The sequence below is a fragment of the Myotis daubentonii genome, chromosome 16, assembly GCF_963259705.1.
Source record: "Myotis daubentonii chromosome 16, mMyoDau2.1, whole genome shotgun sequence".
Lineage (NCBI taxonomy): Eukaryota > Metazoa > Chordata > Mammalia > Chiroptera > Vespertilionidae > Myotis > Myotis daubentonii.
The window spans coordinates 12189983-12334161 of NC_081855.1; the positions used below are offsets into that span (position 1 = coordinate 12189983).

Here is a 144179-nt window from a genome sequence, read left to right on the forward strand (position 1 = left end):
TCGCCCATAATGGCCTCTGCCTTGGCCCCCACCACCGTGGCTTTGTCCAGAATGACATCCAGATGGATGTCCAAAAGATGTCCGGTCTAAGGTGTAATTAGCATATTACCCTTTTATTAGTATAGATAACATATATGCCCCTAAAAAGTTATATTATTTTACATGCTTTAAATTATACAGTACATATCCAACCTCTTTTACCCTTTTTTGTTTGTTTGTTTTGTTTTCTAAATATATCTTACTGATTTTTTTAACGGAGAGGAAGGGAGAGGGATAGAGAATTAGGAACATCAATGAGAGAGAAACATCGATCAGCTGCCTTCTGCACACCCCCAACTGGGGATGTGCCCACAACCAATGTGCATACCCTTGACCAGAATCGAACCTGGGACCCTTCAGTCTGCAGGCTGATGCTCTATCCACTGATGCTCTAGCCAAACCGGTTAGGGCCCCCCAACTTTTTCTTTTTTTCTTTAGATTATTCACGTTTGTAGATATGGCATTAGTTCATTTTTCCATTGATTTTTAGAGAGAGTGGAAAGGAGAGGGGTAGAGAGAGAGAAACATCAATGTAAGAAACATCCCTTCAGTTGCCTTCCTTAGGAGCCCCAACCAGGGATCCAACTTGAAACCCAGGTATGTGCCAGGTATGTGCCCTGACCTAGAATTGAACCTGCAACCTTTCCATGCACAGGACCACACCCACACTCAACCAAACTATCCACTTCAGCCCGGCCATTATACAATTTCTGGAATTTTATTTCAATCAATTCTTGCAAAGTCTGTAGGTTAGGTAATATTCACATTTTGCTGATGAGAAAAAAACAAAAACAAAAAAACAACCTCTTCATTTTGAGACATTATTCTTCACTCATTGCCACGTTTTCCTGCCTGCCCTAGAAAGGCTCTTGACAGCAGTTTCACTGGGTATCGAGAGTCGGAAGCAGTCTCCTCACCACCACCCTTTCCAAAGCCTCCCCTGCACTGGCACTGAGGCTGCCCTGGAGGGCGCTGAGGCTAGGTAACACAAAACGACGAGAGGATTTGGACCACTGGAGCCACTGTACCCACCTCTCCTCTCTCGGCCTTTCACTGCCGCACTGGAGATAGGCCAAGGTTTGCGGCGCTAGCACTTCGGACACAGGAAGTGCTGCAGTTTTTCCCTCTCCAGAGCTGTTGTCACTGCCTGGAGGTTATAGGGCTGCCCAGGAAGTCCTCCACATGCCTCCCGTTGGGGCAAACATGGTGGTGGACTCGGCAATGGAACTGCTATTTTTAGATACTTTTAAACACCTCAGCGCTGAGGTAAGACTTCGCTTCTTGATTCTGTCTCTGCTTCTCGACTGTGGGACATGTACAAAAAATCCTTAGGCATGCCTTGACTTTCCCTCCTGCCGGTGGCCTTAAATTCCGCACGTACACACCCCATCCTCCAGCTGGGTCTGGGCACCACGTCTGCAGGAGGGCATCGCTGGCCAGGACATTCCTCTGCGTTATCTTAGGCTCCTGCGTCTTTGGTTGTGTTGGCTGTTCTGCTTGCTTTGCTCCCTTGCACCCCCGTCAACTTTGGGCCTGGAAAATACCTTGGTTTTCAGGTTTAGCTCAGGTGGTGTTTGGGAGGGTCGCAGACTGCCTGTGTTTGACAGCAGTTCCGGAGACCGAGCAGGTCACGATGGCTTCGTGACTCCTCAATCCCTCCTCCCAGGTCCTTTTTCTAACGGGAGTTAGGTTGCCCAGGTGTGACACTCATTCGGTTTAGGATTCAGCCATTAGGACATGACATATATGCACAGAATGGCTTTTGCATGGAGGATACCTGTGAGGAGGGAAATCAGCAGTGAAAGGAACCAACAGCAGATTTGGAACCCCCAGACCAGGAACCTCGCTCACTCCCTGCATGTCTCCCCACTGCACTCCCCGAAGGTCTCCCTTGGTGGCCAGCCTGGGAATACAGGAGGCTTGGAAGGCAAGCCTCCCTCCCGCTCCACCATTCCATGGCTCCAGCAGGCACCGCCATCTTTGTGGCTATGGGTGCCACCATCTTTGTAGCAGAGTGATGGTTAATTTGCATATTACCCTTTTATTAGATAGGATTCTCATTTTTTATTTATTTATTTATTCTTTTAACAAATCACTTTCCTAGTTTCTTTTAGTCCTTTGTCCATGGATTCCTTTAGCTCCTTAAGATGGTTGATTTGAAGTCTGGGCTTTAATTGTCTGGGCTTCATCAGGAATGGTTTGCTTATATTTTCCCTCTCTATGAACCATACTTTATTTCTTGGCATGCCTCATTTTTCTGTTGTTGAAAACTGGACAATTTAAAAATATAAGATAGCAACTTTGGAAATGAGATTTATTGTCCCTTCCTTTTAAGGTTTGTTATTACTGGTTTTTTTTGTGTGGGGTTTTTTTTTAGTGACTTTCTAAACTAATTGTGTAAAAGCTATCCTTTGTCATGTGTAGTCACTAAAATTTCTAAAGTTAGTTTAGTCTTCAGTTAATAATTAGATAGGGATTTCCTTAAGTACCCAAGACAGTAAGTCTCCCTTACTGAAGGGCTCCAGCACAGTGGGGCACATATTCAAGACTCCAGCATTTACAACTCTGCCTAAGCATTTATTCCTGTTTATGCAGAGCCTCAAGACCATCCAGAGCTGAGACAGGGCCTGTTCAGGTCTTTTACTGGGCGTGCAAACCCGCACATGCATGTGGCTGTCTGACCCCCGCCCCATTCCCCTCTCCCCCCCCCCCCCCCAACCCCAGCCCAGGAGTATGTCAGGGCTTTTTATTTCATTTATCTATTTATCTATTTATTTATTTTTCTAGTAGTTTTTTTTGTTGTTTTTTTAATCCTTAACTGAGGATATTTTTCCATTGATTTTTAGAGAGTGGAAGAGAGAGGGAAAGACAGAAAGAAATATCGATGTGAGAGAAACACATCAATTGGTTGCCTCCTGCACGAGGCCTAACCAGGGCCCAGGCTGGGGAGGAGCCTGCAACCAAGGTATGTTCCCTTGACCTGAATCAAACCCAGGACCCTTTGGTCCACCGGCCAACACTCTATACACAGAGCCAAATCGGCTAGGGCTGTCAGGACTTGTTAAAGCCTCCTATGAACATCTCACTCCCCATATTGCCCTTTAATTTTTAATTTTTTTTTTACCAGTCTGTTTGTCTCAACAGGTATTAGCAACTCAGGCAGTTGTGCTATTTAAACAATTGCTACTTTTTTTTTTTTTTTTCCCCAACAAACCACCTGGAGTCTGTTAAATAAAGATAAGCCCTACAACTGGAACTTCCTAGGGAGCTGCCAAACAAATCCAACAGTGACAGTTCTCTGAGGATGGGACTCCAACACCAAACCTATTTGGGGAACTTCTAAACTATTTCAGTGGTTGGTTTTCTCCACTGTGGTGGTTCAAGGTTGCTGGTTTTCAAGGCTACCACAGAGCTGAGGAGAGGTAGGATGAGGACAAGTTAAAACACCACAAAGCTTATTATTTTTACAGAGACTCAACCATTTTTATTTAATACATGTTTGTCATGTATCCTAATTAATCCTTCGGTTAATTTCTGGAGCTTGAAAAAGTTGATTTGGACAAATTCTGCCAGTGTTCTCCTTGCTTCCATGGAGGATCAGATCTTTGGAGATCTTTACTCCACCATTCTTGAAATGTTTCTCCAGAATTTCTCTTAGTAGAAAGTGGGATACAATGGACTTCTCTTAAATTAATGCAAGCAGCATATACTGAATTCACTTAGAACACCAGACATTCCACCTATGATATATACCGCCCAAACAAAAATTGTCTGACTTCTCAAATTTCATAGAATGTCAGCACTAGTTTCCAAAGTCTATGGCACCCACCCTGAGTAAGAACTCAGAATATTGGAACACCTGAGTACAAGCTCAAATTTGCTTTTCAGCTCCATCTGAGCAAGGAAGTCTAAGGGACAGACTGTCCAGCTGTAACTGAAGACCAGTGTTTTTCACACCTTCAGACCCACAGCAAATTTTTAAAAAATATATTTTATTGATTTTTTTTTTACAGAGAGGAAGGGAGAAGGATAGAAACATCGATGAGAGAGAAACATCAATCAGCTGCCTCCTGCATACCCCCTACTGAGGACTGAGCCCGCAACCAAGGTACATGTCCTTGACTGGAATTAAACCTGGGACCCTTCAGTCCACAGGCCGATGCTCTATCCACTGAGCCATACCAGTTAGGGCTCACAGCAAATTTTTATTACAAATATTTTTAAATACCCTTTCTATTATTCTAAAAAACATATAGATGGATAGACAATATAACTTACCTCAGGCATTTTTAAAGTCAATGTCTAATATAAAGGAGAAATAAAAGGAAGCAACTTATGGAAATATGTAGTTCAATATGAAAGGAAATGGCCACAACTACTGAAGACACAATAAGGTAGTCAGGTGCCTAATTTATGAGCACGTCATTAGCAGGAGTGTGGCCCTACAAATCGGACAAGGAAGCTGCAGCAGGTCTGACTTGCAATACAAAAGCCATGAGCAATGTTGCCACTGGTGAGTTTTAAAAATGAGGTAAAACTCTTGGTAAAGTGCTGAACAGGGTATAACCTCTTCCACTTGATAGTTGCTTTTGATGTCAAATATTGTGAATCTGCAACTAAAAATGTAAAATGGAGTTTTTATACGTACAATGGGACAGAGAGTCTAGGCTCAGATAATTGTCAATGCTCACCAGCTAGAGACCATGGGGAACAGACCTGTGGTTGAGCAGTTGGGCTTATTAGGACCTTTTGCACAAGAGAGACCACATCAAGGGTGTCTCATTGAGGGTGCTAAGAAGGGCTTATTATAGGATGTGGGCCTATAGGTGGGCCTCTGTGACTTCATGAAGGGCTGGCTCCGTGGATCATAGTTGGATTGGGTGCTTTCAGAAAGTAAAGCAAGCCTGAGTGATATCCTAATAATTTTCATCTAGAAAGTAGGAAGAACAGTGGTCTGAAGTTGTCTTTAGTAGAGCAGCAGGCACTCATGTAAGCCAGGGGAGAGGGTGTTAGGTCTTTTTTGAGGTCTGCACAGCACTTCTATGCTCCCTCATGATCAGAGTCCTTATTTTTTCTTGCACCCTCATGGTCAGAATGGCTCTGTCAGATGTTGATGGTGTATACAATTATGTTCAACAGACCACCACAGCCTGGCTGTCAGAACGGGTCAGCTTCCAGGGGTTGCTTTTTCTTTCCCTTTATAAGCAGGTTTTTATGGACATAACTATTCATGAGATATGGAATTTATTATATGGAATTGACATACATGACAATTTTTGGTCCTGTCCTCCTCTTGGCCTGGCATCTGAGGCTCTATCCACGAAAATAACCAATCATCGTGTTAATCAACCCTTCTCTCTCCATACTACAAAACACTCTCCCTTGTGGGTGGCACCATCTCCATGAGAACCACTGCTCTGAATATTCTAAATCCAATCCCCTAATCATATTAGAGTAAGGATACATACTTAAGAGTACACCAGCCTACACCCTCACTGAACTATCTTGATTTAATGGCTTTGCATAAAAAGTTGCCTTTAAAAGGCCATCTAGACCAAAGGCTATAAATCTACTGTAGAAAGGATGCCAAGAGCGTTGGCCACCACAGGGGCTGGTGTCTCCTACAGAAAGCCCCACATGAGAAGTATGTGAAAGGCACTGCTAGATGCCTATCCAATGTCCCTTTTCCCTACTAACAAAATCTCTTTTATTCAAGGCAGCAATGTGCCTTCCTTAATAACCTGTTTTCCCAGACTTTCTTACTGGGTGACATCATTCTGGCCAATGAGATGTAAGTAGAAGCAAAAGTCTCCTGTGATTTCTTCAGCTGTGACAGTCATGACCCTGAGGCAGTGCGCATAGGGACAAAACCCAGCTTTCTAAGGAACTGTTTAGTGACTACATCAACACCAGCAATCACCTACTTTCAGACTTCCTTTGTTGAAATCCATTATTTGTAGGATTTTCTGTTACTTGGAGTTGAACTAATTACTAACAGAGGAAATTAATAGTTATAACAGGTCATTGAGGAAATTAAAAAATGGAGGTTTATGCTAAGCCTATAATATTACAATCAATTGGACACAGAACAGTGCTCAAATTATATATGGGGAGGGGAGGTTGAGTTAAATCTTCATTTTTCACAGAAGGAAGTCAACAGCTAATTATAAAGTCACTAAGTCAAGAAACAATATAAGCACTAAGCATATTATTTAGAGGTACAGAGGTAAATATCCCAAAACATAAAACCAAGCAGTTGAAAATGTTTGCTCCTGGGGAACAAAATTGAGAATGGGATAAGACTTGCATTTATCTGTTGTCCTTCTGTACGACTTCATTTTCTGACCATGGGTGCTTTCTTTAATTAGTTGTAGTGGGAAAAAGTTACATGTGAGATTACATTTTCCTTGCCACTAAATTATAACTTCTTCAGGAAATCATAGGCTTTTTCCTCTCTTATTTAGAACAACATAAAGGTTTGAAGGAGTGTTTTCTGATTTTCATAAGAATTTAGTATTCTTCTGATTTTATTTGTAATTAAAAAGTATATTTAACATATGATTTGAGACTATATTCTTCAAAACCAGGGATGGACTGGTTTCACTTTTCCTAGTAGTGGTTTGCAAACAGCGGCTCAGGAGGCTCCTTGGAAATTGGTAGGTAGGGCTGAGAGGGTGACTCCAGAGCCTCCAATTCTGTTTCCACTAGAGCAGCTCTGCTTTATTTATTATAAATATTAAGCTTTGCAACAAGATTTGGAAGAAAGAATTGTACTAGTATGAAAAATCACTGCACTATGGGCAAAAGTTAGCACAACTGAACAGGTACCTACTGAATTATTCTATCCCAAATACTACACTAATGCAAACAATTAGGGGGGATGCTGAAACTACAGTTTATTGAAGAATTCAGTTAGACTCTAGCAATAGAAAAGCCAAAACAATAACACTCAAACAAGATAGAAGTTTGTTTCTTTTTTTTCTTTTAGAAGTTTGTTTCTTATTTAAAAACTAGAGGCCTGATGCACAATATTCGTGCAAGAGTAGGCCTTCCTTCCCCTGGCTGCCGGCACCAGCTTCCCTCTGGCACCCAGGACCCAGGCTTCCCTCGCAGCCCCATCTTCATTCGGAAGGACTTCTGGTCTAATTAGCATATTACGCTTTTATTATTATAGAAGATTCAATAGGCAGTTCAGGGTTGCCATTCCCATTAGAGGGAGCTCAATACCCGCCTTCTTTATCTGCTATTCACAAGCTCCACCTATGTGGTCCACATTTCAGCTAGCAGGAAAGAGAAAAGGGGAGGGGACAGGCATGCCCCTCTTTTAGGAATACTTCCTGGAAATGTGCATGTGGCCAGAACTCAGTCACATGGCCACATAAGATGCAGCAAGCAAATCTGGAACAAGCTGTCCTTGTTGCCATGTTCCAGCTAATAAGTAAGAAACATGTAGAAGGGAAAATGGATATCAGGAATAAGTGGTAAACTCTGCCACATGCATATCCCAAAAATCAATTCATATTTGGTTTGAGGGACTGCAGGGTCAAGTAACAACATAGTTATATCAAAACCTGTATCCATGTGTCCCCTCTCAGACTCTCTACTTTAAAGATTTAGATCTTTCAAATTAAATAATAACATGTCTGTATGCAGCGCTGACTTTCCTCACCAGATAAGCACAAGTAAAATGGCAAACAGGCATTTAATAAATGAATGGCTTAATAACTTAATGTTTCTTAAGAAAGGAAAAGACACTAGAGACAGATATTTCCTCTAAACACAGTAGTGTATCCTGAAGAGACTTCCTGTAACCTGTTTCCTTGGACAAGTCACTCGGTAACCTGACGTTCCAGGCATCACATGAAACGGGTATGTCATGAGGATCAAATGAGATTACACATGTCAAGGGCTTTGTAAACATTAGAGTTTTATACAAATATAAAGTTATGCGCTTTCAAAGCTATCACTCCAATAGACACATATTCAATTAAACAAAACATCTTTAAAAAATTTTAACAATGTATAAATACATTGACAAAATAGTCTGTTGATTAAGACTCCAACAAAGGTTACCTACAGTATACCTATAAGAGAATTTACATGTGTCCGTAACAGTTCCTAGACTGTGACACATACTGCTTTTTATGAAATACCATTAACACAAATGCATGATTTATAATATCCCCACTAAAGCAAAAAAAAAAAAAAAAAAAAGATTCAAGATTCATCAAATAAAATGTCTTTTAGGCATTTACTATGCCAAGTACTTAAATAATTATTCTTATTATGACGTAAGAATAATGCTCTCTTCATGGTAAAAGGTTTCGTCAGGCCAAGGACCACTGACGCTCTTCGGGAGGTCCCAAAGCAAAAGCTGGTTGTCCTCTCCAAAAATAAATAGAACACAGCAATCTCTAAGTATCCCTTACACAGACACCATGAAAACTCATTTATATTAACGGACCGAAAATACATGACTTGTTACAATAAAAATAAACAAAATTTTAGAAACTAGCTCATGCCACTGATCCAAATTTGGTTTTTATCTGCCTGTGAATGCCTAAGATAAGAGTTTCATTATGAAGTACATAGTAAACCATAAAATTAACAATTATTTCTAACTTATACATAGCCAAAGTGCTCACTCTTCCCATGGAAGCAAAACTTTCTTCTGAAAATAATCTACAGAAATATTTAAATACACATAATTTTGAAATGAGATTAAGAACAACCTTCTACATTCTATGAATCAAAATGCAAAAGTCTTCATTACATATATACATGAACATAAACACTTTTGTCAAACTGCAGTACATGGATATTACATGACTGTGCACACACATATGTATACCATGATCCAAATTTTGACAATGTTTCTAGCAACACCATATTTTTAGCCCCAAATGCTAGCTAGCAAGAAAATGAAAACTACTTTTCCTTTTTTCTTAAAGTAAATTTTCAAATGGAAAAACAAACCCAACACTCCGCTCTGCTACATGTACTGAGTTCTAAAAGGCTCAGAGTGAAGAATCTCTTCAGTTGTTCCCAATATAACAGAACACACGGGACTCCTCTCCCTCTTCAGGAAGTCTGATCATCTCCGGTGTTCTGCAAAAGAGTAAGAACTCCTGAATAAAACAAGCTATTTTACTTAATACAGACTTCAAAGAACTAGAGAAATACTCCGTATTTGTAAGCAGAGCTAGCTACATTAACTTACATTCAATGGCCCCAATCATGTTAAAAATTACAAACATGCTGGAGAAGCAAATCAATGGATCCACCCCAACGTCCAGCAGGTCAGTGTCATTTTAGCAGAGTATCGCCAGGTGCCAGGTAAGTCCACTAATCAACCCAACATTCACTTTCACTGTATTCAACATCCACCTCCATTTCAGAAACACCGAAAATCCTAAGGAAAAACACCTCCTAAGCACACACCTGACAATTACCATAGGTGGACCACAGCAAAGATGTTTTGGCACCCTGCAAAAACCCTCAGGAGGAGAATCATGTCTCTCCAAAAATATTAGTTTTCTCTACTTCTCATCCTTTACATAAGAGAAACCACAGCAGAATGAAAAGAACAATGAATTTCAGAGAGGAGAGCTTAATAAATCCTAGTTTTGTACCTTTTGTACCATTTATAAGCTGTATAATCTTGAGTAGGGCTTCAGTTATCTAAATACAATCATCATTGGACCCACTGGGAACTTGTTAGACATGCAAATTGAGACCCCACCCAGATCAAATGAATAAGGAACTCTGGAGGTGGGACGCCCACCCATGTTTCAGCCCTCTAGGTGATCATCATACCTGTTCAAGTTTGAGAATCACTGTCTAATACAATACTACTTGACAACCTACTGCCTGGAAACAAAAACCTAATCATTTTTCCCAAGAAATTTAACAATCTACAATTACTACTTATCCCATTGAAAACCCTGATTTAAATATTCATATTGGGGAATTCTAGTAAAACCATTATGTTCTAAAAAAAAAAAATCTCGGTACTTTAAAACAATCTTTAAATATACAGTCTTATTTTGTTTCTAATCGTTCTTTCTACATAAAACCTAAAACCTTACAATATCATTCTTCAAAACTGTTAGAGCCCCCAATATTAATGAAAAGTAACTGATTTTTTTTTTTTTAGTAAGCTATTATCAATGACAGTTTCTCTCTCTGGTTTTAAAATAATTTTAGGACACTGATAATACTCTGGGATGTCTTAAAAGCCTCCAAAAATTAATTAAAATAACTATCATCAACTCATACCTAAATAAATATGTACCTTAAAAAACTTTAAGTATTTCATAAAAATTAAACTCTACAAGAGTTAGAAATTACTGCATTAGTCACTTGACACATCAAATTTAGCCTCACAGCCAGAAAAACTTACTTGTCTTAAAAACTGCTTTCCAAGGTAAGATGTAGCCATGCTGGTTAAATTCTTTCTGCTGCCCACTTTGCACCTGATGTAGCCATATAGGTTGGCACCTTGCAGCACCACACCCATGGTAACCACAGCCTAGGAGAGAAAAATAAGCAATGATTACTGACCAACACCATGAATGAGACCCAACAGTGTCCTGGGGAGAAGGAAAAGGAAGGGGAGCTGTGCCAATAAGACTCCTTCACCTTCCAGAATAGATCTATAAAACATGTACTCTGCAAAAGGCGCCCCATCACCTGCCTAACAATCATTTATTAACACGTTAAGCGCCCAGCCTGTTTTGTCTTCTGGATGGAAAGTATAGTGTCAGTCACCGGTGAATAACATGGGCTTAACGTGTTAAATACACATGCTACAGTGGGCACCATGTCACCCCTGGGAATGAATCCAGTGGGGAACTGTGGTAGGCAGTTAGACAGACATGAGCAGGGCGAGGATGAGGGGCCAGGTCATCAGGGTATGCTTCACCCAACAGAAGAACCTAAATATACAAATTCAAAGTGAATGAAGGCAAGACAACACAATAGAAGGAGGTGAAAATGAAGCTGGCAGAGCTAAGGAATACAGAGAGAAGCCTCTGCTGACGCTCAATCCGAAGTAACCCACTTCTTTCTCTTGTACTCTCCACTCTCACTGGTGTCACTGCCTTTCTAATACCGCCTGCTCTCTGACTCTCTGACGCGCTGCCGGTCCACAGGTCCACAGCACACTCCACCAGAACATAAGCTCTATCAGAGTGATACCTTGTTTATCTGGCCCTAACAATACCTGCAGTGCCCGGAACAGGTCTGGCATACAGCAGGCTCTTAAAATATTTGCTACATGAATAAACAGAAGAGAACTGAGAGATCAAAGCAATTAAAGATGCTAGATGAGAACAGATAAAAACAATACAACAGAGATAACAAATACCTCAGAGTCAGAGAAATCAAAAAATAGAACATAAATTTAAAGATTTAACATAAATTTAAAGACTTAACAGAAGACAATTTTCCTGATTCGAAGGAAAACCTACGACTACATATACGAGGGGTACAGTTTCCAGAAAAATCAATACAAAAAGATAAACACAAAGACATTCCAGTTATAATATTTTAAAACTTCAAAAATAATTTAATTTTGTCCAGGGAGAAAAATGATTCACTCACTTCCATGGAGATTATGTAAGCCTCAGAGTCCTCTGCAAAATTCAATATAAGTAAGAAATGTCTTCTAAATGGTGCAAGAAATTGTGACCTGAGGTCATTATCCTAGCCAAATAGGCATCCTCCTATCTAATAATAGACAAACATGGTAATTAACCATACCTCTGCTATGCTTCCCATTAGCTAATCAGCAGGATATGCAAATTAACTGCCAACCAAGATGGCGGCCGACAGCCACACAGCTGAAGTGAACAGGAGGCTTGCTTGCTCCAGTGATGGAGGAAGCCAAGGTTCCCCGCCTGCCCCGGCCCAGCTCTGAGCTCCAGATGCAACAATGTTGCAATCATAGAAGCTAAACAAACCCCAGGTACCTGCTTTCAGCCAGCTGGGCCCTCAGAGCTTAGAGCGCCAGTGATGACAACAGAGTTTCAATTATAGAAGCGAAACAAACCCAGATACCTGCTTTCAGCCAGCCATGGCCTCAGAGCTGGAGCCGGCTCTCAGCTCCAGAGACTGCTATAGAAGGTAAATACATCCCAGAATAAAAAAAAAAAAAGAGGCTGGGAGCTTCAGTCGCCCGCCAGCCTGAAAACAGACCTCAGCCCCTCACCCAGGCTGGCCAGGAACCCCAGTGGGGACCCCTACCCTGAAGGGGGTGTGACCAGCTGCAAACATCCATCAGCCTGTCATCCAGGCTGGACAGGCACCCAAGCGGGACCCCCACCCTGATCCGGGACACCCTTCAGGGCAAACCAGCCAGCCCCCACCCGTGCACCAGGCCTCTATCCTATATAATAAAAGGGTAATATGCAAACTGACCCTAACAGCAGAAAGGCTGGGAATGACTGGTCACTATGACACACACTGACCACCAGGGGGCAGACGCTCAATGCAGGAGCTGCCCTCTGGTGGTCAGTGCGCTCTCACAGGGGGGAGCTCTGCTCAGCCACAAGCCAGGCTGATGGCTACCAGTACAGCGATGGTGGTGGGAGCCTCTCCCGCCTCCTCAGCAGCGCTAAGGATGTCTGACTGCAGCTTAGGTCTGCTCCCCACTGGCAAGTGGACATCCCCCGAGGGCTGCTGGGCTGCCAGAGGGATGTCTGATTGCCAGCTTAGGCCCAATCCCCTGGGGAGCAGGCCTCAGCCAGCAGATGGTCATCCCCTGAGGGGTCCCAGACTGTGAGAGGGCACAGGCCAGGCTGAGGGACCACCCTCCTCCAAGTGCACAAATTTTTGTGCACCAGGCCTCTAGTCCTATATAATAAAGCAGTAATATGCAAATTGACCATCACAACCTTGCACAAGATGGCCACCCCATGAGGCCAAAAGATGGGGGGCAGAGGAGGGCAGTTGTGGGTGACCAGGACAGCAGGGGAGGGCAGTTGGGGGGACCAGGCCCGCAGGAGAGGGCAGTTGTGGGCAACCAGGCCTGCAGGGAAGGGCAGTTGGGGGTGATTGGGCTGGCAGAGGAGGGCAGTTGGGGGCAATTGGGCTGGCAGGGGAGCAGTTAGGCATTGATCAGGCTGGCAGGGGAGCTGTTAGGGGATGATTAGGCAGGCATGCGAGCTGCTGGGAGTCAGCAGTCCCAGATTGTGAGAGGGATGTCCGACTGCCAGTTTAGGCCCGATCCGGCAGTCAGACATCCCCAGAGGGGTCCTAGATTGGAGAGGGTGCAGGCCGGACTGAGGGACACCTGCCACTGCAGTGCACGGATTTTATGTACCGGACCTCTAGTTCAAGAATAAAGTCAGTAGGCTCATATCCTTAAACATGACAGAGCCAAAGGAAAACAACACCTACAACTTGCTTTTTAAATCACCCAACAATGAAATTCAGCCAACCATCCAGGACGTCAGAGGAAAAACTGCAATAAAAAGACTGAATCAATGTATTTTAAAATACTGTAGATCAAAGACAGAACAACTAGTCAGAAATGTCATTCAAAAGGTAATTATTATGAACCTTGACAATAAAAATAATAGTGGAACAAACAAAACAGGTGATAGAAAAGGGAACTAACAAAGGGGGAACTTTAGGAGTATTCCATTTCTTATGTAAACAAAGTCAATAAATAGGTTTAAGTGTATTACTTAAAATAAAGATTGTGTAGTAAAGTTTTTGGGAAGACCAACATTACACACATTTTCTACTGCATTCATGGGTCAACTGTATATTCAACAAAAATTCAGAGGTGGAAGCAGGGAGGAAAGGTAGGAGAAACCATGAGTGTTAACTCTTCCATCTCCATAGCAGGAAATCAGATATTAAATGCATTTCCTAATTAATAAAAGAAGGTATGATACAAACATGTAATAAAGATAAGTACTAGAAAAACTGAAAGTAGACAATAAATCTTCCAACTTGAAAAAGGGAAAGCATTTATGTATACATGCAAAGAAAACGAGAACCTACATAGCAAAACAAAGACAAGAAAATATAAAAAAATAGGGAAAAACAATTAAAAAGCAAATATATCTGATACCAATAGTCAAGTGAGACAAACTTAACCATTAAAAGAACAAGACTCGTAGTTTGGTTCAAGCAACAGATTACATTTTCCAAAGATAGCAGCAACAGTATATCCTGTTCCACATGCTCTTCTAGAACCTCCTTTAACATGAGTCCTCCCCTCCAGCAAGGTGTGAAGCCTAATTCCCACTCCCTTGAACAGGGATAGGTAGCAAAGTGATGCTGTGACTTCTGAGGGTAGGTTGTTATTACGGGCTGAATCATGTCCCCCAAAAGTTCATATGCTGAAGTCCTAATCCCAGTATTCCTGAATCTATCTATATTAATAGAAGGGTAATATGCTAATTAGACCGGACGTCTTCCGGACATCCTTCCGGACGTCCTTCCAGACAAAGGCATGGTGGCGGGGGCCAAGGCAAAGGCGGTTAGGGGCGATCAGACGGGCAGGGGAGAGAAGTTAGGGGCAATCAGGTTGTCAGGGAGAGCAGTTAGGGGCAATCAGGCTAGCAGGGGAGAGTGGTTACACGAAATCAGGGAGGCAGGCAGGTGAGCAGTTAGGAGCCAGTGGTCCCAGATTGTAAGAGGGATGTCTGACTGCCGGTTTAGGGTCGATCCCGCAGGTATCAGGCCTAAACAGCTGTCGGACAACCCCCAAGGGGTATGGGATTAAAAGGGGTGTGGGCTGGGCTGAGGGACATGCTCTCCGTGCACAAATTTCGTACAACAGGCCTCTAGTCCTATATAATAAAAGCCCAATCATCCCGCAGGTTGCTCTGCAGAGGGAGGCGACCAGCGGCTGCGGTGGGGGATGGGGTTGGCTGGCTGGAAAGTGGGTGGAGCCAGGCCAGCAAAGGTGGGTGCTAGGAGGGACTCCCAATCGCCCTGCCGGTCACCCCACAGATCGGCCCTGATTGCCACCTAGGCCTAGGGACCCTACCCATGCACGAATTTCATGCATCAGGCCTCTAGTCCTATATAATCTATACTAATAAAAGAGAAACATGGTAATTGGCGTACGACAGCTACCCTTCCCATTGGCTAATCCCCCTGTCACTCACAAAGTAGGGCCGAGATATGCAAATTAACTGGCAGCCAAGATGGCGGCCGGCAGCCAGGCAGCTGATGCGAACAGGGAGGCTTGCTTGCTTCAGTGACAGAGAACTCCAACGTTCCCCGCCTGACTTGCCGGCCTCTCAGCTGCAACTCTAGGCAACTATGTTGTGAATATGGAAGCTAAAAAACCCCCAGAAACCTGCTTTACTCAGCAGGGCTTCATCCAGCTGGACTGCAACATTGTATCAAATACAGACGGTAAACAAAGGCCAGAAACCTATTTTCAGCAGCCGAGGCCTCAGAGCTAAAACTGGCCCAGAATAAAAAAAAAAAGAAAAGAAAAAAAGGAGCGGTTGGGAGCTTCAGTCCCAGCCTGAAAACAGCTCTCAGCCTCGCAGCCAGACTGGCCAGGCACCCCAGTGGGGACCCCCACCCTGAAGGGTGTGTGACCAGCTGCAAACAGCCATCATCCCCTCAGCCAGGCTGGCCAGGCATCCCAGTGGGGACCCCCAGCCTGATCCAGGACACCCTTCAGGGCAAACCAGCCAGCCCCCACCCGTGCACCAGGCCTCTATTCTATATAGTAAAAGAGTAATATGCCTCCCAGCACCAGGATCAGCAGAGCCACGAGGCCTCCCAGCACCGGGATCAGCGTGACGGGGGCAGCGCCCAAACCCCCGGATCGCCCTGCAGCTCTGTGTGTGAAAGGGGGCGGGGCCCCAACCCCCCCCCCCGCCCCCCACGGGTCCTGCTCTGTGTGTGACGGGGTAGAGCCATAACCTCCCCATTGGCCCTGCCCTGAGTGTGACAGTGGCGGCGCCCCAACCCCCTGATCGGCCCTGCTCTGTGGGTGATAGAGGGCAGCGCCCCAACCCCTGATCCGCCCTGCCCTGAGTGTGACGGGGGCGGTGCCCCAACTCCCCTATCAGCCCTACTCTGTGAGTGACAGGGGGGAGCTCCTTAACCCCCTGATCGGCCCTGCTCTGTGCATGACAGTGGGGAGCTCCCCAACCCTCTGATCGACCCTGTTCTGTGCATGACAGGAGGTGGCGCTGCAACCTCCCCATCGACCCTGCCTTGAGTGTGACAGGGGGCGGTGCCCCAACCCCCCAATCGGCCCTACCCTGAGCGTGACTGAGGGTGGCATCGCAACCTCCCAATCTGCCCTGCTCTGAGCCCGACCAGGGGCTGCACCTAGGGATTGGGCCTGCCCTCTGCCACCCGGGAGCAGGCCTAAGCCAGCAGGTCGTTATCTCCCGAGGGGTCCCAGACTGCGAGAGGGCACAGGTCGGTCTGAGGGACCCCCTCTTCCCCTGAGTGCACAAATTTTTGTGCACCGGGCCTCTAGTCTATACTAACAAAAGCCTAGGTGGTCCTCATGCCCTCATGTCGTCACAAGATGGCCACCGCCATGTAGTCACAAGATGGCTGCCCCACACGTTGTCACAGGATGGTCATCCCATATATCATCACAAGATGGCCACCACAAGATGGCTGGCAGGGGAAGGCAGTTGTGGGCAATCAGGCCGCCGGGGTTTGGGGGGACAGTTGGGGGCGAATAGGCCAGCAGGGGAAGGCAGTTGGGGGGGACCAGGCCTGCAGGGGAGGGCAGTTGGGGCGATTGGGCCGGCAGGGGAGTAGTTAGGCATCAATCAGGCTGGCAGGGGAGCTGTTAGGGGGTGATAAGGCTGGCCTAAACTGGCAGTTGGACATCCCCTGAGGGTCCCAGATTGGCGAGGGTACAGGCTGGGCTGAGGGACAACCCCCAGTGCACGAATTTTGTGCACCTGGCCTCTAGTAAAGAGCTAATATACAAATGGTTGTCACGCCCTCATGCTGTCACACCATAACGGATCAGACACTCAACACTGGGGAGAGAGGAATGGGGACCAGCTAGGCACAAATGAGCTCACGAGAGAGGAATGGGGACCAGCCAGGCTGCGGCTGGGAGAGGGACAAGCTGCCTGCTCGATGGTCCCGGGCACCAGCAGCTTTGCCTGCGCCGGCTTATGGCCCAGGAGAGGGACAAGCTGCACATCCCATGGTCCCGGGCACCAGCGGCTATGCCTTAGCCTGCGGCCCGGGAGAGGGAGAAATCGCAGGCTCTGCGGTCCCGGGAACCAGTGGCTGGGTCTGTGGCCCAGGAGAGGGACAAGATGCCCGCCCCGCGTCCCGGATGTCAGTGGCTGCGTCTGCGGCCCAGTCCAGGAGAGGGACAAGCCACATACCCTGAGATCCCGGGCACCAGCATCTACAACTGCAGCCCAGGAGAGGGACAAGCTGTCCACCCCACAGTCTGAGGCGCCAGCAGCTGCTCCTGTGCCTGTGGCCCAGGAGAGGGAAAATACACACGCCCCATGGTCCCTGCAGTCCCAGGCGCCAGTAGCTGTGTCTGCACCTGCAGCCCAGGAGAGGGACAAGCCACCTGCCCCGCAGTCCTGGGCGCCTGTGACCCGGGCGAAGCTGCCCACCCACTGTCCTCTTTTGCTGCGGCCAGTGCAGGCGAAGACAGCCAGGTCCTGTGTGCCTGCAGCTGGCCAGAGGAGGAGAAGCCCAGGTCCCGGGTGCCTGTGACCGATCAGAAGAGGGAATCCAGGTTCCCAGGTGTGGGGTGAGGGTGAGGCAGAGGCGGTTCGGGGTGATCAGGCCAGCAGCGGAGCAGTTAGGGGCAATCAAGGAGGCAGGCAGGCAGAAATGGTTAGAGGCGATCAGGCAGGCAGGCAGAGGGGTTAGGAGCAATCAGGCAGGCAGGCGAGCGGTTAGAAGCCGGCGGTCCCGGATTTCGAGAGGCAGTTGGACATCCCCCGAGGGGTGCCGGATTGAAGAGGGTGCAGGCTGGGCTGAGGGAACCCCCTCCCCGTGCACAAATTTCATGCACTGGGCTTCTAGTTCTATCTAATAAAGAGGGAATATGCTAATTGACTGCTCTGCCCTCAAAAGTGGCAACACCCACAGACAATAAGGAGGGAATGTGCTAATTGACTGTCCTGATCTCAAAGATGGTGGCACACACAGCCAATGAGGGAATGTGCTAATTGACGGCCACGCTCCCAAAGATAGTGGCACCCAATCACCTCAGCCCCGCCAGGGTGGCAGGCGCACGGCAAAGCCAGGCCTGCCCCCAGTTGGGCCTGGCTGCTACATGTGCCTACCTCCAGAGACACCTAGTCCCCTCAGGCCCTCAGCCCCCTAGGGCCAGCCGGAGGCACAGGCAAGCCTTGGATGGCAGCTGTCCAGCCGCCGAGGGCTGCCCGAGGCTCAGGAAACCAGGGCCGGCCGAGGCTTGTGCTGCTGGCAGTAGTAGCAGCAGAGGTGTGATGGGGCATGGCCTTTCCCTGATTGCCGGGTCGCCTCTTGCCCCGAGGGGGCAGGCTGGGCTGAGGGAATCCCCCCATCCAGTGCATGAATTTTCATGCACCAGGCCTCTGGTCTAATCTAATAAAAGACAAACATGCAATTGACAGTACCTTTGATATGCCTTACGCTATGCCCACCAGCCAATCAGAGAGACTATATGCAAATTAACCCAACCAAGATGGCGGCCGGCAGCCACGAAGCTGAAGCGAGCAGGAGGCTTGGTTACTCCAGTGATGGAGGAAGCCAAGCTTCCCAGCCAGCTCTGAGCTCCACTGAAGGCAACAAAGTTTCAATTATAGAAGGTAAATAAATCCCAGAATTTAAACAAAAGAAAAAAAGGAGAGGCTTGGAGCTTCCATCGCCGGGGGGCTTGGCCAGCCTGAAAATGGCCCTCAGCTCCTCACCCAGACTGGCCAGGCACCCCAGTGGAAACCCCCCACCCTGAAGGGGGTGTGGCCAGCTGCAAACACCCACCAGCCCCTCACCCAGGCTGGCCAGGTCCAGAACACCCTTCAGGGCAAACCAGCTGGCCCACACCCGTGCACCAGGCCTCTATCCTATATAATAAAAGGGTAATATGCAAACTGACCCTAACAGCAGAACGACTGGGAATGACTGGTCACTATGACACACACTGACCACCAGGGGGCAGACGTTCAATGCAGGAGCTGCCCTCTGGTGGACAGTGCGCTCTCACAGGGGGGAGCTCTGCTCAGCCACAAGCCAGTCTGATGGCTGCCAGTACAGCGGTGGTTGTAGGAGCCTCTCCTGCCTCCTCAGCAGTGCTAAGGATGTCCGACTGCAGCTTAGGCCTGCTCCTCGCTGTCAAGTGGACATCCCCCGAGGGCTGCTGGGCTGCCAGAGGGATGTCTGACTGCCAGCTTAGGCCCAATTCCCCAGGGAGCGGGCCTAAACCAGCAGGTGGTCATCCCCCAAGGGGTCCCAGACTGCAAGAGGGCACAGGCCAGTCTGAGGGACCCCCCCCCCAGTGCACAAATTTTTGTGCACCAGGCCTCTAGTATATATAGAAAAGCCTAAGCAACTGAATGGCCGAATGATCGGTTGACTGGTGGCTATGACATACACTGACCACCAGGGGGCAGACACTCAATGCAGGAGCTGCCCCTTAGTGGTCAGTGCACTCCTACAGCCAACCTCCTGCGGCAGGCCAACCTCCCATGGTTCCTCCCCCAGGAGGGATTGCCAGCCAAGCCAAGGGACCCCACCCATGCACAAATTTGTGCACCGGGCCTCTAGTGTGATTATATTTAGAGACAGGGTTTTTAAAGAGGTAATTAAAATAAAATGAGGTCACTAGGTGGGCCCTAATCCAAAATGACTGATGTATTTATAAGTAGAAGAAAACAGGACACAGGCATGTACAGAGAAGTCCATATGAAGACATAGGGAGAAGGTGAACATCTACAAGCCAAGGAATGAGGTCTCAAAAGAAACCAACCCAACCAACACACTGACCTGAGGCTTCCAGGCTTCAGAGTTGTAAGGAAATAAATGTTTGTCCTTTAAGCCACCCAGTCTGTGGTCTTTTGTTACAGTAGCCTGAGCAAACTCATACAGTTGTAAAAGGGAATTCAGATTGTGAGCTCAAACACTCTTAATTGGAGCTTGACCCTCCAAGTGAGCAATCTAACTGCCATGGGGACACCAGGCTATGAGGAAGCCCAAGCCACTTGTTCAGACCATGTGGGAGGCTGTGGGCCTCATGAAGAGGAGATGCCACTCCAGCTCCCAGCCACTCCAGCAACTGACTGACTGCAGCTACAGAAGCCAGAACTTCCAGACAAGCCCTTCCCAAGCTCATAAACCAGAGAAACAGAGGGATCATGAAATGTCTGTTGATGTTTTAAGCCACTAAATTTTGGGAAGATTTACTGTATAAGCAATAGCCAGAACAGTTTAGCAACCAATATTTTAAAAAAGACTACTGTTAGTTCCAAACTAAGATAAACATGTTTGTCTGGAGTTTACTGACTATCCTCATCCCACAAGTTAACAATGTGATAAATACAGCAATCTCTGTACCAGGTGGGTTAAATTAAAATTCTGCCAGACATCCGGAGAACTGGTGAAATTGGGTCTTTACTATGACTCTGCTCATCAATGCTTAAAAAGGAGAGTTGGGAAACCAAATGGGAAATTTAGGATCAAGCTGCCCACTCAAGATGGGACCCTAATGTTAACGTAGATGGATGCTTACTATGATTATCCATCAGACATTTTAATGGGTTATTCAATAGCTATACACTGATACTCACCAACCACTTCAGTCTGAAGGAGAAGAGAGCGCTGAAGGCAAATATCACCCAAAGCACTGGACAGGCAATAAGTCCTAACCAAAAGATTCTTGATTCAGCCTCGGAAACAGTTTTATTCTCTTGAGGAGATGCCTACACAAGAACATGAATTTAATAACCATCAGTAAGACTGTTTAACATTTTTTATGAAAAACACCTTATCCTCAAATTCAAATAAATACAGAAAACCAAAGTCCTAAGTTAGAACCATCACCCTCCTCCCCCGACCAAAAAAAAACAAAAAAAACCCCAAACAAACAAACAAAAAAACCAGCTACTAGGTCTACCATTATTGTAACTTTAGGAACTGGTTTAAATATACTTGTTTTAAATCAAGAATTTCAGGACAGAGTAGAGAGTTTAAGCATGATCTCTGATAGACTTCAATTCTTCTTACATTTATGTTTATGCATATAAGGAAGCTTTAAATGATACCTTCTTAGGTGAGGATCAAAGATATCAAGATAATAGTCATCCTAAAAAGTCGAGTCAGGGTCCAGAGGAAAAAAATGGAATTGAGGGGTTCTGGATAATGACCCCAATATCTCAGCAGAACCCAGGAATTGATCAGAGTGGCGAGTTGTTTATAAGGTAGATTTTATAATGTAAAGAAATATGGGCTCACTGAGCATATGCTACTTTCTGAGAAACACTTGTGAAGGCCCTTCCAAGCAGAAGGCAAGAAATTTCATTGGTACTGTCTCCAAAAGTGTTGTCCTCTGCCTCCCAAACAACATTCATTATAGAGAAGCAGGCCAACCCAAAACAGACCAGGGTCCCCTAGGGCTCCGGAAGGTACAACTTAAAGATAGCACTGCGCTGATCAATTCAGATTTTCTATCCAGTTGCAATCCTTCTTTCTCAGGGCCCACAAATGGGAAAGAACCATTGGAGCAAGGACAGAACAAGCTACTAGAAGCAGTAATTCCAGGCCAGGCAACTTAAGGAGAGACCCTTTGTCATCAGCTCCCAACAGGCAGCTTAGCACACTATATAAACTCTAACCCAAAGTCCACCCCCTGAGGATTCCTTCCTGTACAGTTGCTGGTCTGAACTAGTAAGAAAAATACAATTAGTTTTAGAAGGCCATCTGGTTTAGCATTGACATGACAAATGATTTGGATAGTACTTTTAATCCTGAACACTTCATCCATAGACACTAAATGTAAACTACACATAATTCATTGAATGATACTAAAAACTGGGGGAGGGAAGAGTTTACCTTCCTGGACTCAAACACCCAATGGCTTTTTCCATCTTCATCAATATGATTCCACCAACGCAGGCCAACCATTAGTCTACCTGTGACATTCTGGTAAAGATTAATATATGCAACATGTTTTAAAAGCATTATTTAAAGATCTACCATATTATTTCACAAACAAAATAGCATCAACTTTACCTCCATAATATTCAGTTAAAGACCATTACATACCAGGCCTGGATGAAAGATTAAACAAAATGGCAATGGCAGGACCAGCAAGGGTGGAGATGACAGGGTAAGCATACATAAACACCTCCTTTTCCCTCATGAATTCTTGTCCTTTCTCCGGTTCAGTAATTTGTTCCAAAACGCCTTGCTCTTTAACTGCTGTGACTTATTTTTCCTATATATTCTGACTGCAGCTACATATATTTTATATTTTATAACTACATATCTCTTAAATTGGTTATTATGGACTGAATGTTTATGTCCCCCCAAAATTTATATGCTGACACTCTACCCACACCATGGATTTTAGAAGGTGATTAGGATTAGATTAGGTCATTAGGGTACAGCCCTCATAGATGGGATTAGTGCTCTTACAAGAATCAAAAGAGATCTTCTGACCTCTTCTCTGCCCTCTACCATGTGAGGTTAGAAGGAGAGGTCAGCAGTCTGGAACCCCAAAGAGGGTCCTCAGCCGAAGTCAATGATACTGGCACCCTGATTTTAGATTTCCAGCCTCCAGACCTTGGGAAATAAATCCCTATAGTTTATATGGCATTCTTTTATATCTGCTCAAACTAAGACAATGCTTGCAAGTACTGGACTTCTCTCAGTACATCAAATATACCAAGTTCTTTTCCTCTTACGAACATAACTAATTATTTTGATAGCTTTCCTAATTCTTATTATTCAACAAATATTTATTAAGCATGTCATGAAAATTTCAAGCACACGAAAGAGTAGTTTTACAGTTAACACCTATATACCTACCACCTAGAGTCTACAGTTTATACTTTAAAAGTTACTTTATCACATGTGTACCTATGTTATCTATCCATCCATCTCTCTACTCATCACTGCCTTTGAGTTTGAAACCATTTCTTACATTCCTTTCTATCCCCTACAACTTCAGCATTATTGACAATTTGGGCTAGATAATGCTTTGTTTTGGGGAACTATCCAATCTGTGCATTTAAAATGTTTAGCAGCGCCGAAACTGGTTTGGCTCAGTGGCTAGAGCGTCGGCCTGCGGACTGAAGGGTCCCAGGTTCGATTCCGGTCAAGGGCATGTACCTGGGTTGCGGGCACATCCCCAGTGGGAGATGTGCAGGAGGCGGCTGATCGATGTTTCTCTCTCATCGATGTTTCTGACTCTCTATCTCTCTCCCTTCCTCTCTGTAAAAAATCAATAAAATATATTTAAAAAAATAAAATAAAATGTTTAGCAGCATCGCTGGCCCCTACCCACTAGATGCAAAGAGCACTCTTCCCCCACCTGCTGTGATAACCAAAAATGTCATCAGACATTGAGACATATGTGCCCTGGGGGGCAAAACAGGTCCTGGTTGAGAACTACTGCGCTAGAGCCTTCACAGATGGTGGGTACTCCTTAAGTATTTGTGAACAAACTATCCTGAGGTCTTATCTAGACAGCCAGAAGTGACCCCAAGCAAAACAGGTGAAATGGATTAGAAGCAGTATGTAGTCACATTAGATTTTAAAGCTGATGTAGGCTGACAAATAGTGTAATAATCTACACATGATTTGATACACCTGGCACTTTAACACAGATGAGGCCAAAGGTAACAAAAAGATAAATTAATAAAAATGCTATGTTTCATTTTTTGTACTGTTTATACACCATTCAATCTCATCGTATTAAATGGTTTCAAAATAAAAACAATCAAACCTACCTTGACTGCCCAAAAGTCACATGACAATAACAAGATAATTGTCACCATACAGGCAATAAAGCTGCTGCTGAACAATTCACAGAGAAGATAGACTACAATTGCACTGACTCGAAAGAATAAATGGAAAAATGATGCCACTGGATGTCTGAAAACCAAAACATAACAAAAGAAATGTGATTACATTTTAGACAGTTACTGCAGATGTAGATGAAAAATGCTTCAGCCATAGCATAACCATGCAGTTTGGTCAAAATAAAAGATGATTTGAGGAAGAAGCAAATCACCAACCTCTCTTTTTCCTTAAGTCCCATTATTTGACTAAGCCCTGTTGTAAAACAGCAAATACATTATGTAAACAGGACTTTAACAGCTCATTGAATACTTCAGGCATTTAGACAAAGTAACCATCAGGAAGAGTTTAACAGCTTTATTGAGATATAGTACATATACCTTACAATTCACCTATTGAAAGTACATAATTTTTTTTAAATATATTCATAGATTGTACAACCACCACCATAATTACCCCAAAGGAAACCTTTACCCATGGGCACTCACCCCCATTTATACCAACCCCATCCCTTCTCCAGCCCTAGGCAACCATTAATGTAACTTTGTATAGATTTGCCTATTCTGGACATTTCATATAAATGAAATTGTGGTCTTTTGTGACTGGTATCTCTCACTTTGTTTTCAAAGTTCAGGTAGAATCTGATTCCATTAAGTGAATTTCTTTAGAGAGAACTAAATTCGGAATAGAAATGTTTGGCATAATATTTTCATGTTAGTTTATATAAAAGATGCAATTCTGAAATTTGCACAATAAATCAAAATGTCATAATGCATCTACAAAAACTACTAGTATTTAAAGGAAAACATAATAGTGTTCATGTAATTGGATTTGCAGATCTGAAAACAGTGTTGAGTAAAATTCCATGTCAGTTATGCACAATGAGAATCTGAAATGTCCCCATTTTTGTCTAAGACTAAAGATCACACTGGTGAGATACAATATTCACAAGGACATCACAACCACTCTGCTTGAATCCCATCAGCTGTCACAGGCAGAAAGTACTGGACACTAACACAACTCGTAAAAGTTATCCTCATACCTGATTTTGGATTTTGGGGGTCGATTAGTTGTTTCCTCTTCTGCATCAAATAGTGCAACATCTTCACTGTCATCATTACTGTCCTAATAAGAAAATTAAAATACCTATGAAGCAAAACGAATTCAGTATGTACATGCTGACTACATACAAGGCAAGCATGCTAGTCAAAATGGAAAACAAGGTTAAGGCATAGTCAAAGCCATCTGGAGTCAGAACTTAGGAAAAGGGCATGTGCAGCCCCTTCACCCCCGTCCAACCAACTGGCAAAACCCCACATGGTAATCCAAGTATGTGCTGTCTCCATATGTACCCAAGCTGATAAGCCTGTGAAAACCACCAGGGTGCAGCCGATGGCCCTGCATTGGGAGAAACTCAATATTTCTGGCTCCTTCACAGAACCATCTGACTTGCATTATTTCCCTGACCCCTTCTCATAACTCTCTTTTTACCCAAAGCAAAACCATTTGTGCTCTGAATCGCTTCTCTTCCTGCCTCCTCGGGGGCTTGTTCCATTAATTTTCCCTTTATTTACTTTCTTGTATCTTCAAAGCTTTCTATTAGCTCTTTCCAATCAGCATAGAAACTTCTACAGGTGTCCTTTATAGAGTGAAAATATTATTTAAAAGCCCTGACCTGAATCTCTCCTTCTATCTCCCACTTTCCAAAGGGTTCCTTCCTTTCACAACTTTAGACTTCTAAGAGTGGTTCACATTTCAACTCACTGCAGTTCACCTTCAGCCTCAACCACAATAAATCTGCTCTTTATACCTTTCCTAGTGCCAGCCACTCATCGGCCTCCCTGCTTCTAGTTCTAGTGGCAGGCTCAGCTCCACTCCAGCCTCTCATTTATCTACTGCGTAATCCTCCCAACATGAAAATCATACCGTCACTCCCGGCCCAAATTGTTTACGGTGCCCCTACACGTAAGGAATAAAACTTAACTCCCTCCCACGCAGCTTAGATCTCATGATCTGATCCCCTCCTTACCTTCTGACACTCCCTCCCACTGGACACGACAGCAACAGTTACTACATGTTCTGAAAACACCAGGGTCTCTCCCCTCCTTCTGCCTTTCACGTTTACCCAGAAAGCTCTTCCCTTTCCCATCTCCTACGTAGCTCACCATTAGGCAAAACCAAATCATCTTTCAAATTTCAGCTCAAATACTGATTTAACAGAGGAACTCTCCCTGGAATCCGCAGACATACCATTTCCCCTGTCCCCACAGCACTTGAACAAATCTCCATTTGAACAATTATCTCGAGATAGTCTTAAGCAAGAATAAGAATTATTCTTATGTACTCCTCCTTCCCTCCAAGCGGTAAGCTACTGGAGGGCAAGGTCTGACCCTACGCTGTACGTCCTAGTGTCTAGGAGAGCAGGAGGCCAGGCAATACAACCGACCACAGAGGAGGCGATCACCCATAAAGTGTGGCGGACTGATCAGTGCCAGGAAAAAGACAAGGGCAAGGGGGAGCACAGGGCAGAGGATCAGAAGCTTCCGGGAGGAGAGTTTACCAGCGGGGCCGCGACAGAACAAGTAGGCTCCTGCTCATTCCAGTCCCTTACGTAGGAATATGTTCAAAGGTACAGAGTGAGAATACACAATGTACAGGGAACGGCCAGAGCCCACAGAGTAAGAGAAAGGGGAAGACGTGGAGGGGGAACTAAGGCTAGAAAGGTAAAACGGACTCAGGTCAGAGACCAGTTGGTCCTTGGTTATAGGCTGGAATCACTTGGGTCCACCCTGAGGTTCAGGGATCAGGGGCCGGGGGTGTGGTTTGGGCACCTGGATTTTTGAAAGCGCTCTAGAGCAGCGGTTCTCAACCTTCCTAATGCCGCGACCCTTTAATACAGTTCCTCATGTTGTGGTGACCCCCAATTTCATTGTTACAAATTGAACATAATGAAAGCATAGTGATTAATCACAAAAACAATATGTAATTATATATGTGTTTTCCGATGGTCTTAGGGGTCGCGGTCGAGAACCGCTGCTCTAGATGGTAACATTGTGCAGCCAAGAGTATGATGCTATGGAATTACCGTCCTAATAAGAAAATCAAATACCCCTGACGCCTTCAGCTCTTGATCCAAACAGTCCAGTCTCCATCCAGCAGCCAGGGTGACCTTTTCACATTAGGTCATATCCTTCCCCTACTGACAACGCACAGCACGTGGCTGAAAAACAGGCTCCTCCTGACACAGCACAACCTGGCCCCGCTCCCCTCCAAGCCATCCCCTCCATTAACCGTGGAGAGACAACAATGCCTCCTCTGACTCCGCCAGGGAAGTCCAGGTTCTGATCCCCGCACAGGGTGAATCTGTACGTTTACTTGGGAAGAATATTTGGCAGAAGGGATTGAATGAATGGTCCTGAGATGGGAGATCACCCAGGTGGCCCCAGTGATGCCATCACAATGGTCCCTGTAGGGGGAACCCAGGAGGGTCCGAGCCAGGGAAGGTGATGCGACCATGAAAGGAGAGATCGGAGGGAAAGCGGCCACTGCGTTACCCGCGGATCCTCAGTGACTCCCCGCCAGCCTTTCCGGAGGGCAGGGCCTGGACGGCGCTGGGCCGCAGTGACCCCTCCAACAACGGAAAACACACCTAGGAGCGAAGTGAAAGCGCACTTCGCAGAACTCTTCTTTAAAGAAAGGAGTCTGAGTTATCCAGACTCATCTGACCGGAAACGTGTGGGCTGTGAGTAAATCCTCCAGCCACCACCGATGCAGGGAAAGTGGGCAGCGCGCCCCTCGCGGTCAGGCTACGCCTCCCCCGCTCCGCCCCGTTCCTGCAGCCGCCCCGGCACGCAGCACCCGCGCCCGTCCAGTGCGCGCGTCCACATCAGCGGCGCCCCCGAACCGCCGCGGCCCGCGCCCGCTCCCGCCGCTCCTCCTCGGGCTCGGGCAGCCACCGGGGCGCGGACGCCAAAGCCCGGGACGTTCCGCTGGCGCCCCATCGTCTCCGGGCCCAGGCTGGGCACAGCCGCCCACACCGCCGCCGCAGCCCCTCACCTGCTGCAACATGGCGGTCCAGGTTAGCCTCACTTCCGGGAGCCACGTCAGCACCGACCGCCGGGCGGGGGCTGGAACTGACGCGACTGGGTCACCAAAGGCCTAGAGGAGCCGAAGTGCAGGCCCCAGCCCGTCCCCACTTCCGCTTCTCAGCGCCTCGCGGGAGGAGCAAGTACGGGAGCCCGGGCGAGCGTGGGGGCGGGGCGAGCGTGGGGGGCGGGGCGATCCCGGGGCGGGGCGAGTGGGGGCGGGGCGATCCCGGGGCGGGGCGATCCCGGGGCGGGCGATCCCGGGGCGGGGCAAGCTGGAGGCCCGAGAGTGCGTGGCGAAGGGTCGCGAGAAGCGGGCTGGGGCGGGGCGACCAGGGATGGGGCGGGCTGGGGCGACTCGGGGGCGGAGCGACCAGGGACGGGGCGGCTCGGGGGCGGGGCGACCAGGGACGCGGCAAGCTGTGCGGGGCGGATCGGGGGCGGGGCGAGTGGGGGGTGGCTAGCGGTGTTGGTGCCACCTGAGAGCTATTACTAGTATTCCTACCAGCATCAATGTCCAAAGGCGAGGGTATCATATTTCTACCTTAAATTTTAGAAGCAATGGAAAAAAATTGATGTGCTCCTGCGAAGGGGTAAAAAGTTAGTAAGAAGAACAAAGCAGGACTCCGGTAAGTAGTGGAGGGTTTAATTATGAGAGGAAAACACACCCGGAAAGAGTAAGGAATAGAGAGGCTGAGAGCTGGTCCCCGGAGTGTGAGCTTCGGGGTTTGAGCTGCCCCAAAGCCCCCCACCTCCGCTCCTTTTCTTATTGATTAGCTAACCTCTGTACATCTTTCTTTGTAAAGTGGGCATGATAATGGTAACGTACGGGGTAAGCACCTCGTAAATAGAAGATGGCATTCGCATTACTGTTTTAAGTTCAGCTGCTAATGGTGTGATCTTGCCCATATGAAGGATGTGAAACTCAGCGGTCATAAATCATCTTTGACATTAATCATAACAGCATCCTACCGGGTGGCCTACAGGTCCAGCTGCTGTTGAAGGCTCGTGGAATAATGTGTATTAGCACATTTCCTTAATTGAGAGAATTCTATTAAAATATTGTTACATGGCTATTTGACAGTGCTACTTTAAACCTAATCATAAAAGAAATTGTTTTCAATTTGGCAAACAATAGTATTCCTGTGCTTGCAAGTGAAAAGTGGAGGCAGTGAACAGGTTACCTGTGCATCTAGACAGCCCATGCCATGTAGGTTGTGAGGAGTTGTGGGGTTGGGGTTTTTGTGGTTTTTGTTGTGTTGTTTTTTTTTTTTTGCATACTATTTGAACTCATTACCATCTGTATAGGAAAATCTCAATTCACATTATATCCTGTGTAGGAAAAAAACTAGTTCTTCCCTACTGTGTTTCTCTCCTGTGTGTCTTCTTTACTACTCATATAAAACACTTAATTTCTTGTCACCAAATATCTTGAGGTTTTTCTCCACATCAAGCAATTCTCTGCAGCACCAGCTGGGTGTCCTACAATTAGTTAAATGTTGACACTATCTACTTGGAGACATCATCAGATCACACAGGTTAATTGCTCAGTCCTACAAGTCTCTCTCTCTCTCTCTCTCTCTCTCTCTCTCTCTCTCTCTCTCTCTCACACACACACACACACACACACACGCGCGCGCGCGCACACGCACACACGTATTCAGATGCCAGTCACAAGCCCAGGTTATCACCTGTGCTTCTGACCAACCAGCTATAGATCAGAGGTTGCAAGGACCTCTCTCCTCAGATTCAATTAACTTGCAAGAGCAGCTAACAGAACTCAGGGAAACACATTTACCAGTTTATAAAAGGATACAAAAACAAAAAACAAACAAACGCAGAGCCAGATGGAGATACATAGGGCAAGGTCTGCAAGGGTCCAGAGCTCAGGAGCTTCTGTGGAGCTGGGGTGTGTCACCTCCCAGGATGTGGATGTGTTCACCAGCCTGGAAGCTCTCCAAACCCCCTGCTGTTGGGGTTTTTATGGAGCTTCCTCATGCAGACATGTCTAATCGTTAACTCCATTTCCAGCCTCTCTTTCCAAACCTCAGGGCTTGTTTTTTCTGGTGATAAGAGCCCATCCAGGAGCCCACCCAGTCCTATCATTAGAACACTAAGTGTTGTTATCACTTAGGAATTAAAAGGTTTTCAAGATGTCTGTGCCAGGGAGGGGGTCAAAGACAAATATTAGAACAAAAGATATTCCTAGTATTCTTATTGCTTGGGAAATTACAGGGCTTTCGGGACCTGTGCCAGGAACGCGGGGCAGAGGCCAATAGATTTTTTTTATTATCTCACAGCATGCTATGGCCATGCTGGCCACGGAGTAGGAGCAGTCCCCTTTGGATGGGGCTTGAACTCTCTAGTGGTGGACTGCACTCTTCTAAATCACCTGCCTGGACCCTGATACTGTTAGCGGTAGGGAGATCTCCACATCTCCATCTGTTGCTGCTGGGAGTGCACTTCTTGTGATTTCCCGAGAAAAGGAATTTTCTGAGCCTCGCACGGGAGGATGAGCTGTTGTAGAAAGCTTTATTTCTGTGGAATTAAACCCCTGAGTTCCCAAGCTCCCATGTCCCCTTGTCCCGCCGAGGAAGCAGTGGCTTCAGCAGAGCTGGAATCAGAGCCAGTGTCCAGAGTTTTCGCTCCATGTGGGAGCAGTGTCCAGTCCAGCATCAGGCTAGCATAGCTTGTGTTCCCATCCGCATCTATCAGTCCACTGCGTGTGGACTCCGCAGGGCCACATGGCTATGGAGGAAACATGAAATGCAAGGAAGCAGGAACAAGAGAGCGAGTTCCTGGGGATTGTGTATTCCCAAATTTTCACAGACCCCACTTATTTCTGTTCCCAGGTTTGACTGACAGCAAGCACCCTCCCTATGTCATTCCAACTTCACTAAAATAAAATAAAATAAAATAAAATAAAATAAGCCAAACACCAATGTCTACTTGGTTTCCTTTTTATTGCAAGACATTGTAATTTCACAAGGCTGGTTCAGATAAAAACATTTGGACCCAGTTCAGGGGCTGCGGTTTTCCCTTGCTTCATGAAATTGTCTATGGGCAGGCCTTTGATCTTCCTGATCCATGCAGCTTTTCTGGCCCTTTCTGGGTTGACCACTTCAGTGGGCTTTGTGGCCTGATATTCTTTCAGCTTGGCTTCCTCGTACTCTTTCTCCTCCCTCACAGTCAACAGCATGAATTCGCTGTTCATTCTGAATGGATCCAGGGCCGGGCAGTAGCAAGGCCGTTCTTTCTTGACAGGCTGGGTTGTCATGTCTACTTGTGGAGCCACCATGCGGTTTGCCTTAATGACATGCAGGCTGGTTAAGGGTCTGAAGCTGCGTACTGCTCCGTCAATGGAACTGGTGACTTGATCTTCAACCTGTAAGCTGCCAGAGATCCTGGAGCGGATAATCATGGGCTGGGGTATGGAAGACTGGACTCGGGAATCGTGCAAAGAGTTCTTCAAGTTGGGCTGCAGTTTCTGGATTTCAAGGGAAATATTGGTTTGTTTCACATCTATGGGAGGGTGGCTGACTCTCAACGTGTCAACTGCATGTTGTAATGATTTTCCTTTGAAACTAAGGACCTTCCTTGGGTGTGAACTTGAAGGTTCCCAAACATCAATGACTTGGGACTTTGTCCTATGGGGATAGGCATACTTCCCTGAATGATGGGCTTGCTGCAGGGCATTAACTGTGAGTAGGAACCGGTCGGGCGACATAGAGATTTTCCAGGACTTCCTCCTTGAGTGTTTGGGCCTGTGTCCAAAAGTTTCCAGTTGTCCTTTTTTGGGTCCTTTCTCCATATCATCTAGTTTTTCCAAAAGAAAAGAAAAAAAAAATCAGTGTTCCATGAAAAGCATTAAGTACTTAAGCATGAAATTAAATCTGTCCTAATTGGGATGCAAACTGACATATCTGTTGCCCAATGGACATGACATCCATCATGTGGGCAAAAATCCTCCATGATTCCAGAAATTATCACATATTCAATGCAACAAGTCATTAACAAATATGCTGCTACTTGTGTGTAAGTGTGCATTAACCTCTAGATGCATATTATGGAGGGAACATATGTAGTCCCAATGCGCCACACATATTTTGAAATGTCATGCCTCATTTATAATTCACACAAAATAGGCCTTCGAAATTCATAGTAACATACCTGTTTTTAAAGAAAAATTGAATGACAAAATTGGATTCCCATCTTATTAATCAAATTTGACTCCAAATGATCTTTGGACATTTTCTAAAGTCAAAACTACCTTCAAAAGATATGTCACCCCTGTGAAATGCTAAATAACACAGCATGACCAAAAGGCAGCTTCTGAATAGGAGTTCCTAAAATGTTTTGCACAACAGCAGCAACACCAAAAGCTGCTGACAAGAACCAGAGATTCATCCTGTCACTCTATATCAGTGATGGCGAACCTTTTGAGCTCGGCGTGTCAGCATTTTGAAAAACCTTAACTTAACTCTGGTGCCATGTCACATATAGAAATTTTTTGGTATTTGCAACCATAGTAAAACAAAGACTTATATTTTTGATATTTATTTTATATATTTAAATGCCATTTAACAAAGAAAAATCAACCAAAAAAATGAGTTCGCGTGTCACCTCTGACACACGGGTCATAGGTTTGCCATCACTGCTCTATATCATGGTCAAGAACAAGATGCCTAAGATCTGAGTTAAGAATGTCTTCATAGGTGAGCAAATCTACTATGTTGGTGCTATTATATCTCAGTTGGGCCTTTTGACCCCTACAATACCTCACAGGTACACTGAAAGTAGCATTCCCATTTTATGAAAGGAATAACTGAGTCATGAAAAGTGGAAGTCATTTGTCTAGTCAGACCCAGCAAGTGAAAGTCTGTATCACTAACTATAGCCATCTATAACTAGTAAATAAAATGCGACCATGTGTTAAGCATATAATCTTCCTTATCCCAAGATGTTTGTGTATGGACATACTAGGATGGAATAAAACTTCATATTTCTCCCTTTCACTTTGTGAATTAAATAATATTTTATGAAAACGTATAAAACAAAATAAAATTAAGATGTCAAAATCTTCCCCACTCTCAATCCCAGAACAAACCATTCCACACCTATGTGTGTACATGTATAACAAACCACACAATTTTTTCTCTTTTTATAAAAATTATGACAACTCTTTGTTCATTGACTTGTCTTTTTTATATAATGATATATTGTGGATCTTTTTACAAGTCAATATATATATAGATCCTTGTGACATAATTGTATCTGTTGTGTAATACTGCAGAATATATATTTGTTATTATTAGTCATTGCCCACTGATGAACATTTAGTTTGTTAGTGATCATTCTTGAAGAAATGCAAAGACCATTTATTTGTATGATACAAGCAAGTGCAAAATGATAGATAGCCTTAGCTGGTTTGGCTCTGTGAGCAGAGGATAGGCCTGCAGATGAAAGGGTCCTGAGTTCTGTTCTGGTCAAGGGCACCTCAGTTACAGGCTCAATCCCTGGCCCCAGTCAAGGCATGTTTGGGTGGCAACCAATCTATGTGTCTTTCTCACATTGATGTTTCTCTCTCTGTCTCTCCCCCTCCCTTCTACTCTCTCTAATAATCAATAGAAAAATCTCCCCAGATGAGAATTAACAAACAAAAAAAGAGAGAGAAAATGCTAGATTGTTGGCATGGGTGCAGTGGGAGTCCTCATACATTCTTGCTGGGATGGTAAATTGATACACCATCTTTAAAGGACAACCATGACAATATCTTTCTAGTTTTTAAATGCAGCTATCCTTTGGCTCAGCAAAGCCTCTCCTAGCACTTTATACTATAGGTATATATCTACATAGGTACACAGACATAGGTACATACAAAGATACCCACTGTTAGTAGAGCCCTTCTAAAACTTAATTGTTTCCCCTCACCTTAAAACTAGTCTCTGCAGGTAGTTTGATTCAAAGAAGCACTGTTGTATTAACCAAACTATTTGAAAGGCATTGTAAATCTTTATCGAAGTTCTTAAAAAACAAAGGGACATACTATTTATGGATGTCCAGTAATTCTTCTTAAAAGCCCCTTCTCCATCTCTCTTATCTCCTTATCTCATATGTATAGCACCTGTCCCCAAATTTATCTTCTTCCTCATGAAATCCCCTAAACACCCTCTGAAATCAGACATAACTTGCTCTTCTTTCTTCTGTTCCCCATTACTCAGACTGATGACATAACTGTCCAGGAACTGAGGAGACTAAATGGTAGGGAAGGAAGTCAGGCTATGAGCCCAAAACTGGAAATTTAGCTCTTACAAAGTTTCTCGTTTTGTGGCCTCAAGCTCTTAAGAAAACAATTAAGTAAAACCAATCACTCTTAGGAAAAGCCAGGCATTTTATCCATTCTGAATTCTCAAAGATAAGCAACTTTAATGATCTGCTAAAAAACTAGACTGAACAAAGAGAGAGAGAGAGAGAGAGAGAGAGAGAGAGAGAGAGAGAGAGTTGGAGTAAGCCACTGAGACTAAAGTATTACTATCCATCTTACCTCCTGAAAGGGATTTTGCTTGCTGACTCTCCTGCTCACTATCTGAGCTAATGACTTCCTTAGAAACAGCACTCACTCTCATTTTGCTATCTCCATCTCTTCGGGGTGATTTTAGCTTTATTTGACTTTGAGGCACCTCTAATGACCCTGCTAAATTAAGATTGATGAAAAAACCATAGTAAGTACATAATTCAATTAAGCCTGAATAATGGGGGCATAGCTGATAATTTGATTGTTTTTCACCTAAACCATCATCTTATTGTCATATGAAACTAGGTAGTCACCTGGAGCCTAAGGATTGATCACCCCACCTACTGATTATTAAGCTCTAAGCATTATCTGAAACTCTCTGTCCTCTATATTCTGGGAGGTGATCTATTAATTTATGGGTCCAACTTCACACATCAAATATCCTATCTATTAAAGAGGGAATATGCTAATTGACCCTCATACCATCACAAAGATGGTGGCACCCACGGCCAATAAAGAATATGCTAATTGACTGTCCCACCCTCAAAAATGGCAGCACCCACAGCTAATAAGGAGGGAATACGCTAATTGACTGCCCCACCCTCAAAGATGGTGGTGTCCACAGCCAATAAGAAGGGAATATGCTAATTGACCATCATGCCCTCAAAGATGGCAGTGCCCACAGCCACAAGATGGTGGCACCCAGTCCCCTCAGCCCTGCTGAGGTGCCTGCCTCCTGAGTCCCCCAGTCCCCTCAGACCCCAGCCGCCCAAGACCAGCCCGAGGCACAGGCATGCCTCAGATGGTGGCTGCCCAGCCACCCAGGGCTGTCTGAGGCTCAGGTAAACAGGGCCAGCCAAGGCTTGTGCTGCCGGCAGTGGCAGCAGCAGAGGTGTGATGGGGGTGTCACCTTCCCCTGATCACCAGGTCACCTCCCGCCCCCGAGGGCTCCTGGGCTGTGAGAGGGGGCAAGCCGGACTGAGGGACCCCCCTCCAGTGCATGAATTTTCATGCACTGGGCCTCTAGTAGGTTAATAAAAGGAGTTTGCCTACTCTAGTCCCCACACAATTTATTCTTTGTATGTCTTATAAATGGCATGAGCCATGCCACTCCACTGCACACTTAAACACACACACACACAAACACACACATACAGTGGTATCTGCTTCATAACTAATATTTTCCAGGTATTGTGTTCTCAATCAGGGGTAGAGATAATACATTTGCATAGAACATTTTTCTTCTGCCTTATAACAATACTAGAGGCTCAGTGCACGAAATTCGTGCACTGGGGGGGAGTCCCCTCAGCCTGGCCTGTACCCTCTTGCAGTCCAGGAGCCCTCAGGGGATGTCCAACTAATGACTTAGGCAAGCTCCTGCCACCGCTGCTGTGCTTGCCAGCCGTGAGCCCGGCTTCTGGTGCACTGACCACCAGGGGGCAACTCCTGCATTGAGCGTCTACCTCCTGGTGGTCAGTGCATGTCATAGCAACCAATTGTTCTGCCATTCAGTCGATTTGAATATTAGCCTTTTACTATATAGGATTTTGTCCTAAGAAAATAATTACGTACCATATGTTTGGCTAGGGGGTGTGGAGGGAGGATGTTGGTTGCTTGCTTTTGTTTTAATGGCAAGTATTAAGGGCTAATGTTGTTAGCTATTGTACAAAGATTCTAATAATCTGAAAACTTAGGCCTTAAAAATTGGGAGATTCCCTTGAGCTGGCTAACAAATTGGTGAATCAAAGAAAATTGCTCCCACCTTCCTTTAAAGGTGGGATTTATATCATCAAGAAACCACTGGACAAAATATCCCATGAAGAAACTAGTCCTGGCAGCCTGAGACCTGCTCCATTGGGTACCACTCTGATGGCCTGGGAGTCAGTTCTCTTACCTGTCATTGTCCTGGATGGCAACAGGAGAACGCGGGACTTGTGAGATTTACTTAACAGGGACTCCTGGGCCACCAGGTATTTATTAGATATGGAGCTCCCCAGCTTGTGAATCGGAGTGCTAGCCTTAGACATGACTTCCAGGAGGTTTTCCTCCCTGTCCTCTTTATCCCTGATCTTTCTTTGTTTGGCCCGTTCCAGGAAGTACTGCCACTTGATATTCTCAAACTGGAATAGGAGGATATTGCTCTCTGTGTTGATCACCATCCTGGAACGAAAACAACAAGATTGCCCAGAAAAGGAGCATGAAGGCCATCATGCCCGGCCTCCAGATCTGCAGGCCAACTGCTGTCCTGTCCAATCCTCAGCCAAGGAAAATTCCCCAGGAGATTGCTGTGCCGGTAGGGGGTGTAGGTTGTTGAAGGGTCTAGGATAGCAGACCATGCAGCAGGGCTCATGGGCTCTGTAGCTATTTGTTGTTGTTAATGAAATGTGAGCAGGGCACATATGTTCTAATTACTTTGCTTTAGGAATTAAAATACTTTTAAAAGCATTTCCATTCTTGGAATGAGTGCCAAGCACCTCGGATGCTTGAGGCAGAAGACTTGGGTACTTTGCATGAATGTTAGGTCCTGAAATTCACCCTTGTTTTAAGCTCAGCATCCAAACGCCATGTTTCTATTGCTGTGATGTGGGTGTGGAAAACTCTTTAATGGGAGAGGTTCCCACCTCGATGATCCTCCAGTCCACTTCCCTTCACTCCATCACTCAAGGTCTCCGAGCATGCTCTGCTTTAGACTGAACATGTAGGATGTTTTAAAGCAGGATGGTTTCCATCTTCCCTAAGCCCCACTTTAATGACCTGGTGGGAAAGGAGTTCCAAATCTAGCCCCCCCGCCACCCCTCCACCCCGCAAGAACTGCCTCCCACCTGCCCATGGCTTCTGTCGTTCTCAGAGAAAGCCACTTTCTCTGCTCTACCTGGACCTCCTCTCACCATAAACAAGAAACAGAGACACTGTGTGTAGGTTCCTTTCTACTCCAAAGGCTGCAATTTTAAGATCGTAATGGTTAGTGTAAACTCTGTAAGAGAGTGACTTGTTTTGGTTGAAAACACTGGAATAAAATTTGGGGAATCATTCCAATTAAAAATCTCTTTCTGATTTATTTTTACTCAAGCCAAAAAGGAAATAGTCTCTCTTCAGATGTCAGGGGTGAGAAAAATTCAGGGGTGATTTAAAAAAAAATTATTACCGTGTGACTGAAAAGAGTTTATTTATTGAGACTTATTACCAGTACTCCCTCTTTAAGATGAGAAATAGTAAAGTTTCATTAAAGAGAAGGCATTATGATTCATGGAGATTAACTTGATGTCTAAAGTGAGCCTGTGGTAGAATTTTTAAAAAGTGAATTCTACTTGGGTATATTTCACATAGTAGCACCCTGAACATGGCATATAACAAGCACAGTATTATATACAATTAGTCTAGTCCCAGTTCTGGCTTCTGTAAATTCATTTGCTCAGCACTGTCCCAGGAGACACAGGACCCTTTGCCCCTGCCTTCCCCACCTCCTGCACTTTTGGGCATTTGAAGTGAGGCTGCAGAGACAGTGGGTGGAGCTCTGGGGCAGTGAGTGCGGGCTCAGGGAGCAAGCAGGGGCTGCCCATTTCAGAGCTGTGGTCCCTGCAGCTAAGCCATGCTGCACTCACTGCATGAGTAGCCCAGACGTCCAGGACAAATCAGGAGTGATGTGAACCCTGATTGCTAAGTTTGGTGCAAACTCCATTTAGTCTCCCATGAGACCATGACTCTCCTCCAGCCGAAGCCCAGCTTTACTGCCAGAAAGTCCAGGGCTGGTGGCCCAGAGGAGACAAAAATCATCCAAACAGAATTGTTCATAGCTCGGACCACCCACCTGTTGCCGCCAATGAAGAAAGACAACACGGGATCACCTCTGCCATTGGCTTTCATCACCTTCAGGCAGTTCCCATTGAGGAAGTTGTAAATGCGGATCTTGCCATCTGCACAGGCACTGATGACCCGGAGGAAGAGCAGGGCCACGTGGAGCACCTCCCTGGAAGGGGACAGAGCAATAGGCAGGGTGTGTCATTTGGTAAGCTGCTTGGGACTTCTGTAGTTCCGGGTATTTTGTGTATGGTCAGGAGTCAGTGGTTCTGACTATCCCTGAAGTGATGTTTGCCCTCATTTCATAATTCTGGATGTAACTCTCAAGACATGGCTCTAGTCATTCATCCCATTCTGCGAAGATTTTTCCTGCCATTTAGTCACAGTGCCACAAGATAGCAAAGTGCAAAGGCCTATGTCAAATTTTGTGTGTGGGGGGTCTGTTTTATAGATGATCATACTTTTATAATTGGATTCCTAGCTATTGACATCTACAAAAGTCCTGCCGAGAATTATTTATTTATTTTTTCTTTTAATCCCCATTGCAGGATATGTTTCAATTGATTTTGAGGTAGGGAGAGAGGAAACATGGATCACTGATTGGTTGCCTCCCATACAACCCTGGCCAGGGATCAAACCCACAATCTTTTGGTGCACTGGATGACATTCCAACCAACTGAGCCACCTGGCCAGACTGAATTATTTAATGTTTGATTCCTTTTCAAATAATATATATATAAATTATACACACACACACACATACATATAAATATATATATATTTATTTATCTACCTAATATGCTGTGTCCAACCATCTGACTGGTCGCTATGATGCGCACTGACCACCAGGGGGCAGACGCTCAACACAGGAGCTGCTGAGGCACTCACTGGCTGGCACCATGGACCTGGCGCCAACAAACCAACACTCAGCTTCCCTCAAGCGGGACACAGGTGCTGCCATTACCCCGGGGCGACACCCCAACAAATTGCAGCCAACGCTGCCAAGACCCCATGACACAAAATGCGGCCCACGGCCCAGCCCAGCCGGAAAACAGTGGGTGGCTGTGGGTGCTGAGTAATGACATTGCAACGTCACATAGCAATGTCTGTCTTCCTCTCCCTAGCGATTAGCCTCCTTGGAGTTTCTTCAGCCCAGAAACACAACTTGCTTTATAGCCAAGTGCAAACATTTCACACTTTAACCAAATGTCTGTGAAGCATTTTCCCATGCCTCATTTCATTTGATCCTCACAGAAGTCCTGAAGTAGGTAGATAGGAGACTCGGTAGAATCCTATTTTCTTTTCATTGGCCGGAAAATGAATATTTAGAGAGCTTAGAAACCTGACCCTTCTGAAAAGAAGTAAAAAATGGTGGTCCTTGAAAATGACTTCAGGTTTTCTCACTGCGCAGAATGTAGTCAAACACTGCTGCAGTGAAATATTTTATCCTTTGTTCTCCCTGCATGATCTACAATAATAATGTGCTTCGGGTTGATATTTACTGCTATGTTGCTGACAATGACCTGAAAGAGAAGTTGGGGTGATTCACTGGGCTGGAAAAAATTTAGCTAAATCATGCACCAGGCCACTAGTTATTAGATAAAGAAAGGGATAAAAGCAAGCAAAGATGCTCATCTTTATATGAAGCAAAAATATGGCATTTGAGCAGTTTCTTTTGGGTTTTAAATTGGTGGCTTTCATTCTTCCAGTTAAACATCCTGAAGGAAAACTGTACCCAGGTACGAGGTTTATCCGTTCCTTTTTGTGATGACTAGTAAGGAAAGAGAAAGGAATAGGAGATGACTTAGAATTCAGTGGTTCTCAACCTGTGGGTCGTCAACAATAAAAATACATCCTGCATATCAGATATTTACATTACGATTCATAACAGTAGCAAAATTACAGTTTTGAAGTAGCAATGAAAATAATTTTATGGTTGGGGGTCACCACAACATGAGGAACTGTATTAAGGGATCGCGGCATTAGGAAGGTTGAGAACCACTGACTTAGATAGATGCTTCCAACAAAATCCTCCCTACAATAGCTGGTCCAAGTGGGACTCCAGATATGTGTAGTATTCAGTTCTGAGAGGTGTAGCTAACACATTCCTGTTAATGATACTGAATAGTTGAATTTGATGCCTCCGATTTGATTTTATATGCAAAGCAAGTCCACCCATCCCTGCCATCTCTACCCATCTAAGTCCACTATCTCTTATTCTCACCCTCCACTCCCACGTGTGTGTACACACACACACACACACTTAGGTATATGATGGATTCTTTTGGATACAACCTATGTCTATTCATCTTTGCATGCCCTGCATAGGGCCTAGCCCATAGCAGGTCCTCAATAAATATTTGTTGAAAAAGTGGGTGTCAGCTTATGTTTGAGTATGATCGTTGCTACAGTGTGTTTAAAAAATGACATCAAACCATTTAACATGAGCCTTGACCAGGTCCAAGAGCCTGATTAAGACTTCAAAGCCCCAACCACTAGCAAAATAGAAATAACAAAGAACTTGGAAGGCAGGAGCATGTTAGCATCTTCAAAGAGCAGCAAAGAGGCCAATGTGGCTTGAATTCCACCTTATGTGATAGATGATAGATAGATGGATAGATGGATAGATGGATAGATGGATGGATAGATAGATAGATAGATAGATAGATAGATAGAATAAATTAAGTATACGAAAATCCAACAAAGTTCTAGGTTTTTTCAACATGGAAATATAGTGACTTTATTGGTGCGCTTAGTCCACCTGTCAGGGAGTCCAGCACTAAGAAAGATGCCTGGTGGTAGAAGTGTTTAGCTCTTTCTGTATCTCTTTTGATCTTGCTGAGCTGGGCCTGCACTTTACATAGGTTTCTGTGACATTTGGTAGTTCAATCTACACCAGTACAGCCTACTGATAAAAAGCACAGCTTTGGGATCAGAAAACCTGGGATCAAAACCTGATTCTACCCCTTACCGGCTGTGTAACCCTGAGAAAGTAACCATCTCTCAGTCTTCAGTTTACTTCTATGAAGAAGGGATAGTGATTCCTGCCTCAGAGAATTGCTATCCGGAATAAATTAATGAAAGTATTTATAAAACAGCTCAGTACCTGACATAATTATTTTTATGATCCTATCATAGATTAGACTCCTTTCAGGTTTTATCTCTGTCCTATAAATAAGTCATTTGTCTTCTTTGCTCCTTCTTTGTTAAAATACACTACTAAGAGTGATATCAATGAAAATGGAGAAGATAAGAACTCTAAAACTCTTGTTTTAGAGTTTTCATCACTGCTTCCCATGGGCAATACATGTCTGTCGGGGCAAACAATTGATTAACCAAAAAGCTTTGGAGAAAAATCTGGGGAATAAAATGTCCATGGGGACTTTAAAAAGTTCACACGTGTTCCTGGGGCTGTGCTCAGACTTGGGAAAGAACTAAAAAAGGCCCAGCTCTCACTCTTGGCTGACCATGATGTTCTATACAAATGGGAAGTAAGAGTAAAGGTAGGGTCTTAACCTGCCTGGCTGAGTGTTGAAGGCTTCCATCAGTAGGCACACAGGGTACCTTGGCAAAGAATTGGAGATATTTTCTTTTAAGGTGTTTAAGTAAATCTCTTTCCAGTCACTAGGATACCACCAAGACAGTAAAGCAGAGACTTCAGTGGCCAAACAAGACAAAGAATACAGATACACAAAACAAATAAGCAAAAATACAACGACCAACAATAAAAACAAACCCCAGAGATGGGAAAGATTTGACTTCCAGAGTTTTCATATTAATATATTCAAGTTGGAAAAAGAGGGAATACTTCCCAACTCATTTTACAAGGCCAACTTTACCCTAATACCAAAACCAGGAAGGACAACACAAAAAAGGAAATTACAGGCCAATATCTCTGATTTACACATTGCATACCACATAGAAATCTCTAAGACATACGCCAGGGACCGCACGTTTTTGGGCAAACTGCATGTTATTTAAATCATCATAATGCACTTTAGGTGTTGTTTTTCAATAATTATAACATTTTTATTTACAAAACAATTAAACAATTAAAGTTCCTAGTACTTTTTTAACGTATGGTACTGCTTAAAACGTTTTCCTCTATGAAGAGGGACCAAACAAAATTTACATAAGTATCTAGATTCCCTCCTTTTTCCATGGGCGTGAAAAACAAGAACACTCGTGAGCGGTCCTTAACAGGTGGTGCGCGAAACATGAGAAAACTCCTGAGCGGTACGAAATGTGTTAACATAGATGTAAAAATCCTAAACAAAATATTACCAAATTCTGTCTAATAAAGAGGGAATATGCTAATTGACCCTCACACTGTCGCAAAAGATGGTGGCACCCACAGCCAATAAGGAGGGTATATGCTAATTGGCTGTCCCACCTTCAAAGATGTCTGTGCCCACAGCCACAAGATGGCGGTGCCCAGTCCCCTTATCCCCACTGGAGTGGCAGGCCCTCAGCAAGGCTTTGCTGTGCACCTGTCTCTGGAGCCCCCCAGTCCTCTTATCCTCCCAGCTGCCCAGGGCCGGCCTGAGGTGCAGGTAACCAGGGCCAGCCGAGGTTTGTGTTGCCAGCAGTGGCAGTAGCAGAGGTGTGATGGGGCATCGCCTTCCCCTGATCACCGGGTCACCGCCTGCCCCTGAAGGCTCCCAGACTGTGAGAAGGTGCAGGCCAGTCTGAGGGACCCCCCTCCAGTGCATGAATTTTCAGTTGAATTTTCATGCACTGGGCCTCTAGTTGAATATAAAAATACATTAAAAGAATAATACATCATGATCAAATAGGAATACAGTGAAGGTTTATTAGCCACAAAACAATCAAGATGATACACCACTGTAGCAAAATAAAAGATAAAAATCATATGATCATAGCAATAGAAGCAAAGAGAGCATTTGACAAGATATGACATTCATTTATGGTTAAAACACTCAATAACATGGATATAGAAGGAAAGTACTTCAATAAAGGCCATATATGACAAACCCTCAGCTGATATACTTAATGGTGACAAACTGAAAACTTACTCTAAGGTTAAGAACAAGACAAGTATGTCCACTCTCACTGTTATTATTCAACATAGTTCTGGAAGTCCTAGCAATCAGGCAAGAAAAATAAATCAAAGGCATCCAAACTGGGAAAAAAGAAGTAAAACTGTCACTGTGTGCAGAAGACATTATTCTTTATATAGAAAACCCTAAAGAGGTCACAAATACAACTTTTCAAAACAATAAACAAATACAACAAATATAGTAAAGTTGCAGGGTACAAAATCGATCTACAAAAATCTGTTGCATTTTTATGTAAAAGCAATGAAATATGAGAAATGAAAAAAACAATCCCATTTACAGTCCCAATGAAAAGAATGCTACCTAGGAATAAACTTAAAAAAAAGAGGTGAAGGACTTGTACACTGAAAACTACAAAACACTGTTGAAAGAAACATAAGGAAATTGGAAAGATATTCCATGATCGTGGATTAGAAGAATTAGTATTGTTAAAACGGTCATATTATCTAAAGCAGTATATAGGTTGAATGCAAACCCTATCAAAATCCCAACAGTGCCCCAAGTGGTTTGGCTCAGTGGATAGAGCATTGGCTCTTGGACTGAAGGGTCCCAGGTTTAATTCTGGTCAAGGGCATGTACCTCAGTTGCAGGCTCTTCGTCCTGGTCGGGGGCATGTGGGAGGCAACCAGTCAATGTGTCTTTCTCACATCAGTGTTTCTGTCTCTCCCTCTCTCTTTGACTCTCTCTCTCTCTCTCTCTCTCTCTCTCTCTCTCTATATATATATATATATATATATATATATATATATATATATATATATATATATATATATATTCTCGAGGGAGAATTAAAAAGAAAAAAATCCCAACAGCATTTATCACAGAAATAGAACAAAAACAAAATCCTCACATTTGTTTGGAACCACAAAAGACCCAAAATAGCCAAAGTAATCCCAAAGGAGGGGTGGGGAGAGAACAATGCCAGCGGTATCACACTCCCTGACTTTAAACTATACTACAAACCTATAGAAATCAAAGCAGCATGGCATTGGCAGAAAAACAGACACATAGGCCAATAGAACAGAATTGAGAGCCCAGAAATAAACTCACACATATATGGGCAACTAATTTTCAACAAAAGAGTGAAAAACATACAATGAAGAAAGGGAAGTCTCTTCAATAAATGGTGTTGGGAAAACTGGAAAATCACATGCAAAGAAATGAAACTAGACTGCTATTTGACACCATACACAAAAATTAACTCAAAGTGGATTACAAACTTGAATATAACAACTGAAACAATAAGATAAATAGAGAAAAAACACATAGGCACTAAACTTATGAACCTTCGTCTCAGAAGGGTCTTTGTAAACTTCTCTCCAAAGGTAAGGAAAGTAAGAGCAAAAATAAATGAATGAAAGTACATCAAATAAAAAAGTTTCTTCAGAGCTGAAGAAATCATCAACAAAACAAAAGTGCAACCAACTGAATGGGAAAAGATATTTGCAAATGACACATCCAATAATGGGCTGATATCCAAAATGTATAAATAACTCATACAACTCAGTGAGAAAAACAAACAAACAATTCTATTTTTAAAAAATGGGGAGAGGACTGCAATAGATAGTTTTCCAAAAAAGATATACAAATGGCCAATGGATACATAGACAAATGCTCAATATCACTAGTTATAATGAAAATTCAAATTAATACCACAATGAGGTGTCACCTCACATCCATTAGAATGGCTATTATCAATAAGACAAGAAATTGCAAATATTAGAGAAGATATGGAGAAAAGGGAACCCTCATACACTGCTGGTGGGATGTACATTGATGCAGCCACTATGGAAAATAGTGTGGAGAATTCTCAAAAACTGAGAATAGAGCTACCATGTGACCCAGAAATGCCTCTTCTGCATATTGGAAACATTTATTCATAAAGATAGATGTACCTCTATTCTCATTGCAGCATTACTTACAATAGCCAAGACATTGAAACTACTGAATTTTTGTTTGATTGAATGAAGAAGACATGATACATATCCTATCTAATAAAAGAGAAACATGGTAATTAGCTGTACGTCTGCTACCCTTCCCATTGGCTAATCAGGGCAATATGCAAATTAACTGCCAGCCAAGGTGGTGGCCGGCAGCCAGGCAGCTTGAAACTAACATGAGGCTTGCTTGCTTCAGTGATGGAGGAAACCAACGTTCCTCGCCTGCCTTGCCGGCCTCTGAGCTTGCAGTTTGAAACATTGTTACAACTATAGAAGCTAAACAAAACCCCAGAAACCTGCTTTCAGCCAGCTGGGATCTTAGAGCTGGAGTTGATACAGTGTTTCGATTATAGAACCCAAACAAACAAGATACCTGCTTTCAGCAGCAGAGGCCTCAGAGCTGGAACCAGAGCTAAAGCTGGCCCAGAATAAAAAAAAAGAAAAAAAGGAGCAGTTGGGAGCTTCAGTCACCCGCCAGCCTGAAAACAGCCCTCAGCCCCTCACCCAGACTGGCCAGGCACCCCAGTGGGGACCCCCACCCTGAAGGGTGTGTGACCAGCTGCAAACAGCCATCATCCCCTCAGCCAGGCTGGCCAGGAACCCCAGTGGGGACCCCCACCCTGATCCAGGACAGCCTTCAGGGCAAACCAGCTGGCCCCCACCCATGCACCAGGCCTCTATCCTATATAGTAAAAGGGTAATATACCTCCCAGCACCGGGATCAGCGGAGCTGCAAGGCCTCCTGGCACCGGGATCAGCGTTACAGGGGCAGCGCCCAAACCCCCTGATCGCCCTGCGGCTCTGTGTGTGACAGGGGGTGGGGCCACCACCTCCCTATCCACCCTGCTCTGTTTCGTGACAGGGGAAGGCGCCCCAACCCCCTGATCAGCCCTGATCTGTGCCTGATGGGGGGAGCTCCCCACCCCCCCTGATCGCCCTGTGGCTCTGTGTGTGACAGGGTGCGGCGCCTCTACCCCCCCCCCCCCACAGGCTCTGCTCTGTGTGTGACAGGGTAGAGCCATAACCTCCCCATTGGCCCTGCCCTGAGTGTGACAGTGGCGGCGCCCCAACCCCCTGATTGGCTCTGCTCTGTGTGTGACAGGGAGTGGTGCTCCAACTCTCCTATGGGCCCTCCTCTGTGCATGACACGGGGGAGCTCCCCAACCCCCTGATGGGTCCTGCTCTGTGCATGACAGTGGGGAGCTCCCCAACCCCCTTATTGACCCTGCTCTGTGCGTGACAGGGTACGGAGCCCCAACCCCGCTGATGGGCCCTGCTCTTTGCATGACGGTGTGGCGCTGCAACCTCCCCATCGACCCTGCCTTGAGTGTGACAGGGGGCAGTGCCCCAACCTCCTGATTGGCCCTGCTCTGTGCATGACAGGGGGTGGCATCACAACCTCCCGATCTGCCCTGCTCTGTGCATGACAGGGGGCGGCGCCCCAACTCCCCAATCGGCCCTGCTCTGAGCCCAACCAGGGGCTGCACCTAGGGATTGGGCCTGCCCTCTGCCACCCGGGAGCAGGCCTAAGCCAGCAGGTCGTTATGTCCTGAGGGGTCTCAGACTGGGAGAGGGCACAGGCCAGGCTGAGGGACCTCCCCTCCCCCCCCCCCCCTCCGAGTGCACAAATTTTTGTGCACCAGGCCTCTAGTACTATATAATAAAATATTACTCAACCATAAAAAGATGAAATATTGTCATTTGCAACAGTATATATGAGTCTTGAGAGTATTATGCTAAATAAAGTATGTCAAACAGAAAAGGACAAAAACCATACGATTTCACTCATATGTAAGCTATAAAACAAAAAGCAACAGATGAACAAATAAAAAATATTATAGAGACGGACAAGAGAATGGTGGTTACCAGAAGAGAAAGAAGGTGGGGGGAGGACAAAGAGGATAAAAGGGGTCAAACACAAGATGATGGAAGGATACTAGACTTTGGGTGGTGAGCTCATAACTGAGTATACAGATGTTGTATTATAAATTTGTACACCTGATGTTTATACAATGTTATTAACCAATATTAGCCCTATAAATGTAATAATACAAAATAAAATATTCAAATTGTCTAGTTTTCAACAAAAATTATCTCCTATATAATAAAGAGGGAATATGCAAATTGACCATCACTCTGCCACAAAGATGGCAGCACCCACAGTGGGCAGGGGTGGGGGTGGGGGGGGGGCACGAGGTTTCTGTAACACAAGATGGCTGCACCCACAGCAGAGTTTGAATTCCCGTAATGAGCCTTAATGAGCAATCAGCAAGGATCTGAGGCTTTGCCCCACCCAACACCCCTCCCCCCCGTGAGGCTTGACAGGGGACCTCAGGCTGCGCCCACTGCCCCAGGCGCCAGGCCAGGGGACCTCAGGCCATGCCCCACCCAACCACCCCCATTGGGCTTGACAGGGGACCTTAGGCTGCTCCCCCACCCAGCAGGCCTTGATGAGGGACCTGAGGCCACACTCCCCCACTCGGCAGGGCTTGACAGGGGACTTGAGGCCACAACCCCCACCTGGTGGGGCTTGACAGGGTACCTCAGGCTGTGCCCTCTGCCCTGGTGCTGGGCCTGGGTACCTCATGCTGTGCCCGCTCCACCCAGCACCGGGCCAGGGGACCTCAGGTTGCGATCCCACCCGGCAGAGTTAGACAAGGGTGGGGCTGGCCGGGTCTGGATCTTGCCCCATGGGGGTGGGGCCGTCCAGGTCTGGGTCTTGCATGATTTTGAGGGACACATGGGTGGGTGGGGACTTGACTCTGAGTCCCATGGTGTGCCCCAGACTCTGACAGGAGGAAGATTTTCATATACATTTTACTAATTTTCTTTCATCTCTGAAACTTCTATTATAGAGATTGGGCAAATAGCAATATTAAAATATTTCCTCTAGCCGAAACCAGTTTGGCTCAGTGGATAGAGCGTCGGCCTGCGGACTGAGGGGTCCCAGGTTCGATTCCGGTCAAGGGCATGTACCTGGGTTGCGGGCACATCCCCAGTGGGAGATGTGCAGGAGGCGGCTAGTCGATGTTTCTCTCTCATTGATGTTTCTAACTCTCTCTATCTCTCTCCCTTCCTCTCTGTAAAAAATCAATAAAATATATTAAAAAAATATTTCCTCTAATGAATCCCCTTCTAATGTGCACAAATTTTGTGCACTGGGCCACTAGTCTATAATAATAAAAGCATAATATGCTAATTAGACTGGATGTCCTTCTGGACTACCTTCCAGACGAAGCTGGGGCTGTGAGGGAAGCCCGGGTCCCGGGTGCCTGCCGGCAGCTGGAGAGAAGCCTGGGTCCCAGGTGCCAGAGGGAAGCTGGCGCCAGCAGCTGGGGGACGGAAGGCCTACTGTTGCACAAATTTCATGCATCAGGCCTCTAGTATAAACATAAAAATACTAGAAAGTATAGTCCATATATAGCAAAAAAAGTAATCTATAGAAATCGTCCCCAGGAAACCCAATGGTTTGACTTATTAAACAAAGACTGTAAATCGTCTATTTTAAATGTGTTCAAATAGCTAATGAAAAACATGTACAAAACTAAAGAAAATTATTAGAATAGTGTCTCACTAAATAGAGAATATCAATAGTGTTAGAAATTATAAAAGGAGCCAAATTGAAATTTTGGAGTTGCAAATGACAACAACTGAAATGAAAATTCACTAGAGGGGTTCAACAGCAGACTACAGCAGGCAGAAGAAGCAAAGAACTTGAAGAGAGGTCAATTGAGATTATCCAGTCTGAAGAACAGAAAAAGAAAAAAAATGAACAGAGACTCAGAAGCCTTTGTGACATTATCAAACCTCAGCATTTGCAAAACAGGAGCCCTGGAAAGAGAGAAGGGGTAGAAAGGATATTTGAAGAAATAATGGCTCAAAACTTTACAAATAAGGTGAAAAAATAATCTGCACATCTAAGAAGCTCAGCAAGCTTTAATTAAAATAAACTCAAAGAGATCTAAATATATAATCAACTGTAAAAAGACAAAGAGAGCATGGGAAGCAGCAAGAGACAAGCAGCTCATCACATGAAAACGATCCTCAATTACATTGATTTATTTCTCATCAGAAACAATGGAGGCCAGAAGAATGAAGTAATATATTCAAAGTGCTGGAACAAAAATGAATAACTATAAACTAAGATTTACATATCCATCAAAACCATCCTAAAAAATCGATAAATTAAGACATTCCCAAATAAACAAAAACTGAGAGTTTGTCACTAGCAGTCGTACCTTATATAAAATGCTACAGAGAGTCCTTTGGGTTGAAATGAAAGGACACTAAGTAGCAATTTGAATCCACATGAAGAAATAAAGAGCATCAATAAAGGTAACTAGGTACCAGTAAATATAAGAAAACAATATAAATGTATCTTTTGTTTATAACTCTTTTTTCTATCTCATTTAAAGACAGCTGCTGATGGATACACAGGACATAAAGACAATTTCTGATAATAAGAGTATAAAGGAGAGGAGAGGAGCACAATTTTTGCATACTTATGAAATTAGGTTAATATTAATGTGAATTAGATTATTATAAAGTAAGATGTTAATTATAATCCCCAGGACGTATACTAAGAAAATAACTCAAAATAGATAGAAAGGAAAAAAAAAAAAAAGACAAGGGAATTAAAATAACATACTAGGAAATACCCTTTTAAGACCAAAGAAGACCATAAAAGAAAAACTGAGGAACAAAAAATACATAAGACTATAGAAAACAAATAGCAAAATGGTAAAATAAGTTATTTTTATATTAAATGTAAAGAGATAAAGCTCTTCAAGTAAAAAGCAGAGATTGGAAAAAAAGATTAAAAATAACATGATTCAACTGTATGCTGCCTACAAGAAACTCCCGTTAGAATAAAAATCACAGAGAGGTTAAATGGAAAAAGATAACCCATATGAAACAAGAGCTGGAGTGGCTACATTAATATCACGCAAAATAGACTTGCAAACAAAATTGTTACTAGAGATAAAAAAAGGACATTATATAATGACAAAAGGGTGAATTCATCAAGAAGATATGACAATTATAAGTGCATATTTACTCAACTACAGTATTCAAAAATGCATGAGGCAAAACTCATATAACTAAAGGGAGAAATAGGCAACTCAGCAATCATAGATGAAGACTTCAATACCACACTTTAAATAATGGCTAGATCAACTAGACAAAAGACCTGAAAAACATTAGGAACCAACTAGACCTAACAGACATATACAAAACATTTCAACAAATACCAGCAGAGTACACATTAACCTCAAGAGCACATGGAACTTTCTCTAGGATAAGCCTTAGGTTAGGTCAAGTAACACATCTCAATAGGTTTTGAAAGCTTAAATAATATTAAGTGCTTTGACTACAATAAATTAACTTACAAATGAATAACAGAAGGAAATATGGAAAATTTGTTCATAGGGAAATACATAGCAGTAGATGCCTACATTTCTCTAGTCAATAACCTAACTTTCACCTTAAAAAAAAGAAAAACAAACTAGAAAAAGAAGGTCAAACTAAACGTGGACCACGGAGAAGGAAGATAAAGCTTGAAGCAGAAATCAATGAATTAGAGAATTGAAAAACAATAGAGAAAAATCAGTGAAACCAAAAGTCGGTTCCTTGAAAAGATGAGCAAACCTTTGGCTAGACAACTGACAATTATTTACTTAGACTGACCAAGAAACTAAGAGGGAAAACTGAAATCATTAAAATCAGAAATGAAACAGAGGACATTCCCAATGACTGATGTAAATGTTCTCTAATTAGATAGTAGTGATGGTTTTACAACATTATGAATATACTAAAAATCACTGAATTGCACACTATGACATTAATATTATGCAAATTCTATCTTTATTTAAAAATTTAAAAAATGTATTATTATAAAACATTAAAGAATAAATACTACAGAGTACAAAACTTTTCTAGGAATCATCATTTCTATCTTTTCTACTTTGTATCCTCTAATTTTATTTCTCTTATCCATTGTCTCCCACACTATATGCATAATCTTAATTTTGGAGGAAAAAAGTGTTAGGTCAAGAAGACAGATAGCAACTATATCTGTCTTTACACCTCTATCATATTCAAAAGATGGGTATCAGTCCAATCATGACAACTCTCCAGAAAGGCAATCTATCAAATTAGTCCTTATTAAAAATCAATTGAAAATATTTATTGAGTACTTACCAGTATATGTACATAAGAGACGAGTAGGAGAAGGCACCCCATAAAGAAGGGCATTGACCATGTCCTCCAGCTGTCTATGGATTCACTGTAACTATGTAAGGTATCAAGAACCAATGTGAATGGAATGTTGGGGTCCCCATTCAATGGGAGTGACAATGGTTTAAGAATGTCTCATAGCTGAGGTGGAGTGGGAGACTCAGATTGGTGGAATGGTGACTAAACTGCTGGGTTTTCTGGGAACAAATTATTTTCCAATACTTAAACTAAATCCTACTGAATTGTGGTTGGGAGGTTTTAAAAACATATAGTTACAAATTTCAGATGACATAATCAGGTTTGACTCCTTCCTGGGGGTCCAGGTTTGACATGCTAAGAGAGTTGCTGATGGTCACCTAAGGGTTGGATAAATCACCGAACACAGGCCCTTCTCAGCACCTACTCATCAAGAATGCAGTCACGCATCACAGACAGAAGATACCTATCTATATAAAAGGCTAATATGCTAACTGTCCCTCCCTCCATCTGACCGGTCGCTATGACACACACTGACCACCAGGGGGCAGACACTCAATGCAGGAGCTGTCGAGCTGCAATGACTTGGCAGTGGTGGTTCTCGGGTGGAGTACCCTGAAGCAGAGAGGAGGGAGCATGAGTCCTCATGGGGTCGTGCGATTCCACCTTCGACTGTGGGTTATGTTGTTGCTGGCCACTGGCGGCCCCAAATCTGGTTTACTGCACACTTGCATTTGCGTTCCACACCCTGTACGACAGTAACTTTGCAGAGTGCCCTCTTGCAGTCCGGGACCTCTCGGGGGATGTTGGAGAGCCAGTTTCAGCCCGATCCCTGCAGGCCAGGCCGAGGGACCCCACCTGCCGGAGGGGACCCCCCAACACCCCGCTCACTCCGCAGATGCCTTTCGAGCTACAGTGCCACCCCAGGTGCGGCCAGCCAGGGAGGGATGGTGGGAAGTTGGCTCCACGAAGGGTCTGGCCCATCTCGCCCAGTCCCACCCCACCAGCCATCTTCTAATTAATTTCCTCTCAATGTGCACGAATCTATGCACCGAGTCACTAGTACACATATATACCCAAATCCCCTTCTACCTCCTATGAAGCCAGTGTGCCTGCCAAGAAGTTCTTTGGAGGGTATAAGGAAATTTAGGGACATGTTTTACTAAATAGCTATCCCCTGATAGATCCCCCTGGAAGATCCATTTACTCTTTTAATCAATTGGAATAGCATTTCAATCCCTGGGACTGTTTATATTGCACTCAGAGGAAAAAAAAATTATTCACATAGTACCGGAGTGGTACAGAATAGCCTGTCAAACCTTTGGCCATGGCAGACCCATTAACTGACCACAATACCCTTTCCAAATAAGCCCCAATGTGACCTCAGACTACTTCTCAAATGGCTCTAAGCAGCCACTACCACTACACTGGGATTGGAATTGTAAAATGAAATCCATGTCTATCCTGGAATAGAATTGTCCTGGAATAAGCTCCTTCTCTGAGCCCTCATTTAGTATTTTCAATAACAGTTGACATTCAATGTTATATTAGTTTTAGGTGCACAGCATAGTGATTAGGCATTTATATAATTTAAGAAGTGACCCCCCAATAAGTCTAGTGTCCACCTGGCATCATACATAGTCATTACAGTATTATTGACTCTATCCCCTATACTGTAACTTACATTCCCCCCCCCCCCATGACTATTTTGTAACTACCAATTGCAGTTATTATTCCCTTTACCTTTTTCACTCAGCTTGCTATCCCCACACATCTGGCAACCATTAGTTTCTATGAGTCGGTTTCTGTTTTGTTTGTTAATTTTGCTCTTTAGATTCCACATATAAGTTAAACATATCAAACAGAGAAAGCCCTCCATTATTTTTAAACCTTTTCACTTGGAACACTTCAAGCTTTTGTGAACACAAACTTCCTGGGGTAAACGCCAATTCCAAGCATATTAAGTTTACTAGAATTGGCATTACTTGGGACAGCTCTGCCAATACTCAGACATTTAGTAGGTAACGGATATCAGTCTATCACGTGTGTCATAAGTATAACATTTCAAACATTTCTCTAAATTCACATCTAGTATTGTTATTTCTTAAGAGAAATAAGTGAGGGTGGTAGAGGGACTGGCCAAATAGAGGGGGTGGTAGGTAATAGGTAAAGGAGGAAGAAAAGGAAATGGGGAGGATCAAAGGGGACAAAGGGTCAGTAGACAGAAGAAGCAACTGATCTACCAAAAATCAAGGTAGCAGCTATGACAGGAAAAGGAGGGAGCACTACATTCCTAAGACAGGGCTTTCCTGGCACATACTTGGGATGCTTGTAGGCCATGAGGCATCGCTCATACTTTCCCACCATGCTCCAGGCCATGACTAGGCCATCAACACTTCCAGAGAGGAGATGCCACTGGTCAAAGCACAGGCACTTCACAGCTCCCTCATGGCCGCTGAGAATCTGCAAGAAAAGTTGCCCCTGTGTTCAGCCAATCATCAACTCAAAGTGTGACTCCTCCAAGGGCCAAAGCTGGAAGCTTCTTTAGGTAAATTCCAAAGCCACTCTCCACCAATCCATGAGCACTACTCACTTGGTATTTAGCTAGCCAACTTTACTTTTGCTCTTATAAGGCTCCCTCTCTCCAGAGCTCCCTCCCCAGTGAAGGGTGAATGGATCAGGGAGAAGACTGTTGGTGGGTCTGTGGCTGAGGCAGGCCCATCTCTCTGGAGTACCAGCGAGGGCCTGGACCATCATCTTCTTCTGCCAGAAGGCGAAGGGCCAGATGTTCCATCCCCAGCTCCTCATCAGGACCCAGTGGGCACCTGGGGCATCCCTGTGCCTGCAAATGCTGGTCAGACCACAGTGACAGCAAGATTAGTGGTAAAAGCTGTGACCCTGTGCTCCTGGCATAAATGATATCTCACCACCACCCACTAGGGCTAGGGGGTTTCAAATCCAGCAAGAATATTTTATGTATTTGAACATTCAGTCACTTTCAATATAGCCAACATTCTCATCAGAGAGTAAGGGGAAAAACCACTGTGACTTTGTTCCTTCCCTTACCCATGCCAGAATCAGGGTAGAATATTCTCTATTGCTGTAAAAATATCCTGAGTCCATATATAATGTCTAATCAGAATGCAGCCTTCCGATACCAGCCCCATGACAGCATGGGTCACATGGGCCCTGACACTCCACCAACAGTCAATAGCCCATTTTTTTTTTTTTTGAAGGCTTCCCCTTCAGTTCTTTAGGACTGCCCTTCTGGTGACTGGAACTAAATTGCTCCAAAGTTGTCTAGGGAGCCACCATCAGTCTCCTCCAATTCATCACCGCCATTGCCCCATTCCCTCCACAGCCTACTGCCCCCACCTTTACCACCTGAGCCATGACAATGTGCCACACTTTCACTATTCCTCGCTCACAGCTGCTCACGATGTAGGTGTCGTTGATCTTGATGGCCAAGATGGGGTCTTTGTGTTTAAATGTCTTCAGACACTTCCCTGTGTTTACATCCCACTCTGAAAGGGAGGAGAGAGAAAGGTGAGGTCAGAGAGAGGGATGAAAGCAGGTTACAGGTTTGTTGCACACCCCATCACAGAAGCCAAGACTAGTGGAGCCCATCAAGTCAGATCCCAAAAGGCCTTAGTCGGGCCCAGCACCCCCACAGTTTCACCAACAGCTCCATGTGCCTGTAACACAGAGCTCCCTAATCATGGGCCTTGGGAGATCCAGCAATGCTTAGATGGTAGTTCTAACTGAGGAACTTAGCCTTGGGGTCGAAGTGTTGGACAGCTCATCTCCAATGATACTTCTCAAGCCTGAAAAATGCTTGCCATGGAAATGTTGGGAAAATCATGGCACGTGTTTCGTGGCATCCATCTTTCGAGATGCTATGCTCCTGACTGACACCTTCCATCCCCAAAAGAAAAGAAAGCTGTCCATTTCCATTTATATTTTTTAGTATTTCTGAGTCTGACTTGGATTGTACTAATTGAGAGGTTATTACAGCTGGGGTCAGGTTTAGTGCTCCTTCTACATAGATGGTGCTAGAGCAACAGCCCAGGGTACTGTAAGATGGGTGGATATGAAAATAAATGGGAGAACAGAGCTTAAGGGTAAAAATTGAAAGTGTGAACCATGAATTCAGGGATGAAAATGTTACAGTCAGCTTCATGTTACAGTGTACCTCCCCAGCAACAGAATGAATAACCTAAGACAAAATGACCACAGCTAATATTTATATAGCACCAACAATGAGCCAGGCATCATTCAAATAATGCTTGACATGTATTAACTTATCTTCACAAGACAAATACTATTATTATTTCCCACTATACAGATGGGAAAACTGAGGCACAGAGAGGTTCAGTAACCTGAATCACACAGGCGGTGAGCAGATTAAGCTGGGATTAGAACCCAGGGAGTCTGGATCCAGAGCCTATGCTCTTAACCGTGTATACCAGATCAACTTTAAGTATGTTTTTCTGATTTTACATACATACTGGCTCTTTCATTAAATTAGACTAGAGGCCAGGTGCACAAAATTTGTGCATGGGGGAGTCCCTCTTCCTGGCCTGCACTCTCTCCAATCCGTGACCCCTCGGGGAATGTCCGACTGCCTCTCGTAATCCTGGACAGCTGGCTCCTAACGGCTTGCCTGCCTGCCTGCCTGATCGCCCCTAACTGCCTCTGCCTCTCCCCGCACCTGGGACCCAGGATTCACTCCTCTGGCTGGCCACAGGCACCCAGGACTGGGCTGGCTTTGCTTGGGCCAGCTGCAGCTGCAGGGGACCGTGGGAGGGCAGCTTCACCCGGGCCACAGCCGCAGGCGCCCAGAACCATGGGGTGGGCGGCTTTTCCCTCTCCTGGGCCACAGCCTGGCTGGTACCCATTCTTCTCTCCCCAGTGTTGCATGTCTGAGCCATTAAGGTGTGACAGTGTGACAACAATTTGCATATTAGCTCTTTATTATATAGAATCTGTGAAACTTGAAATGTTAATTAAAATATTCTTGGGAAGGGGCTCTGATTTAAAGAATTTAAAACATGGGGGGTTACCATTCAGGTCTCCAATTGTCTCTTTCTCCTGGGTTTTGGTAACCCAGGCAGGTGGGAAGAGCCCAGGGGCTGCTGGCAGGGCCAGGGTTAGGATAAGAGAGATCTTTTGATAGTTTTTTCATCTTGTGTATTAATTCTGACTTTTACATACTGCATTAAAATGTGTAATTTGGTTATTGTGGTTTTATTGGTGCTCCCTCAAGTTTTATACCTGAGTTAAGGACCTAACTCCCCTTGCCCTAGTTATGGTCCTGCCTGTGGTCTCACAGGATTCTCTCAAGCTTGAGGCCTTGTCTGCCCTTGCATCTTCAGACCCTCACCCTTTCATCCTTTCTGCTCTACTCCTTAAAGCAATCATGGCAACAAGACACGTTCAGGTTGGGGAGGGCAAAAAGGTAGGGAGTATCTTAAGCAGGTCTGAGTCTTTGTGCATGTGTCACCACTCTTTCTCCCTTTTCCACATCTTTTTCCTCCACCTACCCCTAATATGATGTGGATTTTGGGTCCCTTGCTTTTCTTCTTGTCACTTTTTCCTCTGGATTTGCAAGGAACTTCTCATCCATACCTAAGGCTTCCATCTTTCATTATTATTGATAACCACCAAATCAACATACCTGGAATTCCAGACTGGTGTATTCACACATGCATCTTCCTACTGCAATTCTCACCTGGGTAACTTTGGGAATCCCATACTCAATTTATTAGCTTTCTATTGCTGCTGTAACAAATTCCCACAAGCTTAGACGCTAAAAGCAACACATACTTATTATTTTACAGAAATCTGACATGACCTCAAAAGGCTAAGATCAAGGTGTCAGCAGGGCAGTGTTCCTTTATGAGGGAGGGGATCCACTTCCTTGCCTTTTCCACTTTCTAGGGTCACCTACATTCCTTGGCTCATGTTTTCCTTCTTATATCTTCAAGCCAGCAACAATACATCTCTCTGGCCATTTTTCCATAGTCGCATCTCCTTTTGATTACAGACAATAAAGTTTTAAGGATCCATGTGATCACCGATGGCCCGACATTGAAAACCAAGGATAATTTCTCAACGTTAAAGTCCTTAACTTAATTACATCTTCAAAGTCCCTTCGGCCATACAAAGTTACATAGTCATAGATTCCAGGAATTAAGACATGAATATCTTTGGTTAGCCATTATTCTGCCTACCACACTCAACATGTTCAAAATTGAAGCCATTACCTTCTCCTCCATTCCTCACTCTTCCCTATTGTTGCCAGAAGATTTGGTAGGTTACAATTCCCTGTCACTAATTGAGGTGGGGTTCTTACAATATCTTTAGAGAGGAATTTTCTAAGACTCACATGGGAGAAAGGGTGGTTTTTACTGGCATGAAATTATATTTCTTGGGTTGCACAGTCCCATGTCTCTTAATCCAGCCCTGGAAAATACGTAGCTGGGCCTCCAGCAGAACCCATAGCACTGTCAGTGTCCAGAATTTTCGTTCCAGGGTGGAGCTGGGTCTGATATAGTATTAAGCTATCATTAGTCCATTAGTCCATCGTGTGGGTCCCACATGGCTGTGAGCCACATGGGTGAATTCCAGGGAGTGAGTCCCCAGCCACAGTAGGTCCAGAGCACAAGAGCCAAGAGAGAGAATTCCCTTTGTTCTGGAGTTAAGTGTCTCAGATTTCACACCCTTCTGTCCACTGACTCACTCCCAGTTGTGACTGACAGGTAAGCATCTTCCCAAATCATTCAGACCTTACTGGGCATGCACCTATTGTCCAGTCCCTTCAACCCATTGATCTGTGGGGAGCAGACTTGAAGTGTGTTAAACTGTAGCTTTCTGGAAAAGCTGTATAAATAGCATGCCTATATTATTTAGTCTCCCCTTTACTACGTTTCTGTTAATTAATAACCAGATTATTATAATGGTATCACTACTATTCCCCTATTCATCCTATTTAAATCCATTTACATCGATGACACTTCTATATCCCCAGTGGCCTGAGTTTAAATTCTGGCCTCATCATTTGCGCTTCTATCTTTCTCACTTTTCATATCCAATTGGTGGTAAAGTCCTGCCAATCCCCCCTCTAGACATCTCCCTTCAGGGAGTCTATGCCATTTAATGTAAACTCGCACCTTCTGAGATTCTTCACACTTGCCTGCTCTCCAATACTATAAAAACACCACAGTCTCCAGACTGAGTAGTGTCTCACTTTGTCCCCTATCTCCACGTGGTCACTGCCCTCCAGATCCTTCTTCCACACCATCACTAGAGTTATCTTTCTTAAAAGCACATTTGATCATGTCAATCCTCAGTTTAAGATGCATTTGTACTAGTAGCTTTCCATGTCCTATAGGATAAGGTTCAGTTTCCTTCCATGATGCAGAAGGTCTTTGATAGTCTGGCCACAAACAAATTATCTTCCACACTACACCCAGCCAGACCAGCCAGGGGAAATCCCCTGAATATACCATTTTCTTCAAACTTCTATGGATTTGCCTGTGCTGTTCCTTCTACTTGGAATGTCCTCCACTCTCTCTCTCTCTCTCTCTCTCTAGAACTAAATACCATCCTGTCCATGCTGCTTTCCCTCCTGCTCTTACTTCCACAGTCCCATAGAACTCTGCATGTTGGTTCGGAGTGTATGATTTAGAGTCAGACACTCTACCACTCAGCAGCTTTAATTTAGGGGAAATTGTTTTTCTCTCTGAGTTTGGATCGTTCATCTGTATCCACCTCATAGTGTTCTTATGGGGGTTAAATAATAAAGCATCTAACACAGTCGAAAAGTTAGTACTCAATAAGTGGCAGTTGTTATTGGTCACATATTTTATTATATTTCCCATCATATATTTATATATCTATTTTCATTAGGAAATGATGAACCTCTGGAGGAAATAAAAAGCTGTATTGAAAGAGCCATATAATAGTCATTTTATTTCCTTAATACCTCACACAGTGTCTAGCATATTGTACATATTCAACCAACAATTATCAAAGAAATGGATCAATAGGTATATAGATGGGTGGATGGATGGAAAAAAGAAGTGGATGCCTGTAGAAATGACCAAAATATGTATTTTGGCAACCTATGGATTTGGGGAAACTTCTTAGAAAGTTAAGGGCATTTCCTCTCACCTTTCACCTGGCAATCTTTTGCTCCAGACACGAGCATTTCCTTATATAAATCGATGCAAGTGATTGTCCCCTGGTGGCCAGTGAAGATTCGTATGCAAGCCCCACTTTTCAGATCCCAGTATCTGCAGGAATTAGGCCAAAAAAAACCACGTTTTTCAGATTTTCTTAGGACCCAAGGGTTCATACTGTACAGTGTTCCTATAGATCAAAAAGTAGTTGTGAGGCAGAAAAGTTTCCTGATCAAGCTCAGAGGCCTGGAATTTAATCTCAGTTATAGTACCTATTAGGTGTAACTTTAGGAAAGCTACTTAATTTCTGTGTAGGCTTCATTTTCTGATTGATAAGATGGAAGTGATAATATTAATAGTTACCACATAGGATTTTTGTGAAGAATTAAATTCACAAATGCAGTGATTGTTAACCCAGGGTGATTTCTACCCCCAGGGAACATTTAACAGTGCTTGGAGTTAGTTTTGGTTGTCACAAGCGGGGATGGAGGTGCTCCTGGTATTTAGTGTATAGAGTTCAAGGATTCTGTTAAACCTCCTACAATTCATAGGAGTGTCTCCACAGAAAGAATTCTCCAGCCCTAAATGTCAATAGGGCTGAAGTTGAGAAACCCCATGTTAAGGCATGTAACATTACAATAGTAACCTACGTTTAGAAAATGCTTGATAACTGTTACTTGGTAATAGGTGGAAGGGTTCCTGGAATGACCACCAGGCCTAAAATTCATGTCACTGATTCACTGGTAGAGCTGATCTTCCAACTGTTCTATGGCCTTACCTGTTTGTCGGAGCCAACACGCACCTACGGTGTGTTTAACGATGTCCTAGGAGTCTAAAAAAAAGCATGTTTTGAATATCTGTTTCTAGCAACTTGGCCAACCATGTATCCAGGTTTTGTTTCTAAATTCATATAGAAAATATATTTGATAAACACGTGCTGAATAATAGAAATAGAAGAATTACTACAGCCATGCAGATCTAAAATATTTTATGTATATTTCTGAAGCGTATCTAATAGATATATGGAAACATGTATGTGTCACACAGCTTTTTAATAAACAGGCTTGCCTGAGGTCTCTTAACTATCATTATTACAAATTTCCACTTCAGCCAGGTTATTTCTGTGGCAGGTCACAGGGAAATGCTTAGTTAGTAGACTCTGGAGCCAGGATGCCTGAGGTCCAAGGCCAGGTCCATCATTTACTAGCTGTGTGATCTTGGAAAATTTAATAAACAACTCTGTACCTCAGTTTCCTCACCTGTAAATGGGATAATAATGGCACTTGCCTCATACAGTTATTATTAGATTTGGCATAATATATGATTAATGATAAAATATAATAATTATTATTAATAATACATTCTTCGAATGTGAAGATTTTCTTCTAATACTCCCAAGTGTCTTATGGCCTTACCTGTTTGTCAGAGCCTGCTATGCACCTACAGTGTATTTGACCATGTCCCAGTAGTCTAAAAAAACACATGTTTTGAATTTCCATCTCTAGCAACATGGCCGACCATGTGTCCAGGTTGTTTTTCTAAATACATACAGAAAATGTATTTGATAAACACTTGTTGAATAGGAATAGAAGAAAATTCTTTGATTTTATAAACTTATAAATCAAAGTTGTAAGAGCAAGCATGATACTTAAATATACTTGATATAGATGTACTCCCTTCAAAAAGGAGAATAAGCCCTGGCCGATTTGGCTCAGTGGATAGAGCGTTGGCCTGCGGACTGAAGGGTCCCGGGTTCAATTCCAGTCAAGGGCATGTACCTTGGTTGCGGGCACATCCCCAGTAGGAGGTGTGCAAGAGGCAGCTGATTGATGTTTCTCTCTCATTGATGTTTCTGGCTCTCTATCCCACTCCTTTCCTTTCTATAAAAAATCAATAAAATATATTAAAATAAATAAATAAATAAATCATCCTATCTAATAAAAGAGAAACATGGTAATTAGAGTACGACCGCTACCCTTCTGATTGGCTAATCAGGGCGATATGCAAATTAACTGCCAGCCAAGATGGCAGCCGGCAGCCAGGCAGCTTGAAACTAACATGAGGCTTGCTTGCTTCAGTGACGGAGGAAACCAACGTTCCCCGGCTGCCTTGCCGGCCTCTGAGCCTGCAGTTTGAAACATTGTAACAAATATAGAAGCTAAACAAAACCCCAGAAACCTGCTTTCAGCGAGCCAGGATCTCAGAGCTGGAGTTGAAACAGTGTTTCAATTATAGAACCCAAACAAACCAGATACCTGCTTTCAGTAGCACTGGAGCCAAGCCTCAGAGCTAAAGCTGGCCCAGAATAAAAAAAAAGAAAAAAAGGAGCAGTTGGGAGCTTCAGTCACCCGCCAGCCTGAAAACAGCCCTCAGCCCCTCACCCAGACTGGCCAGGCACCCCAGTGGGGACCCCCACCCTGAAGGGTGTGTGACCAGCTGCAAACAGCCATCATCCCCTCAGCCAGGCTGGCCAGGAACCCCAGTGGGGACCCCCACCCTGATCCAGGACAGCCTTCAGGGCAAACCAGCTGGCCCCCACCCATGCACCAGGCCTCTATCCTATATAGTAAAAGGGTAATATGCCTCCCAGCACCGGGATCAGCAGAGCCACGAGGCCTCCTGGCACCGGGATCAGCATGACAGGGGGCAGCGCCCAAACCCCCTGATCGCCCTGCGGCTCTGTTTGACAGGGTGCGGGGCCACAACCTCCCTAACTGTCTTGCTCTGTTCATGACAGGGGAATGCGCCCCAACCTCCTGATCAGCCTTGCTCTGTGCCTCATAGGGGGGAGCTCCCCAACCCCTTGATCACCCTGCAGCTCTGTGTGTGACAGGGTGCGGTGCCCCAACACCCCGCCCCCCCATGGGCCCTGCTCTGTGTGTGATGGGGTAGAGCCATAACCTCCCCATCAGCCCTGCCCTGAGTGTGAGAGTGGTGGTGCCCCAACCCCCTGATTGGCCTTGCTCTGTGGGTGATAGCGGTGCCCCAATCCCGCCCCTCCCCCCAGGGGCCCTGCTCTGTGTGTGCCGGGGTAGAGCCATAACCTCCCCATTGGCCCTGCCCTGAGTGTGACAGGGTGTGGCAACCCAACCCCCTGATCTGCCCTGCTCTGTGTGTGACTGGGGATGGTGCCCCAACTCCCCTATTGACCCTACTCTGTGAGTGACAGGGAGGAGCTCCTCAACCCCCTTATTGACCCTGCTCTGTGCATGACAGGGTACGGAGCCCCAACCCCCCTGATGGGCGCTGCTCGGTGAGTGACAGGGGGCAGCATCCCAACCCCCTGATGGGCCCTGCTCTGTGCGTGACAGGGTACGGAGCCCCAACTCCCCGATTGGCTCTGCTCTGTGTGTGACAGGGGGTGGCGCCGCAACCTCCTCATCGACCCTGCCTTGAGTGTGACAGGGGGTGGTGCCCCAACCCCCTAATCGGCCCTACCCTGAGCATGACTGAGGGTGGCATTGCAACCTCCCAATCCACCCTGCTCTGTGCCATGACAGGGGGTGGCCCCCCAACTCCCCAATCGGCCCTGCTCTGAGCCCAACCAGGGGCTGCACCTAGGGATTGGGCCTGCCCTCTGCCTCCCGGGAGCAGGCCTAAGCCAGCAGGGCGTTATCTCCCGAGGGGTCCCAGACTGCGAGAGGGCACAGGCCAGGCTGAGGGACCCTCCCTCCCCGCTGAGTGCACACATTTTTGTGCACCGGGCCTCTAGTTTAAAATATTAAAAGTGGAACTGCTGTATGGTCTAGAGGTCCCACTTCTGTGGATATATCACAAAAGATCTAAAACACCAATAAGAAAGAATATATGCACCCCTAGGTTCATTGCAGCATTAACAATAGCTAAGATCTGGAAACAGCCCAAGTGTCCATCAGTAGATGAATGGATAAAAAAGCTGTTGTAGGTACATTTACACAATGGAATACTATGTAGCTATAAAAAAAGGAACTCTTATTCTTTGTGACAGCATGGAGGGACCTAGAGATTATGCCAAGTGAAATAAGTCAGTCAGAAAAAGACAAATATCACATGATCTCACTTATATATGGAACCTAATGAACTGGCAAACAAAAGGCATGGCTACATGGAACAGACTGACAGATATCAGAGGAGCGTGGGGTAGGGGGCATTGGAAGAGATCAACCAAAGAACATATATGCATATATGCATAGCCCATAGACACAGACAATAGAGTGAGGAATACCTGAGGAGGCATGGCTGGGTGCAAAGTAAGGGGAAATGGAGTACACCTGTAATACTGTCAAAAATAAAGATAAGAAATTCATGCCTACAGTTAACAATACTGTGCCATATATTCGAAAGTTACTAAGAGAGATCTTAAAAGTTCTCATCATAACAACAAAAAACTGTAACTATGCGTGGTGATGGGTTTTGTTTATACCTAAAACAGAAATGGTATATGCCAATTATACCCCCAATAAAATTTTTTTCTAAAAACTCATATATACAGGCACTAGGAGATAAATCCAAGAACACCTATGGCAGCACTCCTTGAAAGAATAGAAAACCTAGAAACAATCCAAATATCCATTAACAACAGAATAAATAAATGAGTTAAGATATATTCATCCAATAAAACACTATATATCAGTAAAAATACATTAATTATTGCTGCCTATAGCGTATGGATGGATCTCAAAATCATAGTTCAATGTAAGAAATCAAATATGGATGAATTTTTAAAACAGTTCCATTTATGTTAAGTTCAAAAATGGACCAAAGTAATGAATATATTTGGAGATATATAACTAGGTAGAAAAACTATAAATAAACCTATAAAAATATAAGGGAATAATTAATATAAAATTTAGAATAACATTACCTCTGGTTGGGAAGAAGAAAGAAGCAATAAGGGAAAGGCACATAATGGGATTTGGAGACTAACAATGTTTTATTTCTTGGCCTGAGTAATGAGTACAATGGTCCTCCTTATATTCTTTAAAAATAAATAAATATCTTACTTCTATATAATATCTCAAACCCACAAAAAATACTTTTCCTATAGGAATCTATAAAAGGAAATATAAATTGGGACTTCATCTAGGAATGCTAAAAATATACTTTCTGATTCACAGTCTTCAACTAGAAAATACTAGTAGATCTGATCATTGTTATAAGCCTATTTCATCCAAAGTTTAAACAACATACAAATTCTTGGTTTTTACCTTGCCAAAAAAGCAAAATGCTGTGGACTGTTCTAGAGGTCCCACAGTTATTTAGGATAACTCTTCAATAAGTACAAAACTTTTCAATAACTACAAAAAGGAAAAAGTATATGTACTTCTTTCTTCCACAAACCGGGGTTTGTGAGGAACCACAGCTCCTTGGCCCACTCACCTGATACTCAGGTCATAGCTCCCGCTCAGAAGAACATTTTCCTCCTCACACACGAAGAGGGCACGGATACTCCCAGTGTGGCCTCGGAACTGGACGGGGATCTCCTTTGCTTGTAAGACGTCCAGAAGCTGGATCTTCCGATTGGATGACACAGCTACCACATCGCCCCCAGAATAGTGGATGATTCTATTTCTGTCCCACCTGAGTTGCCAGGTAAAAGGATGATCCATGAAAAGAGAGTTAGTGTCCTGCCTGGAACTCACTAGCACAGTGGTTTCACCTGCAAGTATACGGAAAGTCAAGGCCTTCCAACAAGGACAGTAGCCGAGATAAAGTCCTAGTGTTAATGGGCCCTGATAGATTTCTACCTCATAACATAACAAAAAATCCATTTGGGGTAAATTTAAAACCTAAAGACAAAGGGCAAAAACTACTAAAAAAAAAAAATTTGCTATTTAATGTATGATAAATCCCCAAGAGAGAGAATAGGAGAATAGAGTATGCAGTATTCCCCAAACTTATTTAACCACAGAAACCTTTTTTCATGGAAAACCTCAGAGGAACACAGTTGGGAAGTCCTATACCCACTGATATAACACTATTTCTTTTTTTTCTTATTTTTCTTAACCAATATCAAATGAACATATATTAAGTTCCAAGTTCTGAGCTAATAGGAGCCATGGGGGATAAAAAAATGAGTAAGATATGGACCTTGAATTCAATGAGCTTGTAGTCTGATTAAAATAAAAGGTGAGTTGAATTAATTTTCCAGTGATAATATTATTAGTAAATACATAAAATATGATCAGGATGACCAAATAATTTATTATCCAAATATGTTTTACCTTGAAAGGGGACACTATTATTAATTACCCCAGGATCAGAGTAAAGTGGGATTGTTTCAGTAAAAAGGGATGTATGGTCACTCTAAATATGAGAAGCAATTTTGTTCTCATTGCATTTGTCATATCTTGAGTTCAACCAGGCACCATCTTTTCTAAAGAGTATTTATCACCATACCACTCATAAAAAGTCAACTTTGCCTGTCTCCTATCTGCTCTGCCTTTACCTTAAGGACTGGTCAATATGCAATTTGTTAGTGTGACTCACAGCCAAAAATAAAATAGAGATGGCCTTCACAAAACCTTATGAATGAAGAGTGAAATCCTAGGCCTAAAGTATGGCAGAAAGTTGATTATTAAAGGGTCTTCTTACAGTATATCCAAATGATGTCACACTATGTAGTTATCATAAATACTATTTTCATATTTAACATGGAAAGATAGCCACAGTATATTGCTGGAGTGTGTTACAGAAATATGTATAGCACTAGTGGCCCGGTGCACGAAATTTGTGCGTGGGGGGTGTCTCTCAGCCTGGCCTACACCCTCTCCAATCTGGGACCCCTCGGGGGATGTCTGACTGCCAGTTTAGGCCTGATCCCATAGGGGCATCCCTCTCACAATCTGGGACCCCTGGCTCGTAACTGCTCACCTGTCTGCCTGCCTGATCACCCCTAACCACTCTGCATGCCAGCCTGCTTGCCCCCAACTGCCCCCCGGCTGGCCTTCTCATCCCTAACTGCCCCCCACCCCCCTGCTGGCCTGCTCATCCCTAACTGCCTGCCCCTGCAGATCTGATTGCTCCCAACTGCCCACCCCCCCACCAGCCTGATCACTCCAAACTGCCCTCCCCTCCTGGCCTGGACACCCCTAACCGCCTCTGCCTCAGCCTCACCACGTTGGCTTTGTCTGGAAGGTCTTCCAGTCTAATTAACATATTATCCTTTTATTAGTATAGATAGTATAGATAGACACCTGGTGCACAGGTGAGGGCTGGCTGGTCTATCCTGAAGGGGGTCGTGGATCAGGGTAGGGGTCCCTTGGGGGGCAGGGCAGGCCTAGGCGAGGGGCCTGGCGTGGTTTGGAGGCCAGCCACACCCTCATTGGGTTGGGGGTCCCCACTAGGGGCAGTGTGGCCTGGGTGAGGTGCTGGAGTGGTTTGCAGGCTGGCCACACACCCTTTGGGGTGGGGGTCCCCACTGGGGGGCATGGCCAGCCTGGGCAAGGAGCTGATGGCCAGCTTGTGTGAGGGGCTGAGGGCTGTTTTCAGGCTGGCCATGCCCCCATCGGGGTGAGGATCCCCATTGGGGGGTGTGGCCGGCCTGGGAGAGGGGCCAAGGGCCTTTTGGGGGAGGTTTGCAGGCTGGCCAAGCCCCCAGCTTTGTAAAAAAATTCTAGAATAGACACCAGTATTAATGGTGATTTTCTCTAGAAGACAAGATTATAGGAGATCTTTGCTTTTATCTATACATTTTCTGGCATTTGGTGGACCCCCCCCCCCCGCCACCCCCCCCCCCCCCCGCCACACACACACACTAAGCATATATTACTTCTGAAATTAGAATAAAACAATAAAAATATTTCAAAAAAGAAAGATTTTATACACATAAATTGTGCATAAATTTGTTGGTCAGTATACCCAAAATGTGTAAGGGGAAAATATCCCCCACTCGCTGCTGATAATGGTGCAAACATCAGGCACCTATTCTCATGTTAATTTAGAGCTTGAGATGAGGAAGGATTGCCTTTCCAAGTGAACAAGGGTCATGGGAATCCTAAAATGCGAGTATTTAAGGATCTCTGAAGACCTAGATTCAGACCCTAGTACCTACGTGTCAGAGAGAATATGGATGTTGTAAGTCCCACAGAAGACATTTCTCTCCTCCATCTGGATCTGCTGGGTTTCCTGGTTCTGGTATGCTGTCCACAAGTTGTTGTCATTCTAACAAAGGAACACTTGGAGTCAAAGTACAGTGGCAACTTTACCCCTGTATCCCCTAGAGCAGCGATTCTCAACCTGTGGGTCGCGACCCCTTTGGGGGTCGAACGACCCTTTCACAGGGGTCGCCTAAGACCATCAGAAAACATATATATAATTACATATTGTTTTTGTGATTAATTACTATGCTTTAATTATGTTCAATTTGTAACAATGAAATTGGGGGTCACCACAACATGAGGAACTGTATTAAAGGGTCGTGGCATTAAGGTTGAGAACCACTGCTCTATGGTTGCAAATCTCAAAAAATTTCTATATGTGACATGGCACCAGAGTTAGGTTAGGGTTTTTCAAAATGCTGACACGCCGAGCTCAAAAGGTTCGCCATCACTGCTCTAGATGCATGGACTGATGGGTGTGGAAGAAAATCCCAACTATCACTGACATTGCTCCTGGCTCTGAGCTCTGCACCAGATGTCTTGGTTCTGGGGACATAGCAATGGGATTTGAAGTAAGGACAAACCCTGAGAGGACAACCAAATCAATCCATTTGTTTAATACATGAGGCATTTAAGGCTTAAAGAAAGGATGTAACTTAAGCTGAAGGACACATAGCATGGAATTCTGATCTTCCTTCGGGAATATCACTTCCAATATCCTATATCCATATGCTACATTCCATATCTTCCCATTTCCTATACCCTATGTAAGGACTGAGCCTGGACTTCAGCCTTCATTGGCCAGTAAGAGATGACTCTCACAGTTATTTGCCCGCGATGCCATCAGAACCCACCTTTGTTCTCAGTTTCCATTTCTGATTTTTCGCACGTATGCGCTTTATGTCATCTGTCGTTTTAGGAACTGGGACGAAAAGCTTGCAGGCATAGGTGGGATCTATTCCCTTTGTGTAGGACCCCTGGGGGAAAAACAGAAAATGGCTACTCTTGGTTCCTCTCTCCGAGAGGAAGGTTAAACTAGTGCTTGGCAAGATCTGAAAGAGGAGTAAGCTCTGACTCAGGGAGGCCTGGGCCTGGCCAGTAAGGCAATAGGGTGTGTAGACTGGCTTAAGGAGGATAATGATATTAAAGATCTGGAACAAGACCAGAAAGAGATGGTCAGCCGTTCCCAGCTTTCCAGTGGATGATCTGCCTCACCACGCCTGCTTCTTCTCCTCTTTTCTCATCTGTCTCTGCTGGAAAAAATCCTAGCTCCCAAGAATCCTTGATTTGAATTAGGCTTCAGGCAAAAAACAGAAGTAAAAATGCCAGAGAAAATTGCATTTTAACTTACAAATAGACTTTGTGACCTTGTAGACATCTGTATACTGTGTCAGGCTGACCTAGAAACATACACATGACTTCCTGATTGCCTAAGCCCGGGGTCGGCAAACTGCGGCTCGCGAGCCACATGCGGCTCTTTGGCCCCTTGAGTGTGGCTCTTCCACAAAATACCATGTGCGGGCGCACGTACAGTGCGATTGAAACTTCGTGGCCCATGCGCAGAAGTCGGGTTTCGGCCTGGGCGAGTCTATTTTGAAGAAGTACCTTTGATATTTGGCTCTGTTGACTAATGAGTTTGCCGACCACTGGCCTAAGCCACAATGCAGCTCTCTAGGCCGGGGGTCATGCATTGGGGCAGGGGTGGGGAGGTGATTCCCTGCTTCACATGATTTCCCAAGGCTCTGCCTTTCTCTTCCTGGTAGGTTTCTACATGTTCTCCCTGCTCAATGCACTCACAATGGTATAGATTAATGGGGACTCCACACAAAAAGGAAGTGACTGTTGAAGCCTGTGAAGCAGCAAAATGGAACAGGAGACCATTCAAAGGGTCTACTGAGTGGACTGAAAGGCTCCTGTCAGCCAGCTTCTACGAGGAAGTGAGGCCAACCTGCAGACCACCCCTCCCGACAGGAGTACCTGCAGCAAGGCGATCTGGTTGTGAATGAACGAATGCATCGAGAAGTCCTTCCTGACTTTCTTTGCCAGTGCAGCCCAGTGCTGGCTCACAGCGGCACATCTGTTCAGGGTGCTTTTATCGAGCATACCTGGGGGGAAAATAGATAAACCTGGGACCCTATAAACTGGATTGCAAAGGGAAGACTCTTGAGAAATCCCAATACATCCCAGCATACTTAGAATATACTTGGAGATATGGATGGGCAGTTGACGGATGAAGTCCCGGTATTTGCTGGCTCCAGAAGACAAGTCTCTGACAACATTCAGGTCAACCAACAGATTGGAGGAGGTGTGCCCTGCCTTGAGCATGTGAGCTTTTCTGGAATATAGCCTATTCATCTCGGAAATGCACTGGAGCGAACTCCTCCATTGTCCCTCTAGAACCAAGCCAGAGAAAGGAACATGGTTTGTCTCTGTGTAATTCCAGGCCAGAACTCATCAGAGTCTGCCCTTAGGCTACTGGAGATTTTTCATTTCTTCTGTAAAAATGAAATTAGAAGCTCCCTAACCAAATATGCAAGTACTTTCCAGCCTTCCCAGCTAAAGGAGATGTCTGTAGTTTTGAAGCCTGCCCTACTCAGGAACGGTGCCTGGAATTTCCTTCAAATTAAGGAAGCATTTTAAACAATTTTAAAAGAGGGAAATGGATGAAATAAATTGGTAAGATGTTGATCATTGTTGAAGTTTGGTGATAGTTATGTGAATGGTTATTATATTACTAGAAGCCTAAGTGCATGAATTCATGCACAGGTGGGGTCCAGCCAGCCTGGTCCCAATTGGTGGATTGGGGCCAGGCCTGTTGGGAGGAGGAGATGGTGGGAAGTTGGCCAGCCAGCCCGTCCAGATCGGGGCTCAATCAGGGCTGGGCTGGCTGGGGGGAGGGTCCGCAGTCGATTGGCTGGTGGGCCCCACCCCCAAATGGGGTAGGGGAGGCCGATCAAGGGTCAGTGGCTGGGGAAGGGGCCGTGGGAGGTAGGCGGTCCAGCCCCACCCCCGATTGGTGTGTGTGTGGGGGGCCAATCGGGGGCAGAGCTGGCTGGGGGGAGGGGCCTTGGGCCAATTGGGGTGTTGGCAGTGGGCCAGCCAGCTCCACCCATGAATGGGGTGGGGGGACGGCCATTGGGGGCCAGCGGCTTGAGGGAAGGACCATTGGTGGTTGGCCGGCTGGCCCTGCCCCTGACCAGGGGGGGGGGGGGGGGGCGGACGCCAATCTGGTGTGGTGCTAGGCAGGAGGAGGGGCTGCAGGAGTTTGGCTGGCCAGCCCTGCCCCCCTATTGGGGTGGGGGGGGGGCAATCAGGGGCAGGGCCAGACAGGGGGAAGGATGTGGGCCAATTGGGGTAGGGTGGGCCCATCATGGACAGGGCTGGCAGGTGGGGAAGGGCCGTGGAGGGTTGCATGGCTGACCCACCCTCAATCGGGGTGGGAGAGGCCAATAGGGGCAAGGCAGCCTGGGGGAGGGGCTGTGGGAGGTTGGCCACCAGCCCCACCCCCAATTGGGTGGGCATCATAGCAACTGGTTGTTTAGGTCGTTATGGCGTTCCGGTCACTGGCTTTATATATATATATATATATATATATATATATATATATATATATATATATATATATATATATTCTATCTACTTTTCAAATTTTCTATATAAAAATGGTTTAGAATCTATGTGTTATATTTCCTGTCATTGTTTCATGTATATGTCTTGCTTTGCTGTCCAACTTAGAAAGGCCTTGAGGTCAGGGTTCACATGCCCCACTGCTTCTATTTCCTGTTCAAGGAATCCAGTGCTGCAAAAACAGCCATTGCATTTTTCAAAAAGAGTGCTGCGGGGTAGGAGAGACCAAGGGAAGGTCAATGGGGGGGGGGGGGCGGTTGGGGGGGGGAGAAGGAGACATAGGTACTACTATTTGTAATACTTTAAACAAGAAAAAAAAAGAGTGGGTTGAATTCTAGAGGTGCCAACCATGCCATAGGTCAGGGGCTAAACAAGGGACTTAGCCTGGGACAGAGAGAGGCTTCCAAAGAAGCCCTTGGGAGTTTCCTTTCTGATCTCTAGTCTCAGGTATCTCTCAGAGGCACCTTGCTAGAGACTTTTGGTCATATTAACTGATTTTATCCTTGCTTCTCCCCTTCCCAGAGATTCCAACACAGCATAAGTGAAAAATGAAGGTTAATTCCCCAAATCTGTCATCCCCAGATGCTATTGCCCTCTCAACCCCTCCAACTCCATTGGAGCTGCCCAATCTCATATCTATTGGCTTTCTCACTACAAGCCAACTTACCAGTATTAGATGCTTCCCACCCAACATTTTTAAGCAAGCTTTTTCCCCCTGAATCTTTGGACAAAGGGAAGGATGTGCTCTTGGTTCTGGCTGTCCAGTAGACATTTGAAGTATCAAGCTGGGGGTTGTAGTATTTCTCAGGAAATAAAAGCATAAGATTGGGGTCTTGACCAAGTTCTGAAAAACAAAAGATCAAGACAAGGTTGTTCATTAACAGGTATGTGGGGAAAAATAATGGCAGTAAATTATTTAATTTCTACTTGTTTCTTTTAAATCTACATAAAATGGGCCAGGCCAGTTATGTCTGTTTTCATTTGGGGCCTCTGAGTTTCTATGCAAAAGTCACAGAAGGCCCCTACTTAGATTTTTCCAGCCTACCTACAATGCAAAATTTATCAGAGCTCTTTTACAAGGAGAGAGCATGAGAGGGCTGTGGGAAAGAGCTGAAAGAGGGACTGCTTTTCTGAAGCTCCAGCTTAATTTTCTTCAATGGTATGAATGAATAAGTATCCTTGTCAAAATAAAAAAAAAATTAACTTTTTAAGAAAGAAGCTCCTCTGGGATAAGGAGAAGGTTTGCACAACCTGTAACTGGGCTCGACCCTAATATATGCAGCTAATTGCTGTGGAAGGCGATGAAAACCTTTGAGAGTAAACCACAGAGCAGTGCATGTGGATGTAAAGGCCAGGCCTGCGGTAGTTTGCCCTCCCTTGTGGTGAGGGATAGCACTGCACAGTGGGAGATGCTCAGGAAGGGAGTCCTGGTTTTCAACCCCCTTGGCTGGGTGACCCAGTTCAAGTCACTCAGATTCCCTGAAATATGGCTTCCTTATCTATGAAATCCAGGAGCTGGACTAATTTTTTTTTCCATCACGTCTTCCTTTCAGATTACCATTCTTTCACTTCCCTAACGCACAAAGAAACCAAGTGGCATATCTCGGGACCTAACTGCCCATAGTTCACCTAGCTTAAAAATCCTTTGGGGTTCCATTAGTCTACAATTATAACCACAAGTAAGGTCTCATGGACCTTAGGAATTCTCATCCTTCAAGACCTCAAACTCTGAAACTCCTTCACCTGATAGCTCGCCCCCGGCCTGCTCTTATCTTCACTAAACCTGTGCTTTCCCCACACTGGACCTTTCACTCCCGGACCCCTGAGAAATCTACCTCTTGCCTTCTTTTTGATTCTTTTTGCTTCCCTGATTGAGCTGGCCAAACATTTCCAAGATCTTCTCACCAACACTCTAGGTCAATGGCTCTCAAAGTGAAGTCCCAGCCAGCAACATCAGCATCAGCTAGGAACTTGTTGGAAGTGCAACTTGTCAGACCTGCTGAGTCAGGAGGTTTGAAGGAACCCAGCCATCTGTGATTTTATAAGCCCTACTGGGGATTCTGATACAGCTAAATTTAAGAACTGTGCTAGCCTTACTTAGCCCTTTCGCTGCCTCCAGCCTTGGATAAACGCCACTTCAAGGCCAGATTTTATGTGCAAGCAAGGAACATAGTGGAACGAGTGAAAAAATAAAACCCTAGGTTTTGACCTGTTGGCCTGGTTTCTGCACAGCGAAGGGTAAAGGGCAAAGCAATTCAATAGCTTCCCCCTCACATGCCTCCCAAGGCCAGTCCAATCTCTCGCTCACTGACGAAGGAATCACACCAGCCTTCAGTGATAGACACACAGACTAGCCATTTCTGGGCCAAAGGGAGAAAGAAATCCATTTTAAAGGCTTCACAGTTAAAAGTTCAGTACACACTCCTACATTTGTCATTTGACGGTTTTCTAGAAGAAAGTTACATTCAGCAAGTTCTCCTTTGGGAAAAAGGATCTGGTGTCAGGGCAAAGGACTCTATTCTGCCTTCAGAAAAACTCTAATCTACCTAAGTTTGTCCACAACTGTAGTTCCTTTACCAACTCCGGGAGTCTGGCTCCCTGGTCTCTGGGCCCTCTGGTCTCTACCTGTAGCCTCATTTACCTAAAATGGTATCCTGCTCCCTCTGAAACAGGACTTTGATGACGTTGGCAGCAGTGAGTAGTAACTTCTGGTCGCACATCTGCAGCAGCAAGAGTGTGTAATTTGCCTTAGTCCGGTGGGTGCTGCTCCCAAACCAGCACAATATCTCCCTCATCTTCTGCTCTATTGTCCTATCCAGCATCTGGTTCATGAATTTCATGATGTCCCCCTCCTGCTTGCTGAGGTCGATCCGGGACCTGGTATAGATGAAATCCTTCCCCTGTGTGGTCTGAAGGATATTTTGAAAATAGTATAACAAATATAAGCTATCCAGCTGTCCCAGAATGCTCACTAGAAACCTCCTCTGAGCTATGTCACTGACCCTTAGGAACCACTCTTTGGTGGAGAAGATCTTCCTAGCCAAGATGCACGTTTCACACCTCTGGCACACGGGCACAGATTCATTTCCCTTCTCACAGCGAAAATAGGGGACAGTCTTGAGCCTTGATTCCATGTTGTCCATGATCCTGAGATGACCAGCTCATTTTATCCTTGCCCGTGGTCAGCCCCACCAAACAGCAGAGGGACAGGAGAAGCTGATAAATATCCCAAATGATGCTTTTCTATTATAAACATCTCCCAGAGGAAAAGCAAACCTCTGAGATGGATGGGAAGCTTAGCTCTCCCAGAAACTGCCAGTAGAAGTCCTAGGAAAGGTGGTTTTACCGTAAATCTCCTAAACCTGGCGCTGCTTTTGTGGAGGCAGTTGCTGTATATTCTGAAAGAGCTGGTCATCTCATTTCTAGAACGAGAATAGTGTTAGTCAAATTTAAATAATATATGGACCATTTTTAAAGGGAGAAAATATTGTGTAGCCTGGTGTTGAGCTTCAATTGGTATTGTTATTTAGCGACTTTTAAATATTTGTGAATATAAAATTAGATGTAACTTCTTATGGTTATAGCTGTTTGATTATAAGGTGGCTATCCCAATGATCGTGAATATATTTACACTCATTTTCTTAACTCATCATTGAAGTAAAAACATAAGTGTTTAATATAAATTTAAGTTATTTAGCTGCTTGAGAACGCTAACCAGAAACCTCTTTAGGGAAGTACTCCTTAGCGGAAAAACTTTCACTGGGACAAAGAGTGTACTTGGGGACTTCCAACCTCAATTACTTGCCCACCCCTGGTCTAGGAGGCAGCTTAGGAGGGAAAGTGTGGGGTCTGGGCCAGACTCTTGGGTTTGGATCCCAGCTCACCTGCTTACTAGTTCTGTGAACACAGGTACAGTGCTTCATCCTCTCCGCTTCAGTTTCCTCAACTAGGAAATTGAGACAACAGTTCCTACTTCATACTAGTAAAGTCCTTGTGAGGATTAAATGAGCTACCATACACAAAGCACTTAGGAGATTGTCTAGTACATAATTAGCCCCCAATAAATGCTGATTATTGTACCCTTGTCACCATCATCATTATTATCATTGGGATCACTCTTCTGGCAGCCGGGCAATCAATGTTTACTAGGATGTTCATATGTGTGTATGTTCATACATTGAGATACATGTAAAGAAATAATGCGAGTGTGTGTGTAGTTTTTAAAATAAAAAATGACATGAAAATAACTTACTTATTTCATGAGATCTTTATTTTTAACTCTGGCTTATGATCCATTCAGGAATGACAACATAAGGGTGCACATGGCCGTTAGAAATTTTTCAAAATAATTAATAAAGACGTACTGCTGCTAAGTTGGGAAAAATTACTGTATTAGACTATTGCCTAACATAGCTACCCAGCTTGTCCCTGCAGCCAAAATGCCCTTGTAAATGTTGGCAGCCCAGAGAAGAGACTTGAAACCACACTGAGACCATTCTGCTTCAGACAAGACGAGGTTCAAACACTGGTTCTGGGACTTCGGAACTACATGGTTTTGAATAAGCTACCTGGATGAAGATGGCAGGGATGAAGGCAGGTAATAAAAATTATAGCTACCTTCTGGGATTAAAGCAAATGTGTGAGACCAGTGTCACTGCTACTGTTGTTGTTTTTATGGTTATTACTCCAGATTAAAGAGAAGATTTGCAATGACATAAGCACTTACAGTGTAGAGACCAGGCAGTTAAAGATAGGCATTGGACATCATTGCTAGCGGTGGTTTGCAATGGCAGTCCCATACAAGGGTCGCATGTGGGACAAGGATCAAGCTGGGAAGGACAGTGCTAGTAGCTCAGCCTCTTCTATCTGAAGAGATATTTGAAAGGCAAGAGCAGATTAGTATCTAATCTATCAGAAAGGCCAAAGGAGGGTGTAGGAGGCGGGAGCCCCAAAGCAGAGGATTGGGTATATATTGTCCCCAGAAGGACTACAAACTAAAATTAAAAGTAGCTTGTTTTTGAAAATACAAATTAAGATTTTAATCTGTGAGGCTTATATATATGAAGGAAGCAGTTTTACTAAGCCAACAGCCTTTACTCCATGCTCAGAGGCTCACTGTGGCCCCCTTTGAGGGAAGTCAGAGAGACTAGGTGGAATCCCAGAGGTGCGGCCTTAAACAAGTACCTCCAGCCTCACTGAAGCCAGTTTCCTTCCTGTGAATGACACACGATCCTCCCTACCCTGCAGGATGTAATGTGAGGATTGCATTCATCAAAGTAGGCCATCATGCTACGTCTGCTGCCTCTCCATTCCACTCACTACCCTACACACACATGTGCACACCTGGGTACGCACACACAGCTTCTCACCTGGCTCAGGAGTCATTTGGGATCTGACGGTAGGGTTTTAAAAGTGGCTTTGGTGAAGGGCAGGACAAGATGACCAGATGGGATAAGCCAAAGGGCTAATAGGCAACCTGGAAACTCAATGATTTCTCATGGTGGAGAAGTGGCTCAGTGATACCCAAAGAGGTGAGCAGGCAAACAGGTCTCAGCCAGAGTGAGACCCAGGTCAGGAAACATTTCTCTAAGGAAGGCTTTGGGCTGAGAAATCGGTATTTCTCAGATATCCAGGCTACCAGCACCCTGAAGACCAGTCCCCTAGCTTTCCCCTCTGCCCTCTACTGGTATATTCACTGTTTATGATCCTGTCTAAGCCCTCCTGCCACCCTGCCCCAAGTCTACACTTTCTCTCCCATCCTGCCACGTGGTTTAGGGAATCCGGCAGGTCCAGCTGCTGCTTCCTGCCTGGCTCTGTGCCTGCCTAACACTGCACCGGAGTCTCTTCTGGTTCTCATCAAAGCTGCCTGCCTCAGGTCAGCCAGCGGAAGTCAGGAAAGGGCTCAGGCCCCAGAGTAGGGGAGTGTGGAATGAAGCCAGGCTGTGCTTCTGAGCAACTACATACCCCTGGATAACTCACTTTCTGCCCTCTGCCTGCTTCCCTTTTCTAAAATGGAAATTATAGTTCAACCTAGCTCACAGGCTGGGGTCAGGGTCAAATGAATGGACATATATAAAAGGCACTTTATAACGTGAGATGAGCAATACAAGAAAAATACTAGTAGTTCGCCCCCACCCCCATCTCTGGAAGATTTGTTCCAAGACCCCCAGTGGATGCCTAAAACCTTGGGTAGTACTGAACCATGTATCCACTATGTATTTTCTTATAGGTACATAGCTATGATAAAGTTTAATTTATAAATTAGACACAGTGAGAGATTAACAACAACTAATGATAAAAGAGACCAATTATAACAATATACTGTAAAAAATGTATGTGTCTGTGGTCTCTCTCTCCAAAATTCAGATCACCAAGGTGGCTGCTAGGTCACTAACAGGCAGATGGTGTATCCAGCGTGGAGATGCGGGACAAAAGGGCGATTCCAACCCAGGCAGGAAGGAGCAGGACAGTGTGAGATTTCATCACGCTCTTCAAATTGATTCCAAGTATATAAATTATGAATTATTCATTTCTGAAATTTTCCATTTAATATTTTTGGACAATAGCGGACTCCAGGTAACTTTAAAAAGCAGCACCCTGGCTGATTTGGCTCAGTGGTTAGAGGGTCGGCCTGAGGACTGAAGGGTCTGGGGTTCGATTCTGGTCAAGGGCACCTAACTCGGTTGCCGGCTAGATCCCCAGCCCTGATTGTGGCGCATGCAGGAGGCAACCAATTGATGTTTCTCTCTCTGTCTTGCCCCGCTCGCTTCCACTGTCTCTAAAAATCAATGGAAAAAAATATCCTGGGGTGAGGATGAACAACAACAGAAAGCAGCAGCATGGGTAAGGGGCTCTACTGTATTGTTATCATGAGGGAAAATGGGAAAACTGTCATGTTCGAACCATCACTTTCCCATCACGTGAGTTACACTTGATGACCAAGTTAAATGACAACGTCTCTGTCCATGAGAAATCATTGAGTTTCCAGGTCGCCGATTTGCCCTTTGGCTGTGAAAGAAACAGATAGGAAATAAGGGCACCGGCTAGAAATGTTTTCTATCCAGAACGGGGAGAACCAAGAGAGCACAGAAAAGTTCTCAGCCTCGCTAAAACTGCTGAATCCCCAAGAAGACAGTGTATCCTTGGGGTGGCCAAGACTTCTTCCTGTTTGTACTAAAACTTGTGGGCACTTGCTATTGGTGGCTGGAGAGCAGACCAGAATGAAGAGAACAGAGGTAACCAGTGGCTCTCAAACCTAAATGTGCATCAGCTTCCCTGCAGGCCTTGTGAAGGCAGTGCTGGGCCCCCTGGAGCTGCTGAAGCCCAGAGCTGGCATCGCTAATAACTTCTCAGCAGGTGCTGCTGCTGCAGAGGAAACCACACTTTGAGAACCACTGATATAAGTTATGTCTACGTCTCAATACCTGTAAATATGACTTCACTTTAGAAGTAAACATAATGTTTAACTCTTTCAAAAGGTATTATTGAGTGTCCTTGACTGAGTTACTTAACCTGTCTGAGCAACCAGTTTCTCACTTTTGTTCCATGAAATAGAGAAAATATTATCTATCTCACAGGGCTGCAAAGATTAAATGAGAAAAGAGATGGGAAATGGTATCTAAAAATGGTACTCCCAATGTTACAGCCCTTTCTTCTCATTAATCTTTAAAAAAATCTAAGCTTTTTGGAAGATACCTAAGGACCTCAGCAAAACTTCAGCACAGGGACATGTCAGCCAGAGGTAGGTTTGAAGAGAGAAAGAGGACCCAGAACCTCTGATGTGTCTGACCAGCTCAATACGCTATCATACATTCTTATTCATATTTGAGGAGTTATCAGAGACGGTGAGGGCTTCTGTGTGGCAGTTGTTTAGTTATTTTTTATCCAGGCCCTAAAATTCATGTCACAGTAGCTTTCATGGCTTCTTATGGGTTCTGGCTCTATGTTTATCACAGGATGTGTTGGTTAAGGCTACAAAAGTGACTATGAAAAGGGCCAGGTTTGTGCTCATTTCGGCAGCACAGGTACTAAAATGGGAATGATACAGAGAAGATTGGCATGGCCCCTGTGCAATGATGACATGCAAATTCTGGAAGCCTTCCATAGTTTTGACATTGACAGCAGTATGGTGATTTCCAGAAGAAAAGGGGTGGGGTGCAGGAGGTAGAAGAGGGTAAATGGAGGATAAATGGTGACAAAAGAAGACTTGACTTGAAGTAGTGAACACACAATGCAATATACAGATGATGTTTTATAGAATTGTACACATGAAACCTGTATAATTTTATTAACCAATGTCATACCAATAAATTAAATAAAATTTATTTAAAAAATTTTAACAAAGGGCCAGCTTTTATATCTGGATGGCTCTAGGAGACATGTGGGGACACCAATGCTCCCATTTTATATGTGGGTAAGCTGAGGCCCGGAATAGTTGAGACAGCCAAATACCACCAATAGAATGCCTAAGCTGAAGTTCAATGATGAAAGCTAGAGTGACAAATAATACATTTAATAAGACTTGGCAGTCTGGGGTGAAGCTGAAAGTTTACTTATCTGAGATAGGGCCCAGGAAACCCCAAAGTTACAGTAGCCAGTTTGAGGAGCAGGTTAAAAACAGCATAAATAGAATAAATGAGGAAGGAAAGAGAAAAAGAAAGGATGGTAGAAGAGAAGATGGAGGAAAAAAAGTAAGAAGAGTAATGTTCACCTGGCAAACCTTTCATCCAACTGGATACAGAGTTGGCGTCCTGGCCCTGACTAGTACTAGCCATGGCTACTGAGATAAGCACAGAATTTATGTGATTAAAAGTAAAAAGAAAACTAAACTGAAGAATGGATGAGAACAATGAAATGAATAATATTGCCAAGTGGAAACACTGGTTGTTGAAGAGTAAGCAAACTTACTAACAAGCAGACCCCATACTTTTTGGGTTATTGTTCCACTCTATATTGATTTTACTGACTAATAGGACAAATGAGCTCATCGCACAGAACCAATCATCCTATTCTTCCTCCAGCGGGAGCTGGATAAGACAAACCAGGAGTCAGACACTTGAGTGGACCCCCAAGGTAGACCCCATTTCCCACCACACCTGCCACCTCACACAGGTTTCCCTGGGCCCTTCCAGCAGTGAGGGCCAGCGTGCCAGGGCAGAGCCAGCCACCAGGCACACAAAGCCAATCCCACTGCCTTACCATCACAGCATAAAGCCTGGAGCATCCTGTGGGAAAATAAAGGTCAACTTCAAAATTAATCTTTAAACTGACTGAACTGAAGGAGGAGCAGAAAGAAGAAGCAAGAGGAGTCTGAGAGGCATGGATGGAACAGAAGAATAACAAGAGTTTTATGTAAACTTCTGGAGAGTACATTATAATTTGAAAAGGCTGTGAACACCCAATAGCAGCTTGGTAGGATTTTTAAAGATTTTTTTTTTTAATATGAAATACACACACACACACACACACACACACACACACACACACACACACCTCTTTTCAGGTTATCATCAAGGTCACTCTCTATGAAAGTCTTTAACTTAGGGTGAAAATTTGAACCTCAAATGACTGATCACTGCTACGTCAATCCTCAATCCTTGTTAAATGACCTGTTTTTCTTCTTCCTTTCCAGTACCTGGTCTCCTCCTTTCAGAGAGATGGTGGAATTTTCTCAACAAGACTATGGAGCAAACCAGAAATAGAGATAAAGACTAAGCATATTCCAGCAAAGTTCAGATGGCCAGTCACTCTACCTGAGCCAGCCACAGTATGTGCCTGCATGTGGCTATCAGATACATCTGGTACAGTGAATGCCCTGCAAGGGCTCCTGCCTCACCACCATGCCTCATAACAGGTGTGTAGTGAGGGGGAAGTCAGTGCTCAAACTGGAGGAAGCTAGGAGAAGCTGGACATGTGCCCACTACTTTTTCTTGCATCTTCTATTTAAGGCTAATGGGGCTGGATTGGTGGCCCCTGGAATAGGGGCAGTTGGTATAGAAATGGGAAGCAATCAAGGAGTAGGTCAGTCAATGACACAATACAAAACTCAGTCACTGAAGATGGCCTGAGAAAATGTTACATTAGAAGGACATGGAAATCAGGAATTCATTTCATATATTGCTTTATCTATAATTATCTTGAATAGTAGATTCCTATTTAGCTCTTCACATATAAACACTTTTCACTTTAATTTATACCAACTTCCTTATTATTGCCTTTTTCTAGCATATTTTTCAATTTTATATTGTTGACAGTATTACAAATGTCCCTCATTCCCTGCCCTCCCCCATTTGCCCACCTCCACCCAGCTCCTGCCACTCCTCCCCTTGCCTCCACCACTCTGTTGTCTGTGTCTATAAGCTATGTATATATCTTTTTTGGCTACTCTATTCATCTTCTTTTACCCAACTACCCCCATCCCACTCCCCTCCAATATCTGTCAGTCTTTTCCATGTATCCATGCCCCTGGTTCTATTTTGTTCACCAGTTTACTTTGTTTATTAGATCCCACATATAAGTGAGATCATGTGATACGTCTTTCTTTGACTGGCTTGTTTTGCTTAGCATATTACTCTCCAGGTCCAGCCATGCTGTCACAAGGGTAAGAGTTTCTTCTTTTTTTATGGTGTGTAGTATTCTATTGTGTAAATATACCACAGTTTTTTATCCACTCATCTACTGATCAGCACTTGGGTTGTTTCTAGATCTTGGCTGTTATAAATAATTATGCTGTAAACATAGGGGTGCATATATTATTTATGATTGCTGTTTCAGGATTCTTGGAGTATATTTTCAGAAGTGGGATCTCTAGGTCAGAAGGAAGTTCCATTTTTAAGTTTTTGAGGAAACTCCATACTGTTTTCCATGACTGCACCAGTCTGCATTCCCACCAACAGTGCACTAGGGTTCCCTTTTCTCCACAGCCTCACCAGCACTTGTTTGTTGATTTATTGATGATAGCCATTCTGGCAGGTGTGGGCTGATATATTGTCATTTAATTTGCATCTCTTTGATGATTAGTGACATTAGCATTTTATCATGTCTAATGGCCAAAATCAACTTCTTGTGATCAAAAGACACAGCTACTTATCTTCTAAGTTACTATATCTTAGCAGCTAACACAGTGGATGTAATTAAATTGATTTGAAGACAGTCATTGCAAAAACATGCTGAATCAAGTTGAAGAGATAGGGGCTTTAAGATTGAGCAAGTATTCATATCTCATCATTTTATCCTGGGTCTTGGAAAAATGTGGGAATTTACTCAGAATTAATAAGCTATCCAGAAGAAAATGGCATATACCTTTGTATTTCAAAAAGTCCAGTCAAGAAGGTTCAGCATGTAAATGCAATACTAACATCCTCTTGCAAACACATCAAAATTACAACTAAACTACAGAACAACCATCATTGAGAATCACCTGAAATATAGCTGAACAGAAATCTTATAACTGAGGATATAAAGAAGAAGCCATGTGGAGACTGGTAGGAGGGGACAGAGATGTGGATAGGTGGGTCCTACTACCACATGTGACTGCTAAAATTCCAGAGGGATGTTTCATTTGCACAGTCCCCTTCGAGGAGCAAGACATTCCAACCTCACACCAGACCCCCAAGCCCAGGATTCCAGTGCCAAGTAGAGAAGTCTCCATAATTTCTGGCTATAAAAACCACAGGGATTGTGGCTGAGTGACACAGAGGGCTTCTGGAGTCACAGATGTTCCTCTTAAAGGGACTGTGCACAAATTTACTCAGACTCACTCACTCTGAGCTCCAGCACTGAGGCAGAAGCTCAAAAGGGGTCAGGGACATATAGGGAGAACTGAATTGTCTGGCATCAGGGCAAGGGCTAGAAGGGCAGCTTTCTCCCAAACAGAAGTATTGGCAAAGCCATTGTTCCTTTGCTGAGCTCTCACAGAGCTGGCAGGTGGGCACCATATCTGAGTCTCCAACAACCTGGCAAACACTGTTCCCCCCACTCTGGTGATTCCCTGAGACCCTACACCACTCAAGTTGCAGGACAACCCAGTGCCTTTCCATGCAAGCCGCCAGTCTTAGCTCATGTTGTGGACTCCCTAAAATCTCTCAAACAAGCAGCATTTGGCCTTGAAGTGCCCCAAACCTCTTGCTAAGTGGCCCCAGGCCTGGCACTAGCATCAGCCAGCCTTGATTCACAGCTCGGTCTCTCCTGGGCACCTCTAACCTCAGCAAAATAGCAGCCATCTACAGATTGCTTTGTAGCTTATGCTGGATGGCCCCAGGCAAGATACAGGTGTCATCTGACTTTGGCCTGCATCTCCCAGGAGGCCCCAGGACCAGTGCACCCAGTGAACAGCTCAGACCACACATAAACACTAACCAACTACCTCCACTAACAACACACTCAAGGGAAGGACTTAGTGGGTATTGGAGCCTACTGAAGTGTCATGATTCTGCACAGTAGATCCTCCATGGTAGTTTCAGCCAGTCCTCACAGCCAATTTGCCTGAAAGTAAATACCTCCTATTAATGTGCCAGCAGCAATCAACACTCAACTACAACAGGAGGGTGCACATAGCCCACATGGAGGGCACACCTGAAGCACTCAGCTCAGGTGACTGAGGGGGCTATGCCAATAGGACCTACAGAACACCTATGACATAAGGCCATTCGCTATTATGTCTGGGAGACCTAGCAGATCTACCTAATATAGAGAAAAAAACACAGGGAGGCAGCCAAAATGAGGAGACAAAGAAACATGTCCCAAATGAAAGAACAGACTAGCCCTGGCTTGTGTGGCTCAGTTGTTAGAGTGTCAGCCTATTCACCAAAGGGTCATGGGTTTGATTCCCAATCAAGGGTGTATACCTAGGTTGCAGGTTTGATCCCTGGCTCTAGTTGGAGCACACATGAGAGACAATCAATTGATGTGTCTCTCTTACATCAATGTTTCCCTCTCTCTTCCTCTCCACCTCCCTCCCTCCCTTCCACTCTTTAAAAATCAATGGAGCATTAACTGGCTTGCTCATGGATAGAGCATCGGCCCATTGAAGGGTCCTAGTTTTGATTCTGATCAAGGGCACATACCTCGGTTGCAGGCTTGAACCCAGGTCATGGTACATGTTGGAGGCAACCATTCCATGTGTCTCTCTCACATCGATATTTCTCTCTCTGTGTCTCTTCCCTTCCCTTCCACTCTCTCTAAAAATCAATGGAAAAATATCCTCAGGTGAGGATTAATCAAACAATAAAAATAAATAAAAACCAATGGAAAAAAATATCCAGAAAAAGAACTAAACAAAATAGATCAATCTTCCTTTTGTATAGTTCAAAACACTGGTTATGACAATGCTCAATGAACTTAAGGGAAAAGTAGAAGAACTTCAACAAAGACATAGAAAAAATAAAGATGCAGATAGAAAACATAAAGAAGAACCAGTCAGAAATGAAGACTACAATAACTGAAATGAATACATTACAGGGAATCAACAGTAGAGTAGATGAATCACATAATCAAATCAGTGATTTGCAAGATAAGGAAGTAGAAAACACTCAATCAGAACAACAAAAACAAAAAAAAATAATCCAAAAAGTGAGGATATTTAAGGAGCCTCTGAGACAACTTCAAGTATACCAATATTTGCATCCTGGGGGTGCCAGAAGGAGAAGAGAGAGAAGAAGGAATTAAAAACCGACTTGAAAAAAAATGGTGAAAAAATTCTCTAACCTGGTGAAGAAAATCAACTTCAAGTCTAGGAAACACAAAGAGTTGAAAATGAGATGAATCCAGGGAGGCCCACACCAAGACACATCATAATTAAAATACAAAAGGTTAAAGACAAAGAGAAAATCTTAAAAGCAGCATGAGAAAGATAGGTAGTTACCTACAAGGGAGCTCCCCATAAGACTATTAGCTGATTTCTCAACAGAAACATTTCAGGCAAGAAGGGATTGCCGAAAAATATTCAAAGTGGTGAAAAACAAAGACCTACATCCAAGATTACTCTATCCAAAAAAAAAAAAAAAAAAAAAAAAAAAGCTATTATTTAGAATCAAAGGACCAATAAAAAGCTTCCCAGGTAAGAAAAAGTTAAAAGATTTCATCACCACTAAACCAGTATTTTAAAAAAATGTTAAAGGGATTTATTTAAGGAGAAGAAAAATATATTTAAAAATGTGAATAATAAAATGGTAATACATATCTATCAACAATTACTTTAAATGCAAATGATTAAATGCTCCCATCAAAAGACATATGGTGGCTGAATAGATAACAAAACAAGATCCTTACATATGCTGTGTACAAGAGACAGACTGAAAAAAGGGATAGTCAAATATATTTCAGAAAAATGGGAACAGGAAAAAAAAGTTGGGGTAGCAATACTTACACTAGACAAAATAGACTTTAAAGCAAAGACTATAACAAGAGACAAAGGATGACCCAGCAAATCCACTTCTGGGTACTTATCCAATGAAACTCAAAACACTAAATATAGAAGACACATACATCATATGTATACTGCATTATTTACAATAGTTAAGATATGAAAGAAACCTAGTGTCCATCAATAGATGAATGGATTAAGAATAATATATATATCTACACTAATAAAAGAGAAAAATGGTAATTGGTGTACGACGATACCCTTTTCATTGGCTAATCAGGGCTATATGCAAATTAACTGCCAACTAAGATTGGCAGTTAACTGCCAACTAAGATTGGCAGTTAACTGCCAACAAGATGGCGGTTAATTTGCATATGTAGGCACAATGCAGGGAGGCGAAAGGGAAAGCAGGAAGAAGCCCCCTGCCACTGACAGTGATTGGAAACCCAGGGGGGAGCTAAGAGCTGGGGGGCAGGGCAAAGGCGGCCCTGGGGCCGCCTTTGCCCTGCCCCCCAGCCATGATCGGAGAATCAGGTGCCTTTTCCTCCCTGGCCAGTGATAGCAGGACGTAGGGGTGGAGCCAGCGATGGGAGCTGGTCATGGTGGAAGCTGGCAGTCCCAGGAGCTAGGGGTCCCTTGCCTGGGCCTAAAGCGGAGCCCATGATCACGGGGCCACTGCAGCTGTGGGTCCCCGCTGCCTGGGCGGGACGCCTCAGCCAGAGGCGTCCTGCAGGGGCAGGGGCGGAGCCTGCGTGATCGCGGCACCCCCCGCTGCCACTGCAGGTCCCCGCTGCCCGGGCCGGATGCCTAGGCCAGAGGCGTCAGGCCTGGGCAAGGGGCCAATCCTGCGATTGGAGGGTGATGGGGGTCAACGCCTGAGGGCTCCCAGTATGTGAGAGGGGGCAGGCTGGGCTGAGGAACACTCCCCCCCCACACACACCCAGTGCATGAATTTCCCCAGCCGGTTTTGCTCAGTGGGTAGAACATTGGCCTGCAAACTGAAAGGCTCCAGTTTCGATTCTGGTCAAGGGCACATACCTGGGCTGTGGCCTCGATCCCAAGTCAGGGGCTTGCATGAGGCAGCCGATCAATGATTCTTTCTCATCATTGATGTTTCTATTTCTCTCTCCCTCTTCCTTCCTCTCTGAAATCAATAAACATATATTTTTTTAAAAGCAACATTACTAAACTTATAAAAAAGAATATATATATATATATATATATATATATATATATATATATATATATATATAAATTTCACCTATATGTGGAATCTAAAAAACAAAATTAACAAACAAGTAGAACAGAAACAGACTCATAGATACAGAGAACATTTTTTTAAAATATATTTTATTGATTTTTTACAGAGAGGAAGGGAGAGGGATAGAGAGTTAGAAACATCGATGAGAGAGAAACATTGATCAGCTGCCTCCTGCACACCCCCTACTGGGGATGTGCCTGCAACCAAAGTACATGCCCTTGACTGGAATCGAACCTGGGACCCTTTAGTCTGCAGGCCAACACTCTATCCACTGAGCCAAACCGGTTAGGGCCAGAGAACATTTTGATAGTTGCCAAATGGGTAGGAGTTTTGGAGATGGGTGAAAAAAGTGAAGGGATTAAGAAGTACAAATTGATAGTTACAGAATAGTCATGGGATGTAGCCAATAATATTGTAATAACTACGTATTATGTCAGATGGGAAATACATTTATTGGGATGATCATTTTGTAAGTTATGTAATGTCTAATCACTGGGTTGTGCACCTGAAACTATTATAATATTGTATGGCAACTGTAATTAAAAATAAAAAAATAATTTTTTAAAAAAGAGTTGACATAGAATACATTTATGTAGTGGCTAAAATCGCATTCTGACTTTCCAGTCACAAGTGATCTGGTGATGGAAATAAATAACCTGGCACCAAAAGTGCTCTTGATGAGTTCAGTTTTTGTTTGTTTTTCTTTCCAGAATGAGTCTACATAATGAGAGGAAATAAAGGTGGGTAAATACAGAAGAATAACACACACAGTTGGGGAAATGACAGAGAATTTAAAATAGGCCTTTATTTTCTTTCAAAAAAATTATTTGTGTGTTTTAGGCAATTTTCAGTTTGGGAGCCAAGAAAAAGAATAAAAAAAGCTTTATCAGTTGAAGCAATGACAGAAAGAAAGCAAATATCCCCAACTCTCAATTTTGCTTTGATCTTTTATATCAAGAAGAAAAGTTTTAGAACTGAGAACAGATGAAAGGAGCTGAGAGGGAACAAAGTTCACAACAGGTAAGGAGACACCCAAAGGGTTCCTTTCATCTGAGCCAAGTATTCTGGTCTAAACAGTTTATAACTCATGACAAACACATCTTGTCAATGTGACTAAACACTAGGCTTTATTCTTTGAGAAATTAAGGAGAATTGGGAACAGGAAAATCGTTTTGATTTTTAAAAAGAAAAATAAGTTAAATTCTGGAAACAACAGGCTAGTAAATGATGTTAGCCCACAGCAGAATTCTTAAATGGTTTATTAAATATTTTCTGAGCAGTTAGAGAAGTGACAAGCACCACCAGCCCACAGGGGCTCAATACAATTATAGCAGGCCAAGCAGATCTCATTTTCTCTTTTGAAAGCATAGCTAGACAGGAGCAGCAAGGACTGCAGACATAGAGACGCAGCAAGGAATGCTTCACTTGATCTCTGCCACTGAAAAGGGGTCTTCTTTGGGTCCAGCGGATAAAGGGGCAAAAGTTCTACCGATGCATAACTTACTGAGTAATTAAAACCAAAGAGTGTTGACTGCGTGCTGCAAAATTCTGTATTTGGCCCTACCCTAAACAATGTAGGTATCAACAAAATCAAGACTTAAGAAGAAAAGTATAGCAACAATTGTACAGGTGACTTCAGGCTAGGAAGGAGAGCTAATATATTGGAAATAGAGTCATTAATCAAAACCATCTCAGCAAGCAGCAATAACGTAATGAAATTTAAAATTCAAGTAAAAAAATAATTCGATAGAATTCAAATGTAAAGAATTCAGTAAAGATGCCAAATCCTACACCATATATATTCTCAGATACAAATAATACAGGGTCTCTGGAAACAAGTCAAGTGATGCTGTAATAATGTACTCTCCAGATAGGAGCATCAGACTGCTCAAAGGCAAGACATATAGAACAAGAGATGCTCTTAGCGCTCTTATTACTTAGGAAATTACAAGGGTTTCAGGAGCTCTGTGACAGGAACAGGGGCGGGGCGGGGGGGGGGTGGCAGAGACCAAGTACGTATTTCTTATTATAAATCACAATATCACATTTTTGTTTTCTTTTCTCACCTACCTCTTTCCCAGGGGATCAGCAGCTGGGTGAACACGTTTGCTTTGACACAGAACCAGAAGTTACATTTTCTACAGGGACTTTCAGTTATATTCTCAGAAACTCATTTAAAAATAGTTTGTCATTTGCCTAAATAAAAAAATGTAAATGTTCGCCATAAATCTTATGGATTTCCACATCTGTGGAAAGGAGGGTGAAATGGCTAGGGGAGTGAAAGACCTGGAAACCATGAAGGAAAATGGGAAATAAAATGTAAAAACAAGAAAAGTGAGGAATACAGTGTGGAGAATTTCCTGGGAGGATGTGTTGTGAGAGCCGCCCTTAAATATGTGAAGAACTGTCCTTTGAAAGAGAAATCACAAGTCCACATACTCCAGGTGACTTCAGAAGAGAGGAATGAGACCCTTGCCCAGAGTCATGGGGGTCTTAGACTTGGATACACTAACACTTCTTATCACCCTTGCTGTCCCCAAAACGCACGAGTGAGCCGTCTGCTACAGCACAGCTAGAGTCCCGTCAGAGGTGGGGGCTGCAGAGAGATTTGCAAACTCTGAGAGGAGGGTTTAGGATGCTCTGTTGCCATGTAAACAGGTCATCATGTAGTTTATTCCCTTATACACAACACCCATGATCTAGTGAGGAAGGCAGCATGGTATAGTGGTTAAAAGTTTAATGTCATCCCTTCAAGTCTGAACCCCAGCTCTGTCACCTACTCACCCTGTGACCGCAGTGACCTTGAGCAAGTTAACTATCCCCCCTGGACCATAGTTTTCCCATCTTCAAATTGGGGCTGATATGAGCATCCACCCACCACCCATGGGATTGGAATATGAGAGCCCCTGGGTTGATGCACAGGAAGCACTCAAAACAGTGTCTGGGACCCAGGAAATGCATGATAAAGTTAGCAATTTATTGCGATTATTCTGTGATTTTTTTTTTTTTTATCTCCCTTAAGATTCCTGGTTACCAGTTATAGATACAATGTGCCGTTCACCTGAGCAGACAGGAGGATGTCACTCAAAGATTGGAGACTCAAGTATCACTCAAAATGATATGAATATGACTACAAACTCGAAGACCAGCACAGCATAGAGCAGAAGGGGGAAGCCAGCGACTCTTGTCCTCATTCACAGACCCACATATTTCTCAAGCCAGCTACCCCTGGCAGGGATTTCTGCCCCCGGAGGGCAAGCTGCTGCCCAGCGGTTAGCAAACAGTTTGGAATGTGGATCCAGCATCTAAGGAGCAGCCTCCACTGAGGCCTGTGCCGGCTTCTCAGGCTCCTCTCCCAGATCCACAATGCGGATGGTGTCTTCCTTCTTGGAAAGCCAGAAGGCTGGGTAGACTGGCTCCGAAAAGTTGCAGTCAAACCTGTGAACCAGAGTCATGGCATCGGGCTCCACTCCATAGAAGGAGAGCATCCCTCCCGGGAAGTTGATGTAGATGCCCAGCCTCCGGAAAGGGCCGGCTTTGAGAGGGGTCTCCGTGTCGCTGTGCCAGGCCGAGAACTCCTTCCCGTTCCAGTGCAGGCTCCAGGAGAAGTTGTTTCCTGAAATACAGCTGTTGCGCTCCTCCCCTTTCCGGTCAATGCCTTTGCAGGTCAGGCCGACGTAGGTTCCTGCCCCAGAGATCTCGATCTCGAAGTAGTACCTGTGCAGGTACAGGCTCTGCTGGGACAGCACCTGCCGCCAGTGCAGGAACCTGCTGGGGAGGTCTGGGTAGGGATGCTCCCAGGGTGTAGTGTTGGTGACTTTGCGGTTGTCCTCCTGCAGCCGGAGATACCTGTGTGCCGTGTCAGGGTCAAACGTGATATCACAGGCATCTGAGGAGATAGGGAAGTCAGGGAGAGTAGGTCAGAAAGCCAATAGAACACCTCAAACCTGACCATCCTCCGGAGTATGAGAATACACCCATCTCTCTGTTCTGCTTACCCAGGCTGCTCTGAACCCTGGAAGAAAGTTGCTGCCCTGTGGTTAGCAAACCAGAAAATGGAATACAATGTGATATTGTGATTTATAATAAGAAGTACATGCTTGGTCCCTGTCCCCACCCCTTGCCGGCACAGAGCTCCTGAAACCCTTGCAGTTTCCTGGGTGATAGGACTGACTTTTGTTCTAATGAGGTGACCGGAGTGGGCCTCTGGATGGCTCCTGGATGGGGCAGAGACCAAGCCATGATTAGAAGGTTGGAATTTTCAGTACCGCCCCCACTTCTCCAAAGAAGGGAGCGGGGCAGGAAATGGAGTGACTTGATCGTGCCTACATGAGGAAGCTCCATTTAAAAATCCCATTAGTAGATGAAGAGCTTCCATGTGGGTAAACATAGCCACCCTGGAAGGTGATGCACCCCAACTCCATGGGACAGAAGCTCCTGAGCTCCGGACGCTCCCAGACCTCACCATCTGTAGCTCTTCACCTGGCTGTACACCTATGTCCACTATCATGTCCTATAATAAACAGATCTGTGAGCTGCTATAGCAAATTAATCCAACCATGGGACCCTACAATTTGTAGCCAAATTGTATAGAAGTTGTGGGTAACCTATTATTTGTGAACAGCATCTGAAGTGGGGTAGGAGCAATTTCATGGGACTGAGTCCTTAGCCGGTGGGATCTGACACCATCTCCGGGTAGATAGTGTCAGAATTGAATTAAATTATAGCTCACCCAGCTGGTGTCTCAGAGAACTGCTTGTTTGAGAAACTTATGCACACACATTTTGGAAGTGGTCCCAGATCCTTTTCAATAAGTCACTCCACTTCCTTTCTTTCTGAAGCTCAAATTGCTTGGCATTTCCTTTATTATTTGCTGAATTGAATCAAGAAATAAACTCCATAGATTCACTTATTAATTCTTTCAACAAATATGTGCTGAAAACCAGGCACAATTCTACCGAGTGTTGGCACATTTTATCCATTATTTGTGTGGGGGTGGGGGGGTGGGGGGGTGAGTTAATATCTGACCAATATTTAGCCTGGTGAACTCTTAAACAATCCCCACACATCTCTTCCCAGTCCCAGAAAATGATAGCACCTCCATGCACCCAGTTGCTCAAATCTCACTAAAGTTATTTGCAACATTTCTTTTGCTCTCATCCTCACACCCACTTTGGCCCTCCTCACACACACAGGCATCAGCAAACTCTGTAGATGCCACCCACTTCTCTCCAGGGCACTGCTTCACACACACCCTCCATGGATCTTGCCCAGACTAGGACTACAGGCTCCTTGCTGGTCATATTGCTCTCCCATGCCCCTGCCTCTCATATCTTCCCCAGGATGGAGCCGCAGTGTTTGTTTCAGGATGTAGGTCAAGGTGAATCATGTCCCCCAGCTTATAGCCCTTGGGTGGTGCCCCTTGCTCTTAGGACAGTGATGGTGAACCTTTTGAGCTCGGCGTGTCAGCATTTTGAAAAACCCTAACTTAACTCTAGTGCCGTGTCACATATAGAAATATTTTGAGATTTGCAACCATAGTAAAACAAAGACTTACATTTTTGATATTTATTTTATATATTTAAATGCCATTTAACAAAGAAAAATCAACCAAAAAAATGAGTTCGCGTGTCACCTCTGACACGTGTGTCATAGGTTCGCCATCATTGTCTTAGGATAAAGCAGTGACCCCTTGCCCTCACCTACCTGGCCCTGCATGATGAGTCCTTGACTGTGTCTCTAGCCTTGTCAACTGCCCTCTCCACTGATCTCAGACCCACCTAATACTGAACCCCCTTAAGGACTTTAGCACAGGCCATTCCTTCCATGATGTCATTGCTGCCCCAGCCGGGTCTGGGGATTCCTACTGATCCTTTCAGGTTGCGGCTGAGATTCCTGTCCTTAAAGAGGCTCCCTGTGACTCCCTGTTCCGAATCACTCCCATCACTGAGCACTCTGGCTTTTTTAAACTTCATGGTGCTCATCACAATGTGTAATAATGTTTTTGTTTCATGCTCGTTCTCCTTCTTATCTGTAAGAGGCACATTTTATGTGGGGCTCTCTCCTGGGATTCTAGCTCAGAGAAGATGCGCAGTATATACTTGCCAAATGAATGCACATATTAAAGGCTATTTTAAAATCCATTAACTTAAAAAGTTCTCAGTTTAACTCGGAGCTTTCCCAATTCCTTTGGTAAGAGGAATTCTTAGTAGTCAATGAGACTACATCCTGGAAGAAAGGACACAGCAGTGCAGGAAATTAAAGGCAAAAATGAGTGTAAACTGAGGACCATCAAAGGCATATAGTCTACAGCTGTTACTAAAAGTGGCCCCGACAGTATCCGCAGTATCGCTCTTACCCACCACCAACTCCTTGGGCAATCCTTGGCATCCAGATATTGAACAAAGATTTCCCTCTCATTTAAGGGGATGAAGGACTCCCTGCAGGGTAGGTGATTCTATGTTTTGGGACAATAAAGCCAGAATAGGCCTGGAATAGCCCTAAAAGCAATGATACTTCTAAGGATATCGAAGGCAGAATGCCAATGTTTAAAAGAGAAAGAGGCCAGCGTACAAGTGGCTCCAATTGGTCAAGGTGACAATTTGAGCCCCAGGACTTTGAAAAGTGAAACATCTGAGTCTATAAAAGTTAAAGGTTCATAACAACACTCACATAGAAATAGTTAATATTGGGTGTACAAAAATATTTGTCATGCAAAAGAAAATAGATTGTAACAGGATATGTGTCATTTTTTGTTTTAATGTTAAGAATGAAGGGTATTTGGCTTCTTGTATTAATCATATCTGTTTGTAAAATACAGATGTTCTTCTGCCAGGAGAAGGCAAGAATAAACCATAGAAACGGTGTGGAAACCAAGAGATCCTGGGAAAAGTCAGAGCTGTGGCAGGAGTAGGAGGCAGGCATCAGAACCTGAAGCTGCATGTGATAACTGGAGAAAAAGGGGCCCAGGAGTTGGTCAGCCAGGGGACATCCCCCAAAATAATAAGCAGCAGAGTTCAATGGCGTGTTCCAAAAAGATGAATTAGCCATGTCACCAAAACGAGCCTTCACATGCAGATGCAGTCCTTCCTCTACTAGGAGATGAAACCTCATGGGCTTGTTAACCATCATGAAGTGTCGATTGGCAGTGCAGTGTTGTAATAATGCCAACAGAGCAGGTCAATACCACATCATGACAGGACAATGTGTTATGCAATCCTGGCCAAGCCAGACTTCATGGGGAACCATTTGGTATCAACAAGGCTGTACAAAAGTGCCAAGGTCGCGAAAGACAAAGAAGGACTGAGGGACCAGACCCAGGTTGGGAGAGTCTAAGGAGGCATGGAAACACCTGTGATCCTGGATTGGACTTTAGGTTAAAAAAAAGGACATTGGTTAGAACACTTGGTGAGACGGGAATACATTTTATAGAACAGTTAGTATCACTGTAGCCACAATGTTTATTCCCTGGTTTTGATTAATGTACTGAAGTTATGCAAAGTGTTAACATTTGGAAAAGCTGGATAAAAAGTACACAGGAATTCTTTGTCCCCTTTTTGCAATTTTTTTTTTAAGTTTGAAATTGTTTCGAAGTGAAAAGTTAAAAACAATTATAATTAATTTTTTCAAAATGTACCATTTAGAGATAGACCAAAGATTGCAAGAAGCTGAAACCTCTGTGAGAGAAGGCGTTCCTGCTTCAGCAGAGCACGGCACTGACCTCAATAACCAGGAAGAGAGCTGCTCACACTTACATTGGAGGAACTGTTGCCTGGTGCTGGGCTCAGGTTTTGAGGTCCGATACTTGCGCTCGACCACAGCTGACACTTGCGTTCTGATGTCATATTCCTCTAGAAAGTCAGAGAGTTGTGAATGCACACCTGTCCGAGTGTTCAGGAGAACTCAGAAACAGGTCTTCCCAGCCACCCTTCCCCAGGTTTCCTGGAGGGAGATGGGGCTGGAGTCTCATCACGTCTCAGAGAACCATGCTCACTGGACCACATTTCTCTCATGAAGCAAAATAGCCTGAAAAAGATGTCAGACTGGCCTGTATTTCACTTAAAAGCATAGGTGTTAGCAATCTGAGAGACATAGAAATGTCAGCCAATGGCATGATGTGACTAGCCCACCTTATCTGGGTCTCAATTGTAAAATGAAATCAAGACCTGTCCATTAGGAACACAGTCTGGCCAAAGGATGGCTTTGAAAATGAGACGTCCCGCTGATTTCGCCTCCTCCCCGGGCGCTCTCTCTCACCTTCCCCACCAACCACTCTGAGAGACACACACCACAGCCCACAGGAAGTCTCTCACCGTCCTTTGCGAACTCCTGGAGCTTTTCCTTATAGTTGTGCAGCAACTGGACTAGGTGCACAGTGGAGTCCGTGATGACCTTGCGGATGCCCGAGAGCTTGTCCTTGAGTCCTATGTAAACGCTAGGGAAGGCACTGTCCTCAGTGTTCTTAAACTTGCAGTACTCCTGCAGGGAGGGAAGCACGGTGTGGCCCTGGTTTCTGTGTTTCCTTAAATGCCTGCTCTCCTCATTCTGTCCCCCTTTGCTGCTGTAAAATGCGTCGATGGCAATGTGCACCTCACAAAGGAAGTATGTCAGACATGCATTAGTCTCAGGGGCTAGCAACACAGAAACCATTTATTTTTTAAGCTGGGAAAGTGGGTTTTTAAAAATCAAGAGGTACTAGAAGCCCATGAGCAGCTCCAATACACAGCCCAGACTGGAGCCAAGAAGACATTTAATGCCAACAGCCAAAGGAAATGATATTCCTGCTATGCTCACAACCTCAGGACTTTTAAAAATAATTTGGACATAAGCCACAGTGGGGAATGGAGGAATCTGTATGGCGCTCAGTGGTGCAGGGATAAGACCTCAGACAGGAATGCTGGCTGCTCTCCCTGCCCGAGTTCACGATTCCCGCTCATTCTTGTACTGTGATTTGGAGTTTGAAAAGTGCTTCCACAGAGATAATCACATTAAGTCAGTGATGCTTCAAAACAATGTGATGATCAGGAAATGTTGCTTTCAGATGTAACACATTATCCAAGCTCAAACGTAATTGAAGCATTGAAGAGCAGACTGGGTACAGCGTAAAACTTAGTGATGGAAGCAGTTGTACCAAAACGGTAAGATAGATCAGTGAGAAAGGAGAAACAGTCCAAACCAGAGAGCTGATAGAAAGAAAGGTAGAAGAACATCGAAACACTGTATATAGATTTTGAACCACACATGATAACAATAGCCAGCAGGGAAAGGACAGGTTATCCAATAGCTGTTGTCATGTCAGCTGGCTAGCAATTTGGGGAAAAGGAAATTATTTTTACCCAAAGTAAGTAAGTTAACTTATCTAAGATATTTTGTGCATATTGAAGTTTTTATGTTAAAGCTATAAAAGGAAACTGAAAAGAAATTGTGTATATTCTCTTTGGAGAAACTCGTGACATGAAGATCAATTTTGATTCATAGTCTTTTCATGTTTTGATATTGGAAAGCAAGGAACTAACAAAAAGACATTCCATCCATATTTTTGTCTTTGTTTCTCTTTCTCTCACTCATTACAAAGTTAACTGTGGTTGCCTGGGTGGTGTGAGTATGGGTGATTATTTTCCTTCATATTTTTATGGTTTTCACACAGTAAACATTTATGTTTGTTGTAACTAGAAGGGAAATTTTTCAAAAATGCAATAGAGAAAAATTATCTGTATTTAGGGATGTTGGATCTGAAGGAACTAATTATTTACTCTGCCCTGATCCTTTGATAAGTGAGGAATTTGGGACTCAGAGAAGTTAAGTGGCTTGCTAAAAACTACACAGCTACTTAGTGACAGATCCAAGATGACAGAATTTACGCTCAACCAAGTGTTCCTCCTCTGCAATAGCACAGGGGCTCCGTCTAGCTCTAATGGCCTGTGCCCTGCATACTGTGCACTGCAATGAAAGTCTCTCCTCACGGGGCCTTCCTCAATCCCCGCGCATGTAACAGGCCTCCAGCCTCACCCTGCCAGGCCGGCCTCACCACATCACAGTGGTCCTAAAGCACACTCCTCTCAGTTCATCCCTCCTCCACCTGAAGTCCTCCACCGCTTCTGTGATTCCCTGATGAAGAGCAAAGTTCTCTCACAACCAGGCGCCTGCCAGGCCTGGCCAGCCTCCTCTCCCATCTCTGGGAAAGCACCTAATCCTCCAAATCATCATGCTTTGTCAAACCTCCCTGCCTACATACATGCTTTCTCAAATCTCTGCCTGCATACATGCTTTCTCAAACTTCTGCCAGCATACATGCTTTCTCAAACTTCCCTGCCTACATACATGCTTTCTCAAACTTCCCTGCCTACATACATGCTTTCTCAAACCTCTGCCTGCATACATGCTTTCTCAAACCTCTGCCTGCATGCATGCTTTCTCAAACCTCCCTGCCTGCATACATGCTTTCTCAAACCTCTGACTGCATACATGCTTTCTCAACCTCCCTGCCTGCATACCTGCTTTCTCAAACCTCTGCCTGCATACATGTTTTCTCAAACCTCCCTGCCTGCATACATGCTTTCTCAAACCTCTGCCTGTATGCATGCTTTCTCAAACCCCCCTGCCTGCATTCATGCTTTCTCAAACATCCCTGCCTGCATACATGCTTTCTCAAACCTCTGCCTGCATACATGCTTTCTCAAACCTCCCTGCCTGCATACCTGCTTTCTCAACCTCCCTGCCTGCATACCTGCTTTCTCAAACCTCTGCCTGCATACATGTTTTCTCAAACCTCCCTGCCTGCATACATGCTTTCTCAAACCTCTGCCTGTATGCATGCTTTCTCAAATCCCCCTGCCTGCATGCATGCTTTCTCAAACATCCCTGCCTGCATACATGCTTTCTCAAACCTCTGCCTGCATACATGCTTTCTCAGACCTCTGCCTGCATACATGCTTTCTCAAACCTCTGCCTGCATACATGCTTTCTCAGACCTCTGCCTGCATACATGCTTTCTCAAACCTCTGCCTGCATACATACTTTCTCAAACCTCCCTGCCTGCATACATGGTTTCTCAAACCTCTGCCTGCATGCATGTTTTCTCAACCTCCCTGCCTGCATGCATGCTTTCTCAAACCTCCCTGCCTGCATACATGCTTTCTCAAACCTCCCTACCTGCATACATGCTTTCTCAAACCTCCCTGCCTGCATACATGCTTTCTCAAACCTCCCTGCCTGCATACATGCTTTCTCAACCTCCCTGCCTGCATACCTGCTTTCTCAAACCTCTGCCTGCATACATGTTTTCTCAAACCTCCCTGCCTGCACACATGCTTTCTCAAACCTCTGCCTGCATGCATGCTTTCTCAAACCTCCCTGCCTGCATACATGCTTTCTCAAACCTCCCTGCCTGCATACATGCTTTCTCAAACCTCCCTGCCTGCATACATGCTTTCTCAAACATCCCTGCCTGCATACATGCTTTCTCAAACCTCCCTGCCTGCATACATGCTTTCTCAAACCTCCCTGCCTGCATACATGCTTTCTCAAACCTCTGAATCATTCTTCTGAGCAGTACTCATCTTCCCTGACTGGTTCCAGCTTCTGACTCTGCGAAGTTTCCCCTGCCCTGCCTGTTCTCCTGTGCTCTGCTGAATCAAGACCTGCGTCTATGCCCCACTTGCTCCCACTGACCAGAGGGCAGCTCCATCCCCACATCTGCCAGCTCACTCCTGGTGGTCCTGTGCGGACACCTCTGTCCCCACCCAGACTGTACCTCCAGGAACAGCACGGTGTTGCTGATGGCAGCGATCCTCCCCAGCTCCTGCCTGCTCTTCTCCATCTCTGCGCTGCTGTGCTCCAGGTGCGTCTTGATGCCATTGGCCTGGCTCAGAGCGGCTTGCTCTTTCTCCTCCAGGAAAAGCATCACATCAGCCTGCGCCTTCCTCACGGCAGCAAGGAGCTCCCCAAACTGCCCCTCAGCCACCATCTTCACCTCTGACACTGACACCTGGCCGGGCGTGGAGGGGGACACAGAGAAGAACCTGTTAGCAAGGTGTCCACCGTTATCGAAGCTAAACACACCGAAATGTAAACCTGATAAGCAGATTAAGGAACAATTTTCTATTGTAAAAGGGGGCTTTATTCTCATATGAACCCTGGGTTATGAAAAGAGATACTCCTCAGCATGTAAAAGGACTTGTGTACCCGTCATTCACTTAGGCTCTCATCCACTGGATGAGAGCATGAATTGTACGTGTGCCGGACGCCTTCTGGCTCTGACAGTTGGGCTGCTATTCAAAGTTCTGAAATCAATTTCTCTACCAGGGTAACTCAAGAGTTCAGTGTACTTTATAGTTGTATTTATTGTAGTTAAACTATTATTTTGGCATCTTTGTACAAATCTGTAGCATGAGTTAGCTTTCTTAGCATTTTGTTATATCTGTTTAAACAGCCCACTGAGGCCATCAGTGCCAAAAGCATAAGTAAGTTTATGGCATCCTGCCAGGCATGAAATGCTTAGGGTGTGTTTGCTGCAGAGTGAGCGCCACATTCAAATAACAGATAAACAAACTCAGAGTGAAAGCTGTCACATGGCACTGTGCATGTGGGACATCCATCCATCCACCTTTCACAGGTGAACACCTTATAAATGCCTTCCTTCAGTCAGTCTCACATTTACAATATCCATCCAAGTTGTGGATGGTTTCCGCTTCTCTTTGGTACTTCTTAAGTACTGGTGCCTTCAGTTCTTCTAGTAAAAGGTTCTTTTTCACTCTAGTTAAGATTTCTTAAAATATAGTAAAAACATTGCATTCTCATGAATAATGAGCCCTACACTCCTAGCCCTAGAACTAGATTCTAGGTGGTCTGGGTGCTGGATGCCAAGTAACCTAGGAGATGGGTCCCAGGAGATCTGGTCACATCCAGTGGTCTGTATAATGAATGTCACTTGGATATCAGGTGGCCTGGGTATGTGAGCCCTTCAGGAGGTAATTGGGGTTCCTGGAGGTCTGGTGTATGCAGATGGGGATCCAGGCATTGACACAGGACTGGAAAGTTCAGAAAGTTTAAGTTCCCAGGATAGTTAGGATAAGATTAGAGCCTTGCCTCATGCCTCAGCCTACATAATGTTAATAATGTTATCAGCTTTGTGAAAGTGACTTCATTTTATATATTTCCTATTTTCACTCTTTCCTCAGAGGCAACAAGCACTTATTTGGAATTAAAAAGAAATGCAGCTCAGAGAACACCAATTCCGGCAGAAACCCAAACAGTGTCCCAATTACAGGATGAGGGCAAGGGGTTATTATGAGGAAAAGAAGGGAATAACTACATGAACAGGAAAAAAAGAAATTTCTGTTGGTGCTAACAAGCTGGGTCACTCTTGAGCTGTACACGGCTGGTTTCTGATTCTTCTTCAGGAAGAGAGTCCATAATTTTCAGTCCTTCTGGCCAGATGTTTGCTTTCCTGTTGCCTTAGCAAGACAAGGTTGGTTTGGCCTGGGATGTTGTGGGAAAGGAGAGGAATCCACTTACTCCCTATAATGATGACATGTAGGTTCCTCATAGAAGCATGATTGAATGAAGCTCAGAGGCATAAAACTAAAGACAACTTCAGGGTCCAAATCCCCTCTCCCTAGAGGGGTCCTCCTGAGGAGGAGCTGTAGACAGGAGGCCTCAAATGATGCTGGTGGATTCGTTCTTCCGCTATTATGTGTAGCCTCTCACTCCTAAACGTTCCCTTGGAGAACTACTTCTTCCTTGCATGTAAATGGAATGTGTGAAGGATTTAATTTACTGCCCAAAGGATGACAAATAAAGATGATGGAAAGGAGGGGCCACAAACATCAAAGTGCCAAAGGTGATGGTGTAAAGAGGATGGTGCACATGTCTGCCAGTGTACTGACTCATTCTTAGGCCAAGGGAGCAACAGTCCCAGGTTCACCTGTTCCATCAGTCTGGAGGCCCCAGGCAAGTCTTATCATATCTCTGTCTCCATGTCCCTTGTACATGGTGACCTGGTGATAACTACCTCTCCCAGTTACCATGCAATTAGGAAGAGAGCTGGGTAGGGATCTACGTGTCTGAAAATGAAAGAACATTTCAGAAAAAGGCAAGGTGCTCTGTGTGATTGCCCAGATTATGCCAAGCCTGGAAATCAACAATCTCTGAAGGTTCATAAGGCTTCAAATGGGCAATTGTTTTTCTTGTTTTCATTTGATTATGTGGGTAAGAAAGAGGTGTTTACCCTTCAGGAGCTAGTTAGTTGTAAACACTAAGGAGGAGGAAATTAAGTTAAAATGAATACATGTATTACATATGTGTAGGTAGATGGAGGGAGGTATGCATGGATGAGTTAATGGATGGGTGAGTGGATGTGTGGATGGATGGATGGATGGATGGATGGATGGATGGATGGATGAGTGGATGGATGAATGGATGAGTAGATGGATAGATGGATGGGATAAAATAATTCTTGTTATACAAAGATGCTGCTGCTGATTCACTGCCACAGGGTAGGTATTGAGTTCTCTTCTGAGTAGTGGTTATTGGTTTGCCACTAATGAGAAACATTTGTGGGACTGTTTGGGTCTACATACAGTTTATATGCAAAGTGGCCATAAAACCAGAGAGACTAACACTAAGTAGCCTGCACACCATTGACCTTAACTACTACCATCCACTAATCCAGCAGTTTTCAACTCTCTTTTCTGTCTGCCAAGACATGGGACTAGTGACACACATGCAGGTGGAGAAGCAAAGAGTATGTATAATTCCTGGAGCTCTATCTAAACACCCCCTGCAATCCCCCACACCCTTTTCTCCTGCTCAAGAAAGAATATACAAATGTAATTAATTACAGGACTAGTCTTGCTTTTACTCTAGATTATGAAAAAGTAACTCACTTGCCAAGTTTGAGCCTTAAACTAATTTCATAGAAAATCCCAACAGCAAGGTTGCCACTCAGCGGTGTAGCTGACTGCATCTGTTCCTATCATTCTCATTTGCTGAGAGACCCCAAAGAGTCCCGGGGCCTGCAGCCCCATGTTCTACAACCCTGATGGGCCTAGCTGAGCCTGCAGCTGCATCCAGATGTGTACTGAAGCCTGACAGGTGACCCAGTCCAGCCTTACCAAAACGGATTTATGATTGGCTTGGAGCCTGGCAATGGCATTTTCATTCAACTTGAGTTTCCGCTCCAGGTCTAGCTGGGTGCTCCGAAGCTCAGCCTAAGAAAAGAAAAGGACAGCATTAAGTAAGAAGGAGTCCAACGCACACAGAAGGTCCCAGGAGCAATAGCACTCTCCACCTACTTTCATGGAAAGGAGAGTTTGACCTCGGAAGCTGCTCTCAAAGTCAGCCCAAAGCACCCTAAATGGAGGTGCCCAGGGTCATCTGTGTGCAGCACGGATTGGCTATCATATGGGGAGCACATACATGGTGCAGGCTTGTCATTATTTTCAGCAGTTGTACAGATTACCTCATATCAACCTGACCACACCCATATTAGGTTAAGGTCATTATCTCCATTTTACAGATGATAACATGAAAGGTGAACTATGGCGTTGAGTCCAGGCCATCTGACCTAGGCCAGAATAACCTAACAAGGAGCATGGGCTTGGAGCTGATGGAGGGGGCCCCAGGCTTTCTACTCGGCAGCTAAGACTTTGAAAAAAATCTACTTAACACCTCGGGACCTCCATTTCTTCACCTGTGAAGTCCTAATTTGCAGGGTTCCTGTGAGAGTCAAATGAGGTAGCCGGTGCTAATAAGAACTTTGCACAGTAGCTGGAGCATTGTAAAGGCTGCATCAATGCCAGGGATGCTGTCACCTTTGTCAGTATCCTTAGTATTGTTGCTGCCACAGCTGCTTTCCACCACGCATTCTTGTTCACTCCTGGAGGCAGGTATAGTGAACCAGCGAGGCAAGTGCCCGCCTGGGAACCTCGGTTTGACCCCACGGCCCAGCTTCATCTCCTGGGACACCCTAAGCACTTTCTGCCACAAAATGTGCCAAGGGATGAAACATAAGCCTTTGAAAACTTTCAAGGCCCTCTCACTTTCCTGCTTCCACAAGGGCATGAGACAGCAAAAAAGAAAAAAGAATAGCTTCAGCTGTACTTGCTTTTAATAGGTTGTCTGCATTCAAAGCCATGAGTCATTGTGCCCTAATAGGACTCAGAGGCTACAAATGAAGTGCCTCTCCTTTCTCCCACTGAAACCTGGGGGATACCCAGGCCTCCCAGTGAGGGAGCCTTGGCAGGCAAGTACTGCTTGCTCAGCTCTGGGGCGCTGACTTGGAGCCCAGGGAACCCCAGTGACCTCCCTCCCACTCCTGAGACCTGAAACCTGATGCCCAGGAGTGCGGATGGGGGAGGGGATCCGGTCTATTTGGGGGCAATTGTGGAATCTTGATCTGTTTGAAACAGCTGTCGCCAACCTTTCAGACCTCATAGACCACCAGTGGTCCGTGGACCACCGGTTGGCGATTGCTGGTCTAAAAGGTTTACACAACGACCTTTCCCAGAGGAGGGGAAGAAACATGAGCTGCTGTTTAAAAGTAGACGCAGATACAACAGAACACCCTGGCAATGTGAGAATGTGGTGAAGCAGTGAGCCCCAGCATGAGCCAGAGCCACAGGGAGACCCCAGAGAGTCTCCAGGGATGCACTTCTCTCACTTCTGCAAACCACCATAAAAGGAGAAAAAGGCTCCTATGAACCTAATGGTGACCTCTCTGAGTGAGTCACCCCAAGAGAAGTCACTCCTGTTTACCACAAAAGGTGGGGTCACTTTGAGAAACCAGTATCTCCAGTTGTTCCTCCTCCTGGAAAATGATGGGGTGGCTCAGACTCTGGCTTCAGGGTTTCCTACGATGCCAGCCATACACATCTCAGGCCAGGGCGCCCGAGCAGGACAGCAGTGTCACTGGCGGAGACAGCCCAGTGTTGAAGGGCACAGAGTCCTGCCTGCTTCAGCAGGGCAATGACAAATGTGCAAAAGGCACCGTATCTGGGGTCTGGAGACCTGGTTGCTGCCTGTACAACCTTCATCAAGTCATTTCGTATCCCTCTGGTGTGGGGCCACAGGACTATGTCACAGAATTGTCCTCGTTTCTATCTACAGGGAGAAGGTGGCCACCCAGAGCTCTGTGGCCAGGAACCAGATTAGAGATGCAACTTGAAAAAGCAGAGAGCACGAGAAAAGAGCAGAACATTCCAGATGGTGGTCGTTCCTTGGTACTTCCCACCACAGGATGCTGGTCCTTCGGGAGTGTTTGCATTTGGTTCCCACCTGACTTCACTCCTCAGTCATTGGTCAGAACCGGCCACATGCCAGCCCAGTGAAATAAGACATCCTCCCTGCTCTTGAAAGACATACCATGCAGCCTGGTGGAATGTTTAGAAAAACAAGTGACATAAGACTGAGTCCAAGGCACTCCTCAAAGTTTCTAGGAGAAATTCTTTTCCTGAGAGGCCTTCGCTCACTGCCTCCCAGATGCCAGCAAACAGGCTGTGAGCGATGCTGGCCCACTGCTTCCCAGAGATGCACTGATATGGGGGCTCTCAGAAACTGGGCTCCTGTTCCACACGGAGGCTGTGTCTGCGGGCAGCACACAGTCCTGAGCTCCTGGAACCAGTACTGAGGTTGAGTGCGATGGCCCGTCACTAATGGAATTCGAGATCTGAGTCAGGGCCCATATCACCCTTCCCTCCCTCAAGAACCCTGCCTGCCCTGACCTCAGCGCCACGACCACGCCCTCTTCGATCGCGTGGCAGCTGTGTTGCCCAGCCCTTTGGCATTCCGGGGAGCCACAGAATGTGCCTTGGCTTCCTGTTCCTAAGGACAGACAGGGTAAATAGCATGGTCAGTCATGAGGACACTGCCCAGAGGAAGCACTCCATAATAAGTGATAAACTTGAGGAAAAACAGGAAAGAACCTTGTGCATTTCCTGGGGCAGAACAAACAGGACAGCAGTCAGAGAGAGTGCACACTTTCCCATGCATGCACCTAGCACAGCTCGCTGCACAGCTCCCCTGAGATGGGCAGGCAGGAGAGGAGGTAAGACCAGAGGCTCTTAGAAGTGAAGGGGCCTTGGGAAGCTGGTTTGAAGCAAAGGGAAGCGCTGAGGTCCCCATGAGGAAGAGGCTAGCAGAATAGAACAAGTAATCAAAGAACACCCAGAACTCCCCAAACTCGGCGCTTGTCCCCTGGGATAGCTAAAGGCTGTGGGAGCTTCCGAAAGGGCTCCCTTGGTTAACTGGGGTGTAAGTTGCTCTGCGCTGATGCCGGATTTCGGCTACTTTGTGTCCTCATGGCTGACCATGCTGTTTACAGTTTTCTATGCACAACATGCTTGCTTGAGTAATTAGCCCTTAACACGATCCAAAGTGACCTTCAGCGTGTGATGCCAGCAGGTTTGGGCCAGCTGAAGGGAATTTAATTTTGTCTAATAAAACTTTCAAAATAATCCTACTGGCAGTTGCAGCCTCTTTGAGGTACTGTGTCTTCTGGGCTAGTACCTTGGGCCCCTCGCAGGAAACCTTTTGGCTCCTAAGATTTGGCAAAGCCATCTAGAGCGTGGCTGCCACTTACAGAGTAAACTGACTATGTGAGCTGAAAACAAGGACCCAGGGTGGGCAGGACAAGAACTCTGTTAGGCGGACCAGAAAGCCGAGCCTGTGAATTGGGGCCATCGCCAAAAATCTGGGGTCTGGGGCTGTCGCACCGTTGAACACCATGATTGCTTTTAAGCTCTAAAACCTTCCCTAGAACCCCTACCCAGCTGTCTTTACTTTATCCTACCAGTTCCCTTGCAGCGGTTCTCAACCTGTGGGTCGCGAACAATGAAAATACAACCTGCATATCAGATATTTACATTATGATTCATAACAGTAGCAAAATTACAGTTATGAAGTAGCAACGAAAATAATTTTATGGTTGGGGGTCACCACAACATGAGGAACTGTATTAAAGGGTCGAAGCTTTAGGAAGGTTGAGAACCACTGCCTTAGGGTGTCTAAATTTGGGGATCCACACATGCTCTACACAACTTTTTGCTCAGAATTGCAGTTACCCTAAGTCTCTGTGATGCATCAGTGTACACTACATTTAAAAAGCATATTTTGTCTATGCTGCTACAGGCTTAGAACATTCCTTAAAGAAAACAGAAGGGGCCTAGCTGGTGTGTTCAGTGGTTAGTGCACTGGCCCACACACTGTCCAGTCAAGGGCACACACCTGGGTTGTAGGTTTGCTCCAAGTCCCCCACTGGGGTGCGTGAGGGAGTCAGCCAGTAGCAACCAATGGACATGTCTCACATTGATGTTTGAGTTCTGTCCGTCTGTCTGTCTGTCTGTCTCTCTCTCTCTATTTCCCTCCTTCACTTCCGCTCTCTCTGAAAAGCAATGGAAAAAAATATCCTCAGGTGAGGATTTAAAAATTTTTTCAGTTAAATTTAAAAAAGAAAACAGAAGGAAGTGTAGATGGTGGCGTTTGCCTCCAGGGAGGGAGATGGAGATGCAGGATGGGGGTGGAACCTTCTTGTATAACCTATTGCAGTGTTTGGTGGAGACTGCTTTTCAACATGTACACACACCACTTTGCCAGTAAAGTGTAAAGAAATCCAGACATATGCCCAAAGGAAAAAGCAGTGCACTTTGTCTTACTATTTCTGCTATATGTGTGGTAGGTTGTTAGTACAAAATAAAGCCAGGTTGTCATATTGTGATCTTGGGGTCCTTCCCTTGGGCTCCTTCAGTGGGGTGGCTCCCAGGAGCTTTCACTCCTCTCTCCATGACTTAGTCATCTGTGCGAGTTTAGACTAATGTGGAGACAAAAGATCGCCACCTCATAGAGTTATCTGAGGACTGGATGGGAAAATCCACGGAGAGCAGTCAGCACGTAGCAGTGCTCAGTAGAGACTAATTTCCTCAGTTATATGAGCTTTTCCCTTTGACCTGACTATCTGTTCATGCAGAGCCTGTTCATGGTTATGAAAATAGGGAGTTTCCCTGACACTGGAAACTCTAGAAACCACTGTCGAGTGGCTCCCAGAGTTGGAAACGGAGACTCACTGGCATCTGGGCTACAGGCTTTTCAAAAACAATTCCCACTAACACTAATGGGATCTATGCCTAAGAAAGGGCAGGGGGAAGGGCCTAACAAGTAAACTACCCTTCCCAGAAGCCTCCTGACTGACAAGATGGGCCTGCCCTGTGAGCAGTGAGCAGAGCAGAAACCACCAGCAAATACAAGGAAATGTGGGACAAAAGCAACTGCACTTCCTCACTGGGAAGTGCAAGGCTGAGAAACAAAGTACACAAATTTGCTAAATCCATTCCCAAGAACTCTAGGCTCTCAGCTTTAGGGCTAGTTGTTCTAGAAACAGTTTCCCTATCTGATGTGAATACAATTACAGGTTATGAGTATGGTGTTTCTATCTCTCCTGATTCCTCTATCTGATAAGGAACTTGTATTTTCCCAGAGTCAAGCGTCCTTGACATTGTGCCTGGAGGTAAGTTTCCAACTCTATGTTATCTTAGCCCTTTTCAAGCTCTTGAATTTCACCCTGGGTACCTCTAGGGGGGCACTTTCTACTGGTCTCCTGTTTGGGGGAGAGGGAAGAAGAGAAATTAGGGGAAAGGTTTGATGCTTTTTTCTTGAATTTATGCCAAGCTTTACATTTCATTGACTGCCACAGAGACCTAGGCAAAAGGGACCATCTCTGCCCCAAGCCCCACAGCTTCTGCACCCCACATCCAAACATGTAGCAATGACGTCAGCCGCGTGAAAAACAGCAGGAAACAAGCCAGCATGAGGAGAGAGCCACAGGCAGAGCCAGAACAGAGGCAGCAGGACTTCTATGGGGGCAGAGCGACCTATTTCAGTTTCCAAAGCCAAATGAAATAGATACTGCCACTGGGTGCTGCCGGCTACTGGGGTAATGTCCTTCTCAGGAGAACCCAGAGCTCGGAAGTGAAGTGAGCACCCTGAGAGCTGCAGTGTGGCTTAGCCCCTCCCGGGCACAGCACCTCCCCACCTCCCTCTCCCAAGTGGACCCTGGCACTTGCCTCCTTGTCCCTGCGGGCAACATTCAGGGAGACTGAGGCATGGCCCCTGTGCTGGTCCTGGCCACACTCCTGGCAGATGCACTGGCGATCCGGGCGGCAGAAGGCGACCAGCGGGCTGTGGTGGGTAGGACAGGTGGGCAGGTCCCGGTCCTTCACCGGCTCCGTCAGCTGGTGGCTGTGCAGCTTGCTGTTCTCCTGGTGCGGCCTCAGGTGCTCCTCACAGTAGTTCAGCATGCAGGTCAGGCAGGACTTCACCGCCTTCACCCTCCGGGCCCCCAGGCAGAAGTCACATAGGATCTCCTCCTCACCACCGCCACCATCCTGGGAGCCAGCGCCCAGCCCCTCCAACTCTCCCTGGGGGCTCTCCAGGGAGCCCTTGTCCTCTTCTGCTGGGCTGGCTGACCCAGAGTCTGGGCTGAGAGTGACCAGGGAGTGAGCTGCGATCCCCGGCAGCGGCCCTGGGGCCATCAGGTCCAACTCAGCCATCTGGAAAGCACTGCGGCAGAGCTTTCCTGCTTCTGCTCCTGGGCCCAGGATCCTTGAAGCCAAAGTCAGACAAGAGAGCCACGCCCAGGTGATTGCAGCTGCTGCAAGATCTTAACTGTTTCCTCCCTCCCAGAGGAAGCTGGGCTAGTCATTACTCCGCTCAGTGCTTGGACAGCGGCCAGCTGGGGTGGCGTCACAGCAGCTAGATTACTCACACTCAGGACAGCCGCTCAGGGTGCCTTCCCACAGGCACAGGCCCCTCCTTGGGTCTGGTCCAAAATTTCAATTCTCATGTGAATCATTTGTTCCCATAGGCTAAGCCAAAGAGCATGTGTATCTGTGGCTGCTCCGGAAAGGACTAGATATCCCTGAGCTCTGTTGTAAGAAGCCTGTGTTGCTTGACATAGTTTTGCAGGCTACATTTTTTTGGTTTTTGTTTTTTAAAGAAATCCAAAATGCAAGGACTTCAGGCTTAAGGCAGACACAGTCATCCATTCTCCTCTCACAGGCAACCAGGAACAAGATCCATGCTTCTGCATCTGACATCCGACCTTTACCACATCATCTTCTTGCACATTTCAGTTCAGGTGGGTATTTAGTGTGGATCAGGGGGGTCAGGGAGGAGCTCCATTCAGACAAACCTCCCATCCTGCCCTATGGTCCTGGAGAGGGGTGTATGCCAAGAAATAGCCCTTTTGCCCACTTAAGAAGGTGTCTGTTCCCAGATACGCTGTATAAATTTGCTTAGGCTGCCATAATAAAATACACGGATTGGCTGGTTTTGTTAATCTGAAAAGAAAAGACCAAACTGAGAAGCAACCAGTGTTTGTCTGAGATAAAAAAGGATAGCTATTTGGAAAACACTGATTCAGGCAGAAACCTGTGGGGGAGGAAGAAATTTTCCTCTACCCTTCTAGGTTCTTCCAGCTGGTCTAATATTCAAAAATAAACATGCGACAGATTAACAAGAGAAAATAACCAAATTTAATTCCATACATATGTATGGGAACCCTGCATACCTGGGAGAACCAGACACCCCACATACGTGAAAGTTTCAGAGACAGAAAAGGAAAATTATATATTTGGCATTTGGAGCTCAGGATGAGGTAAGGCGCCTTGAGGCTTCAGAGAGGAGAAAGGTCATTCACTGGAGAACAATAAGAAGAGCATATGTTCAGTAATTAGAGGCTTGCCCCGCCCTCCTATCTAGATAGGTCATGAATATTTACTTCTGATGGTAACTTATTCTGGGCAAGGACCCAAATGTGAATTATGTAAGGGAGAGGTAAACGTTTTTCATGAAACTGCAGGATCTTGATTATCTTCAGCTCAAAATAATTTACATACCAAAGTGGCACATGTTGAGGAGGCCTGTCCTGAACCTCTTCAAACCCAAATAGTCTTTTGATTCGGGAGTGCAGGCAAGGGGTCTTTATGAGGAAAAGGAAGGGGGATAATTCCATGAATAAAGGAACAATTTCTGAAGGTGGTATTAAGCTGTTATTCTTTAGCTGTACATGGTGATGCTAAATCTAAAGAATGCCTTTAATTTGCAGTCCAGCACTCAGGCTGCCTGCTTCCCTAGTAACTTGCAAACAGTTGTTTGAAACCCAATGTTGGTCTGGCCCAGTCCAAAGATTACTTTTCCAAGTTCAAACATTCCAAAGGTTGGAGGAGTAAGATATGCATGCAAGGCTTCCCTAGCTCTATTTTCAAATGGCTTCAATTATATCAACATTTCACAGTTTGAACAACAGAAATTTATTTTCTCACAATTGTGGAGGCTGGGAGTCCAGGATGAAGGTGTTGTCAGGGTTGTTTTTTCCTGAGTCTTCTCTCCTTGGCTTGGAGGGTCTTCCCTCTGTACATGCCTGGGTCCATTCTCCTCTCCTTATAAGGGGACCAGTTTTATCCGATGAGGGCCCACCTGAATGACCTCATTTTACTTTAATGACCTCTTTAAAGACCCTGTCTCCAAATACAGTCACATTCAGAGCTACTAGGGGTTAGGACTTTAACTTATGAATTGGGGTGGGGGACAGAAATGATTCAGCTCATAACACAATGCTAGGGGATGAGACAGGAAGTATCTATCCCCTTAGAACAAAGGCATTGCCACTGGATGTGGGGGTACACAGCATACTTAGCATTTGCCAGATGAGCACCCGAGAACCCAGGGTACCTTCCCCCAACTCTGTATTCTGAAAAGACTCTGCAGCTTCCCCCAGATTTCTTCAGATAAACTTGTATGGATTTAGAAAACAAATGGAGTAAAGACAGACTGAGGGAGGAGGCCCTGGTCCAGCGCACCCCTGAGATCAGGGCTCAGGGTGTCTCCCAAATGTCACACTCCCCGTGGCTCTCCACCCATGGGGTCAATTGTGGAGGATCTAAATTAAACATATAAACCAAGGGATGTTTCTTGCCAGTGACCAGGACATTTCACAAATGCAAGAAACCCAGCATCTGCTTATAGCCGGAGGGCATAGAAGATTATAACAATCTATCTCAGATGTGGCCCAGCAATAGGTATAAAATTTCCCAAGTATCCTGTCCGAACTACCCTCCTCCACTGCTGAAGATCCCCCCAGAGAGATTTCCTTATGTTTCATTTCATGGTTCTTAAATCTCCAACTGGAGGGAAAGAAGCTGGCTTCTGCTGGTAGGCCAGGCTTTCTCAGTTACTAACAGAACAGGGTTGCTTCTTTGTCAGAGTGACTTGGTGCTGAGAATGGAACAGGGCCTTTGCTCTTTCTAAGGAGGCAGAGGGAAGGTGGGTGCCTGTCTGACCTGCTCCACAGTTTCAAGTGCCAATCAGAGGGCATGGGTCCAGCCTGGGTCTCCCGTGGCCTCTCACTCATCTCCCCTCTCATTCCTGCCCTTCCCCCTTCCATGAATTGCTTCCCTGCCACACCTTCTTTACTACTAAAATTGTAGGGCAGCTCATGCTGCTCAATCCTTCTTCAGTACCCCATTGGGGCCCTTGAGCTACTGACATTCCACAGCCTAGGGGAAAACAGGAAATCTGAATTTTCAGTCCCAGGTTGGTTTGAGAAAATCATTTCTCCTCTCTTAACCTCAGTTTCTTTGTCCATAAAATGAGCAAGTCAGGGTTGGTAAGAAGTTCCTGGGTTGGCTCTCTGGGAAACTGTTATGTCTAAGTTCATATCTGAGCTGAGTGGGAGAGGCACCACCATCACATACCCTGCTTCCAGGAACTGCAGCGCACCTCCTTACGCCTCAAACCCTATCCACACCTCAGCAGCAGGAGGCTGGGGCTGACACCCTGCGAGTCTCCCAAAATCAAGTTCCCTGTTCAAACAGTCACTCTGCAACCACCGCCACCACCCCTTTCCTCCCTGTGCGCCCTAGGACGTCCGATAGTCTGTCTCCTCTAGATAGTTCCCTCTGCCTCCCTGCCTTACCAGGAATGTGGCTTTCCCCCAACACTGTGCTTCTCCTGTTGCCTCTCAACCAGCTCTCTTCCTTCTCTGCCATGTGTGTAGCTCAGAGCCAAGGTGGAGTGGGAGGCTCCTCACCTCCTCTAAAATACCCAGACCGCCAAGCACCCCCCCCCCCGCCCCCCACCATCTTGTCAGATCTGCTCCCCGGATGCTCATCCCAGTCAGCAATGCCACCTTCTCCTCTCCTCCGGGCTGTCTTCTGCCAGCCTCCCGACCATGCCCCTTGCTCCTGGAAGACTGAAGCCCCTGGATCATAGCCTCCCGTCTCCACCCCAGCTCTCAGAACCTCCACCTCTGAATTTCCCTTCACCACCTCATAGCTGAGGCCCTTCTCCTCAGCCTCCCACCCTGGGGTCACACCTGATTTTTTTTGTTTTTGTTTTTTTTAATGTGGTAAAATAAACATATAAAACTTACCATTAACCATTTGTAAGTGGCATGGAGCACATTCACAACTACCATCAACACCCACCTCCAGAACTCTTTCATCTTGCAAAACTGATCATCTGTCCCCATTAAATAACTTCCCATTCCCTCCCCCAGCCCCTGGCAAGCCACCATTCTACCTACTGTCTCTGTGAATTTGACTTTGCTAAGTACCTCATGTAAGTGGAATCATTCAGCAGTTGTCCTTTGTCTAGTTTATTTCTCTCAGCATAATGTCCTCAAGTTCCATGAATGTATCAGAATTTCCTTCCTCACACATGGATTTTAAGTTCACCATAACTCTGTCTCCAAAACCATGAATTGATAATCCTACTCTCTGACTGCGGCTATGGATCACTTGCTTAAATGCCCTTTGGAAAAAAGGGCCTCTGGTTCAATGCGCCTCTAATGTACTGTTCTCCACCATTTCCTCTGTCACCTTTCCCCTCCTGTCTTCATTTTCTTCTTTGTCCCTTTTAGACTCTGTGGTCCACCACAAACATCCTTCTTTTATGGCTGGCCTCAGCCCCCTTGCCCTTTCTAACCTCTATCACGTTCTCTTGACAACCCCAAAACCCTAAGTGACCCCTACCATTCACCTTCCCTGAACCTGCATCTAAAAGCAAGAATTACTGAGCAAAATCACCAAGAGTAGTGCCACTATAAGTTCAGGATCAGTACCCTTCCGTGGGACCCCGGCACTGCACTGTCATTATGCTGTGTTCCTCTCTTCCCACCCCAAGGACTAGGTTCCTCAGTCCTCAACATTCGTACATCTCCCACTTCCACAACCTTGACTCATGCTTTACTATGAAGGCGATCCACGAATTCGGAACTCCCTGATGGCCAGTCTACAAAGGCGCCAGCATCTGTAGCCTCTCCTCCCGCTTTCCTCTGCTGCAATGGAAGCGGCATCCCTAGATCTGTGAAAGTCTAGTCCCTCCTCCTACACCTTATCAGGGACTCTACTCCTTTAGCGATAAGTCTTCCTGCACATTCACTCTGCCCCGGTCCACTAGAGAGCTCCCATGAACACGTAAATACACTCTAGTATTTCCCATCTTTAACAAAATTTTCTCCTAACCCCACATGCTGGTCCAACTCAGATCTACAAGTCTCAGCTTCAATGTCCCTCCCCAGGGAGCCCCACCGACTTCCTGACCACTCACCTTGTCATTCCACTTCCCACTGTTTATCTAGCACCTATCATTTGAGCTATAGATTTGCTAAGTGAATAAGTGAATGACTACATATGGTTCATCTGCTCCTAGGCTCATTTGGTGTGTACAAGACCCCTTATAACTGTAAGGTTGACAGTTTCTGACATATGTCGTTTCCTGTTTCATGCTCCTGAGCCACCATGAGGATCTGAAGCTCTTACTGAAACCATTTGCCTTCCATAGTCACTTAGACAGTCTTGCTTGACCACTCAAGGAACAAGAAGTGACACCAAAGGGTTGGCTGCCATTTTCCTCCCATTCCTGGCTCTATTCAGCTCAGCTCTGACCATCAGGTCCTACAGGGCATTCTTCAATCTGCTAGTTGGTCTTCTCAGCTTCGAATCATTATATGCTAACAATTCACTAAGACCAATTCAGGCAACAGGATGGTCCTGCCAGAGTGAAGGCTTACCTAGTAGTGTTAATCAGACACCACTGACTTCATCTTAACCAGCCATAAACCTTCAGCCTGGTACAAAATGAAGTCTCTCTCTCTCTTCTTCACAAAACAAATGTGATTTCACCTGGATGCCCCTTTCTGAATCAAACATGCCACCAGAATATTAGGGTCAAGTTGTGGTTTGGTCTTCCTTACAGAATTGAGGGAGATTTTTCTACCCAGAATTCTTAAAACTCAAATTCTACCAAGCCATGTGGTAGGTAATTTGTACATAGGAAGCTAATTATTAATCTTTCCTCCTGTTGACTTTGTGCCAAATAACCCCACAAACTAACAAAGCTCATTGTTGATGTACCAGGAATTTAGTACATAAACAATGAATGCTAACAGATCCCCTACCACTTTGAGGAATCTGGAAGAATTCAAGAAAAGCTTTCTTAACCCAAACACTCTATTTGGCTGTTTCTGGCTCCTCAAGCTTTTCTCCTAAGTAGATAGCTTTTAGTTCATCTCTTCAATAATCACATTGGATTTTTCATTTGCATCTCTGCTGAGCCATGTGGTGCTCTGATTCTCAAACATTTGTCCACTGGTCTGTAGAAACTCAGGAAAATCAGACCATCTGACTGAGAAAATTAAGATTAATATGATAAACTACTGATACAGCTGAATTTAATGAATTCCAAGGGATTGTACTTTATTGAGACTGTGTCGTTCCCCCTTTTCTGGTATTAAAAGTCTAATATTTTATGAAACTATGGGGGTAATAGTATGTGTGTTGGGGTTGGGGAGTTATCTGGAAGTTACATCTTAGTGCTCTGAATTCACTGTGCAACTTTTCTGGTAAGATCCCAAAGTCTGGGAACCTCAGAACTGGAAGCTGCATCACTCCTTCAGAAACCAACCCGGAATTTTCCTGGTACCTAGGGGGCATTGTCCCAGTGGGTTTTTGAACCTGGGGTTGCTATTAGCAAATTGGTCCTCAGCCTTGCTTTTTTCATAGAATGCTCTGGTCATTAATTATTGTTAGCGAAACAAGAGAATTAACTGATGGAGAGGAGAACAGAGATTACCCACTCAAAGGATCACTGCTCCTAGTCTCAGAACATGATGGTTGTACTCTACTCCCCACACATATCTCTTTGTGGGGTAATGACTGGCCTGTTCAAGAAGGAGGGGTTTCCCTAGGGCAGTGGTCAGCAAACTCATTAGTCAACAGAGTCAAATATCAACAGTACAACATTTGAAATTTCTTTTGAGAGCCAAATTTTTTAAACTTAAACTATATAGGTAGGTACATTCAACTTTAAATTCAACTTTAAATTCAAGGTTTTCGTCTTCCATTTTTCTTTGCTTCTTCTTTGTAGCCATGTCAAACAGGGCACCTAAAAAAATGTTTCATTTTATAATAATAAAGCCACCAACAGAAAAGAATTACAATTCTTAAATTGATGACAAAAATACCTGTAGGATTTGCAGCTGGTTGGAAAAATACAGGTAACTTTATGCTTTGAGTAGGTACTTTTGTCACCTGAGCACGATTTGCGGATGCGAGTAGCACTAACCACTGCACATGAGACTGCTGACTGACTGGCTTACTGAACTCATGCATGAATCGCACGCGCCTTCCCCGCGCTGCATATCTCACAGCCCGCCTGTGCCTGCGCCAGGTCTCCTGTCGCCCGACTGACACCCCCCACTTCTTCTAACGCCACTTCTTCAAAATAGACTTGCCCAGGCCGAAAAGCAACTTCTGCGCATGGGCCACGAAGTTTCAATCACACTGTACGTGTGCGTCCGCACGTGGTATTTTGTGGAAGAGCCACACTCAAGGGGCCAGGGGCCGCGTGTGGCTCAAGAGCCATGGTTTACTGACCACTGCCCTAGGGCATTGCAGATGCCCTCTCTTCATAAAGACTGGGACACATGTTCAGAAGATGAGATTGCATGCTCTTGTAGGGTCTAGCTGCCAGCACCTATCACAATGCTTAATGGACTCCTGCTGGTGGGTGAACACTGGCCGGAATCAGCTTCAACAGCACCTTTAGCTATGAATATCCTCCAACTAGGAAAGTGTACTGGGGTCATTTCCTCCATAAGCCATAGGAGGTCTAGTCCTGAGTTGCTCCCAGGTTCCCTTCTGTTTGCCAATGAGATGTGGTCATGGTACACTCTTGATCACTTCTTCTTTCTAACTACACAGGTATGCCCCGGGCCAGAATGAGCAGCTGGACTACCCAGGAACTTTTGATGCCCTGGAAATGGAGTGGTCAGGAATTTGACCACACTATCCCGACCCAAGGGCAGGACATTTTTATGAAGCAAATAGTTCACACATATCATTGATTTGTGCTCTGTTGAATCACCATATCAACCCTAAGAACCATAGGTGTAATAAAACCCAAAACAATTTCACAGGTTAAACTTCAGTCATTTTTTTTGAAGGGTGGAAACATATTTTTATTGTTTAAAGTATTACAAATAGTAGTACCTATGTCTCCCTTTCCCCACTGACCTCCCCCCAGCCTCCCCTACCCCCCAGCACATGCCCTCACTGCCCCTCCCCCCCAGTGTCTGTGTCCACTGGTTATGCTTATACACATGCATACAAGTCCTTCAGGTGATCTCTTACCCCCTAAAGCCTCCCCTGCCTTCCCGCTGTAGTTTGACAGTTTGTTTGATGCTTCTTTTTCTCTATATGTATTTTTGTTCATCAGTTTATAATGTTTTTTATATTCCACAAATGAGTGAGATCATGTGATATTTATCTTTCTCAGACTGGCTTATTTCACTTAGCATAATGCTGTCCAGTTTTGTCCATGTTGTTGCAAATGGTAAGAATTACTTCTTTTTACAGCAGCATTCTATTCTATTGTGTAGATGTACCACAATTTTCTAATCCATTCATCTACTGATGGGCACTTAGGCTGTTTCCAGATCTTAGCTATGGTGAATTGTGCTGCTATGAACATAGGGGTGCATATATCCTTTCTGATTGGTGTTTCTGTTTTTTTGGGATATATTCCTTGAAGTGGGATCACGGGCTCGAATGGGAGTTCCATTTTTGTTTTTTGAGGGAACTCCATACTGTCTTCCATAGTGGCTGCACCAGTCTGCATTCCCACCAGCAGTGCACGAGTATTCCTTTTTCTCCACATTCTCTTCAGCACTTGTCGTTTGTTGATTTGTTGATGATAGCCATTCTGACAGGTGTGAGATGGTACCTCATTGTTATTTTGATTTGCATTTCTCGGATGATTAGTGACTTTGAGCATGTTTTCATATGTCTCTTGGCTTTCTGAATGTCCTCTTTTGAAAAGTGTCTATTTAGGTCCTTTGTCCATTTTTTTTATTGGATTGTTTATCTTCCTTTTGTTAAGTTGTACGAGTTCCCTAAAATGTTGGAGATTAAACCCTTATCAGTGATAACATTGGCAAATATGTTCTCCCATGCAGTGGGATTTCTTGCTGTTTAATTGATGGTTTCTTTTGCTGTGCAGAAGCTTTTTATTCTGTTCGACATAGTACTGGAAGTATTAGCCATTGTAATTAGACAATAAGAAGTAATAAAAGGCGTCCAAATTGGAAAAGAAGAAGTAAAAGTGTCCTTATTTGCAGATGACATGATATTATACATAAAAAACCCTAAAGACTCCACAAAAAAAGTATTAGACTTAATAAATGAATTTGGCAATGTAGCAGGATACAAAATTAACGCCAAGAAATCTATGGCATTTCTATACACCAATAGTGAACTTACAGAAAGAGAGACTGAAAAAATAAATCCTATTTACCATCACACCAAAAAAATTGAGATACCTAGGAATAAACTTAACTAAAGAGGTAAAAGACCTCTACTCAGAAAACTACAGGACGTTGACAAAAGAGATAGAGGAAGACATAAACAGATGAAAGAACATACCATGTTCTTGGATTGGTAGAATCAACATCATTAAAATGTCCATACTACCCAAAGCAATCTATAAATTCAATGCACTTCCCATTAAAATACCAACAGCATATTTCACAGGCCTAGAACAAACTCTCCAAAAATTCATCTGGAATAAAAAAAGACCCCAAATAGCTGCAGCAATCCTGAGAAAGAATAAAGTAGGTGGGATCTCAATACCAGATATCAAGATGTATTACAAAGCCACTGTTCTCAAAACTGCCTGGTACTGGCACAAGAATAGGCATATAGATCAATGGAATAGAATAGAGAGCCCAGAAATCGGCCCGAACCAATATGCTCAATTAATATTTGACAAAGGAGGCAAGAACATACAATGGAGCCAAGATAGTCTCTTCAATAAATGGCGTTGGGAAAATTGAACAGATACATGAAAAAAAAAAAAATGAAACTAGACCACCAACTTACACCATACACAAAAATAAACTCAAAGTGGAAAAAGGACTTAAATGTACAACGGAAAACCATAAAAATACCAGAAGAATCCAAAGGCAACAAAATCTCAGACATATGCTGAAGCAATTTCTACACCGATATAGCTAGGGCATTGGAAACTAAAGAGAAAATAAACAAATGGGACTACATCAGGAGAATAACTTTAACGAAGGGAATCTGATAGTAAGAAGGAGATGCATGACCAGGCAACAGAATTATCACCCGAAAGCTGTGGAATGCATGCTCATGGCCCAAGTGTCAGAGGACATCATATCCTCACAAAAGGGCCTGGTGAGGCATGTCCCCAAAGTAGAGAAGGCCCTGGACTTTCGGTATCACCCTGTGGAGAGCTCCAGCGAGAGTAGTCTAGACATGGAGGACGATGTAAGTGTCCCCAGCACCCCAAAGCCCACGCTCAGGTGATACTTTGACAGCATGTCAAGTGATAGTGGCTCTGACTCAATGGCCCACAAAATTCGGTCCCCTGGAGAGCAGCTGGAGGACAGCCTGGAGGCAGAATCCTCCATCTGGGGGTTGGTTCACCAAGATGCTCCCATCCATAGTGCTCTTCTCCAAGTCTGTAGTCATCCCCTCCAGCAGGTCCAAGGGGAAACAGGCTGGCCACCGGGGCTGCAACACAGCCCTGAATGAGTGGTTCAACAGCCTGAACAATGACGGCCCAGACCTACAGAACCAGCAGCGGATCCCCAGGAAGCCCTTGAGTGACCAGCCAAACAACACCCTCATTTCCCAGGACAAGCTGCCCAAGAACATCATCCTGGTCAACACCTCGGACTGGCAGGGCCAGTTACTTTCAGACATCCTGCAGGGGCACACACTGCCTGTGGTGTGCGCTTGTTCCACAGTTGATGTCCAGGAGGCATTTAGCATCATCATCTCCTGGATGCAGAGATATTGCAACTGCAATTCCCAAGCTCTGATAGCAGTTTTCTCACCAATCACCCCAATAGCTGGACTACATGCGTTTTCTGGTCATCCTGCTGGGTTCCCACCCCCTGGCCAGCTACCTGGGTTCCATGGAATGTCGCTACAACAACTTCTTCCAGGACCTATACTGGTGGGAAATGTTCAACAACCTGGAGTCCCAGAACACCTTTCAGGACACACAGGGCGTTTTGTTGAGAATCACAGAGTAGGTGCCAACTGTGTCTACTTGCTGCCCATCGCAGAGGCCATGCTCAATGAGCAGCAGAAACGCCCCAATGAGATGTCCTCACAGAAGCTGATTCCCTTAGTGGGGGCAGTGAAGGTTGGAAGAGTGGATTGATCTTCAGCCATGTCAAGAGATTCAGATGATGTGGACCCCTCATGCTCCAGTGTTCTTCCTGCCAGGAAGGCCTCACCCAACACACACTCTCCCCTTCATCAATGAGTGGGGGCCTGTCCTCCCCCAGCCACAGTGTCCATGCAGAGATGATGGAGCTGCAGGTGGATTACTGAACAGCAGCCCAACCAATATACACAAAGAGAATTGTGGAGAAGAAAGACCTGCCTACCGCCAAAAGCACACTCAAGTGCTTCTTCCCTGGTGTTGGGAAGAAGCTGCCCAGCAGTGGTGAGGCCACAGCAACACCTACCATGTCCATAACAGTGGTCACCAATGAGAAGAAAAAGAAGGCCCCCAAGAAAACCAAGAACAAGGATGTGGAGTCCACAAGCCAGTGCATTGAGGGCATCTGTCACCTGGTTTGCAAGGCAAAGAACCAGCAGAAAATGCTGCCAGTCGTCACTGATGGCACGGAGTGGAACGACATGACGTTCTTCCAGCTGGCAGCCCGGTGGTCCTCTCACGTCAAGCTCTTCCTCATCTGCATCTTTGGACATTCCAATTCCACATTCTAGCCCTGCCTCTCTCCCTGCCCTTCACCCTGCCCTTGCCAAGCCCAGAAGGACCCAGCTGCTTTTCTGTGAACAGATCAGTTTACTACAGACACAGACCCTGGAGACACCCAAAGAGAAACTGTTTTGAGTTCGAATGCACTCAGAGCCTGGAACCTAAGGGGGTTGTTTCTCACTGGGAGCTCCTAACTGCTCTGTTCAATAACAGAACACTCTGGTAAGTGGAAGGTCAGGAGGGCAGTGTTGAGCTAGAGAATCATGGAAGATGTGTTTTGGCCTCAGGATGCCCAACATTCTCAGTGAGAAGGGTTCTGGCCTTGGAGATCTGCCCTACCTGGAAGCCAGGACTCTGCTTCCCTTGGAGCCAGCTCCAGCCTGTGCCCAGACTCAGAGCTCGGCAGCCAAAGGTCAAGGGCTAGCCTCTGATTGCAGCATTTGGAGCAGGACATGGAGGCCGATCAGCCAAGCCCTGGGAAACAGCTGCCAACCCGCCAACTGGCCCAGCACCACCTACTCAGGGTTACCAGTGAACTTCAGCCTCACAGGCAGACATAAAAAAGACCTGTATGGTGCACATCGCCCTGGCACACTGGCTAGATAAAGTGGTCGAATACCTGAGCAGGGAACCCCCCTTTATTCCTGTCTGTTACTACAGAACATTTGCTACCACCCAACAGCTGTGGGACCAATTATTTACCAGGTGAGCCCCTCCCCCTCCAGAGCACATGCTCACCAGGCCACCTGTTGGCTGTTTGCCTTCAGGTCACTGCAACTCTCTGAGTGTTTGTTCCTCTGAACCCTCGGTAAACCCGGGAGCAAGCTCATAGGGTTACTGTAGGGACTCGCTTGGGTCCTCCCTGGTAAGTGTTCTCTGGGAGCCTAGACAGTGGAGAGGTCTGCTGGAGGGGCTGTGATTGAACCAACTGGTCATTTTCTCTTCCTGTTGAAGAAGCCACTGCCAAATTTTTGATTCCTTTTTGGGCCTTGGGCTAAGCTCTTTTCTAATATTACAAAGAGATTGGAGATACTATTAGGGTCTCTGTCCCAGGTGAATCCAGGTTAGAGATTCCAGGGTTGAGCAGTGGGGCCCCAGGGTCACCCAGCAATCTGAGATGGGGCTGGTTTGAGCTCATTCACTCAGCAAATACATTAGAAGCCCTGCCAGGTACAGACACACCTCTAGGCCCAGACCATAATCCAGTGCTCAGAGCAGACACCAACCCTGCACTCCAGAGCTTCCTTCTGGGAGGGAGCGATTCAGTCACACTAGGTGGCACAGGCTCGTAGTGTCCACAGGACAGCCGATGTGACGTCCGCCTGGCCTCCTCTCCCTATGGCTGCATCTTCCCATATTGTGAAGAGGATGGTAAACCTCTGTTCAGCAGAAAACGTGAGTCAGTTTTGGGTCAGATCCATGAGGTGAGTATGGGGACTGTGAATTCAAGGTGCTGGCAAAACCCTGGATCCCACTCATGGTGGGATTTCTGCAAGAGGGCAGAGGTCTGAGGGCTTCCCTAGAAAAAAGGACATGAGTCAGAGAGCTGTGCAAGTGGATATGGGTGGTGTGGGCGAGTGGGGAGGTCAGTGGACAGACAGCCCCTCAGACAATTCATAGCCTTCCGCTCCTAATCCCAGCCCAGTCTGCACCCCTATCCCGGGACCTTGCTCTCTAATCTCATAGAACCTCCTCAGTGGCAGCTTGGGGTACCCCACCCTGTGGGAGTTGAGTTTCAGTGGGAGGCAAAGAACCACACAGGACAGCTAGTGAATGAGGCAGCATGTAGGTGCAGGAGCCAAAGTTTGAGGTGATAGGAAGGCCCTGCGGTTTGTTTGATTGCTCACTGGTCAGTATTCCTGAAGCACCTGCTCAGTGCCAATCAGTGACATGAACTGGGTGGACACCAGCCCTCTCAGTCCTAATGGGAGGGAACAGGGACACTGAGAGAGCAAGTCAGGTTCCCCTGAAGAAGGGGACAGGTGGTTCCCTCATTGATCCAGAGCTGTCAGGTAGGAGGGCTTTCTGCCAACCATTCCTGGATGACCAGGCCCATCTCTGCCAGGACTGCCCGACTGAAGCTGGACAAAGAGTAGGTCTGGCTTTGGATGGGCAGGAGCAGCAGGCACAGGACCCCAGGCTCTCTGAGTGGTGCTGTGGGAGGGCCGTGTGGAAGGGAAAGGCAGGCCTCACATTCTGCTGCTCACCTATCTCTCTCCCCAGGGCCATCTCCTGCATCCTGAGCATCTGGCTGGACCAGCACCTTCAGAATTTCCCAGCCTGATGATGCTGTTGGCTTCCATAGAGCTCAACTTGCAGTCTCCTACCTGCCAAAGCAGGCCCAGTGCCCCAGCGGGAGCACCTGAGCCCACTGAGGCCAAGTCAGGAGGAGGAGGAGGCCTCCGGGGGTGGTGTGGGTGAGTGTGCCTTTGGAAGGCACACAAAAGGCAGTGAGGGTGGTAACATGTCCTCTTCTTGCATCTACAGAACCAGCTCCAGAAGAACATCAGGAAATCCCTCAAGGGCAACGCCACCCTAGTGGCCTCTCCAGAGCCAGAGCCGGATCCAGGCCCAGCTTTCACTGAACTTTAAGAGGCAGAACCACCTGCAGCATTTGAGCAACTCACCCCAGCATCTGTGCGGCCTGTGGTGCTAGATCCCGGGCTAGAGCGCGTGTCAGCTGCCACGGCAGAGAGGGCGCCACCCTACCCGAACCCTATTTAGACACAGTGTTAAAAGTTTTCTGTTCATGTTACATATGCTTATGATTTTACTATATTTTTATGATATTTAATAACATGCAGTGTACTGTAGAGAACACTTACTGAAATACTCCTAAACATAACCTTAATTTAGATTCTATAAAATTTAACCCTAAAAATCCTCAGAGCTTTGAGCAAGTCTGTTTTTCTGGACCCTGACCCACCCAGGAAGAACTGTCCTCACCTTCTCCACCTGCCCTTCCTGGAGCCAGGACTCTGTGTCCCAGGGAGCTGGCTCCACCCTGTGCTCAGACTCAGAGCTGACCTCCCATTGGCGGCATCCTCAGCCCAACATGGAGGCCAGTCAGCCCAGCCCTGGGCCTCAGCTGCCAACCATCCATGTGGCCCCAGCACCACTCACTCTGGATTTCAAATAAACTTGACCCTTAGAGGGCAAATATATATATATGGACCTGTACAGTGCAGATTGCCCAGGATCACGGATTAGACAAACTGGTCAAATCCTTGGTGCCCAGTTTTCTAAGCAGCATCTCCACCTTTGACCCCACCCACCCTTCTGTGTTAATACATAATATTTGCTACTAACCAACATGTGTGGGACCAACCATGTACCAGGTGAACCCCTGCCCCTCCACAGCACAGTGGTCACTCAGCCACATATTTGCTGTGAGTCTCCAGGTCACTGCATCTCTCTCAGTATTTGTTTCTCAAACATGGGGAAAGTCTAGGCTCAGCCTCATTGGATAATTGCAGGGACTTGGGAAGGGAGGTTCCCCTGGAAAAAGGCCTTCTGGTTTCCTGGACACTGGAGATGTGTGCGGGAGTGCCTGTGGTTGTTCTAATGGCCATTTTCTCTTCTTTTAAAGAAGCTTCTGCCTTATTTGTGATTCTCCTCAGGCCTTAGGCTAAGGTCCCTGTAGTGGATCAAGTTAGATTAGAAATTTCAGGGATGAGCTGTGGGACCCCAGGCTCACCCAGCCTTCTGAGATGGGGGTGGTTTGGGCTCATTCATTCAGCAAAGGCCCTGACCCCAGGGCTGCACTCCAGCGCTTCCTTCTAGTCAGGAGTGATTCAGTCACACTGGGCTGCACAGGCAGGTAGTGTCCACAGGACAGTCGCTGTGACTTCTTCTTCAAAGTATTGCTGATCTACACGTACTGTGTAGCAGAAAGTGGATCTCTGGACCAGCAGAAAAAGTGAATGTGCTTTGGATCAGAGCCTTAAGGGGAGTATGGGGACTGTGAATTGGAGAAGGTGGCAACACCCAGGATCCCACATATGGTGGGATTTCTGCATGAGGGTAGAGGTCTGAGGGCTTCTCCTAGAAAAAAATGGAAGGAGTCACAGAGTTGTGCATGTGGAGTGGGTGGTGTGTGTGAGTGGGGAGGGGATGTGGCTGGCCCACACAGAGAAGAGCTCCCAGAGGCTGGGGTTAGCCAGGAGCACAGAGCCGCTCAGGTCATTGCCCAGGGCCTGCAGTCTGGAGGGCTTCCTGGGGTGGGGGCTTGAACTGGGACTTCAGTGACGGAGATGGGAGGTTCCTTCCTTGGAAGGCACACAAAAGGCAGTCATGGTGGTAACATGTTCTCTTCCTGGGTCTACAGAAGCAGCTCCGGAGCAAGATGAAAAAACACCTAAAGAGGAAACACCTACTCTGGTGCCCTAACCTGAGACAGAGCAGACTCCAGGCACAGCTGTCACTGAGCTTCTAGTGTGGACCCACCTGTAGCTTGTGAGCCACTCGCCTGAGCTCGTATGAAGCCTGTGGTGCCAGGTCCTGGGCCACAGAGTGTGTCAGCTGTCACAGCAAATGGGGCTCCAACACCCCCTTTATATACAGTTTTAAAATATTTGTGTTTATTTTCTATATGCTTACAATGTTACTGTATTTTTCGTATGATATTCAGTAAACTACAATCTATTTTAAAGAAAATGTAATGAAATACTGTTAAACATAAATGTAATTTCTATTCTACAAAATGTAACTCTACAATCCTTCAGAGCCTTGAGCAAGCCTGTTGCTTCTGGGCCTCCATCGTGTTACTATGAGTCATAGGTTGGGAAGAATGAGCCTCTCAGGAGCCATCTGCTCTACGAATGAGGCTCTTGAGGCCCAGGACAATGGGACTTTGGGGGAAATTGACTGAGGAGCATTGGGGCAGGGACCCTTTATGTCAGGGCTGCCCTGGGAACCCACATTCTGTTTGACTTCATCTCCCACCAGCACATGGGCCAAGCATGGCCTTAAGCGCCCCCTGGCGTCCACATTGCAGAATGCTGTAGGGCAGTGGTTCTCAACCTTGGCTGCACTTTAGAATCACCTGGGAATCTTTTTAAAATCCTGGTTTCTGGGCCTCATCCTCCAGAAATTCTGTTTCTTTTTTATGGGATGAGACCACAACATTAGTAACAAAGAAACAGAATTTCCGGAGGATGAGGCTCAGAAATTAGGATTTAAAAAATTCTCAGGTGATTCTAATGTGCAGCCAAGGTTGAGAACCACTGCTCTAGGGTTTAACCATCAGCAAGCAGTTCCTGAACACTGACCTCCATCTGCACCTGCACAGAAACTCCACCTGCTCCACACGCACTGAACAGCATTCTGAGTCTCCTCTGTCGGCCCACAGCACTGAAGAGGGGACAGGGCATGTCCCAGGGCCCGGGGTCCACACTCATCTCCTCCACAGGCACCGCTTCCAAGTCTCCTCTGGGGTCAGCGCCTCTCTCCGCCCTCAGCCCCTGAGCTCTGGTTCAGCTGGGCTTTTTCCTGAGGCTCTTCTGTCTCACCAGAGCCCAGCGGTAATTCTTTCTCATGCCCCAAGGCTGAACAAGGTTGTGGATGTGACCTGGCTTCTCCCTTTACATCAGTCCTCTTCAGCGCTCCAAACCACCCTGTAGAGAAAGGACTGACACCCTTCTAGGCACCATGCTCTGGAAAAAGCTGCAAAGTCTCTGAACAAATGGGAATAAGCTTTGTACCAGGCATACAACCCATGCCCTCAAGATGAGCACCTCTCTGGGCTGACAGGGGCACTAAAAAATTCTAGTGGAATGTGACAACTCCTATGGCTGACATGGCACCATAAGCACTGAGAACAGGAGCCCATCTGGGGACCATACACAAGGCTCTTTAGGATCAGATTCCTAAAGCAAACCGGAAGATGCATAAGGATTTGTCTACCCACTTTATCCTGATTTTTCATGCGCCATGGCAATTGAGGGAAGCATTGTGAGATTAAACAAAGGCTGGAGAAGTAAAGGGAGGGTAGGTTTACCTTAGAGGCCATGGGCCTTTGTACATTTAGGATTGCTGTTAACAATATTAACATTCAGTAGTTGGGATGGACCAGAATTTGAACAAATATATTTAACAACAAAAAAAAATGGTTTTAGAGTTAGTCCTGTGTGCTGGAGCTGCTAAGTACTAGGGACCAGCGATGCTAAAGTCTTTCCATCACGATTATCATTGGAATACAGATATATGAGGACAATGACATCATGTGGTTCCCATAGTACAAGTGGGCTTAGGGTGACAGGAAGAGGACATTTCTTTGTGGAGAAGTATTGTGTGTCCACTTCCAAAGAGAGTCCCTATAGAGAACTTTCTATTGCTAGTCAGTGGAGATATATGATATTAACCAGGCAAGCCAGGCATTGAGAGACATTTCAGGCAGAGGGAAGAATTAGAAAAATAGAATCGAGTAAGGAAACAATAAGGGATGTGGGGGTGGGCTTGCAAGTACTGGGATCATCAGGAGGTTGGTTCCCAGGACCGGAACAGGGATGGCTGAGCAGAGAGCAAGTCAGACACCAGCTCTGGGAGCCCTGGCATGATGGTCCCTAGCAGTGACCCGCAGTCCTGGTGCAGGAGGAGAGAAGGGAAGCAGATGTTCCTGAGTTTGAGAGCAGGTGGAATGAGAAGCGGAAAGGCATGGACAATAGTAAGGAGAGAGTGAGGTGTAGGTGGAGAGACATCATACATGTCCTAAATGATGAAAAGCTGCAGAGTATGGTGAGGACAGGTGTCCATGAAGTGGAGGGAGGTGATGGTCTCAGCACTGAGGTGCTAATAAAATGGTGGGAGTAAGAGGTGGACGAGGCAACCTCAAGGACAATCTGGAGTTTCCTGCAGGTGAGACAGAAGGAGATTTTGGAGACTGTTGCCTACTTTGTCCCTAAAGAATGTGGCCTGATTGATGGGTTAGTAGGAGACTGTGGCAGAAGGTAGTGGTTACCCACCTGGATGATGGAATCTCAAGGAGGGAGGGGGGGGCTCCTGAAGCAACAGAAGCATGTCTGGAGGAGGCCCTGAGTACACAGGTGAGTGCTGACTGGCCTGCTGGCGCCATGGAGACACCCCTACCTGTGGGGAGAGCCAGCGCTCCTCAGGTAGCCCGTGTGTCCTGCTTGTTTCTGAAATCCTCAGCTGCTAGCACCCTTTATGATCTTGAAAAGCCCAAGGGTAATGACATGACCCTTCACATGACAGATAAAGGGCCTGGTTATTTAGGATGCCCAGCATAGCTCTCCACTCTCCCCTCAGTGCCCTCTCCTCCCTGCTCCCCTTCAGTCCTGTCTGCTCACTGGGAACCCCGAGGTTGTCTGCAATCCAGGCCTAGTTTACTCCTTATACTTGGAGCACCATCACCAAGTGGTTTTCATAGACTCCCAACTCCTGGCTTTTAAGAAACCATTGTGAGAATCAGCTCAGCTAACAGGGTGACAATCTCACCTCCATAGGGACACACACACAGTCTTAAATACACACAGATGCACACTGAGAGAAAACAGCTTAGGAGCCCATGACACAGGACTAAGGAGCCAGGCCTCTAGGCACAACTGAGTGTCTCATTCCTAGTGCCCACATATCCCCAATGCTCTCCACGGAACCCCTGTTTCACTGGTGCCCTCTTCCCTATGTCCTCCGCATCATGCTGGGGCAGAAGCTGGTAGGCGTGAGGCGCTTTGTTGATACCTGGGCTCCTGCTCACTCACTGAAGTCCCTTGACTCTCAGATGCAGATCCAGACTTGAGAAGGAAAAGCATGGCTGGGGCCAGCAGAATGCTTTGTGCTGCTCACCCCTGGGACCTGGCACGTGGGCTGTACTAGGGAGCAGGGGCAGCTGTGGACAAAAGGCCCTGATGAGAGAGAGGGTCATTATGCTGGAGGCCAGCGGGAGGGTGCCCTGCTAGCACCTTCCTGGGTAAATCCCCTCTGCAAATTTCAACAATTAGATTTACCAGGAAGTGGCCATTTTAACATCATATTTAGTCAAAGAAAAGCAGCAAAGGGGCCATATCTGGGAGAGGAGACACTTTATTGATACTCGGGGTATCAGAGGCCTGGGGTTGAGCTGGGCTCACTGGCTTCTCCCAAAAGGGTGCTGCTCCGTGGCTCTGATTGTGGCAGCCCATGGCTGTGCCCCCACCAAGGACAGAAAATCAGAACACAGGACATGTCTTGACTCTTTTCCCTTTCCTCAAAGATATGGGACAAGTCATTTTCTCAGAACAGCCCCAAATCTAAGCTTAAGGTGACAGAGTCAGTGGATCATGAAAGGGTCAAACAAAGTAGTAGACAGTGAGCAGAATTTCAGGTTCCAATAGGAACAGAGAGGGGCCAAGTCAGAACAGCCTCATTTCTCTGTGGACAGAGCAGTCACTGAGCTGAGGGTGGGTGGGCGGGACGATGGTGACTGTCACAGACTTCAGGTTATGGGACAGTTGCTGAGACTGGAGGTGAAGCCCCTTCAATCACACACGTTTCTCTTCCCATAAATACTAAGATGCCTGCTGTGCCCCTGCAAAGCCTTGGGGATTGCACCGGTGAAAAACTGACCTGCAGGTTCCTGTCTCAGAAGACACACTTGTAGAGGGTATAGACCTCCCACAGACACACACCTCTAACCGAGATGAGCAAGCAGCCAGCCTGGTTCTGCTGAGATCGCCTGCCAGTCACTGTCCTCAGGTCTCCCAGGTTTCAGACTCAGTTCCATGTTCTAATGGTAGGACCACTTGCTACCTAAAGATCACTATCACCAAGACAGGGCTACATGATTGACAGATATCTCTAATACGTCACTTGTAAGGTCAGAGATACTTTATAGAGAAAGATCTTTATACATGGCTGGAGGGAGCGAGGTAGTTAAGGAGGTGCATATACAAGGTGGGACACATGATTTTACATGTCTGTGTCACAAGTGACAGCTGCCAGGGAGTTGATCTTATTATTTTTGTTACTTACAGGGGATTTACATTAACTTCCAAATTAAATTGAAGGAAAAAATCAAATGAATATTTCTTAGAGAAATCCTTGAAGTTGATGAAGCACCTTCTGAAAAAAGGCGACTTGTCAAAGTTGGAAGGGGGTCAAGGTCATTGTCATGAGCCGCAAATGCACTGCCCTCCTGTGGACAAGTGAGACATGGCACACATGTTGTGGGGCTCATGGTTCTGACAGCAATAGAAGCAGACACCAAACAGAGCCTTTGCCTGGGCTTGCCTGTAGACCAAAATAAAATCAGTCAGAGTCAATATTGTGGGGTGCCTCCTGGTAGAAATCATTGTCCTGTCACTTCACACTAGGAAGACACAGGCTTTGTCCCAGGTCTGGTATTTCAGGGAGTCTGCATTGAGCTCCTGAGTCAGGCCCTGGGTTCCAGGACAGAAAAGCCAGACAAGGTCCCAGTTCCTTGACTCCAGGGCAGGGGCAAGGAAGTGTGGGGATAATGGGCCTTCATCACAGTGCCATTTGTCTGGTTGAAAACAGTATACATAAACCAAAGCATGTTGATGGAAGCTGCCCTTGTCAGTGGGAGAGGAAAGGGACTGATGACCAACATGGCAGACTTGGCGGATACAATCCCCCAGCATGCACTTCTCTATGACCTGTCCCCTTGGGCTGATGGAAGCACGTGGGGTGAGGTCCTAGGGATGAAGAAGGCTCATGAGGGAAGAACTCTGGGTTCTTGAGTGACCACAGAAGGATGCATCTCTCCAATCTGAGCATCCTCCCCCCACCCACCAGCACTGGTATGACATGCTATGAAAATTTGGGGGGATTTTTCCATAATTCAGCATAAGTTAATCCCCCCCTAAGAGGATTAAATCGCGGGATGAACTTACATGGTTATCCTTCTAGGCCATTTAAAATGACAAAGTCAATTTGGCTCTAAGAACTGAGCTGATCTGTAAAGGATGGATCTGCCTTTCTGTTCCCTCAGCAACTGTGTCCTGAGCACTCACACTGGTCCATGAGGAGAAACCATAGGGCCTGCCTGCTAGGAGGTCACAGGCTGCAGGGAAGGTGGACACAACCACGCAGACACAGTCACATGAGAGGGAAGCGCAGTGGCTGTGTAGAAAGGGAAAAGGTGCTGAGAGGAGGGCTGGAGGCTTCTGGGTGAGGGGCTGAAAGCCTGCACTGAGGTGGCATTTATTTTCACATCAGCAGGACCAGAAGGAGCCAGCCCTGCACACACTCAGGTGTAGTTAGCCTGGCGGAAGGCACAGCTAGCTTGCAGACACTTAGAGGCAGTAAGTGTCTGGATGGAGAGGAGGTTAGAAAGATGGACGCATGGCTGGAGGGAACTGGGAGGAGATAAGGGAGGGAGGGAGGGCAGGCTCAGGGGCTGGTGTGGGATGACTGTGCTAGTGATCTATTGCTGAGAGTTACCCCACACTACAGACTTAACCAACAGACACGTATTAGCTCACATGTCTGTGACAAGGAATCCCGCATGGCTCAGCTGGGACTACTGTGGTCTCACCTGGGGCAGGATATGTCACTGAGGATCTGAGCTCACTCGGCGGCTGGGGGTCTTTAGGATTCAGTTTGGATGGAAGACCTGACTCCTGTCGGTCTGTTGGTCTCATTCAGTGCCAGGCCATGTGGGTCTCTCCAGATAGCAACTCACAGCACAGAGGCTTATTCCTCAGTGTGGCCTGAGAGACAGAGAGGTAGAGAGAGAGAGAGAGATAGACAGACAGACGGAGAGAAAAGAGTTCAGTGTGAGCAAGTGTGAGGCACTGACTTTTTAGAAAACAAAAATCAATTGATTTTATAGAACAAGGAAGGGAGAGACAAGTAGAGAAACATCCATGCAAGAGAGGAGCATCGATTAGTTGCCTCCTGTACCCGCCCCAACCAGGGATTGAACCTATAGCCTAGGCACGTGCCCTGTCATGGAATTACACCAGCAGCCTTTTGTTGCACAGAACGACACTGAACCAACTGAGCCTCTCTGGCTGGACCAGGCACTGACCTTTAGAACCTAGTCACTGAGGTTGTGTTGGATCCCTTTGCCGTCTTTTCTGCAGGCACTACTGACACCCACACTTAAGGGGATGGCACACATTCACACCACAGGAGGAAGGTGAAGACCACGGGGAGTCCCTGAGGAGAGAACTGCTGACCTGAGAGGTCCATGCCTTGCCCGGGATCACAGACGGTCAGAATGCAGAGCCGGAAGTAAAGCCAGCTGTGTGTCCTCAAATTTGGGATCCTAGGTGCACCCAGGTTTGCTCAGGGGCTCTGGAAAAGGCTTTCCTGGTAGAATCGTGTGCAGACATGGAGATGGCATGGGGGAGACGGTGGGCATTTGGCAGCCTAGACAGTATTTATCTGAAAAGACGCTCAGATCTGGAATCTCGAAGGTGCACCTCTGTCCACAACCCACTCACAGTGGAGAAAGCAAGGCCCCCTTATGTTGAGCTAATGCTTACGCAGTCCTGAATCACATCCTCATTGGATAACTGGGAAATGGAAGCCCGTAGTCAGGCAGGGATTGGTCAGGGTACATGGCATTCAGGGTCCAGAGTTCAGGAAAGTTCAGACCTTCTAGGCCAGTGATGGCGAACCTATGACACGCGTGTCAAAGGTGACACACGAACTCATTTTTTGTTTGATTTTTCTTTGTTAAATGGCATTTAAATATATCAAATAAATATCAGAAATATAAATCTTTGTTTTACTATGGTTGCAAATATCAAAAAATTTTTATATATGTGACACGGCACCAGAGTTAAGTTAGGGCTTTTCAAAATGCTGACACTCTGAGCTCAAAAGGTTCGCCATCACTGTTCTAGGCCAAGGCTCCCACCTCCCCCACAGAGTTGGTTTGGAAATTAGAAATCCTGACCTATTTGGCAGCTCCTGCCTGTTCCTCCCTATGTGGGGGCCGTTTTGTTCTGGGATCCAGAAAGGGAGCACTGGTATGTGCGCGCGCACGCGCGCGCGCGCGCGCGCGCGCGCACACACACACACACACACACACACACACACACACTAACAGTCTAGATGTGATGATCTTGGGTGGGATTAGAAGAAGACACAGAGGAGGTGACAACAGGAACGAAAAACAGGTTGGAGGCACTACCTACTTGTGACAGTCCTCCTCCTACTTTACAGCTCCTCCTCCACAGGAGCCTGAACAGCCCTAAGAAGCACTTGCTGTGTAACCCATTGTGCAGGCAGGAGAGAGATGGGCACTGACAGGCACAATGACTTCTCCAGGATCAAGAAGAGTAAAGAATGAGAGGGTGAGTCTGAGCTCAGGTCGGTTTCCTCAACTCTGGCACCCTGGCTGCACACAGAGCTCCTGGAGAGCTGGGGGTGTGTGTTGGTGTCACTGTGTACAGATAAGGGGCTTCATGGAGAAGAGGGGTCTGCAGACAGCAGCCCACAGGACTACTTGCATAGCTGTCATGAGATGAGGGGACTCAGGGAAGACAATCCCAGGTATGAGGTCACTATGCAATAGAACTTTGAACTCCCGTAACCAGGCACCCACATTTTAGCCCAGCAGGTAGCTCACTTGCCAAGAGGCATTTGCCAGAGCAAGATGTTTTCTTGTTGTTTTCCCAGTGATTGGTGCTCTTGCTTCGGGAGACCCCGCAGTGAGAGCTTTTGGAGACGTTGCCGACGTTGGTTCAACCCTCGTTCCAGACGTATCTGGCCTTGTCCAAAAACATGGCCTCAGGTAACACAAGGTGGCCTGGGTCAGACCCATTCAGACCAGGCGACCTCTGTGTGCGATCCCTGTGCAGCCCACATCCCCTCCCCTTGATGTGGTGGGAAGAAGGACCTGAAGGGAGAAGCCTGGGGGCAGGAACAGCTTTTGGGGCAGTGAATCCCCTAGAGGTCCTGCTGTGTTCAGACCCCAGGACAGGGCAGGCAGGTGGAGATGGGCTTCCAGCAGGGTCCCTTATCTGTGCCAATGACACTCCTAGCCCTCTGGCTGTCAGGCATTTTCCTCTGCAGGGGAGGTCTGAGTTCATCACACTGTGTGTGTCGGCAGTGGAGGGACCCAGGGGTCACAGAACCAGTAAAACAGGGCCCTGAGGCTTTCCCCCTGGTGACTGGGAACTGTCTTCACAGAGCCCCACGCAGGAGAACGGCGAGGAGCTGAAAGAAGGGGTCCTCAACTCCATGACCTTGCAGGAGGCACAGGTGCCCCATACATGCTCCAGCGAGCAGCATGGCCCCAGGGTGAGTGCAGGTTCTGAGGTGACCCAGACTCCAGGACCCCATGCAGTCAAAGGGGTCCCTGGGTTCCAGAAGATGCCCTGTTATTCCCTCAAGATCCATCCCGGATTCCATTTTCCAAAGTAATCTGGCTCTCCATCTCCTCCTCCCAACCCACTCTCACTGTCCGTCATCTTTCAGATGAGATGCAAAGTCACTGCCCACAAAGTTTTAGGAATATCAGAACAGAGACTTTGTACCATTTCACCTCATGCTCAGTCAAGTGTATTTTCGAATTTCTCTACAAACGTTCCCCTTTTAACACCCATCTCCAAGTGTCCAGGTCGGCCTGACAATGCTTACACACCTTCTCCCACTCTTACACACCATCATGATGAGTAGGGATGCTTTTCCCAAAAGGACATGGGGCTCAAGGTACCAAGTCTCTTGCTTTGCCCTTTGCTGCCCCGAGGACCACATCCCTGTGGTCCCTCCAGGTCAGGAGCTGGGGCCTCCCTGGGATGCACAACATACCGAGAGGGGGACCTGTTATCAGGGCTGGCGATGCAACTGTTCACTGCTGTGGGATCTGGACATGATCCCCTCCTGTGCCATGTCAAGGGTGCTGCCCTGAACACCCCACTTGTCCTAATATCCAGACCCTCCCACCCCTGGAAAAGCCTGTGTGTTTCCATCTCAGAATGGGATGTTCTGTCAGAAATCCCAGGTTGACATTGTTCACACCAGGAGGTGCTGTCCATTCTCTGCTAAGAAAATGAATAAGATACTAATGTGTCTCATCATAACTCACCTCCAAGTCGATTCCGCCAAGAACCTTTTCTCTTGTTCATGTAGAAAACATGAAAACCTGTGAAGAATCTTTCAGAGTTTCTCTGAGCCAAAGTGTAAACAATTGCGCTGAAGCAAAATCTCAACCGAATGAGATAGTAATGCTCCAGTGAATGGCAGCTTTGCACCTTGATTTATACATTATAATCAAAAGAGGAGACTTGTGTGGGTTGCATGAAATCCATTGGTGATAGATTAGGGAGGCAGGAGAAATCAAAGCAGGGAATCTCTGGGGTTGGATAAAAGGTAAAATGATAGACACATACTTCTTTTACATAGGTGTGAGCAGGATAGTTAACAGTCAACAATGAACTCAATGACAATAAGCGGATTTGTGTTCTTTGCAGAATGATGCCTGTGCTTTGAGTGTTCTGAAAGAAGGAAAATTACTTTGACATTACAAAAATATGTTGCTGTAGATTCAAAAAGACAATAGACAAGCTCAGTTAAGGTAAAGATTGACCTTTGTCAGGGAAGATGACAGCCTGGGACATGACTCCCCACCATACACTGCTTTTACAAGTAGTTTAAAAAACACTTTAATTTCGGATCATCCTTTGTGGTTACTTTAGGTCTCTGAGTTTGCAAGGCCGCCAGGTTAGCATGTGGTCTCTGTGATCACTCTTGCCCCACCTCCAGCTACCAATCCCTGAGTGCTTGGGGTTCAGTCTGAGCTGTAGCCTCCAACCCACCTGGCAGTTTATGAGCTGACCCTGATGCTATGTGCCCCCTCTGTCCCAACACAGGGTGCAAATAAGGCCTCTACGGGGCCTGCGGCTGCAGGCCTGGACAGCATGCCCGCTGCACTCAACACTCAGGTGCCGATGAACATCTTTGCTACCTGGGAGGTGGACTGCTCCAGCCCCACCTGTGTGCCTCGGCAGTGCAGCCTCGCCTTAAACAAGCTGCTGATCTACAGGGAGCTGGAGAAGGAGGTCAGGGGTGTGGTCATCAGTGTGAAGATCCAGGGCTGCAAGACCATCTTGAGGTCGGATGAGATCCTGCTGCCCCCCAGTGGTCAAGTGCAGACCGACCTGGCGCTGACCTTCTCCCTGCAGTACCCCCACTCCCTCAAGAGGAAAGGCAGCACCTTGCAGGTCCTCCTGCAGCAGAAGCAGCGCCTCAGCACCCAGGCCCTCGTGGGGTATAAGACGCTCGCCATGGGCACCATCAACATGGCTGAGTTGATGCTGCGACCCCTCCAGGGCGGCCAGATGCTGAGCCTCCATAGCACCATCATGGAGACATCTGCCCATGTGGCTGAGGTCAGCATCTCCTCCTTGTCCAGCCAGCCCATGGAAGTGGAGGACAGCACCCGGCAGGCTGGCCCCAAAGCCAAGTCCAGCTTTAGTTACTCTGACCATCAGGCTAGCCATGATCCCAGGCTCTGGCAGGACCAAGAGGAGGAGGATTTTGACTTTGGGGAGTCCAAAAAGCAGCTCCAAGGAGGAGGAAGTGTGCCACCCATGACAAGGGAACAATATGCCATCAAGAAGGTTGGGGCGTGGCTGCGTAGGGAGAAACTGTGGGAGGAAGAACTGAGCCTGGAGCAGGAGTCTTGGGGGAATGTCACCGAGGAGGACGATGACCTCAATGTGCTGTGTGATTCGGTTGAGAACATTAGCGACAGTAGATCATGAGAGTTGTCCTCAGTACCCCAAATCCCTGGCTCAGGAAGACCTATGTTACCCTGGCTCTCAGAGGGAGATCTAGACCATCCATAGTGCCGGAGCCAGAAGGAGCGGCCAAATCCAACCAACGTGACAGGATGAGATGCTAGAAAGCAGCGGGCACATCAGCAAACCGAGTCTCTCCTCATCCCCTCCCCCAGATCCTCTGGGCAGCAGGTGGGCTGCTGGGGCTGGAGCACATCCCAGAAGGAGCGACAAGTGGCACAGCCACACAAAGGCAGGTCAACAGCCTGGACAAGCACTGTCCTGACCGACTGAGCCAGCTGCAGATCCCCAGGATGACAGTGTATGATCACCTAAACTGCATCCTCATCTCTGACAACTAGCTGCCGAGAACATCCTCTCCTCAATGCCTCTGACTGGCAGGGGCAGTTCCTAGCTGAGTCCTGCAGCAACACATGCTGGCGAGGTGTGCACCTGCTCCAAGCCTGAGGTCCAGGCAGCCTTCAGCACCATCATCTGGAGGATACAGGCCACTGGCCTCATCTCCTTTGAGGCTTGTGGTCCCAGGTCCTGGGCCACAGCATGTGTCAGCTGCTATGGCAGGAGGGCTTCCCCTCCCTGATAACAGCAATATAAAAAAAAATTGTTTATCTTACACATACTTCGAATTTTAGTGTATGTTTCTTATATGATTGAGTAAAAGAATACTTATTTAAAATAAAATTTATTTAAAATAAATTTAAATTATATAAATTTTAACTCTATGATCCCTCAAAGTGTAAATTCCAAATTCAAGTACATTCACAATTTTTCACAACTGTCACATCACATCACAAACACACTGTAGTTCTGGAACATTTTCAGAACCCACAACCTAGGTATGTGCCCTGACCAGGAATCAAACCTGCCACCTTCTGGTGTATGAAATGACTGTCCAACCAACTGATGAGGCACCCTGTCCAGGGTGTGAGAGAGCAATATTTTCATTTGAATTTTTCATTCTGGTTTATACTGCAATTGGATACCTTTTCACATACTATTTGCCCTGTTTCTTGTTTTGGAATTTCAGTTGGAGGGCTTTTGCCCTCTTTCCCATTGGATTGTTAGGAAATCTCAATTGCTATGGATATCAGCTTTTTGCCATGTCACTTGCAAATGGTTTCTCTAGCTTGCCATTGTCTCCACTTGCTGTGTGTTTTGCCAAGGAAATGCATTACATTTTGATGTGGTCAAATCTGTCTTCTCTTATGCTTTTTGATTTTGTTTCTCACTTTGAGTGGAAAAGATGTTTTCTGTCTTATCTGGAAGATAGGCCAGGTTGTATTGTGCTAACACAGCCCTAAACCTCAGTGGTTTGCAGCAGCAAAAGTTAGTTTCATAGTCATGTGACTTCAATGAACTGATGGATTTCAAAAGGGTTCCTTTTTTCAGATTGTTCACCTGTTCTTAATTTTTTATAGTAAGGATGAAAGTAAGGACTTCCAACTTCTTATATGTCAGAGTGGAAACCAGAAGTTGACGTTTTATTTGGCAATGGCCTGTGGTGGACATGAAGTCTATTTCCCCCTTTTCTTACAGCTGCCTGTTTCCACATCCAGGTGGTTCTGGGGAGTGTGGTTCAGGGCCCTGGAGTGGAGGTATCAGTACATCTAACTGGCCTGTTGCCTTTTGGATCAGATGCTTTTTCAGTGGTTGTATGTGGATATAAGAATCTTTATACTAGTGACCAGAAAGAAATTCTGGATATTCTCAATTAAATTAGAGCAGTCAGAGAGTGGAAGAGACAGAGCAGTCAGCCAGTAGTAGCAGGGAGCCAGCAGTCTGAAGGGTCTTGGGTTTGATTCCAGTAAGGGCACATACCTTGGTTGCAGGCTAGATCCTTGTCCCTAGTCTGGGAAGAGCAGTAGTCAACCAATCGATTTCTCTCTCACATCGATGTATGTCTCTCTGTCTGTCCCCCTCCCTTCCATTCTCTCTAAAAATCAATGGAAACTTATCCTTGGGTGAGGATTAACAACAACAACAACAACAACAACTTAGTGAGAAGAATGGCACTGTCACCTGCATTGAAACCTCAGGCATGTTAGCTGAGTTCTTTAAGGCTTGCTCCTTTCATGTGGAAAATGAGTTGCAAGGATAAAATTAAGTAAAATGTGGTTAACATAAAGAATAAGCACATGGTGGACACTGAATATATATGGTCCATTACTTTATTAATACATATGTATGTAAACAATCATCAGGTGGAAATGCAAAGTGTAACGTCAACAAAACAATCTAAAGCAGTAAGATGTTAACAGGAATTGCCCAGGGCCTTCCAATGCTCTATTTCTCCATTTAATCCTAAGTGGATGGACTTCCTAAATTCTAGATAGAAAGATAAAATATTGCAAGGGCACATAGTCTCATGAATTAATCTACAATTTACTTCTTTGAAGTAAAAATCGTAACAGGATTTTGGGGAAAAAAAACTATTCTAAATTTTATCTAAAAATAAATATGCAAACAAATCAGGAAACAGTTGAAAAGAATATCAGAAGGGGACTGGCTCTGTCAAGTAGAAAGGACTCTCAAGCAGTGCGGCCCTGGTGCTGGAGTGAGCAGGTCCTTGGAGCTGGGCAGCGACATCAGGAACAGGGCAGAGCACACATGGGACTGAGTGGATCATTATGGGGCCCTTTGGCAACAAATAGCCCTGGGACAGCTGTTTATTGCCGTGGTTCTCAACCTTGGCTGCACATTAGAATCAGCTGGGAACCTTTTTAAAATCCTGATTTCTGGGCCTCATCTTCCGGATATTCTGTTTCTTTGTTATGGTTTGGGGTCACAACATTAATAACAAAGAAACAGAATTTTCGGAGGATGAGGCCCGGAAATCAGGATTTTAAAAAGACTCCCAGGTGATTCTAATGTGCAGCCAAGTTTGAGAACCACTGATTTAGGGGAACATATTAGATCAGTATTTCAGATCTCACCAAAAACATTTAAAATGAGTTTAAGATGAATACATTTTACTGCGCCTTTTTTTCTCTTGAAAGTCTAGTGCAGGTGGAATGAAAAATTTAAAAACAAAAAATGAGAGAATATAAATAGACTCTATTCAATTCCATGATGTAGAGATAGATAACACTTTCCACATGTTGATGTTTTTTGGGGGGAGATGAGATGTAAAGGAGGAAAAAGGTCAGTCCTATGAAGTCCTGAACAAAGAGCCTTGCAGACACAGATGTGTGTGCAAAGGCCCTGAGGTGGGAAAGAGCTCCCCGGGTTTTAGGAATGAAATACAGGCCAGGGTGGCTGGAGTAAAGACGAGTGTGAGACAGAAGTTGTGCAGGTCATGGGGTCCAGAGCCTGCAGTCTTGTTCAGGTTGTAAGATTTATTCCAGGTGCAATGAGGAGTTTTAGAGGATTTTAAGTGAAAGATTTTAAGTGAAAGATATTTAGCAACTATCTATTTGTATTTTACAACAATATTTTAATAATCAGATATGGCTGTTGCATTTTGGATCAGATGCTTTTTCAATGCCTGTCAATTTCATTAACTTTTATAAAGATAACTTTTTAAATTTTAGAATATTCATTCTTAGGCTTAATTTTCTAAAAAGCCAACAACATCTGAGAAATTTAATTATTTTTATTTTAAATTTATTTTTAAGAATAGTTGATATACAATCTTATATAGTTATAGTGTTTCAGGTGTTTGATATTGTAATTTGACAATTTTATCAGCTCACCAGTTCTTTCTTTCTTTCTTTGTTATTAATAACTAGAGGCCCAGTGCACAAAAATTTGTGCACTTGGGGGGAGGGGGGATCCCTCAGCCTGGCCTGTGCCCTCTCGCAGTCTGGGACCCCTTGGGAGATAACACCCTGCTGGCTTAGGCCTGCTCCTGGGTGGCAGAGGGCAGGCCCAATCCCTAGGTGCAGCCGCTGGTCGGTCTCAGAGCAGGGCCGATTGGGGAGTTGGGGCACCGCCCCCTGTCATGCACAGAGCAGGGCAGATTGGGAGGTTGTGATGCCACCCTCAGTCATGCTTAGGGTAGGGTCGATTGGGGGGTTGGGGCACCGCCCCCTGTCACACTCAAGGCAGGGTCAATCGGGAGGTTGCGGCACCACGCCCTGTCATGCACGGAGCAGGGCCCATCAGGGGGTTGGGGCTCCATACCCTGTCACGCACAGAGCAGGGTCGAGCAGGGGGTTGGGGAGCTCCCCCCTGTCATGCAGAGAGCAGGGCCCATTAGGGGGTTGGGGAGCTCCCCCCTGTCATGCACAGATCAGGGCCGATCAGGGGGTTGAGGAGCTCTCCCCTGTCACTCACAGAGTAGGGCTGATAGGGGAGTTGGGGCACCGCCCCCTGTCACACTCAAGGCAGAGTCAATAGGGAGGTTGCGGCGCCACCCCCTGTCACGCACAGAGCAGGGCCAATCAGTTGGTTGGGGCACTGCCCCCTATCACGCACGAGCAGGGCCCATCAGGGGGGTTCGGGCTCCATACCCTGTCATGCACAGAGCAGGGCCCATTAGGGGGTTGGGGAGCTGCCCCCTGTCACACACAGAGCAGGGCCAATCAGGGGGTTGGGGAGCTCCCCTGTATCAGGCACAGAGCAGGGCTGATCAGGAGGTTGGGGCACCTTCCCCTGTCACGAACAGAGCAGCGTGGATAGGGAGGTGGTGGCCCCACCCCCTGTCACACACAGAGCTGGAGGGCGATCAGGGTGTTTGGGCGTTGCCCCCTGTCATGCTGATCCTGGTGCCGGGAGGCCTCTCGGCTCCGCTGATCCCGGTGCTGGGAGGCATAGTACCCTTTTACTATATAGGATAGAGGCCTGGTGCATGGGTTGGGCTGGCTGGTTTGCCCTGAATGGTGTCCTGGATCAGGGTGGGGGTCCCCACTGGGGTGCCTGGCCAGCCTGGGTGAGGGGATGATGGCTGTTTGCAGCTGGCCACACACCCTTCAGGGAAGGGGTCCCCACTGGGGTGCCTGGCCAGTCTGGGTGAGGGGCTGAAGGCTGAAGCTCCCAACTCCTCCTTTTTTCCTCTTATTTTTATTCTTGGCCAGCTTTAGCTCTGGCTCCAGCTCTGAGGCCTCTGCTGCTGAAAGCAGGTATCTGGTTTTTGGGTTCTATAATCGAAACAATGTATAACTCCAGCTCTGAGATCCCGGCTCACTAAAAGCAGGTTTCTGGGTTTTGTTTAGCTTCTATATTTGTTACAATGTTTCAAACTGCAGGCTCAGAGGCCGGCAGCAGCAGGCGGGGAACATTGGAGTCCTCTGTCACTGAAGCAAGCAAGCCTCATGTTAGTTTCAAGCTGCCTGGCTGCCGGCCACCAACTTGGCTGGCAGTTAATTTGCATATTGCCCTGATTAGCCAATGGGAAGGGTAGCGGTCGTACGGTAATTACCATGTTTCTCTTTTATTAGATAGGATAGCTACTTTATTCATATATATATATATATTTATTAAGATATTACATATGTGTCCTTATCCCCACGTTACCCCCTATCCCCCTGCTCATGCCCACCCCCGACCCCCTGTGGTCCGTGTCCATTGATTAGGCCTATATGCTTGCATATAAGTCCTTTGGTTGATCTCTCCCACTTACCCCCACCCTCCCCTACCTTCCCTCCAAGGCCCTAGAGTCCAGTCGATGCCTCTCCGTCTCTGGATCTGACATTGTTCATCAGTTTACGTTGTTTATTAAATTCCACAAATGAGTGAGATCATGTGGTATTTATCCTTCTCTGACTGGCTTATTTCACTTGGCATAATGCTCTCCATCCATACTGTGGCAAATGGTAAGAATCCCTTCATTTTTACAGCAGAGCTACACATATAGTGGAAGTGCTATAGAAGGGGGAGAATGGATGTTAGAATTTATTAGCTTCAGGAGAGTTCAGAGATAATCTCTGAAATTTCTTATTAATTTCGTTTTAAAAGAGAATTTATCTGTGCTCCTCCTTAGAAGTTTCTAATTTCCAAATCAAGATGTGTTTCCTATTCATTCAATCAGTTTAATTTTCAGGAGGCATTTTTCTAATGGTGGTGTTTTTATTTCTTGCCTGAGAAAAATTAATTAAGGCACCGAAAGACAACTGTATATTGGCCATTTTTCAGTTAATATTTTCTAGTTAAATCTTCTCATTTCTATAAAGCACTTATAAGTCAAGGTGTCCTATCAGGAATAGTAATGAGGGCTGGAGTCTGGGAGTTCCCAGCCATGGAGGCACAACTTCCAATGTTAATTATAGGTGTGTTTGTGGCTCTTGTTTTTATTGTTGTTTGGTATCTGCAGTCTCTCAGCAAATTTTCTAGAGGTGTGTTGTAGTGGATTGAGGTTTGTTGCTTTAGGGGTTGAGCAGCATGTTGCTCCCTTTCCCAGAGTCTCATTCAACCCTCTTATGTGCCTTGGTTTCTCTCCCTGCTGTCTACAACAACCAGAAGGGCCACCAGGGCAGGTGGACCAAACCTGATTAGTGCTCCCCTTGAAGAGCCAGTTAGTTTAATTACAGTTGTGTGAGAATTTATGGGGCTCCTGCATGTCCTGAGGACTGACCTCTGACACAGCAGCACAGATCCTTACTTGTCTAAGAACACCTGAGATTCATGAAGGAAAGAGCATGTAATTGGATATTGAATTACAATATTAAGTGAAAGATTTTCACAATCAAAATCCCCTTCATCTTCTGAGATGAACAAGACCAGCTGTCATTTGTACAGCCCAGGTGTTTGCCCCAGACTCTCAAATGGCAATTCCAATGGAAAAGCCAGTGGTCAAGTCCAGGCCCATTTTCCCTCCTGTCTCTCCTTAGCCTGGGATCTGTCAATCGTTAACCTTAGTTCCCCCAACAGTATTAACAATACGGCTCAAATAAAGTCCGCAACACAAGCAAGGGGAAGTCCTGGGTCCAAGAGACAACTCACACAAGTTCACCAAACGGACAGGGAGCTGGGAAGTCAATGGGCCCTTTCCTGCATCCTAGGACCAGGTGTAGGTCTGCACAGTGGTGCTGGGTGAGCTTTTCCGGGATCCTGCTGTATTGTGCCAAGTACATGTCAATGTAAGAAGCATTCAAAACTGTGAACAATTGTAGAGATTTTATCTGAGCCCACCTGTCAATTGCCATGAAGCAAAATCTCAATGCATTGAAATAATGCTGTGGAGAATGGCCGTGTTCACCTTATTTTAGATATTACCATCAAAAGTGGAGATGTATGTTTTTTGTATCAAATCCGTTGGTGATAGATACACACATACTTCTTCATACAGGTGGATATAGGATACAACAGCCAACAATGAACTTAATAACAATGAGGGGATTTGTGGTCTCCACACAGCACGGTGTGTCCAAAACAAGGAACATTCCTTTGACATTCCAAAGCTATGTTTTTGTGGATTCCAAAAGACAATAGACAGGCTCAGTTAAGTTAAAGATTGACCATTTTTTAGAGAAGATGCCGGCCTACATGTAGCGACACACCAAAAACTGCTTTTGATTAGAAATGTTTTAACTTCAGGACATCCTTTGTGAAAACTTTAGGTCCCTGAGCTTAAAAGACCACCACCCAGGCATTCTCTGACCTAATCACAGATTAGTGAGTGCCCACTTTTTGTGTGACCACAATCTCCTTTGATCACTTAGGCCCCACCACTTGCCACCAAACATGTCCCTCCTCTGTTCCACCACAAGAGGACAAACCATCAATGCTGAGTAGGAAAAGGACCAGTAGGGTGCCAGCAGCTGCAGCTTCCTCACGAACTGTGGTCCAGGTGATCACATCCACGGTGCTCAAAGCACAGGTACCCAGGAACCTGTTAGCTACCTGGGAGGTGGACTGCCAGCCCCAGCTGCGTGCCCAGGTGGTGCAGTCTCACTTTAAAGAAGCTAGTGATCTCCAAGAAGCTGGCCAAGAACCTCATATCCGTGGTGATGTCTGTGAATATGCAGGACTCCAAGGGCATCCTGAGGTCCCAAGAGATTGTGCTGCCCCGCAGTAGACCAGTGCAGACCAACCTGGCGATCACCTTCTCCCTGCAG

At 45.6% G+C, this 144179-nt stretch overlaps 3 protein-coding genes and 1 non-coding gene across 6 annotated transcripts; 1 reads left to right on the plus strand and 3 right to left on the minus strand.

The window, feature by feature from the left end:
• Positions 1-3447: 3447 nt before the first annotated feature.
• TVP23C (trans-golgi network vesicle protein 23 homolog C) lies at positions 3448-28242 on the minus strand. 2 transcript variants are annotated; one of them, XM_059668572.1, is made up of 7 exons: positions 28084-28157; positions 25070-25152; positions 23958-24102; positions 22057-22146; positions 20796-20927; positions 10442-10570; positions 3448-3690 (listed from the first exon to the last, which is right to left on the minus strand). In XM_059668572.1, exons 1-7 carry the CDS (start codon positions 28093-28095, stop codon positions 3655-3657), a joined length of 627 nt encoding a protein of 208 aa, XP_059524555.1. In that variant the 5' UTR covers positions 28096-28157; the 3' UTR covers positions 3448-3654. The 2 variants fall into 2 exon arrangements, with proteins under 2 accessions (XP_059524555.1, XP_059524554.1); XM_059668571.1 differs by lacking the exon at positions 3448-3690 and adding an exon at positions 7950-9147 and having other exon boundaries at positions 28084-28242.
• Positions 28243-30023: 1781 nt separating this feature from the next.
• FBXW10B (F-box and WD repeat domain containing 10B) lies at positions 30024-81844 on the minus strand. The gene is made up of 14 exons (XM_059668573.1): positions 74182-81844; positions 72208-72384; positions 70106-70306; positions 69891-70018; positions 68768-68890; positions 67868-67977; positions 65194-65394; positions 59828-59949; positions 55028-55176; positions 53973-54115; positions 38435-38593; positions 36521-36786; positions 34657-34806; positions 30024-31928 (listed from the first exon to the last, which is right to left on the minus strand). The coding sequence occupies exons 1-14, from the start codon at positions 74681-74683 to the stop codon at positions 31108-31110; spliced, it is 3252 nt and encodes a 1083-aa protein (XP_059524556.1). The 5' UTR covers positions 74684-81844; the 3' UTR covers positions 30024-31107.
• LOC132219406 (U6 spliceosomal RNA) lies at positions 79544-79650 on the plus strand. The gene has a single exon (XR_009449423.1). It is a non-coding gene; the product is annotated as a U6 spliceosomal RNA (small nuclear RNA).
• A 5775-nt stretch (positions 81845-87619) lies between the features above and the next one.
• TRIM16 (tripartite motif containing 16) lies at positions 87620-108792 on the minus strand. Of its 2 annotated transcripts, XM_059668574.1 has the most exons (6): positions 108217-108792; positions 102277-102372; positions 98916-99149; positions 95476-95641; positions 94918-95013; positions 87620-91052 (listed from the first exon to the last, which is right to left on the minus strand). In XM_059668574.1, exons 1-6 carry the CDS (start codon positions 108700-108702, stop codon positions 90469-90471), a joined length of 1662 nt encoding a protein of 553 aa, XP_059524557.1. In that variant the 5' UTR covers positions 108703-108792; the 3' UTR covers positions 87620-90468. The 2 variants fall into 2 exon arrangements, with proteins under 2 accessions (XP_059524557.1, XP_059524558.1); XM_059668575.1 differs by lacking the exon at positions 108217-108792 and having other exon boundaries at positions 98916-99183; positions 102277-102370.
• Between the last annotated feature and the right edge of the window lie 35387 nt (positions 108793-144179).

What these genes read in the sequence shown, in the direction of transcription:
- TVP23C (XM_059668572.1), bottom strand. An exon ending in GTGACTTTTGGGCAGTCAAG is followed by an intron (nt 22,147 to 23,957) that starts GTAGGTTTGATT and finishes AATCTTTACCAG; the next exon opens with AATGTCACAGGTAGACTAAT. An exon ending in CCTTCAGACTGAAGTGGTTG is followed by an intron (nt 10,571 to 20,795) that starts GTGAGTATCAGT and finishes TTTCTCTCCTAG; the next exon opens with GCTGTGGTTACCATGGGTGT.
- TRIM16 (XM_059668574.1), bottom strand. Translation starts at nt 108,702, where the DNA reads ATGGCTGAGTTGGACCTGATGGCCCCAGGGCCGCTGCCGGGGATCGCA. An exon ending in TTGCCCGCAGGGACAAGGAG is followed by an intron (nt 102,373 to 108,216) that starts GCAAGTGCCAGG and finishes TTCTTTTCTTAG; the next exon opens with GCTGAGCTTCGGAGCACCCA. An exon ending in ACACCGTGCTGTTCCTGGAG is followed by an intron (nt 95,642 to 98,915) that starts GTACAGTCTGGG and finishes CCCTCCCTGCAG; the next exon opens with GAGTACTGCAAGTTTAAGAA.
- FBXW10B (XM_059668573.1), bottom strand. Translation starts at nt 74,683, where the DNA reads ATGGACAACATGGAATCAAGGCTCAAGACTGTCCCCTATTTTCGCTGT. An exon ending in TCATGGCTCAGGTGGTAAAG is followed by an intron (nt 54,116 to 55,027) that starts GTGGGGGCAGTA and finishes CTTTTCTTGCAG; the next exon opens with ATTCTCAGCGGCCATGAGGG. An exon ending in ATGGCCTACAAGCATCCCAA is followed by an intron (nt 38,594 to 53,972) that starts GTATGTGCCAGG and finishes GTCCCCTTCCAG; the next exon opens with GGAGGTGCTCCACGTGGCCC.